Genomic DNA, 144,179 nt, shown 5'->3' on the forward strand with positions numbered 1-144,179 from the left:
CCTTGCGAGGAAAAAACAGCTTTCAGCAGGGGAAAAGTGATGTGCCACAGGAGGCCGCTGCAACTAACGCTGCTCCAAGGATGATAAGACTGCCCTCTACGCAGCGGAGCCTCCGGCTGGAATCGTCCTCTGTTTGCTGTTGTTCACTCTTCCCCGAGTCCAAAGGTCCTTCACCCCCCCCCCCGCGCTGAAGAGACCAGCTGCTCGCTCCACGACTCCGTGACCGTAGACATGTAGAGGAAAACAAAAGAGAAAAACAAGTTACGGGCCTTTTGATGGCCCAGACCCGTATGCTGGGGGAGCGAGAGAAAAAGAGACTGTTCCCGCTCCCCTCACCCCCTTTTAAAAAGAGGGGGCACAGAGCAGACCAGTCTAAACCAGCCTGCCCTAACGTCTACAGGTCGCGCTGAACCGGTGCCCACGGGCACCGTCATTGGTTGCTCAGGGGAGGTGGGGCCCCGCGTCAGAGGGCGTGTCGACCCCCCAACCTCCTCCGGGCCCTAAGGACCGGCGCGACCGCCATAATGGCAGCCTGCTCTAGGTCGCGCTAGGCCTTGCCCAGAGTACTTCTGGAACTGAGGATTCCAAATACACCAAAATGCAGGTAGAAATCTGCGGTCCAGGTTAACATTTTTTGTGACTAGCTCTTGAGGTCAAATTCATAAATCATCCTCTGTGATATGGTCTGGTCGACTGCTGAAATTCTGTTTGCAAATCCAAGAGGTGATTCACAAAGCCTGTTTTGCATGCAGATTTCATTCATGCAGAAAGTCTCAATGCTTGAAGCTGTTCCGCGTTCCTAAATCTCAGGCTGCAGTGTGGTGAAGGTGGTGAAACAGCAATGTAATAAAATGAGCCGTGTAACCGAAGCAGCCATCAATCCGTATGTAGGTTCACAGAGATGTGAATTGTCTTTCCCGCAATTTTATTCAAACCTAATTGATCTAGGTACAAGTCAGACAAATAACCATCCGGAAATGGAGCATTCTATCAACCCCTAAGGCGCGGCCGCGATTCTGCGCCTGTGCGGCCGTTTTGAAGAGTGGGTGGGATCATGACGGCCCCCAGCCATCATCAGCACACGCCCACCGTGATGCATGACGGCCAGGGGCCGTCATCAGCATGGAAGGGGTTAATTGATGCTGTGGGAGGGGAGGGACGGAGGGAGGGAGATGTGTACTGTGACTGGCAAACTGAATCACACCTAAGTGCTTCTTGTTCAGTATGAGCAGAAGTGCCTAGAGTATCAAGGAAGGGATTTAGAAGGTCGGATTGCAAAAATGCAAAACGTAGATTGAAAGGAATGTTCCTGATGTCCAACTGAATAAAGCCTAAGCCCTTCGGTACTGCTCTTTTCACTGAGCGTTTCTCATGGAAATACCCTAAAGGCCTTTAGAGTTCTGTGTGCACACATGATAAGTACAAAATTAAATACCATTATAAAAACACATCAAGTGCAAGGCACTCATGACATGATTCTTTGACACAGCCGCTAATGATTATAGCAAATTATTTTAAATACACTATTCTTAAATAATTTGACTAAATTATACTAGGATCACTTCAGGCTAAGCATGCAACAGTCGACAGAGAATTTGTGAATTGTGTTTAATTTAATGTCTTACAAGGGTGAAAGTCATAAACTAATGTGCCTCATGATGCACCACTAAACGTATGGTACCATATGGGATGGTATGGGTATTTACATAGTGTAGACCACCCATGATGAGTCACGACATTGATTTGTGGGCAGGGAACTATGCGGGACCACATCATTTTGTCATGTTAAGGCAGAGGTCTTCAAACTTTTCTAGGTTGAGCCCCCCTAGCTGAATTTTTTTAAATGTCGGGGCCCCCCCTACCTCCTGACAGAAATTTCTGGAATCTGGTACACTACATAATTGATTGCCATCCGCATATCCACGGCCATATCCAGCAAATAATGTTAAACAGAGTAAGAGTGTTTAGTAAATTGCAGGTTTGTGAGTGGGTGTGGTTAAATGACAGAGGCTTATTAACCAGTCCAAATAAAATTTTTCCAAGATAAATTGTGCGCAAATTATTTTTACTAGGGATTTAGGTATGCAGTTGAGTCATAATGGGACAGTCTTATCTGGAGCAACCCATTCGCCTCCAAAGTAATTACCCTCAAGTTAGGTAAATTACCTTTCCTTCCATAGTAAGCAAGGAAGGAAAGGCTAGCACATTTATTTTAAAAAGGAGGATCTCACAGGGTGCTGACATCGCTTCCTGTGATGTCCTGTGACACCAATGCGCTTTGCTTATGCTAATTAGTCCCCCCACTTGTTTTTTTTTTAGGACTTATGCCCTGAGTCGGGGTGTCGGGGTATAGGACACATGACAGGCTCATGTTTAAAAAACTAGAACTAATTAAAACTGAATGATGTTGCCTATTTGACTTCAGAGTAATGTTGTCTGACAGACTTTGTACGAATCTCGGCCGAGCTGCACAGTGAACTGGCAGCATTGCAGTGCATTTTAATTCAGCGGAGTTCGACGCAGGTAAGTGCGATGGGACGGCAGCGGGGAAGTCGACAGACGATGGAATAGGTCAAATTAAATAAATAAATAAAACCTATTCGGTCCCCCCGCCCCCCTCCACTGCCCTACCGTGCTTGCCTGCACCAGCCACGACTGATGTGTGTGCCTCCAGGGAGTGGGTCTAGGCAGAGAGTAGAAAAGACTGTTACAGGCTGAAAGGGTTTATGGTGGATGCCCAAAAGCAGTGCTAAAAAAATAATAATAATAAAAGTACAGGTGCCAAAGCATTTATTATGTCACTTCAGCGAGCATGGAATCTTGCCAGAGCGGCTGTTTGCCAGGACTGACAAGTCTTGAACGAACCAACACATGCCTCCTTCTTCCTCCACCCTCTTATTTCTGCCTCTGTCTCATTCTTGCAGGTTGTTTTTTATCTATGCTTTATCCCTTTGTCTCTGTTTTCACAGCTTTGTTGCCCTTTTTCTTTCACCTTATTCTGCTTTGCTCTCTCTTGGTCAAAGTTGGATTCTTGGTTCCTAAAAATTAGTAACTGGGACCACCACCTTCCACCTCCGATATAAAGGAAGCGCTGCCCACATTGGAGTCAGGTCAGGAATGGACTAGTTGGAAGCACTGTTTGTAAGATCGCACTTTGCCCGAGAACCACTCATGGACCAGTTGCCTATGCGCTGCAATGTTAATCATGTTGTCATTTGTGTTCGTTGCCTGATTGCATTACTATATAATTGTATGCCTCCTAAAGTGCAGACATTATTCAGTCAGGCAACAAGTGGTGCTTTACAGAGGTGATACATTAAGAAATGAATATAAGGCGTGGGTTGCGCACATTGCTAGAAATCCTTCCGTTCGACACAGGCATGGAAAGGCTGCCGAAACTTCCCATCATCAAGTTTAGAAAGTTTTATTAAGTAGGATATACAAAGTAAAACATCATTACAAAAACAAATGGCAATGAAAAGAGATAGAAATATTAACATTTAACAATATGTAATGCAATCCCCAAAAGGGATATGAAAACTGTACCAAGAAACAAAGCTTTTTAAAGGAAAAAAAGGAAAAAAAAATCCCATCATCAAACGCTCTCTTCTGCCTTTCCACAAGTATGGCTAACCCCTACTTTTGAAGCACGTTGTTGCGAGATCACTATGAAGCATTTATTTGGGAGCAAAATGTGACAGCTGCAAATTGTGCGAGCTAGTCACGCTTGCAATTCACATAGCTGCACATTTGCTACTGACACAAAATGAGCATGGCACAATCAGTGCATGTAAATGTTAAAACAAATATATCGAATATTAAGGTTCAGGGCCACATGCTCAAATAATGTCAACCTTGTCACTGAGGACAATGGCCTTTTTCATAGCACCATTTCCACTTGAATTACATTCACTTAGTACAAATAAAACAGTAGTTGCTGAATTGATTACACTCTCATGTGAGGGAACCTCAGCTGACAAACCTCACAGTAGCATGAGCCAACTGCCCTTCATTTGTCCCCTAAGCCATTTGTTTTCAGCCTATTATAAAGAAATAGTACTCTTAAAAGTGTGCTCTTTGAGCACAATGTATAAAAAGCATGAAAATAGCTACGTTAAATGTGCACTTTTTTAAAGAAAAGCCTGAGTGTATGGCTTGCCCATACCTAACCCCTTCCGCGTGGGGGTAATTCCCCTGCTGTGCTGGGGGGCGGGAGGGCTCGCACAGCGCCCCTGTGCTCATGACGAGCTGAGCTCGTCATGAGGCACGGCGCTCGTATGCTCATGACGAGCTGAGCTCGTCATGACCACACCCGTTCCTGTGGAACGCTCAGCACAGCAGGGGAATTATCCCCGCCTGTGAGCGTTCCACGGCTCATAACGAGCTGAGCTCGTCATGAGCACCGGAGCGCCGTGCCTCATGACGAGCTCAGCTCGTCATGAGCATGGATGTGGTTAATGTAATTTAAAGATAAACTTTGCTTTCTTTCTGTGAAAAACGAACCATCCCGGCACAGTTAATTCTCAGAGCTGAAATGTTTCGCTTTCGGTTTCACAACACAGGAACATTTCAGCTCTTGGAATTAGCTTTCTTTCGAAATTACGTTGTGCCCCATCGATTAGGAAACAATGAAAGGTAAGCTCTTACAGTGGAGTTCGCGCCGCCCCTGAGAAGGTGTTGCAACCCCCCTAGGGGGGTACGCCTCACAGATTGAAGAACTCTGTGTCATGCTGTTTTAATGCAGTTGCCATGCAATGTAAGTAATCAAGTACTCAACTAATAATCGCAAAACGTTGTCAGGGTGAACTACAAACGTCACTAGATCACTTGTGCTCAACCCTCTGGTAGCTTGGTACAAAACAGTCAGGCTTAACGTAGAGGCAATGTGTAAGGTGTTAATGCAGCACTCAAGCAGTAATAAAGTGAAAACATAACACAGGAACAACACAGGAACAATCCCAAAACAATTCACAAAACTAGAGGAAGTTTAAAATTTTCAAATAACACTGAAACAACAAAAATCAAATCAGCGGAAACAGAGTTAATCATTTTTAAAGCAATAGATGAAAATAGTGCCAAAAAGCATAAAGAGCCACTCACATTTATCCTTTCGCACTGCACCGGGGTAAAGTCACAAGTTCAGGAGCATTGGAGTGCGGGTTGGATACAGGAACCAGGGTCATCCCACTGAAGAGTTCACCTTTTAGGGTCCAGGTCCAAGCTATGAGCTGCAGGTAGGGGTTTGTGTTGGCTGGGAAGCCAGAATACCATTGTCAGTGCAAGGAGCAGGTCCGGTGTTGGGGACTGTCACTGCTGGGGCACGTACAGGAGGGGTATCCAACATTTTCTGTAGTGAGAGATACTTCTGATCGGTGAAAATCACCATGAGCTACTGAAGGCCAAGCAACTTGTGTAATGTTGTCAGACACCCCCAAGTCCAGCTACATTCACTAAACCTAATGCTCATAGAGCCAAATACTATGATTTGAACAGAATACTTTGACTAGGGGCACTATGACAGGGCTGCCATGTGTGTCAGTGAGATCGTGATCTTTTTGAATGTATGAACATGTGTGCATATGAATGGAACATTTGTGTATGGGTGACTGATAAGTCTGTGTAGTATGTACTTGTGGCACAGAACCTACCCTTTGCTATAAGTAGCTTTGTTACATGTATAACACAAACATACAACCATATTTTTTAAATGGGAAAAATTTCAAGTGCAGAAAAACGTTCTGCAAAAATTTCCATTATATGGAACATTTTCGCCACTTTAAATTCCTCCCACTTAAAATAATGGCTTATTTTTCTGTCATAAATATGACACCGTGTCTACCGGCCTCGGGGAGCAAGATGCATACTGTGTGTGAAGGTGACACTTTGAAATGGGAAAAAATTAAACCAAAGAGTTAACTTTATGTTTATATGGATTCCATAAAACGGCAGGCATCTAGCTTCCAGTGGACTGTAGACACAGTGCCAAATTTATAACAGAAATATACAACTATTTATTTTAATGTGAGGAGTTCAACGTGAAGAAAAATGCTTCATAAAATATTAAGATGCAATTTGCTTAATTGAGAGTAGAGAAAAATATTAAGACTTAGGGCCCCATTAGGAGATTGGCGGTCCGGCCACCATATTATGACATTACTGTTGGGCTGGCAGTGTGTCAGCGGCCACTGGCGTAACAAAACTTGAGTGGGCCTCCCTGCAAGGCGCATGGAGGGGGCCCCCTCCAGGTTCAATCAGGAGCTCTGCAGCCAGAGTGCTGTGCTGAGGGGACCCCTGGAGCTTGGGGGGCCCCCCACACCACGGGGACCTGTGTTACGCCCCTGTCGGCAGCAGTAGAACAGAGACGGTATGCTTCGCTTATAAAGTGAGCCTGCAGCACATGCCGCGGCAGTGCAGCGCCACTTACACGTCAGGTGCACTGTGTACTATGCACCAGATTGTGTATGGCACACAGTGCCATGAAAAGGTTAGTGGAAAGGCAGGTTGTAATCACCATGGTGGAGCCAGCATTGGCACAGCCTCTATAGCCTACCACTTTCTCCACTACCGGATCCAAGATCCTGGCGGTGGCAGCAGTCTTGTAATCGAGTGGGTGGACCGCCGAGGAGCCATACTCATAATAAGGGCCTTAATGTTTTATAGAATTTTTTTCTTCACTTCAAATTTCTCCCATTTAAACAAAAAATGATTGTATTTTTCAGTTATAAATATGGCACGGTGTCTTCTGCCCACTGAGAGCAAGAGGCCTGCTGTTTGTAAATGCGGCACTTTGAAATGGGAGAAAGTTCAAATGAGGTCTTGACTTAAACAGTAAGGTAACTCCTCATTTTAACTTTCTCCCATTTCAAAGCATTCGGAAACATTCTTTTGTTCTCATTCTTCAATACTAAGTTGACAAGGAATTTTATTTAAGAGTTAAAATACCTCAGTGAGTCATTTCTGCCCCTCTGTGCCCCAGACAGGGTAATAAATCTGACTCCAGCTCTGCTCATTATAAGGCCCTGCTATCTGCAGCATGGTGATAATGCAAAATAAACTCAGGAATCCTTCACTTTAAAATGAAAATGTAACTGAACTTATTTAAAAAAGAACTCAAGGCTGGGAGCTATTCTGAAGGTGTCTATGAGCTACTGGTAGCTCGTGTTTGACTGGCTTGAGACACCTGACATAGAGCCTGTCATTGCTAGAGCTTCATGCTAGCAGTTGACGCAAGTTGTCACTGCTGACGTGGACTGTCGGGACCGGCGCAGAGAGCATTAGCTGCTGGAGGTCTGCGTTGGCGGGTGTCACAGACTGCCATCTTTCAGTGCAAACAGCCGACTTCACGGTCGCAAGGAGCCCAAAACATCTTCAGTTTCACCTGCTGTTCAGAAGCTGTTGCCAGCCAAGAGTCCAGGACCTGAGGGCAGCTGTTGGGGACCAGCACTCACTCCAGTTGAGGCCAGCAGAAGGGCACAGGTAGGTCCAGGCACCAATCAGTTCATCCTGGTCATAGATTTTACCTTCGGACTTCAGTCCTTTAATTCCCAATCCACCCCCAGAGTACAGTTCTAAAGCCCCCACTACCCCTGTAGAGGCAATCAGAGACTCATAGGGTGGCAGGCAGATATCAACATGAGTGCCCAGTCCAGGTCTAGTTTCTACTGATCAGCTGGACATTTGTAGGGGACATTTTCTTGCAGCTTGTTGTATCCCTGTGGCTTTCACAGGCTCTTGGGTACACAAGGGTGAGCAGTTTCAGTCCTCTACACTTTTCTCAGGTCTCAGACCTGTCAAGCAGGATTTGTCACTCCAACAGGATTTAACAGTATAATAAAAAAAAGAGACCCACAGTGAGTGGAGTCTGCCTGTGATAGGGGATGCCTCTTTGAAGTGTGCCCCAAGTGTTACATATAAAACCCCAGCAGAGCTGCAAAGCAGGTTTTGACACTCAAGCAGGATTGTACACTCTAATGTCAAAAATGATGCTTACTGCCCCACCTTGCATACAGCCCTCAGGTTTAGAGGGGTCATCTTTGCCCATTCAGGTTAGTCTATTGTTTGCTAATGGGAGGTACTTAACACCCATTGACACCTATTCAGATCCTAATTACCGGTTGGCAGAGGTGGGAGAGCAACTGCAAACGGACCTCCAGAGGCTTTAGGCATGGAAAAGGTAACTTCTAAAGCTATATTTCCCACAATTTTATCACAAATCCAACTTCAAATTGAATTAGAAGTTTAATACGTATTAAATCTAGTTATCGAAATATGTTTTCAGCTGCTTCCTAATTGAAATTGTTATTATAACATAAAAGTGTAATCCAGTATTTTCCTATGGAATAGTCAACCTTCCTATATCAGCAATAGCTGTTGGGGCTTTTTTACTGTAAGGACATGTTTAACATTAAATACCTCCATGTATTACTTTTAAATACCATGCACCCTGCCTTATGGGCAATAATGTCTGCATAGGGTGGCTTCTAAATATTTAAAAGGAATGTCTTGACCTGTCAACAGGGGCAATTTTGACAGATCGAATTTGCAGTTTAAAACTACAACAGCCAAGCTACAAATGTCAGGCCTGCATTCATAGTTGCAATGTCACTGTACTGAGTGACTTAATGAATGTGGTAGTACGCTAGTGGCATTTAACTTACAGGCACTGGGCACACGTTATACCTTTTACTAGGTACTTATAGGCAAGTTACATATGCCAGTTAGGAGTATTTCAGTGTTACCATGTTGAAAAGTGGAGTGTTAGCATGGGTAAACTTCACAATTTTCTACAACTATCAAAAGTATAGGGTCCAGGAAAAGGGAAAACATAGGGGTGACCCTGCAGAAATGGCAAATTTCATACAGACCTTATTGTTTTCCAATTATGATGTTGTAATTAATTACAAACCAAGTCCCAATAAAGGTAAAACAGACACATTGCTTGGCAGAATTAATCTGAAAATGAGGATACATTAAGAAATGACTCGCTATTAGTTTTGCAATCCACAACTTCCAACTGTCATACCATAGCCTTAAGTAATCTGGAATCATTCTTGTCAAAAGTACACAAATGTACACAAATTAGGTTGGTAAGTAAGGAAGTTTCAATCACTGAACAGAACAGATGGAATACTGTTTCAAGGGAAGGATATGTGCTTGTAAATTCAGCTAAGACAACTATGAATTGGCTTCATGAATCTAAAACTGCAGGGCAACCTAAACTAGATAAAATGTTTGCAGCAGTGTGGAGATATTTGGGTGGCGAAGACTGTTCGCTGATATGAACCAATGCACCCAGATAAAGACTTCCCATTTTAACCCTGTTGGTCTTTTTTAGTAACCCCGAGCAGAGACCTCCGCTCCCCCTGCGGAGTGTGCGGAGATTTACCTTCTCCGCGTTCAACGCAGAGAAGGCAAATCTCCGCACACTCCGTGGGTGGGCGGGAGTAAGCCAGACCCCGCCTCCACCCCCACTATTACAAGTAAGTAAACATTAAGTAAAAATACATTTAAAACCACTTACCTATGTACTGCGGCGTCCCCGGGCTGCAGTCCTCATCTTCCTTGCCGTATAGGTAATTCTGGTGAAAACTGAGCACGTGCGTGCGCCCGCGCATGTGCATTTCTTGAGAAATGAGCGGGCGCGCGTGCATGTGGACCTTCACGGAGTTTGTTTGAGACTCTGTGGACCTTTGCATAGCCCCGCTACACCCACTACGCCCAGGGTTACTTTTTGGACCATTTGCTGTTCCGCCCAAAACAAGGCTGACAATTTAGTATTGTATAGTAGAGTTATCTTAAAGTCACAATTGTACTTTAATTTGGTGGCTGTATAGAATTAATTAAAATGGGCCATTTTATCGAATTACCAGGGTTACCCATTTCAAAGCAACTACCACCAATCTATGTACATCCCATCATTATACTACATTGTATTCCATAAGCCTTAATTACTAATAGTGCATCCTATTCAAATTGAGGTTTTGGTCTGATTTGTGGGAAGTATCAGATCAGGAAGTTCACCTTACTACTAGTTATCCTTGCAGACAGATGAACCAACTGAAAGATTGAACCAATGTGTCCAACAGTCTGTAAGTGGCCAAGCCTAACAACAAAAACACTGGATTATGACATTGTGATTAGCAGAATTAACATAATACTGAGAACTCAGGTACTGGGATGTCACCTTTCTTCTGTATGTATGGACACCAGAGAGAACTGCAATTTGTCACAGAAAAAAATAATGTTAACTGTGAACATATAAAATATAAAAATTGCCTAAAAGATAATACATTGACCTAGGTTATTAGAAATGTTTGGGCTCCAATTTTAAAACATCTTTCAATATGCCATCCTCTCATCTTCCTGAATTATATACATGTGTGCTATGCTTTCTCTTACTGCTGCAAAAGCAGTGGCGGTGACTCAGTGTCCACTCATAGTACCATTTTGGCTTTCTTGTTCTGCCTAGAAACTACAAATATATTTTGTATTTCACAATGCTATATATCTATTCTTCGAAAACCTTTTAGAACGTCAATATTCATTTTAGAATTACATAGTTTGGAGACCCACCTACCTTTAAAGTCTTCGGTGCTCATGACAGCTCCTGGCCGTCATGAGTCACGGTAGGCGTGTGCTCATGATGGCCGGAGCTGTCCGCACGTTGCCGCTCCTCCCACGCGGTGTTAATTCCCCACCTGTGCGAATTAATTAGTGGGCGGAGTTCAGACAGCTCCCGGCCATCATTAGCACACGCCCACCATGATTTAGGAGCCGGCATCAGCACCGCAGCGCCACACCCACCCCCTAGCCCCCCCCGCCCGCACCGCGGCATATTTGCGCCGCAGTCAGGGGTTAAAACATGCAGTTTTACTTATAAAGCTATATAGCAGACAAACGATAATGTGCGGAAATAAGGTTTTCTGTGAATATTTATCAATTGTACCTCACCATACAGAGTAACTTAATTTGTTTTGAACCTAATCAAATCTTTGTTCCCAACACATTTCAGAATTAGTTAAGTTGGTTTCAGCATTCTGTGTTTGAAAACACCACTTTTAGAAAGTAGGTATTTTCTTGCCAAACCATCCAAGCCTGCCTCTGCTAGGTTGTGTATTCCATGTCTGGTTTTTGAGTGACAGGGGCTGGGGTGGCTTCAGGAGACAGGGTGAGCCAGCACAAGGCTGAATAGACCTATCTGCATGAGGAGTGGTGGGAGGAGTAGCACCTTGGCCTGAATAGGGCTGTGCCTGCACTCCACAATGCTGGCTCCACCTCCTGTGGTGTGTGTGATAACCCTGGCCCACACTGAAAAAGGAAAGAAGGAGTCCTGTAAATAAAGTGCTCCAGGACTGCACAGAACTGGTTTGGACTAGGTGCAGACACACTTTGCCTTCAGAGACAAAGGACTTTGCAGTATAAATATTGGGGCCAGACCCCAGAACTTTAGATCACTTCTGGGAATCAAGATGACCCCTTTGCCAAGGAGAAGAACCAAGGAAGCTGAAGGAGGAGACTGCCCCTGTGCTGTGCTGTTGGGGTTGGCCTGCAGTGGTTACTTTATTGCCAAGGAAAGGAGAAAAGGAACGTTGTGCATACTTTTGCAATCTTGAAGAAGAATCTCCAAGGGCTTGAACTGAGCTTGCCTCCTGCCTGAAGTCTCAGGGATACAAGACTTCATCACATGTTCCCCTGAATTCCCTTGCTGTGGAATTCTGCCTGCAGAGAGGTGCCTACTGTTGTTTGGGCCCTCTGAAGAGACTGCGAGTTGCTGGGAGCTGGAATCGTGACACAACGAGGAGAAGCGTGTCGCCGCCGCAGCAGTTGCCATAGCATCGCCGAAGAAGCGTGCCGCTGCTGCAGCTGTTTGCCGTCGCATCATCGACGAAACGTGTCGCATCCCCAGAGAAGAGTGTCGCCGCTGCAGAGGTTGCCATCGCATCGCCGGAGAAGCGCGTCGCAGGGCCTGTTGCGGCTCAGAAGTTACCGAGTGTGCCGCACGGCCATCGGGCGTGCAAGCATCACATCCAACATTGTTGCATTGCATCGAGATGCCATTTTCTTGCATCGCACCGTATCGTCGCATCGCTGCGCCATCTTGTTGTATAGCACCGGAACACAGTAAGAAACCGACGCATCACCTCCTCTCCGGTAAGGAACCGACGCATTACCTCCCCAGCGCTGCAGTAAGGAACCGACGCATCGCCTCCCCCGAAGCAAGGATCCGACGCATCACCTTCCCTGCGACTCTTTTGTTTGTATTGTGTGACGCATCCAAGGTACTTTCAAAGTAAAGTGTCGCAGTTACCATCTACATTGAACTAAGCTATTTCTACCATTTTAAAGTCTATTTTTGATTACAGTATTGTTGATTTTTGTCGTTTGGTCTTGTGTTAAGTCTAGTAAAGATTACGTATTTTTTCTAAACTGGTGTGGTGTCCATTTGTAGTGTTCACTGTATTACTGTATGTGTTCACACATGCTTTACACACTGCCTCTGAGTTAAACCTGTCTGCTCGTGCCAAGCTACCAAGGGGGTGAGCAGGGGTTATTTTGGATCTGTACCCCTTTACCCTGACTAGAAGCAAGGGTCCCTATTTGGTCAAACTAGAGACCCCAGTTCTAACACTTACATATTTACATTTTGCTGTGTGTTGCTAATAAACAACATCCTACAGTCTTTCCATTCAAACTCCCTGCATTCTGGCAAGATTGTCCCCTATTTCATTTAGAAACTCTTCTTACTTTGAACTCAAAGAAAGAAAAGTAAACACCAAACCCCATATTAAAAGAATAAGCAGACTCTTGTCAATAGACATAGCCTGACATGCGACTTGTCTTTTAAGCACCAGCAAATGGGACAAGATAAAGGAATATTTATTTATTGCTCACACTTTTCCAACCCACCAATTTCAGCTTCCAAATCACCAGTCGGTCACAACTCACAGTTTGGGGAACACTGCTATATATGTTATGTTACATCCTTAGAGGATCCAGGATAGCAGCTCTATGAGGCTGTCAGTTTCTTTTTTTTTTTTTTTTTTTAAAACCTTTATTGGAGTAAGCACAAAAAATACAAGGATGGGCCTACAACCACACGGGCTGGCCGCTAAAGAAGAGTCGAAATACAAGATACCTGCCCGCATAGGCAACAATCGACCAACATTGCAATACTCCCCACGAAATACAGGACAAAACAGATTTTATTTTATATGAAAGAACAAGCACACAAAAAGGCGAAAATATAGTACTGTCAGTCAGCCCAAAGGACGTAAAGGGGGGGGTTATAGCAGCAGGAGAACATAAACGGAGCTCCAAGCTCCAAGGAGATCGGGGGGGGGGGGGGGAGGGGCGAGGAGATCAGAGGGGAGGACCGGATACACCAGTACAACCCCTATATAGAAGGTTCCAGGAACGCTCGCCTAGGGAGACAGGGTAATCTCAGCAGTGCCTACAAGGGGAGGAGTACAAATGTCGCCACGGTAGTCATTCCATTGACCCCAAACCTTCGTCCACGCCCCGGGTCTGCCCCTGGCCACATAGACAGTCTTCTCACGGAACATGGACCAGTCCATATTATCCTCCCATTTCGAGGCGTCAAGGGGCCTAGAGGCCCCCCAGAGTTGTGCGATATCCCGCTTCGCAACCATATAACCCAGGGTGGCCCATCTGGTCTGGGCCACCGAGTAGTCGGTGGGTTCCCAAACATTCAAAAGACAGCGACGAGGTTCCGGACGCAAGGACACACCTGTCACCACAGCCATCACTTCAAGCACAGTCGTCCAATAAGCAGCCACCATCGGGCACTCCCAAAGAATATGCAAAAAAGTTGCACTCAAACCACAGCCACGCTTGCATAACCCGTCGGAGGAAAAGCCCATCACCACCAGTCGCGGTCCCGTAACGTACACCCGATGAAGGATCTTAAGTTGAACCAGACGGAGACGAGCCGGAATAGCCACCTCCTTCGGGGAGGAGAGGGCCGATTGCCAGTCCTCATCATCAAGTTCCAACCCATCGCCCACCCACGCTTCCCGAAGTCGGGCCAGTAGGTCGGCCCGATTATTAATCAACTTCTTATAGATCAGGGAGATAGTACTATCAGGAAGATGCCCGTCGAGGATACGATCTTCAAGGGGGGAAGAATCAGGCGGAATCTCACCAGGAGCAAATACCGAAGCAAGGGCGTGTCTGACCTGTAGATAACGAAAGAACTCCCGACCATTCAGGCCATAGTCAGCCTGGAGGGCCTGAAACGACCGCACAGAACCCTTAGAGTACACATCCCCCACCTTACAAATCCCAATCACATCCCAACGGTCGAAACCCTTGGTAGACCAGAGACCGCCCAGACGTTCCGAAGCATAAAGCGGTGTCGCCAACGTCAAGCGATCTTCCCATCCCAAGCTCACATTCGCAGCGCGCCACACAGTCAAAGCAGTCAATGTAGGTCCCACAAGATGGCGCCCGGCGGAGCGAGAGTAAAGCACTCTGTTAAAATCACCTCCCGGAAGCTGAAGTTTATCCATCTCGAACGCCGGATTACGACCCGGCGAAAACATAACGTGATTGATGGCAGACAGGTCGGAGGCCCAATAATATCTCTTAATGTCGGGGAGCGCCATGCCCCCGTCATACCATGGGATGGAAAGTTTCGCGAGAGCAATGCGCGGACGCCCATCCCAAATAAGCTGTCTCTGAAGACTCTCAATCTCCCGAAAGTAGGTCTTAGGGATAGGATCATAAAAGTTCTGGAGAGCATAGAGAAATCGCGGCAATGACATCATTTTAAACAGGGCCGCCCGACCCAGAGGAGATAAGGGAAGTTTACGCCAGCGGGCAACGTCCAAACGTAGTCTAAGTAACGGGGGAAGGAGATTACGATCAAAGCGAAGGGACGAGTCCAAAGTAACAAAGATCCCCAAGTATTTAAAGCCATCCTGGGCCACCTGAATGGGAAGCCTACTCGGCAACGGAGGCAAGACACCAGATAAAACGTATACACAGGACTTGGCCCAGTTAATTACAAGGCCCGAGTTAGCACCAAAGGACGCGAGAACGTCAAATAAAACGGATAAAGACTTACGAGGGGAGGTAAGATACAAGAGGATATCGTCCGCATAAAGCGAGACACGGTCTTCAAAGTCCGGGGCCCAACGAATCCCTTTAAGGGACGGTTCCCACCGAAGCCAGGCCGCCAATGGTTCAAGAGCGAGTGCAAACAGCAGCGGAGACAAGGGGCAACCCTGGCGGGTGCCCCTACCCAAGGAGAAGGGAGCCGACACCCTACCATTCACCACAACTTGCGCCAGAGGTTCCGCGTACAACAATTTAATCCAGCTAATAAACTCGCACCCGAATCCGAATTTCTCAAGAGTCGCCCATAAATAGGGCCACTCCACAGTATCGAAGGCCATAGAGGCATCCAAAGACGCCAAAATGGCCGGTTCCGTCAGCAGCCCCGCCCTCGATATCACGCCGTGAAGGCGACGTAGATTCAAAGCAGTGTTGCGATGCGGGATAAAACCAGATTGATCTGGATGGACCAGGTCACCAAGAACCGACAGAAGACGGGACGCCAAAAGTTTCGCCAAAACCTTGGGTTCAACATTTAACAGGGATATAGGCCTATATGAGGAACAAAGGTCCCGCGGTTTACCATCTTTGGGGATGACGACAATCGTCGCCAGACGCTGATCGTAGGGAAGGATGTTGCGCTCTCGGGACTCTAAAAACATATCGCGGAGATACGGCGCCATCTTATCGGGACGTAACTTATACAACTCAATAGGCAACCCGTTCGGGCCCAATGCTTTGCCCGAGCGAAGCGAACGGATAGCAGTAGCTATCTCATCAGCCGTAAAAGGGGAGTCCAAAGCAATACGGTCCAAGTCGGAGACACAGGGCAGAGTTATATCACGCAACAGAAGGCGAGAATCAGCCACATCCCTCACAGACACGGGAGCATACACAACACGGAAATATTCGGCAAAACGGTCAACAATAGCAATCGGGTCAGTCACATTCTCACCACTCGCAGACTGAATCACGGGCACCACACGATTAACTCTTTCTTTCTTGTCCAACCACGCTAGGAGTTTACCCGCTTTATCACCCACATCATATAACCTGCCTTGTTGCTCTCGAAACATCACCTTTGCAGCGTCCGTGACCAGGGATTTATAGGCAAATTGCTTCAAACCCAGGGCGTGAAGTTTCTCAGGTGTGACACCAGAGTCCAGTCCGTCCTCCAAAGCCGAAATCTCCCCCTCAAGGTCTACCACCTCCCTTTTCCCGGCTTTCTTTGCTGCAACAATCAAGGAAAGGGCCTGTCCACGAATCACCGTTTTAAAGGCTTCCCACAGGGACACAGCCGAAGAGACCGACCCCTCGTTGTCCAGGAAATACGCATCCATGGACTTGAGCAAGAGGCTACGGGTCTCAGGGGAGGAAAGGTACCATGGGTTAATGGGAGCAACTCGGCCCGCCGTCTCCACCCCAACCTCAAAACGAAGCCAGAGCGGTGAGTGGTCAGAGATACCCCTTGGCAAATGCAAAATCTCACTGACCGCCGACGACTGGGCCGCGGGCATCAGGAAATAATCCAGCCGAGACAAACTGCCATGTGCCCCAGAGTGGAATGTGTATTGAAGCTGAGTGGGATGCAACAGTCGCCAGCAGTCCACAAGGCCAAAGGTATCTAGAAACCCACCCAGCCACTGCTGAGCAGCCGGAGTATCCCTAGGGGGATGGCGATCGTGAAGGCCGGAAAGCACCGAATTAAAATCACCGGCCAGGAAGAGAGTACTATTAGGGAGATCTAACAAGACGCGGCCCAAATCAGTGAAAGTGGAAGTCTGCAAACCCGGGGGGACATAAACATTGAAGAGAGATAGGGTGCGGCCCTCATATCTACCCACCAAGACCGCATACCTCCCTCGGTCATCTTGAATCACCTCATCAATTGCCAGGGGGAGGGAGGTTCGAACAAGGATACCCACACCCCTGGAACCAGAGGTAAACCCCGAGTGCGCCACAAGGCGGTAGCCCCACCTATTCATTGCATAACAAACATTTCCAATCAAATGAGTTTCTTGCAGGAAAACAATGTCCGGTGATAAACGTCGTATACATTTCAAAACCACACTGCGCTTAATACGATCTCCCAGACCGTTAACGTTCCAGGAAACGAATTTTAACCCTCTACCCCCCATCCCATCCACCCGATCCAAGACCCCACGTCCATGAGCACGACATCAGAAACAGCAGTAAACACAGGAGCAATCCGCCTTGAAAACAACACACAGAAAAGAAAGAACTTCCCAACCCCCCTCCCCCAAACTGAAAAGGAACACCCCCCACCCTGCACCCCTGCAAAAAGCTAAAGAGCCACCCCAACCTGCAGTGTGCCTGTCGCCCTAGGACCCCTATTCTACACAAAGACCCCGGAGGAGGAAAGGCCCCCGTTCCACCCGCCCCCCGACCACACCAAGAACTAAAGGGAACAAACTAAAGACAAGATAATTATGTTGTAGAGGAACGCCGGCCAATACTCCTGAAAACGTATTCAAAGCAAGACATGAGAGCCGAACAGTCAGATCTCCGCACCACCTTCGGCACCACCAGGGTGAGCGGCGGGCTCAGTCTCAGGAGGACGGTCAGGCAAGGAGTCCAGCCAGTCATTAACAACATCTGGTCTATCAAAGAAAAGGGTACGCTCGTTATACTCGACCCGAAGCCTGGTGGGAAAGAGCATAGCATAGCGTAGGCCCCGGTCCCGAAGACGTTTCTTTGCACCACGAAATTCCATCCGTTGTCTCTGAACTTGTTGAGAAAAGTCCGGGTAGAAGTTCACCGTGGCATTTTCAAAGGCCACCGGGCCCTTCACCCGCGAAGCCTGCAGGATAGCGTCCCGGTCTCTATAGTGGAAAAGCTTCGCCACAATAGGTCTCGGCGGGGCTCCCGGCTTACCTTTGCCCCCCGGAACACGATGTGCACGTTCCACTGTGAAAAACTTAGTAAGACCAGAAGGGGCAAGAGGTTCAAGACCAGATCTTCAACCAGGAGATCCACCGAGTGGGGTTCTGGGTTCTCCGGTACACCAACCAGACGAACATTGCAGCGACGTGCCCTGTTTTCAAAATCCTCCAGGCGTCGGGTCATGAAGTCGTTCACCCGACGGAGATTCCCAACCTCCGTCTGGAGCTCCGACACGTCCTTCGTGAGGCTGGACGATTTAATGTCCAATGATTGTACCCTTTCATTCGTCTTGCCGAGATCAGCACGAATCAGATTCACTTCAATAGCCACAGTGTCAAGTTTATGGGCCAGGGCCTCGTACTGTAGGCCGATGGATTCCCTCACGCCCGAAATGGCGCCCATAATGTCCTGCAGGGAGGGCTCCGCCGACTCCTCCAAAACTCGATCGGACGCTGTAACAGGAGCAGGCAGGGCAGTTCCGGGGGACCCCTTAGAATGGGTATAGCGGTCCATAACATTTGATTGAACCGGAGCTCCGCGCAAAGGTGTTTTCGTCTTGCGCGTCTCCCTGTCCCCTCTGCCCGCCATTTTGAAGATGCGTCACAAGGCGAGCCACCAGGGTCAACGGGCCCGACACCCAAATCGCAGGACCAAAAGTTCCAAAAAGGGCTCCACACGGGTAGAGGTCGCCAAACCAGCAAATAGTCCACAGGAAGGCCCAACAGCCGAGCTGCCTCCAAGTATCAGTCCCTGTACGACACGCACACTGTCGGCCCAAGTCGAAACAGAATCGAAACCGAAACTTAGGAGGGGGACCCACAAGGCTTGTTCTCCTGCCGCTGTTGTTCAATTCCAGGACGGCCACAGAACCGCACCCCGTCCCGGGCGCACCTCAAGGGCGGAGCCCAAAAGCTCAGATCACCGTATCTCAGGAATCCAATGTCCAAATCGATTTCTGAAAAGTGCCAGGGTCATCAGCCAAACGTCCTCCACATGAATTCTTGCAGGAAACCAGGATTCAGTCAGGATAAAATGCCGGGAGCGGCGAGGGTCCGGAGAGCGCTGAGGCTGTCAGTTTCATTAATCTGTTTGTCCTTTGAAATGGAGTGTTTACACACTCTGAGTGCACCCCTTCTGATTCAGAGCCAAGAAGCAGGGCACACTTTTTCTAGGGCTAAATCAAAGGAAAATGCTTAATATACCTCTGCACTGAAGTTATGTTATTTTAAATGAGTTATGCAAGGTAAAGATTTTAGTGTCACCTGTTTGAACATCAGATGTTCCGCTTTCTAAAGAAAATGTCTTATTTAGGATTAGAAATGTTTGCTCAAATGTTGCATGGAAAACTTTGCTTGAAGACACTCATGGTTTGTACCTTGGCAGTTGTGTTATTTTCATCTAGGTCAAGTTCTGCTATTTTCTTCTATGGTTTGATTTGCCGAAAAAGGATTTCCTAGCTAGTAGAAAATGTGGCAAGTTTGTTTTGCTCTAAGGCCAGATAAAGGTTCTTGATGTTTCAAATTTGCAAACTTGGGGCCAGATGTGCATAAACTTCCATTAGCAATCTCCTAATAACACATTTTTGTAATTCTCTATTAGGAAATTGCAAACAGCAATGTACAACAGTGTGTTTTACACTGTTTGCGATTCCCAATAGGCCATAAGGTACCTGCCTCATTATTATTCATGAGCCAGGTCTATTTGCTGCCCATTGGAAATGGCCAGCCCTCACAGGGAAGGTGGCCTGCTGGGGTCAGCAGACCATCATGCTTGTGACTGCTTTTAAAATAAACCAGTTTTTTACTTTGAAATGCAGCTTGATTTCCTTAAAGGAAAATGGGATGTATTTAAAAAAGAAAAAAAATCCTTTAATTTTTTTAAGAGCAGGACCACTGCCTGCCTCAAAACATGTTGGCCCCCACGTTCACAAAGGGGAGCCCTTCCAGTTTGCGAATGGCTTACCACCAACTTGAAGATGGTGGTAACTGAGAATGTTTTTGTGGCCACATTTCTGGTAGCAAAACATCGCTACATACCAGTGTGACTCGCTATTAGGAAGAGACACCCTTAACACGCCCCTACCTAATAGCGACTCGCAAACCCTATTTTGCAAGTCAGTAATAGGTTACCAACTTGCAAAATATGGTTGGTACATGCCAAAAAGCATTTTACCGGTTGCAAGCGGCCCGATGGGTCATTTGCAACCAGTAAAATGCCTCTTCAACCTGGCCCTTAAGTCTTTATTTAGAGTATGGAGGTCAGTCCACCAGGGCACTAGAGGGTTATACTCCTTTGCTCTGGCAGAACACCAACTGCCATAGAGTGTTTTTTAGAAGAGGAAAGGCATAGAAACCAGGGGACTACGCTTCCCTAAATTTGTCTAATACATAAGTGTACTGCCTTACCCTAGAGAGTGGGCAATATCCCCAAACTCACAATTGTAAGTTCAGTTAAAAAGGAATAGGGCAGACTGTATACTATATATCACAAATTTTGTATCACATGAGATTAATCTCTGACATTCAATGATACAATTGAGTTTGTAATTTACATTTTTGTTACACAGGCTTATTTGGGAAAGTGTAAGTGTATACATCTTTTAAACACTAATACCTACATTGATTCTATGACAAAATATCGACTACGAAAATATCGAGGTAACAAAATATCGCAACAAAAATATCGAGGACAATAATATTGGGATCCTATCTCTAACAAGGTAAGTACAAAAATGTCAAAAAAATATATCGATGTTAAAAATATCGTTTTTTAGAAAATATCGTTTTTTTATTTAAGAAAATGTAATATTAAGAAAATAATACTTATAAATATAATAAACATAGTTAAAAATATATTATAATATTTAAAATTAATAAATAATGTAATAAAAAATTATTATAATATAAATATAATACATAGTATATACTTAATTAATATTAACTGTAAAATAATTATTTTAATACATTATAAATAAATGAAAATATATTAAATTACAAATAAATTTATATACATAACATAATAATATAAATAACAATTAATAACAATGTAAAAGTAATAAAAAAATGTATTTCAATTTTGGATAGCGTACAGGTAAAAAGGACTATTCCCACTCCAGAGAGTGCAACAGTAGGGAAAGTGTTGGATAGCGTAGGGGTAACAATTACTATTCCCACTCTAGAGAGTGCAACATTAGGGAAAATGTTGGATAGCGTAAGGGTAATAATTACTATTCCAACTCCAAAGAGCACAACAGTAGTGAAAGTGTTGGATAGCGTAGGCGTAAAAATTACTATTCCCACTCCAGAGAGTGCAACAGTAGGGAAAGTGTTGGATAGCGTAGGGGTAACAATTACTATTCCCACTCCAAAGAGTGCAACAGTAGGGAAAGTGTTGGATAGCGTAGGGGTAAAAATTACTATTCCAACTCCAGAGAGTGCAACAGTAGGGAAAGTGTTGGATAGCGTAAGGGTATAAATTACTATTCCCACTCCAGAGAGTGCAACAGTAAGGAAAGTGTTGGATAGCGTAGGGGTAACAATTACTATTCCCACTCCAGAGAGTGCAACAGTAGGTAAAGTGTTGGATAGCGTAGGGGTATAAATTACTATCCCCACTCCAGAGAGTGCAAGAGTAGGGAAAGTGTTGGATAGCGTAGGGGTATAAATTACTATTCCCACTCCAGAGAGTGCAACAGTAGGGAAAGTGTTGGATAGCGTAGGGGTAATAATTACTATTCCAACTCCAAAGAGCGCAACAGTAGGGAAAGTGTTGGATAGCGTAGGAGTAAAAATAACATACTTATAAATAAATGTTTTATTTTAAATAATTACTATTAAATAGATATAAACCATTTACAAATACCAATACATAATTATTAAAAACATGATGAGCAAAATATATGTAATTTAAAGATTTTATAAAAATACCATTTAATATTTAATTAACAATTAATAATTAATTAACAATTAGATAATTAACAAAATAATTAATTAAAGAACATTACTTAATTACATTTAAATTACTTCCCACCCTATTCCCCTATAAACCCACAACCCACTACAGAACATAATTATCAATTAATCAATTAATTAAAATTAATTACCAATTAATTAAAATTAATTACCAATTATTAAACATAATTTATAATTCCTACTAATTCCTAATTAATTTAACATATTTAAATTACTTCCCACACTATTCCCCTATAAACTCACAACCCAATACAGAACATAGTGATCAATTAATCAATTAATTAAAATTAATTACCAATTATTAAAAATTAATTTATAATTCCTACTAATTCCTAATTAAATTAACATAATTAAATTACTTCCCACCCTATTCCCCTATAAACCCACAACCCGCTACAGAACATAATTATCAATTAATTCAAATTAATTACCAATAAATTAAAACGTATTACCTATTAATAATTATTAATTTTTAATTCCTACTAATTAATAATTATTTTAACATAATTAAATTACTTCCCACCCTATTCCCCTATAAACCCACAACCCGCTACAGAACATAATTATCAATTAATTAATTAATTAAAATTAATTACTAATTAATTAAAAATATTTATCAATTAATAAATATTAATTTAGAATTCCTACTAATTAATAATTAATTTAACATAATTTAATTACTTCCCACCCTATTCCCCTATAAACCCACAACCAGCTACAGAACATAAGTATCAATTAATTAATTAATTAAAATTAATGACCAATTAATAAAATATATTTACCAAATAATAAATATTAATTTATAATTCCTACTAATTAATAATTACTTTAACATAATTAAATTACTTCCCACCCTTTTCCCCTATAAACCCACAACCCGCTACAGAACATAATTATCAATTACTTAATTAATTAAAATTAATTACCAATTAATTAAATATATTTACCAAATAATAAATATTAATTTATAATTCCTACTAATTAATAAATAATTTAACATAATTAAATTACTTCCCACCCTATTCCCCTATAAACCCACAACCCGCTACAGTAATAAAATTCAAAATGTAATTGAATTACATATAATTAAATTAAAAACATAATAAATACATAATAATATACACAAAAATATTTTAAAAATCGATATTAGTAACATCGAAATTATTAACATCGATATTACTTACATCGATATTTTAAACTTCGATATTACTAATATCGATATTAAATATATCGATATTACTTAACTTCTATATATTGTCCCTTCGATATTAAAACTTCGATATTAGTGTTTGTCGATATTAAAAGTTCGATATTTTGTCTGCATACCCCTACATTAACCTATGCTTCTAAAATAAAAATTAAGAACTCAGTTGTATCATTGAATGTCGGAGATAGATTGATAGATTTTTTTATTGTTTCAAGTTATTAAAAACCACCACAATATAAAAAGACACAATAAAATAGTAATACATATCATGATTATTCAGAGAAAAATAAATAAATAAATATGTAGAGTAAAATGCAAGCCTGACTTGCAACTATGATTGGGACCACCGTTCCTAAAGTGCAAAGTGCAATAATTATCACCTGTAAAAAGGATTTAACCAGAATAAAACCAGCTCCAAAAAAAGATTTGGACAGACCCAAGAATCACTATAATTTCTGCTGGATCTGTTACTGTTTCTAACTAGGACAAACATGCCCGGCAATAATCTATATGGTTGTTTCTGATCCCAGAGATATATATCCTGAAAATTGAAAAGCCAAAGCCCTGCTGAACATATTGCATTTTGAATATAGTCTTGTAGATAATTTCAACACATGCAACAGCACCTTCTTCCAGGCCCCTTCGACCATGTTAAAGGGCCCCAGTAATGGGGTCTCAGTGTTAGTGCTACCTGAATGATCAAGGTTCCGTAGCCCCTAAAATACAAATATATTGCCTATAATTATCAGTCTTAGTCACATGATGGAGCCCATATTCCACGTTGTATAACATAATAAATAAGTATAAAAACGTGATAAACACTTATAGCTCCGGATGTCGAAGAGTAATCTTATTCAATACAGAATATTGTGATATATAGTATATGGTCTGCTCTATTTCTCTTAAACTCATGCCACAGAGGCAGGCAAAAATCTCTGTGTGCTCACCAGAGCCACAATTGCAGTGGCTCCATTGAAGGCTTTAAAACTTTGCTGAGCAAGCATCATATCTGATGAGTCATTTTTTTTTTTTAAATCGCTATTTAGGAATCCCAATTCCTTATGCATGTAGGAATCGCTAAAATACTTGCAATTCCTTAATTGGGAATTGCAAATTGCAATTCGCAATTAAGGAATAGCTTCCCATAGGAAGCTATTCCTTAATTGGAATACAGACCCATAGGAATGAATGGGAATTGCATGCACAATTTTCGAGTAAACACGTAACTTATTTACATTTATGAAATATTAAGTAATATTAAGTAAACATTAAAAGGCCAGCAAGTTTTTCAAAACTTTGATATTAAAACATTTATAAATTCCAATATATTTTTATTATTTTATTATTCAATAAACATTTTATTCTGTAGAGTTAATGTGCTATACTATTTCAATGTATTAGGTCTAACTTAATTATGACTTTATATTTTTAATTTACATTAAAAACATTTTAAAGAACTAATAACTTTATCATAGGGAGAGCTCCACCCTGTTGGTGTAGATCTCTGCCCTATGTCTGAAAAGTTACTAGTTATAAGTAACTTTACATTAATAACATCTGTCTTAGATATCCCCACCCCCTTGATTTCAGAGAGTTTACACATCTAAGTCTGAATTTATTATTATTATTTGTTTGTAAGTTTTATAGAGCACGAAGAGTACATCCCTGCCCGTGAGCTACGGTCATCCACTCAATCACTCCTCCAGGTTCCCCGGTATAGACGCAAGAAATGGGGCGGATCCAATTTTTCTGTCTTGGCACCTTCCTTTTGGAACTCCCTCCCCGATCACTTGCGTTTGGCCACACACTATTCTGCCTTTCGAAAAGATCTTAAGACCCTTCTTTTTACTCAAGCCTTCCCAATGTAAATTTCTTTCCTTCCCTGTTATCCCATCAGTTTTTTGTTTTACTGCTATTTTTGCCTCCATAGCGCCAAGAAACAGCATGGTGAACGTTGCGCTTAATAAATATTTTAAATTCAAATTCAAATTCATGAACAAGATCCTTGCGGATATCAGAGCGCTTTACAGTAGATGAGGAAAATTGTATAGGACAAGAAAGCTGGTAGAATAAATACATAGCAACTTGAGCAACATAAAGCAAAGCAATAAGGTTTGAAAACATTTTGAGTCCGGGTGTGTCGTGCCACTGTCAAATACCATGATTGGGTTGACAAGTTGGACCCTTGTCAGAATCGAGCATAAAGAGCGGGTACGATCGATCACCAAATATCCTTAGTCTGTGTTCAGGTGAATTTAGTCTTAAGAATCGCTTTTACTTCCTTTTTTGCAGCCGACACATTCTGGAACGCAGTATAATGTGCAAATTACCCATTCAGAGCTTTGCAAACAGAGAATGTGTGCACAGAGAAGATGTGCTTGGGTGTAAATATACACTTAGAAGTGATGAATAGTGAAAAAGTGTAAACTTACGTAAAGGTGCAGGATTAGATTTACATGTATATAAATCCACATGTGTACATTTACCTTTTTGAATAGAGCTCATTGTCTAGCCAAAATTGAAGAAATTTCAAAACAGAATCTCTATCCCAGAGAACATCATACTTGAATCAGTGAATGTTATGCCTCTCAAAAGTTTAGTCACCAAAGATCAGCGTAGGAACCATAATGAAAAGATATTGCTAAATAGGGAGTATTTACAGTTCTGTAAGAGAGGAGTTTAGAGGCTAGATTAGCCAAAATGTTTAAGATAAATGTAACATTGGCCCCATGGGATGAATCTCCCATTCCAGACACTCGTTTATGTCATCTGAGTGTGGTTAATATAGAAAGTAGCTTATCACTAAACTGCCAGCATCTTCCGGCGACTCCTGCAGGTCCGCTTGTCTGCAAGAACGGGACACCCTGTTCCACTGGCAGGTATTTTTCTCACTGGGTCCTGCAGAATGTCCAGAAAAATAGATGGAATATTGGGGTTTCACAAGTTGACTACAGAAGGAGACCTGGAATAACATATGGGTCCTTCATAATGTGGGTACTAAAAATCCCTTCCAGCTTCTGCCTCCTCAACTGAAAGGTGACACTGGGCATCATTCAGTAAGGGCAATACAATCCCTTCCAAGTCTGAAACAATGCTTCATTGGCCGTTGCAAGATGATCCAGCCCATAGATGTAAAATAAATCTGGACAATCAATTGAGATGGGACCCCATCTCCCCATGAGATTCCCAAATAGCGATGGATCAAACTACCTGTTCTTGAATCTTGGCTGGAGCCCAAATTTCAATCTGCTACTAAGTTTTCATTCCCTGGAAAGTCAAGCATTAAATCCAAAAGTCCTTGGTGATTTCAGCAAGATTGCCTTAGGCAGTTGATGTATTAGAGTGGAAACACATTGTCCATCCTGAGGAGAAAGCAACAATGAGAGACTGCTGTGGGGACAAGTATCAAATGTCAAAATTACCCACCAAGAGTTTCAATTAATCATTGTAGGGAAGCTGCACTTTTCCTGGCCTCCGTGCCACCTGCCACTGGTCCAACAACTTGCTATATCGAGCACTTAATTGGCTACCGACTCCACTGTGGTATTCAGAGTCTGACTGAAGATGGCTTTGTCATCCAAACCTGCAATTCAGTTCGATTTAAATATATTCAGAAAGGAGAACTGACACTGTGTAAGACAAGGCTCTGCACCAATGGAGAATTTTCAGGTATTGAAGGGCCCAATAATTCAGAGTCCCCCGGAACATCACTTGGATGGAGAATGCCAGGAGACCAACCAATTTGGTGATCATTCTATGAGATACACTGAACATCAGGATGACTGTGAAGCTCTTTCGTGTTTCCCTTGATTTTGTGATCTGGAATGGACAGTGTTGCTGAAATAAATCTATTGTGAACCCCAGGATCTCAATCTGAATAAATGGGACCAAGTGGGGTTTCCATTTGTTCATAACAAACCCTAAACATTTGTATAAGATTTGCAGTCAGAGTCAGCTGTTGGAGAAGCCAAGACTTATCTTGTGTCATGAGGAGCAAGTCACCCAAACATATTAACAAACAAACTCTTCTCACCTGTAAGATCACCATTTGACGCATGAGCTAGGTGAAGCACCAAGGGGCTGATGGCAGTCCAAATGGAAGAGCCAGAAACACAAACATTTTGGACCCCATTGAAACTGAAGGAGAACTGGCTGTGGTGGAAGGATCGGATTCGGGACCCTAGGGTAGGTATCCTTAAGGTCGAGATGCACCAACCAATCTCCTTCACTCAAAAGGTTTCTTAAAAGATTTATTCCTTCCCTCTTAAAATGTCTACCAAGACCCAGGCATTGAACTCTTGAAGACTGAACACTAAGTGATGTATTTCAGTCTTTTGTGTTGCTCACAAAACTTCTCAGGTGGAGCTAACAAGGTCATATGTTCGGTCTTTGCCGAAGACATTGTTTAAAAAAAAATCTATAATCATGTGATTCTCCTGGGAGAAGGTAATCTGTTTGGGTGCAGAGAAATTAACTGGGAGACAACCTAAGAGTGTCTCCAAGACCCAGGCTTCCTGAGTTATGGAACACCAATTGTGGTGAAACATCCTGACTCTTCCCCCCAGATCTACAAGGAAGAAGACTGCACTGTAAGCTGTGAAGGAGGAGGAAGAATCCCCACCCCTGTTGCTATCATGGTAGGGAACAACCTCTGGAACCTCTTGCATCCCTGACCTCGGCTGGCACTGCCAAAATACCCTTGGCAACACCTTTTTGTAAGGGCTACGTGAGCTTTATCCAGATGAAGTTAACGTTTTTATAAATGTAGCCAGTTTTTTTATGAAAGGCGTGCCAGACGAAAAGCACCCAGAAGACAGGCACATCTTATACACAGCGAGCACACAGAGTCTAGGGTCAGTACATAAGATGATGGAGTGGCATCTCTAAGATGAGGTGGAACAATTTGCGCTGGCCCACAGAAATATTGCCCCCTGGGCCAAACCTGTCAATTCTTCAGTGTCTATAGGAGAACTCCCATCCTTTGCCTTGAAAATCAGGTCCAGTATTTTTTATAAAAAGTCAGTGAATTCCAAGAGCTTTTCCTGGCAAGCTTGCCAGGAATGGTTGATCCTTCTTTTGACAAAGGATAACAATCTAGGGTCAATATCTGGTGTATCAGCCTTTGCAAACTATGGGAATGCTTTCAGGGATTCCGCCTTCATCCGGCTCCTAACATCCACAGGGAAAGCCTTATAAAGCTTACCTTGGACATGAGTTGCAGCCTTAGCCGAAGGAGTACAGCTACTGGAGCACGATGATCAAATTTCTGTGCATTGAAGTTTTAATTGAAGAAGACTGAGAGAGGAAAGTCAAAGACATTAGAGGAACCTTGACCTCCATCTAGCTCATCATCCCTCTTCCGCTTAGAAAAGGAGCGCCAGGGTCTATCAAAAAAAGCCTTGCCTGCCTATGTGAGTCAACCTCATCCTTCAGGCCATCTAGACCATCAGCTCGGCTTTCAACCAAAGGACTGTTCTCCACACCAGGGCCGGGGGTGCACAAGAGATCCTCCAAGTTTTCCAAGGCATCAGAATTGGGACATTGTTGCTTGCCCTACGGGGACAGATGTTTGCCCCAAGGGGGAAACCTTTAAGATGGGGCCATTGCTTCTCAAGAGGGTCCTGCGTTGTCTAAGGATGAAAGAAATTAAAATAAAGATTAAAGCAGTTAGTCCTTGGGATCCCACCAGAGATTTCTCTACATAAGTTTTAAGTGCCTTATCAAAAGATTATTTATTTTGGCCAAACACAAACAATTCTGCATCATCATTAGCAAGATGTATTTGGCCACATGTCTGTGTGGGAGCGTGGGATATAATGCTAGAGACCCCCATATGGAAGAATCAACGTAAGCTCCCACTATCACGATCATCACTTTTAGATTTCAGATGGTGCTCACGTAACTGCTGTTACAATTAAATAAATGGGATTGTTGGTGCAGTGTCTCATATGTTCATTTTGGCTGCAAAACCGAGCCCTTGCATCCATTTGTCTATAGAGCCCACGTGCAGAAAGACCTTTACTTTCACCCCTAACACATCTTGAGATGATCTGTTCTCCTACCCATCCTGAAAAGGAGGTAATCCTGACCTTCTCTATAGAGCTTGAACCAGTCCATTCCTTGTTTTGACCTGGAATAGGGAATAAAAATAAAACTGGTGATACCTGGCTGTTTGCCGCATGCTTTTCCTGAATTCTCACTTGTTTTCTGGGCATAATTCCACCAGATGTTTGCAGATGTATATGTGCACTGTTATTTGATATTTATTCGTTAATATAATGCCCGAATCACCCCGTCAGGGGTATCTCTGCGCTAGGACAGCATGTTACAGTCAGACAAGTGGACCTTAGTAGAGAGAAGTTTTTAACAGTTTCCTGAAAACGGGAAGGCTCTGGCAGTCACGTAATTGGCAGGGGAGTTCATTCCAGAAGGTCTGGCAAGGTAAGTGAATGCATTGCCACCCGACTGAGCCTTTTTGATTCTTGGAGTACAAAAAAGTAGCTTAGAACCTGATCGAAGGGCCGGGAGGGGGTGTATTTTAACAATTTGTCCGATAGGTATGTTGGCCCCAGGCCATTAAGGGCTTTAAAGACTGTGCAGTAAATCTGGAATTTCACCTGCATTTTCTACTAGTCGGGCTGCTGTATTCTGGACAACCTGCAGCTTGTTTAAGGAAGCCTCACTGGCTGAGACTAGCAGTGCATTACAGTAGTCCAGACGGCTTAATATTAGAGCTTGCATCATTGTTTTTCTCGTGGAGGCAGGTACCATGGGAAACACTCTTCTAAGAAGACTGAGTGTCTGATAGCAGGTACCAGGGGTGGTAGTGGCGTGTGCTTCAAGTGTGAGATTCTGGTCGATCCGGATTCCTAGGTTCTTGACCACTGCTTTTGGAGTGGGAGCAGATCCCAGCTCCACCGGCCACCAGCTGGAAGACCAGCTTATTGCTGCATCTCCATACAACATGACCTCCGACTTTTTGGCGTTAAGTTGCAGGAAGATAGCTCTCATCCAGGCAGCGATGGTTTTCATGCCATCCGAGAAGGTGAGTTGAATGTTAGGATTCGACTTATCAAAGGTGAGTAGGAGCTGGGTGTCGTCCGCGTAAGAGATGGGACTAAACCCCAGGGTCCTCATTAGTTTTGCCAAGGGAGTAACATAAATGTTGAAGAGGGTAGGGCTCAAGCAGGAGCCCTGGGGTACTCCCTTGGTAACTTTGGTGGTCTTAGATCTAAAAGTACCCAGAGTGACTGTCTGAGTTCTATCTGTTAGAAAGTCTGTCAACCATTTCAGAGCAACCCTTTGAACCCCGATGATTTGGAGTTTCTCCAGTAGGATTTGGTGAGAGATGGTGTCAAACACCGCAGATAGGTCACGCAGCACTAAAAGTGCTGCCTGACCCTTGTCCAGGTCATTCTGATGTAATCAGTTACCTCTATCAGGGCGGACTCGGTACTGTCCTTGGCCCGGAAACCAAACTGGGAGACATCCAGGCAATGCGAGGTTTCCACAAAGTAAGTCAAGTGCCTGTTTATGTGTTTTTCAAAGAGTTTGCTCTGAAGGGAGAGCAGAGAAATGGGACGGAAGTTTGACAGCTCGTAAGCGGGGATTTGGGGGTTTTACGAATGGGGACGACTTGTGCTGCTTTCCATTCTGGGGGAGTCTGCCAGCTCTCGGAGAACTGTTGAGGATGGTGCAGATGGGTGTGGCTAGCTGTTGAACTAGGAGGGAGGATATTTTTGTGGGAACTACATCTAGGGGGACCCAGATTTGACTTTGGTAAGGAGATATTCTACCTCTTCCGGCGTTAGCGAAGGAAAGAAGTGCATCTGCGCGGTGTAGATGGGGGTTGTAGGGGGAAGGTGTTAGGAATTCCGATAGATGTGATAGTTTTATGGTAGATGGCGTACATTTTCTGGGTTAGAAAGGACGCTATATTATCACACAGCGACTGTGAGGGAGTCTCCGCGGTATCGCAAGCCTTGGGATTAATAAGGGTTTTCAGGTTTGATAGAGGGTCTTAGAGTCGTTTCCAGCTTGTTCGAGTTGGTTTGCGATATGCAGTTTCCATGCGGACTTTTTGTTTTCATGATAAGAAGACAGTGCGGCTTTGAAACTCGCTTTGTCCTGTGCATTGTGTGAGTGTCGCCGTTTTCGTTCCAATTTTTTACATTGGCTCTTTTCTGCCCGGAGGATAGAGGAGTACCAGCTAGTTGAGGAATATTTGGGAGGGTGGGTCTGCGGTTTCCGCGGAGCTACGCGATCTACAGTGGATTGTACGATGGAGTTAAAATGTGTTAACTGTTCTTCTACACTATAGGTGGCAGTATCGGTGTTCCAGGAATTGAAAGGGTTCTTGAATTGGTCAGGTTTTAGTTTATGCCATGGCCTGTACCAGTTTGTGGTGTGAGATTCGGAGGTGGGGTGAACTCTGGGACATATGAGTTGGAAATCCACCAAAGAATAGTCTGCCCAAGTCAAAGGATGAGTTTCCCCACAGATAATGTTAGGGGAATTGGTTAAGACAAGATCTAGAGTGTGCCCTGCAGAGTAGGTGGGTGCGTTTTTGATCTTCAAGAGATCAAGTGTTGACTAGATCTGTTAGGCATCGGGATTGGAAGCATTTTCACTGTGGATGTTACACTGTAACACTGGAACATTTGTACTCGTGTTTCAGTTGGAAATAAGAGTTTTAGGCCACAAAGATTATCAATGGGAAACTTGAAATCAACCCACAGGTGAAACGGTATTGGGACTATATAACTCTACACACAAGTTTAGCGTCCTGATTTTATTATTAAATAAACTCCCACTAATGGGGAAAAACAGGGTACAAAAATACCACCTGTGCCTCTTAAGTATGTTTTACCTATTACCGGAACCTTTTCCTTATATGAATTCCACCTGCTTTTGGGTAATCCCCTTTGAGCTAAAACCCTGAAACTTGTAAACCGGTATTGGTCGGGCATAAATTATACATTATGGATGGAATGGGGTACCCTTTCACTTGTATTACGGCGCACAGTGCAATACTGAGTTTACTGCTTTTAATTGCCATTTTCTTTCAACCAGTAGAATTTGTAGGATATGTATAATCGAATATATAAAGACCTATATATCTTAACTGGTCAAATTAGTTTCCCAGAGAAATCAAAAAATCAACTTTGACCGAGCTGATAATGCCTCCCCAGCAAATGTATTCGTGTGTCCTAGTCAATGCTGCCATCTCGTGGCTCAAAACTGTAAATGTCCCACTAGGAAAATAGGATGCATTCCTTTATTAGAGACCTGGCCATGACTTGACATCTTTATGCAGTTGCACAGATTTGATACCCCTAATACAAAATACACAGAGAAAGGGCTCGAGGTCAGTCAGTGCTTCTCAGTCCTTGCTTGTTGATTGTTTCATTCGTATCCCAGGTGAATCCTCATTCTACGCAATGATACAGGGGGTATTTCCCTCGCACAATTTCATTTTGGTAACATTGTAGTTCTTTAGTTTTGTCTTGCATTGCGTGGTCTTGTCCCCTGAACAACGACAATACTGAGATTAATCTTGAAAAAGGAGTCGTTTGACAGGCGTGTGTTACGAGAGTGCACCTTCTAGAATGTTGGAACATTGCCCGGAAAGCATACGTCACAGTGAACTATTCTTGTATTTGGAAAAGTGGAGAGATAGAGAGGCGTTCCCAGGTGTTTGCTTTTTATCAGGAAATATCTGCTTGGCCGGTATTTCAAAGTGTCTGTATACGCTGCCTTGCAATTTAATACAGGCAGTCAGGAACGAGCTATGTGAATCTAGTGTTAGCCATTTAAATGACTGGTTTAAAGTGATCAAATATTCTTGTTCTACTAGAGAGGGCTCAAACAGCAGAACAAACCACTGCTTTTGGCGGACAAGTCACGTTCTGAGTTGAGACAACACTTCACGGATTTCATCCTGGTAAGTATTTAGAATATGAAGGTGGGTAATATATGTGGACGTTATCTGCAGATTGATAAACAGAGAACCTAACAAGAGTTCACCTAATGGTTCAACATAAAGTTGGAATAGTATGGAGACAAGTATGCAGTCTTGTGCACACCAGATAGCGAGTTACCAGATATATTGTGTAATAACCTATTTTGAGTTAAATTGTAAAAAAAATCTATTTTGAATTTCAATTAAAAATGGTTTATTACATATTTTATAATGAAATAAAAAATATGTACAATTTTATCTTTTCAACATTATTTTATATGTATTAATATTCTTAACTATTTTAAATTTATTTTAAGTCTCTACCGCCTTTCTTTTCTATGTGAAGGTGTAGCAGTGCCACTGGTTGATCACGTGGAGTGCTGGACCTATTACAAAAGTGTATGATCCTACAAAAGAGTTCGTGAATAGTGAAAAATAGTAAACTTACTATATGGTGTAAACATGCTAAAAAGTTTAAGTTACTTTTGTGAATCAGGCTCTTAGAAATGTTTCTGTACTAGTACATCCTGACATTGATTCCTTCTAAGGTACACAAATATATAAATTTCATACAACGCCGAAAACATCACCATTAAAATGAATTCTATTTTGCTTAATTTCTGAAATGCAAGAACACAGGAGAGAAAACATTGTAAGCAGGAAAGCTCTTCAAAAATACAATGAATGCACAAGTCTCTTCAGCCCCTTTAAACTTGAGGCCTAGTTATTATAACTGTGGCCTTCTGATGTTAGCTTAAGCGCATAAAAAAAATATTATGTCCTAATCATCAAAGACTCTTCTGCAGATCCATCCTGTGATGATTATACATAATCACAAACTAACTACACTATACTATAAAAGTTCATCAATAGTTCTTGGCTTCTTTAGCTTTTTCTTCTCCAAAGCTTTCTGCTCATTATATAGCTCTAGTTTGAGGTTATCCAATTCAATCTCCTCTCTTTTCATTTTCAAGATTTTCGTCTTTTTAGATTCGCCTGCATAGTGATTGTGCTGTGCTTGTGAAATCGCTTACATTTAATATATCTTAAAAGGGGGCTATTATCAGTTTTCATGGCTGAATTACTGTGTTCGTTCTTTTGTGTGGAACTTTGTTATGTTAAATTCCTCGGGCTGCAAGCATTTACAATACTTCTACTAAAGCTGTTACAACCGTTTAAGCTCAGAGTTCGTCGTCAAGATAAGATCTCCTCTCATGGAAAAGAATACAGCTTCTAACAGTATGCTGTAATGCTTACTTTTGTGACTAAGTTGTGTAAAGCAGATGCTCAAGCCTTACAATGTTTGTTGATTTTCCTATTAATGTCTCAGGACCTTTCTTTGCACTTTGTAGGCCTTATTGAATCGATTTTTTCAACTTAGTCTCTTTGGTCATTATGATCAAATTCTAAATGTTGCAATAGACTTTGTATGTTAAAAATAAAGTTAATTTACAAGAGCTCTGCTATATTTTACCACTAAACAGGCAGCCACAAGTGCAGTTACTTTGAAGACAAGAGGGTCATGATTTGAATGGTGCAACAGGTGCAGTAGCAACTGGCCCAAAAGTTGTTAGAACTCATCTAAATACATAATATTCCTATATTTCACTACTGAACAAGCAGTCACAATTGCAGTTACCTTGCATGCAGTTTAAAGGGACATTCTTTGACCGGTGCAGCAGATGCAGTGGCACCAGGGCCAAAAGCTCTAGAGACCCCACTAAGCCCAGATTATTGCCAATATTTAAAACTATGCAAAAGAAACAATTGATGGACGGAATGCTGGAAAATGCAAACATTCACCCCCAGTCACAAAGATCTGGGTTAAATCCATCATTCTTTTGCTCACCACACCGCCCCAGTTTAGACCCAGCCATGTGCAAATCAGTTGTGACCCTGTTCCTTGTGGGAACAGGCCAGCCCGAACTGCCAAGCCAGGTCCTCCCAAGACTGATTTGCATATAGCTGTGTCTGAACTGGGGTGGCGAAGTGAGCTAAAGAACGATGATGGATTCAACCCAGATCTGTAACTGGGGGTGAGTGTCTGAAAAGTTTCAGCGTTCCGTCCATCATCTCCTTGTGTTTGCTTTGTTCGCCACTGGATTCCAACTAGCCTGGCTGATGAGGGCTGTTAGACTGAAACCAGTCCCAGGATGGTTGTTTCTAGTCCAGGGAAGACCTGGCTTGGCAGTTCAGGTTGGTTTGTTCCCATGAGGCACAGGGTCAAGACTGTTTTGCATATAGCGGTGTCTGAACTGGGGTGGCGAAATGAGCTAAAGAACGATGATGGATTCAACCCAGATCTGTGACTGGTGGTGAGTGTCTGAAAAGTTTCAGCGCTCCGTCCATCATCTCCTTGTGTTAACATTTAAAACTGAACAGACAGTCACAAGTGCAGTTACCTTGCAGACAACAGGGTCATGATTTCAATGGTGCAGCGGCGCCAGGACCAAAAACTCTAGGCACTGCACTAAACACCATATATTGCTATATTTTACTACTAAACAGTCACTCATAAGTGCTGTTATCTTGCAGGCAACAGGGTCATTATTAGAATGGTGCAGTAGATGCAGTGGCACCTGGTCCAATAGTTATCAGAACTCCTCTAACCACCTAATATTGCAATAGTTCACAACTAAACAGACAGTCACAAGTGCAGCTATCTAGCAAACGCTAGGGTCATGATTTCAATAGTGCAGCATGTGCAGTGGCACCGCGACCAAAAGCTCCAGGCAACCCATTAAACAAAGATTATTGCTATATTTTACAACTAAACAGTTCCTCTGCCTCTTTCTGTCACAAGGAAGTTGGACTACGTTTTAAAAAAGATTACATTACACTGCAGCCACTATTGCTCTGGGTATGAATTTGGAATAATCCAGAGGCTGATTTTTGTAGAACAATACTAGCAGACTGTATGAAATTAGACAACTGCTTAGACATACCCTGGCTAACATGCATCAAAACGAGTTTTGCTAAGATGGGGTTTCAGAATATTACACAAATCCTGATACATTGAGAAATGTCTCACCTGCTACAATCAAATCACTTTTCTATCAAGGCCTCAACCGGCCAGATGCAATGTGTAATACCACTGGACAATCCGAGCTTTTCTCGCAGCCACAAATACAACCTTCCCTAAATTTGCTAATAAACCTAAATGAAAGGCAAAAATTCATTAGTGCGGTGCGTTATTTATGTCAAAAAAACACTGAGATGTACCGCACTAATGAATATGGACTCGGATGCCTACACAGGCTTGAACTTGTAGTGCCCATATCCGACCAAAAAGGCAGAATGGTTCTTCCAATAATGAAGGAAGGGATGCCATGATCAGGCTGGAGTAACCCTGGGATCTGGTTGGAGCAATACACGGATGAAACCACGTACCCTTGATGCCCTAATAAGGTGGAAGCGTGGAATTTTCGATCAAATTATACCACAATTGAAGCCCTGAAGAAGTCTCAAGGGAGGAAATGGGTTGGCTCCATGGGATTTTAATGAAAAGAAAAGTGGAGACAAATAATGGATAATTTGACGAAAATTTAAAACGGGGTCTGTGCCATATGTGTAAGTGCTCTCTGATTGCACATCTTGTATAAATATATGTTGAGTGCTGATCATCCTTTTTTGATTTCTTTGTAAGAACTAGTTCTTGAATGGGAAGTTAGTTGGTTGGCTTCCGTATCGTTGCACCACAGAACTTTACTTACTTCGCAAATAGTGATAAGTGCGATTTATTTGTCTCAGCCTCATTTTTATGAATCACAATTGCAGTTATATTATGAATACATTCCTTAATTGCCATGCTATTTTCTGGCTCAAACGTACAGCACTCCTGTACCTTAATCACACAACACACTTCCTTCCTTTGCTAATAATATATGTAAAAAGGTCAGGCTACCAATCAGTATAAAAGATCCTTAAGTATTGCCCGGCGGTGTCGCCTCTTAAACCCACAAGATATTAACCAATGAAGAGGCAGGCGCTGGAGACTGGAAGGCAGGAAACAAGGGTTTATTCTCTCCGGAGGAGAACACATCAGTTCGGACAGCAAGTATCGTCACGAGGTGCTCTAACCGCATCTCTGAGGCCTGGCCTCTTATACACAAGTTGATGAATTTTATTGCAGGTAACACATTCTTGCAATGCTTTGAAGTATGAAAGGACATCCTCGGAATCTCCCCTTCAGGCCCGTTCCCACACACATTTACAGTTGAAGTCCCCACCCCGGTCACAATAGGTGATGATTATCGCGCAGCTGGACATTCCGCCGATTCACGGAATGTGTGGGGTTGATCGGATATCATAGGGTGGGGGCTTTGATCAATTCGAGGGCCCTTTAATGGGGGAAGCTTCCTACTGTACGGGGGGGCAATAAACAGTATCCGCAAGGCCAGGTGGCGGCCTGGGAACGAGGAAGACAAACGGGCGCGCAGGAAAGGGGGTTTGTATCAAAGGGCCTGGGACCATGAAAGGAGTGAAGGGAGGTGTCGCGCTGGGAACAGGATGGGATTCCGGGACAGAGCTGCGCTGAAGAGGGGTTTACGACTCAAGGCATGTGAGAGCGGGGGGGGATGCCGGCGAGGTTGAGGGAGAGAGAGACGCGCTGGCTATCAGCGAGGGGCAGGGAGGCCATGGTGCTCAAAATGGCTGCCGCTTACGTGCACAAATGGGTTCAAGAAGAGCAAGATGGCGCCGATAATGTTGACGTTTGCAGCCTAACTTTTAACAGTCCTCCCTTTTCAACATATCTAGCCAACTTGCCTACTCAATGTCAATCTTCATCAAATTCCTAACCTCGGCATCATATAATGCTCCCATGCGTTCGTTTCCAAAGTCCACAGTCTTAGGGCAAATACAATTTGTACATAGTGAACACAGAGGTGGCAGACATTGAATTCCTAAGCATAGACCGCATATTACAACTACAGGAATCAGGATAATGGTGAACAGTCTCCAGCCCCAGTTCTTAACGGTGTTCCAGAACCAACCACCAAGCGACCATTCTTCCTGATCCTGGTGGACTTCTGAAGAGAGTCTGTGAAGATGTTCGATGGCTTTGTACACTGAGGGTGAGTTGTCCGGGATGTATGTACAGCAGCTGGACCCAATAATGCGGCATGCTCCACCACGGTCCGCAAGAACCACATCTAGGACAAGGCGGTTCTGGAGGGCCACCAAGCGGACCGCTTGAAGCTCGGCGGTGTTGTTAGCAAAGATACCAGCTGTGATGTTCATTGTTGTCTCAACTGCCTGAGTCAGATGTCGGATGGCACGGCTGTTTGCCATCGGGCCCCAGAGGGGAACAAGTCCCTTCATAGCATCAAGGAACTGCGCTCCTGTTGAGTCGGCTTGCTCAATGTCCTTGGCTCGTTTTTGTCTATGATGATTCGCTGGGGCCACATAAGTCGGAGGAAGGATGAAGGAGATGAAACAAGTGCCCCCCCAGCCTTTGGGGAGCCAGGTGTAGGCCTTTGTGCCGCAGACGAAATACATGTTTGGGGACGACACAAAGGAAGGTGGATCCGTGGAGTCCAAAGTTCTGGTAAAACGGCAAGCACTGCGGCCCACCAGCTGTGTCCCATGTCCTTCTATGCACATGTGGCCTGTGACGTTGATGACTGACAGGGCCACAGTCAGAGTGGCAGCCGTTCGTTTCCGCAGGTAGGAGAAGGTGGGTCTGGTTGGATTGTTGAACACCTGCATTTCAATTCGCTCTTTAGCAGGGATGTCCATGTGGATTGAGTCGTTGGAGGTCTGCGGGCAGAAGTGTGTCTTTGTTTTGTTTCGCCAGACCCCGTGGAAGAAATGCGTTACGGTTTTGCTGGAGGTGGCATTGTCCTTATAGCTTTCTTGCAGGAGAATCAGCCAAGCAAGGCAGGAGCCATGAACTGAGAAGGGTGAAGGGATGAATGGTATCGAGTGTCCAGTGGCGTGGGGTAGCAACCCACAGATCCAACAGTTGGTGGCATTGGTGGCGAGATTGTGCTGGTGAAGTAGCTGTACGAAAGAGTTATTCCAAAACTCCTTTCGCCTCTCTCTGAGTTGAGGAGAGAGCGAAATCAGATAATGTTCCTTCATGGTGGTAGGCTGAGCAGTGGTCAGGAATGTTTCGTGAGCAGGTGCATTTTCTTCCACAATCCAGAGTGTGGTCATGAGGAGAAAGCAGAAAAGGATTGTGATGAAGAGTGCAATTGTCTTTGAGCTGTGGAGTCTGTCTGTTCTTGGGTCTCTGTAGTGGGTATTTCCTGTTGCCTTCATCATCTTCTCATTTGGCGCTTGCATCATCTTCTTATCTGGCGCTTCCATCATCTTCATCTTCAAGGTGCTCAGTAGTGGGCAGAACCACAGACTTAGTTTAGCTTCTCTCCAGGTAACCCTTGGTTGCTTTGGGTCACCGTTCTGAGATTTAACTTAGTTCGCGGTCTACTTAGCCGAAGCTCCCTCCTTTCGACGCAGGAAATACCCTTCTCTGGATGGCACAGTGGGATCAGAGAATTTTGAAAGTTCAAGTGCTTCGGTATCTGGATAGCAGGTTAGCGACGGTCGGTCTTTGTTCAGGAGCTCTTCTTGGTTGTCGATGTTTTCTGTCGTGGCCAGGGTCGAGGAGACCTTCTTACAGTGGTGTGCGTGCAGCCAGTGCCGTTTCCCCTCCACACGAAGAGCCGTCCGGGTGGTGATTAACACTTGCCAGGGGCCCGTCCACCGGGGTTCCAAACTCTTCGACCGCTGAAAGTTTCGGATCAGCACGAAATCTCCAGGTTGGATGGCGTGACCCGGACCCCTGGAAACATCGGGGATGGCCTGCTGCACCTGCTGATGAATGACAGACAGAGTTTCAGTCAATTTATACAGATAATCAGACATTAGGACGTCCGGGACGTCATGAATGGAAGTTGGTTTCGGTGCGGACCAGACACTCATGGGTCGACCGAAAACAACTTCATAAGGTGTTAAGTGATGTCTGGTGGGGGTGGAACGCATCGATAGCAATGCCAGTGGGAGGGCGTCTGGCCATTTCAGACCTGTGGTAGCCACTATCTTGGCCAGTTTAAGCTTTAGTGTGGCATTGTGTCGCTCAACAAGTCCAGCAGACTGGGGGTGGAAGACTGCGTGGAATTTCTGCTTGATGCCCAACCCCTTTAAGATGAACTGGATGACTTCGGCTATGAAGTGGGGGCCATTATCGCTCCATAAAATACGACAAAGGCCGTAACGGGGGAAAGCCTCCTTTAACAGTACTTTTGCAGTGGCCATAGCAGTGTTGTCACGGGTTGGGTATGCTTCCACCCATTTGCTAAATGCGCACACCACGACAAGTACATATTTCAGGCCTTGGCACCTGTCTAGCTGGATGTAGTCCATCTGCAGGACTTCAAATGGGTGATTTGGGACCCCAAATCCTCCCCGGGGTACTACAGTTCCTTTCCCGGGGTTGTGTTGCAGGCATATCAAGCATTGTTGGACCAGGCGTTTGGCGGAGTCTGTGATTTTATCATTGTGCCAAACTCTGGAGACAAGTTCAATCATGGGGGCTGATCCTATGTGGGCAGGGGAGTGTGCCATAGCCAGTATGGGAATCAGGTACGAGTCAGGTAGCAACCATTTGTTTGTGTCTCTTGTCCGCCAGCAGCCTTCGTCATCTTTTAATCCCACCGTGTCCATTCAGTCAGCTCGTGTTGTGTGCTAGCCGTTTGAATGTCTCTAATAGTGTCCCTAGCGTCAGTCCATTTTTCTGCTTGTGACCTGGTCACATACATACGTGTTGTCGTCCTATTTTCAGCTGTCGTTCGGGCAGTGATGTCGGCTAGCGCATTTCCCTGCCCAATGATGTCTGTCACCTTTTTGTGTGCCTGGCATTTGACGACTGCAAGCTTTTTGGGGAGAAGGACAGCTTCGATCAAGGCGGAGACTAGATCCCCGTGCAAAATGGGGGTGCCGTGTGAGGTCAAGAATCCCCTTTCCCTCCAAAGGAGCCCAAAATGGTGAACCACCCCGAAGGCATACTGGCTGTCGGTGTAAATGTTCGCTGTGGTTCCTGCTGCCAGAATGCAGGCTCGTGTCAGGGCAATCAGTTCCGCTGCCTGGGCAGATCGTTGCGTGATGCGGGCTGTCTCGACTACAGTTCGAGCCGTGGTGACTGCATAGGCAGCGGAAGTGGTGCCATCGGGGAGTTTGATGCAAGAACCGTCCACCCACAGCTCCCCATCAGGGTCAGGGAAAGCCGTGTCTCTGAGGTCAACCCTACTTCTAGTCTGTTCGTCCGTAAGAGTCACGCAGTCATGTACAGGGTGCACATTGGGATCGTTCTCTGGTAAGGGTAACAGAGTTGCCGGGTTCAGTGTGGTGCATCTTTTCAGGGCGATATGGGGTGCAAGCAAAGTCAGTTCGTATCCAGTCAGTCGTGCACTCGTCAGGTGTTGCGTCTTGGTTTGGTTCAGGAGGGTGTCAACTGCATGGGGTACCAGTACCGTGAGGGAATTCGAGAGTACGATCCCCTCACTCTGTCGGATAGAGATTGCAGCAGCAGCTACAGCTCGAAGGCAGGCAGGCAAGGCTCTGGCTACAGGGTCAAGAGTGGCAGAGAAGTAAGCGCACGGTCGTTGCTTTGGGCCAATGGCCTGGGTCAGGACAGATAAAGCGCACCCCTCCCTTTCGTGAGTGTAAAGGGAGAAGGGCTTTTTGTAATCAGGGGTACCTAGGACAGGGGCCGAACAAAGGGCATCTCGTAGTTCCGTGAAGGAGGTTTGACACTCAGGGGTCCAAGGGAGTGGGAAGGGGACGTCTTTACCTAGCAGAGAAAGCAGCGGTTTCACGATGAGGCTAAAGTTTGGTAACCACTGTCGGCAGAAGGAGGTGAGGCCTAGTAGGGAGCGAACCTGTTTCTGGGTCTTAGGGACAGGAGTTTCGAGAATGGTTTGGATCCGGTCAGGAGTGAGTTTCCTTCCTTCTTTGGACAAAAGGTGGCCTAGGTAAGTGACCTGGGGTTGGCAGAATTGCAACTTCTTCTTGGAGACCTTGTGGCCATTTTCCGCAAGGAAGTGCAGGAGTTGAATGGTGGCTGTAACTGCTAATGGAGTGGTGTCGGCTGCCAAAAGGATGTCATCGACATATTGCACTAACACCACTCCATCGGGTAACTGGACTTGATCCAGTTGTCTCTTGAGGGCCTGGCTGTAGATGCTAGGGCTTTCTGTGTAGCCCTGGGGTGCTCGGCAGAACCTATATGAGCGGGCTTTTAGGGTGAAGCCGAAGAGATATCGGCTGTCTGGGTGGATGGGGATGGAAAAGAATGCGTTTTTGAGGTCAATGACAGTGAAGGTGGTGGCAGTAGAAGGAATCAAAGTCAGGATGGTGGTGATGTCTGAGACCACAGGGTACTGGGGTACCACCACTTTGTTGATCTCTCGAAGGTCAATGATAAAACGGTATGCTTTCTCATCTCCCTCTCCCTGTTTCTTGATGATGGGCAAGATAGGGCTGTTGCAAACGTTGCTAACCACTTCCTCTACCACTCCTGCGTCTATCAGTGACTGAATAATTGTTACCAATGCCTTCTCGCCCTCGGGCGATATCCGATATTGTGGAAGTTTTGGGAGTGTTGCGTCTGGTCGGAGAGTAATGTGCACTGGGTCAATCAACATGCGCCCTACGTCCGAATCCGCCTTGGCCCACAGATACGGAGGCAGAGTGTCAAGCATGGATGTGTCAGAGTCGGTGATGGAAAACATGCGTCGGGGAGGGCAATGTCTAAGCAGAACGGGGTTGTCGTAAAGGAAAACTCGAACTCCGTCTTGAGAACATCTGATCGTCGCTCGGAAGTGTTTCAATAAGTCAAGTCCCATAATGGCGTCAGGGCTATTGGAGGAAAGCAAAAACGTGGTGTCAGTGGTGTTGTTTTCTACGTCAAAGAGGATCGGGGCGGACAAGGGGTTAGTGGAGGGCGTTCCATCGAAACCTGTCGATGTTAGAAGTGAGCCAGACAAGGGTGCCCTTGGAATCATTCGTTTAGATAACGCACTACGTGTTGCGCCAGTGTCCACCAGAAATGGAGACTTGGTACCCAGGACCTTAGCAGTGACGTAAGGGCCTTGCTGGTCAACATAGAGCTCGACTGGATCCCTCCCTTGCCCTTGGCAGTCCTATGCAAAGTTGTGGGCGTCATCGTAGTCAGATTGCTGGTATTGGTTCTGTCTGGGTCGATCAAATGTATTTGGTCTGCCCGATCTGTCGTTAGTCGTGTCATTTGGGGGCCCTCGCTGTTGTCCCTTATTTCTCGGTCCACTTGCTATGTCCTTGGGGTCTTTGTTTCTGATTACTTCCAGAAGAACTGGGCACTGGGATTTCCAATGGCCAGTTCCTTTGCAGAAAGCACACTGGTCCTCTCTAAGGTCTGTACGTCCACTGTGGGGAGTCAAAGTGCGGTCCTGGGGAAATGCAGCCTTAGGGACGTTCGTCTGATAGTTTCCCCGGTATTGGTCTCGTCCTATAGTCACCCCTTGCAGTTGGGCAATCATCACCCTCTCTTTCAAGTCCTTCTTCTTTTTCTCTGTTGCCCTATCGTTTTCATTTTTCTGATGTTCATAATATTGGGCCATCTGGAGGATAGCCGTAGGTTTGGAGGCTGCCCAACTACTCTCGCTAGCCTGCAGTTTCTGGGAGACCTCCGATGACAGACCCTTAACATAATTCTGGACAAACAGATGGTGTCCGGTTGCAGTGGTCATGTCCTGGCCGCTGTAATCGGAGAACACCGTTTCAAACCGGGAGAAGTATTCCGATACATCCTCCTAGGGTTTCTGGCGACAGGCCGTTACTATCGACCAGTCCACTTTCTTTTCTGGAATCAGGGTTTTTAATTTCTGTACGATTTTATCTGGAAGGTCTAGAATGGATTTCAAAGGCTTTTGTCCAGGTCCTCGTTGTTTATCAATGTTATCGAGTTGTGACCAAGTATGTCCAAACAGCTCAAGGTGGTCGACTTTCCGTATTTGCTTCCACACATCAGCTGGTAGACATAACCCGAAAAACAAGTCGATGTCAGCCAGGGTCATAATCGTTGAACCTAGGGCTGTACCCAATTCAGTATAGAAGGCAGTGGGGTTTTTACGTAGGTCAGGCAGAGATTTCCGGAATGTCAGAATCTCTTGCCGGTCCCATGGCTGGTAGACCCAGTTGTACACTACCCTTCCTTTTGCATCTTGGTGGTTTGCATCATCGTTAGTCCCTGCACCTCGTGGAGGAACCCAGTAAGGGGCAGCCTCTCGTATCGGCATAATGGTGTTAGATTGCTCAGTTTGTGGTTCGGTCGCTACGGATGTCGTGGGTTTAGTTCCCGATTCTCGTTCAGTGAGGTGGCGGAAAACCTCAAGCGTACGCGTAAGGAGGTCCGTCACATCACACTCGCCCTCATCCCCGATATCGACCTTCCGGTACAGAGTCGTTAGGCTCTCGGGACCTTTGTCTCGATATCGGTCCTCGTATGCGTTCAAGACATGGTAACACAGTCGTACGGTAAAATGTCGTCTGTGACTCCCTGTATACGAGTTAAACATATCCGTGATGTACTCTTCATCTTCCTTCCTTTCTACCAGTGTCCTTGCTATCTTGTCGATCCCTGTTCGCTCATCTTTGCTTAGTCTGTTTGTTCTTGCAGAACCAGCCCTTCGGGTCTCAGGGTCGCCTAACGTTGTCGTTTGTGTAGTATTTAATACAAGGGGTTCGGCCGGCACAGAGGCCATGGGGGCCGAAGCTGTGGCACTACCTTCGTTTGTACCTGGGGGTGGTGAGTGCTGTGCTAAGGGTTGGGAAGGGGCATATGGAGGGGGCATGTAGATGGTCGGAGGACCTAACAGCAGATCATCGTTAGCTCGTTGTTTCGAGGGTAAATCAGGGTAGAGCATGGAGGACGTTCTAACCGGACACTGGCTTGATGTTTCCATTTCTAGTTTCTGTTTGGCTTTCTCTCTTTCCTTTATCTCTCCTTCTAGTTTCTGAGCAGCTAGGTGGGCTGCTTTTCGCAGCTCTTTTCCCAACCTACTCTCAGTTTTCTTTTGACGTTGTTCAGTTTCTTTGCGCCACATGCCGAAACTATCAAGCATAGTGGGCGTTGTCTTGTTTTTACCGAGGGCTGTTTCTAGCGCGTTTATTTTGTCATCATCAAAGGATCCTATCAGTGGCCACTGACTTTCTCGATCCTTTTTCGTATATTTATGCCACAGCTGGTTATAGGCTATAGCGATCAATCCATGCTTCATGAACATGTCCTTATTAGGGGTGCCTTCCAGTGGAGCCGGATGGTTCATTTCTAATAAGCGGTCCGGGCTAAACAGGCTACCAATCAGTGGGGAGAAGACAGACATGACGGATCACAACGGGGACAAAAGTCAGCACTGCCTATCTTATCACTGCGTGCAAAGACTAGACAGAATATTCCTATTCTACGTTGTTTGCAGGCAGTGAATACCTCATGAACCAATATCAAATAGTCAACGTTCGGTCAATCAAAACAATTCAGTGGGGAGAGTAAGTAGGCCCGCAAAGGTCTGCGTTACCTACCCTTTCACTATCTGCAAAAAAAGGGGGGGGGGTGCCTTCCAGTTTGCAGACAGAGAATCTCCAGAAAACAGTCTGGGAACAATAGTTCAGGTTCAAATAATTAATCAGTGGGGGAGAAAGATAGGCACGACGGCTGCGTTACCTATCCTTCACTGCTTGCAAAGAGAGAGCCTGTTGTTTCTCCGTTTGCAGACAGCGAATCTCCAAATAAATCAACAAAGAGTAATACTAGTATTTTCTAAACAATTGGACAATCATTTCGCAATTCGTCGTGTTTACACGACCTTACCCGGACCGCATGGACAGTTTCTTGTCTTCCGAATCCAGCGCCCGATCGTCCTCTTTTCTTCGTAATCCTCGCGGCACTCCTGATGGTTCCCAGTCAGGACCGTAGATCACTCGAGAGAGGTCTGTTTGGAACCAGTGAAGTTCGGATGATCGGCTGTCAGACGAGGGTCTATCGGACAGGTGCATTCAATTTATTAGTAAGATATATTATGGGGAATACTAATGCTAAATAACAGGAACCTACCCAGTTATTGGAATGGTAAACAAGCATTGGCAAAGCCAATACGTCTCAATAATGTCCAACATATTGGCCCTGTCAATGTGAATGTCTTTTAGCCATGTTGTCTAGTAGCATATCTGCTGTTCAGCATGGTTATTTGTTATATCTCATTTGTGTAGTTAGTGTTTATATTATAGAGCATAATGGGTTTGATATGTTTATTAATAGGAACCAAATTCTCCATAATAGGCAGATTCTCTAAGGAAGTTCATAATCCACTTCATATCCTTCCAGTATGCCATGTCTCAACAAACTTGACAGGTAAACATTACAAGTTAAGCCATACAAAAATGGCAATTGTATGTATGTAACTTCTTCTGAAACAGGAGAGTGTAGGTAAGTACTGATATAACAATTTGATACATTCAAAAATGAACTTTCACCATAATATCCATTGGACCTATTTCTTTGATCTGATATTCTCTTATATTCTATCTCTTGTAAAACTTATTATGTTGTGAAGTATGTTTGTTATTTGAGACATATCCAACCAGATAGTAAAGACTCACTAATATACCCATTCAAACTTATAAGACAAAAATCATGAAAACTATTTTAGAAAACAAGCAAAATTGTTCTTTACATTTAGCCATTTCCTATAATGACCAAGTGACCAAGGTACTCATCCCGCCATCCACACTTAAATACATTGTGTGACTCTAGGGAAATGATTTATATCTGGTGATCTCATATTGCTACATTGTCAGGTGCGAGATGGCCAGTAAGCCTCGCCTCTATAAAATCAGGTTGCCTTGCACTGAAGGCCCTGGCCTGGTGTGACCTTTTCTCGTCATGAATCCACGCAAACAAGTACTGAACTGTAAAAGCAATGAATGACCTGTCATGGGGAACATCTCTTACACACATGGAACAACTAGACGCCCTGTGCAATTGATTCGTGGCCTCCCAAAAAGTGGGCTCCTTAGATGCAGTCTTTTTACATATCACGTGCACTTAGCTCACCACCCCAGATTCATTCTCTGCCTTCTGTGATTCATACTAGAAAAATAACTACGACTACCAGAATGCAGCTGGGTTGTTGGCATTAGAACCTGCGCACCTTTGTTGTTGGCCATTGATAAAAACAAATCGGTTTACTCTGCTCAAATCATCCTACCTTCGTGTGCATCTAATTGCAAAAGGTCAGCAGTCCATAAAAAAAGTATACTCACCATACGAATGTGTTGTGTACAGTACCTAATGTTTAAGATACTGTTATTTTTTTTTTTTTAAGTAGTCTCCAAAGTGCTCTGCGCTTTCAGGAACTATTTCGGCATAACATCAAATGGCAATACTAAATGGCAATACTAAATGCATAGAAAGCAAATTACTCATGCTGGACAAGGGCCAATGTGAGATCGCTGACTGTACACCGGTAAAAAGTATTGCATAAGATATTAAGGGCCATATGTATCATAGTTTTGTTTTGCGAATTCTAAATAGCGATTTTTAAGGAATCGCTATTTAGAAATTGCAAAATGGTATGTATATAGGTAATCGCTTATTTTTAGCGATTCCTTAACATTCCTAAATTGCGATTAGCAAATTGCTAATCGCAAATTTCCCATTCATTTCTATGGGCCAGGAGGCCCATAGGAATGAAGGGGAAATTTGCGATTAGCAATTTGCTAATCGCAGTTTAGGAATATTTTCAAAGGTGCAGGGGTGTCTCAAGAACACCCTGCTGCACCCCTGAAAATGACATGTGGGGGCATATGGCGCACATACATGCCCTAAGGGCATGTATGAGCATCATATGGCACCTTTGGATTTTAAAAAAATTGTTTATTTTAAAGAATTCGCAACTTAACACCAACTAGAAGTTGGTGGTAATTTGCGAATCCTTATGGACATTTTTGAATTATTTTTTCTTTGATACATTGCATTTAAGGAATCGCAAAATTTGCGATTCCTTAAGTGCAATCGCAAAATAAGGAATGGCAAATTTTGCGATTCCTTATTTTGCTGCCAAAATGTTTCATACATACCATTTAGCAAATTAGCATTCGCAAAGGCCGAAATTCTGCGAATTTCGGCCTTTGCGAATGCAAACTTGCTTGATACATATGGCCCAAAGTGCCGTCTGCATATAGCGCCAAGAGGCCGAACGGCAAGCACTGAGCTTCACTAACACCTGGCAACCTCACAACAAATGTTGTATACATTGAGCGGTTCAGACCCCATCCATACTCCCTCCGGTGGTGGTGTTCCCTCGCTCGCACACTTTGGCGGCCTCTAGCAGGTATGTTTGAGCAGGCTCTCACAACCCTGGCCCTCACCGTGTGTGGGCAGGCGAGCCAGTTCAGGTGCTGTTCAACTCATATTACAGGCCCTAAAATCTGTTTTTCACACGCCACCGGTGTCGGGTAGGATACCTCAGATGAGGTCTGGGAGTGAACAACGTGATGAAAAAGACCAATTGTGCGCGAAGTGTGTTTTTCTTTGCTAGTTCACAATAACCCTTGGCTATGCAAACCGCAATTACATGGGTGACTTCAACAGGAAGGCTTATTGTCACACTGTACAAATTGCTCACTCGATTTAATATATTTAAAAGCTTGTATGCTTTTAGCAGTTTCCGCAGCTAGACATTTTCACAGCATAATTCAAGTGCATTAATGGTTTCATCAGCCACGGCCGGTGGTGGGAGTACCGGCCGGGCGGTGACGTGGGGAGTGGGAGGGGCAGGGTGGGGGCTAGTAATGTATGGATTACGGACTTTAACAGGTAAGTAAACATATAAATTATTAGAACATTGGAATGTTGGGAGCTCCATTGCAAACAATTGAGTGCTCCCTGCTTCCACGGGCCGGTAAAGACCCGTAGAGCAACATTCCAATGTTCTACAAAGGCTTCTCGAAGTTCGAGGGGATTTATATCCCCTCGAGCTTCGAGAACCCTTTGTTTAATTTGTTAGAACATTCCGCCCTCTAGTGGCAGAATGTTCTAATAGCCTTATAGCCCTTCGTAGCAGGGCTATACGGCTATTAAAGTCCCGCTGTTTCGTTAAAGTCCCTCGCCTTCGGCTCGGGCCTTTAACGATTCAGCGGGCCTTTAATAGCCAGTATAGCCCGCTACGGCGGGCTATAAGGCTATAATAAAACGAATTTCGTTGCCTGCACTGCATCACCAAATGCGATGCAGTGCGTGCAACGAAATTCGTTTTATTTATTTATATGTTTACTTACCTGTTAAAGTCCGTAATCCATACATTACTACCCCCCACCCTGCCCCTCCCCACGTCACCGCCCGGCCGGTACTCCCACCACTGACCGCGGCTGGGTTTCATGCAGTCATAAATAATTAAGTGGGCATTGTATTAAGCGATATCGTGCAATGCGCTGTGGTTTATGTGCTAGGCATTCAATATTCAGCTTAAGTCGTGGCCGGCATGGTGGGGGGGAGTGTTTTAATTAAAATAAAATGAAACATACCTTCCCCCGCCGGGTCCCGCACCGACTCAGCTTGGGAACAGGAAGTAGCCACCCTCAGAAAGCCTCCTTCCTCGCAGCGCTGCAACGGCAGTGTTGTGATTGGTGAGGCGCAGTGGAGAGCGCCCCAGCCGTGAGCCTAATCGGAGGCCCTTTTCTCTATGTAGGCTGCATACATAGAGAAAATGGAGAGTGCACATGACTGCTTTGGTCAACATTGGGCAACCCACTCTCCCCCCCTGCCCTCGAGCAGGACTGCCCCCAGCCCCACAATCCGGCACTTCTGCTTTCTCACAGGCATGTTATTAGTACATCCTTTACCTCTGGCAACTATTTTGACCGTGCATACCATTCTCTTGTATACCAACCCCAGAACCTACATTAATACCAGGTCCTTCAAAACCACACTAACTACCCTTTGTTTGAACCACCATTAACTTCTCCTTAGTCATTTTCTTTTTAGCATTGCAACAATCACTGAAATACTTCACATAGGCCAATATTTCATCGATTGATTTCAATAGCTAAAACACCACACTTGGCTAAATATGTGCACTAATCACCAGATGTAAATTTAACACAAATCCAGAAACACCTTCTTTTGGGGGGTCATCAACTCTACTGTACTGTCTGTAAATCTGCATCAAGCTCTCATAATATTCATGCACTTGACATTAGACCAATCAACATGTTTCTGGAAATGTTTTGTTTTGAAACGCTCAATAACCTGATTAAAATTCTCCATAACAATTGAAGAAGGCCTATTTAGAGGAGCCTCCATTGAGCGTTCTTTTTTTGCCCATTGTACTATGGTTTTACACAAATCTTAAGGCACAACAATTGAAAAAAAGGCATCCAAATATTCCCAAAGTACTTTTGAAATAGTTACAATCCTTTCCACCCCTGTATACCACTTCTCATGTTCCTCTCTGAGCTTAGAGAAATTATTTGTAAATGTTAAAAGTTCACCTCTTGACCAGGGTACGTGCACATATGATCCTTCTTGCACTTCTCCGAATGGAAACCCATATTAACAGTCACTTCATATTCAGATTCACCCACACCCACATTTTTCTTTGCTCTACTCTTTTTCAGCACTTCAGGCTTATCAGGAGGAAGTTCCATCCATTCCTCTTGATACCTTCTCACATCTTCCCATTCTCTCATCGTGTATAATGATTCTGTGAGATTTTCTCATAATGTTTTAGGAGTCTGTCTCATCTGTCTCTTTTGTTTCAAACCCAATTTTTATTCTTTATCAAATTTCTTAAGTTGCTCAAATGCATGATGAACATGTTTTCCTGCTGCTTCTGCACCAAAAATGCCAACTTATTTTTATATTATACATTGAACTTTTGTTGCCATAAGTTCCTGTGTCTGCCATCCTTTTCAAATCCCCTTTATGTTTGAAGGTACAACTGTCGTCTCAGCCTGTGAAGAAAAACTAGAGTCTGTCTCATACTCAACTCTCCTGCTCCCATATCTTGTACATGCATTTGCACCTGAGCCTCATTTTATGGAGGTGGTCTCGCTTCAATCAACAATCTATCCATAAACTCATCCTCTCCCTCAAAGTCACTCTCTTTCTCCTCTCTTTCTTTCTTTGCCTCGTTAGGATTTTTCCTGTTGTCCTCTTATATCTCATATGTTTCTTTTGTCTGACTGATCAGTAATTTCTGGAAAGGCATCCACAATACAAAACACTTTCTGACATGTTTTCTTCTGCAAATGTGATCTCACATCTATCCAATTGTTGACAGCCTTTCTAACCTGACTCTTAAGCATTTTCTCCTCATAATCCTATTCATTTAGGCCACTGAACTGCACAGGTCTGGGCTGCAACTTCATCTTGCACATACCACACTTCAAATTTTCAATATTTTGCACAACAAACATGCCATGCACAGAAAATTCTGACTTTTTCATTCACAGGAATTATTTTCCGTTCTTTAAGCCACAGGCAGACATGTGAACCAGAGATCACCAACATCTCATGGGCAGGTGTACCATTTGGGGATGAAGTCTCTTGCCCATGGGTAGGACTAGCAGGCCTACTCAAATGTGCAGCCAGTGCAATCTCAACCAGGCTCTCACCTTGCACATAACAGTAACACAGCCAATTGCAATGAAATTCAAGACAAAAGCACAATACATGAATTCAATAAGCAAAACAAATTATCCCTTATTTACTGGGACATGGAAAGGAAATAAAACTCAGCACAGGGAAATGAAATAGCACCTACAGCGGCACTACCAGTCACACTTGAATTCGGCTCTCGACCAGCAGTAATCTATTCTTTGGATCAGCACATCAACCTTCATGTACAGAAATAAACACCACTAAACTCTGATTAGTTTGCATTCACAACTAGACAATCAAAGATTTCTAAAACATTTATTTAAACTGGCGCAACACCTTTATTTAGCAGTCAATTCATAATATCTCCAGATTACATTACAATGCCATGCAATTCAATGCAGCTTCAAATTTTTGATGCATGCCGAAGATAAAATATAATTGAAATAACATAAACGGCATGTTCAACAATATGATGGGAATCCCAATCACATGTTGCAAGGCAACACAATCCAGATAAACCAACTCATCATGCAAGACCACTCTTCTGACAAAGCCCTATCTATACTCATGCTATTCAACTTCCGACAACATTCACGGGAACGCCAGTATTAATCCACATTATTCCAGGACAATGCAATTCGAATTCTATTCTAATTTTAATTCTATCATTGTTATTAGAACATTGGAATGTTGGGAGCTCCATTGAAAACAATGGAGTGCTCTGGGCTTACAATGGCTGGTATAAGCCTGGAGCTCCAACATTCCAATGTTTCTTTGTTCACAGCTCTGGCTGTGAACAAAGGCTTCAGGGAGCCTGAGGGGATTCCAATCCCCTCACGCTTCCAAAAGGCTGTGTTTTTTTTGTTAGAACATTCTGTCCTCTAGTGACAGAATGTTCTAATAGCCTTGTAGCCCTTCGTAGTCTGGCTATACCGCTATTAAAGTCACTCTCCCTTGTTAAAGGCCCTCGCCTTCGGCTCGGGCCTTTAACGCTGTAGAGGGCCTTTAATAGCCGGTATAGCCCTCTACGGCAGGCTATAAGGCTATAGTATTTCTCCACCAAAACTTCTCTCAACACTTTACTTGAAAAGTTAGCAGAGCCGATTATAAAGAGTGGGGCCGTGAATCCCCCAGAATTTTCGCCCTAGATTTAAATAGAAACATTTGCTGGTCAAGATTCAGAGTAACAACAATTAAGGTTTATTAGAACATTGGAATGTTGGGAGCTCCATTGCAGACAATGGAGTGCTCCCTGCTTCTACGGGCCGGTAAAGGCCCGCAGAGCAACATTCCAATGTTCTACAAAGGCTTCTCGAAGCTCGAGGGGATTTATATCCCCTCGAGCTTCGAGAACCCTTTGTTTAATTTGTTAGAACATTCTGCCCTCTAGTGGCAGAATGTTCTAATAGCCTTATAGCCCTTCGTAGCAGGGCTATAACGGATATTAAAGTCCCGCTGTTTCGTTAAAGTCCCTCGCCTTCGGCTCGGGCCTTTAATAGCCGGTATAGCCCGCTACGGCGGGCTATAAGGCTATATTAAATGTAGGAATCATTTAAAAAAACTAAAATAGTTAAGTAGATTCATAAACAACATAATTAATCAAATAATGCAAAAGAGAGAGGCTCAACATAAGGGTTTACCTCCAATAAAATAAATATTCAACTCAATTCTAAGAGACATGCAAAAGTCTAAGTATGTTGTCAACAGACAGACTAACGACTAACGAAAGTTAGCAGAAAGTCTGGCACACATCCCAAAATGGCCACATTTGATAGTTTTTCAAACAGTGAAAAGACGCACTCTCGATATGGTGTGAAATGAGATCATAAGGGCACCAACAAAACGCCATTTGCATAAACATGATACATACATGAATCAAGAAACATTCCAGAACACCGACTTTACATGCATAATTAAACATTACGTCATAATGAAATAACTTTGCAAACACCAAACAATAAGAGACTCACAAAACGAATAGGCCACAGAAAAGGCCTGAGCAAAATTTTTTAGTTAATACTGTACTAGTACATCCTGTCATGGCTTCCTTCTCAAGCCCACAAGTAAATACAATTTTATACAACATTAGACAAACCTCACCATGAAAATGAATTCTATTTCTCCAATTTTTGTTAAGGAACAAATGAAGTGTGAGAAAATGGCATTACCACAGACATCAGTTGAGAGCGATCCAGAGCGATACGTGGTAAAAGAGCAATATATGTCTTGGTTTCATAAAGATGCAATGTAGGCTGAAATTCACCAGAAAGTAGAACACGAGTTCAGCAGGTTTTCAGTTAAATAGAAAAACATGTCTTAAACAAGCCTCGAAGAATTTATGATCTCAGCACACAAGTACATCTTTCATTCCTGTTGTTAATTGAAACATGGTTCAGAAAATGTTGGTCAAAGGTGACTTTAGTTTAAAGCATACAGAGTCAGATAAGAAGTCTTGTGAACAGAGTAATAAAAATGAACACACTCGGGGAAAGAAGGTTGATGTTTCATTAATGCTTTGTTAGAACTATGATAAAGAGAATGTAAGAAAAGGTTCTGAGTTTTAAGGGCACAGGTGATGTGATGTTTTTGTAAAAGTATCTTATTACCTTTTGAACCTGTCTTGACCTGTTATTGGCTTTTTAGACAAATGTATTTGGTCAGCAGTTTTTCAACTATATAAGGAGCTGTCTGCAAACAGCCATTTGAATTGGCCTTTTCAGCTCCACGGAGGAGGCTGATCTCCGGGCCGTAATAAGTAAACCTACTTTTGCCTTACCAAGAGAAGTCTTGTCTCTTTTTTATTCCAGTTTTTCCCCAAACATTTGGCAAGCCAGATAGGAGTCCTGTTTGCCCTTGACTTACTGCTGTCACTGGAACACCACCTAGCCCTCATTGCATAGAATACTGCACATTTATTACAAGGTAAGAAGACATTGTGGGCCAGATGTAGGTAAAATCAAATTTGCGAATCCTTAATAGCAAATTTTACCGATTCGCTGTTAAGGACTCCCAAAATTTAATGTAGGTAGGAATCGCTAATATATTAGCGAATCCTTAATATTCCTTAATAATGAATCGAAAATTGAGATTCGCTAATAAGGAATACCTACCCATTCATTCCTATGGGCTTGGAGACCCATAGGAATGAATGGGAAGATATTCTCCATTTGCGATTCGCTATTAGTGAATCGCAAATAGCAGGCGCTATTTCAAGGGTGCCAGGGTGTCAAAAGGACACCCTGTTGCACCCCTGAAATGTGCATGCGTGCACATGTGGTGCACATACATGCCCTAAGGGCATGAATGTGTGCCACATGGCACTTTAAAAAAAAGCAAAAAAATGTTTTTTAAAGGAAATTGCTAATTCCCACCAACTTGAATTTGGTGGTAATTAGCGATTCCTTAAGGCTAAAGTGCACTTTCTTTTGTGCTACTTACATTGCATTTAAGGAATCGCAATTTGTGATTCCTTAAATGCAAGAGTAAAATAAGGAATTGCAATTTTGCTATTCCTTATTTTGCTAGTAGGTTTAAACTCACCTACATTACTTGCAGCCAAATAGCGATTTTCAGCATTAGCGCTCACTATTTGGCCACCTACATCTGGCGCTGTGTTACCTAAAGCTTACCTAAAGCTCTGCCTATTCACAGGGACAGGTAGGACCCAGAGATTGCTGTCTTTAAGGCGAGGACAACGCGGTCTCCGTTCAATGTATATATATGTTATGACTTGTTTCTTTGGCAATGGTAAACATGGATACATTGTAAATGGGTTATTGCATGCAAGATTGTGTATGAACATTGCACATTATTAGGTTATGGTGCTATGTTGTGAGTAAAGAATTTTTCCCAATTTAAAGTTGGAAGTGGTCAAGTGTAGGTGTTTTGATGTTAGGAGTCGCATATGTGTTCCAATATTTTGACATAGAGGGGCGGCTGAAAGGCCAATATTGCTAAACTTTACCTCCAGTAAGAACTTAACACTGAAATCGCTCCCCAGACCTAATGCCTTGAGGAGCATGGTTTGAGGGTTGTCCTCTCTTGAGCGTGAAGGGGAGTAACCAATGACTATCCAACTAATATGTAGTTTAGAGTAAAAAAATATGGGGATTGCTTTCAGAAATAGTTCAAATGTATATATTTTAAATATGTTGGTGATAAATGTGTGTATGTGCATGTGGTTCGAGATGCGGCCACAGAGTAATGTTGTTTTATAATGTTATAATGCATATTGTATAACTAGGAAATACATTGACAGGTTCACTATCTGCTTAGGGACAGTGGAAGAACACCTGGAAAGAAAATTTCAAATAGGTAAAACATTAAGTGGATAGATAAAAAGCTAAAATAAATATTAAAAAGTTGCAAGAAGCACGAGGACTATGGAGACTCCCCCAGTGCATATGGAAAAAAGCTTTGCTGGAGATCAGAAAAGGTTACAGAAATATTGTAAATAGTGGTTTGAGGCTGCCCAGAAACACGTGTACCCCTGGCTAAAAGAAGGGACATTTGAGGATAAAATATTAGAACATACTACCATGTACCTTAAAGGTAAATATACAGGAGTTAATTTACAGAAACGAGAAGACGCCTTAGTCTAGTGGTGATTCTTTTGTGAGAAGCCTAAAAACTCTTTAAATACTGACACATATTGTACCTTGTCCACTCCCCAACCCACATATGACACTACAAGTAACTCTCCCAAGGTACCTGGTCTTATCCATTAGCGAAGTTACAGGAAGCTGTGGCGAAATTTGAGAATCATGAAGTTGTGACCCTTCCACTATCTCTGAAGAGACCCCTTATTGTTGCCATGCAGTCCGCAAAACACTTCTCAGCAACAAACAAGGGAGGGTGACTCTAGGTTTACAGGACAATTGGAAGCACAATGTATGATACATTTAGTTCCGGTCTCTCCCCAGGAGGGTAGAGACAAAGGGCAGGGCCCCGGAGATGATGACGATAGGTCACATATCTCATCAGTAAAGTCACATTTGTTACAAAAAAAGAAATACACCAGTTAGGGGAGTCAAAGAGTGGGTATCTACCCCACAACAGAGAGATGTAGATAATGCACGGTGGAATGATCATGTAGATAGGACTGTTTGTATGGCCCAATGGCCAGTACTTTGAGAAAAAGATGAGTACTTTCAAAAGACAGAGGATGATTTGCCACCTTGGTAAAAGGAGAAAGGAAGCATTCTAATTCCACCAGAGAACACTCAGAAATGGTTGTCACAAAGTGAAGACAGAAAAGACAAAAGAGACGCAGGGAGAGAAGAACTTAACGATAATATGGTGAACGGTTTCAGGGAAACTTTGGGAGGATGGCAGACAGAATAGAATCAGTACATAGGTACGCAGATGACATGGGTGAAATACTTCAATCTCAGGAGGCTAGACACCCCACTTACAACATTAGCACTCATGAGAGGCTCCTCATAGATCTTGATCATAGGGATAGATCAATGGGGACGCCCAGTCACACTAAGTGGTTTATAAAGACAACTAGAGAAGAAGAAGATCTCATATTAGGAGACCCAAGCGACAGAGCTCGAGCAATTATGGTTTCAGGGAACACATGGTCAGCCATATCTCAGAAGGGGTTTTTGTGAGGTTACTTAGGGATTGGCATTACATGACAAACTGATACCACAGCTGAGTATTCAATCGGTTCCAGGTGGCAATGATCTCCCCCCCCCCATGAGATAGTTGCCCAAGGAGAAAATAGTTGGTATACGGTCTTACCCTATACAGATATCTTAGCAGGATGGACTGAAGGTATAGCCCTACAGATGAGCCCATGACAAAGAGAAGGGTCCTTCGATCCATGCGACATGACAAACGTTGAGGACTGTATCCTCTATGATGAGGGAGATCCAGACTGTGACTATCCCTATATGCAGCAGAGTCTGTGCGAAAGTATGCCAGACAGCATAATCCCCAACATCCCTCTGCCCCGTGTACCAGATGCCCCTGATACGTAAGGGAGTAGGAGCACCTCATTATGGTTCATGGGCACAAATGGAGAAGGAAAACCTCAAAAAGATGTTCCCACCGCTTACAGAGGGAGCAGGGAAGTGGATTAAGATCTTTGAACAACAAACTGCAGGCACCACTCTATCAATAGGGGAGATTAAAAGTTTACTTAGCTTCCTTATAAGAAATTAGACAGACACTGTCTTCCAGAAGGCTGCAGTGAGGAATGTCAACCTTGCTGAAACCAGGTGTGATGGGCCCCCATTTAACTTGGTTCGGGCAGTATTCTGGGTTCCGCTCAGTAAAATGTATCCTGATAGGCCAGACATTGGGTCTCTCATGGCTCAATTAATGCAGCCAAATGAGGACCCCGCCCACTTCCTCAACAGAAATGATAGAGAAATGGACACAAGGGTTCCGACTGCCCCAGCCAATTTATTAGAAAGGAATCTTATGACTAAACTAAACATGTCTATCCCTTTTCAAACTGACAGTACTATGATTTGTTCCACCCTTGGAGTTCCATCTTCCAGGATCATGGCTGTTACAGTAGATACTCCACTGGATATCAAATCAGAGCTCGACCCACTGATATAGAGGCATTTATCACAGCGATATATGCAATAGTAGCAGAAACACTAGAGCTATTGGGAAGAGAGGTTCAGTTACCCAAGGAGTTCCTTTTCAGAAGACAGGAACAGGATTCTTGGATACATGACAGCAAATTGATATTACAAATAGAGGCCTTAGAAATAACATCGACCTATGGCCTTCTGATAGCCTGTGACCATAACCACACAGTAGCAACATGCGTTATATTCATTGAACCAGGTAAAACGGTCAAGAAAATACTGGATGACCAGCTATTTGATGATGAGCCTAAGAAAATTATTATAGTTTTTCAGGATGACATATTGCTAAGGATAGTATTGGAAGTAAGGACACCCACACAAGGTACAGCCTTTGATTCTGTCAGGGATGGAGATCTTTTCCAAGAATCAGATACTCTGTGGGCCAAGGGGGCCCATGATGTAGGTCTTACAAGCACCACCACCTCATTTAGAATGACGTTAAAAGAGGGTGCTATCTTACCTAGGGCGAGGTAGTATCCCCTATCTAACGTATATGATGAGGGTAATTTCCCCACAATACAGGAGTTCCTAGAGCAAGCAGTATTTTATCCTGGGGTATCTCCTTGTAAGACCCCAATTAACCCAGTTAAGAAATCTAAGGGTAGTACTTGGCATATATTGTTAGTTTATTAAGATTGTCTATTATTTGACAAGATATGGTTAATACAGTTATCTATAGAGTGCCTGAGAGAACTAGCACAACGGACTGTGATCTAAGTAAATGACACAGGTCTATATGGAAAAGGAAAGGTTGCAGGGACATCTGTTAAATTCCTCCTTGGTAAACAAACTTCAAATTTTTCTAGTAGCAAGAACCGATCTCACAAGTTTCATTCTCAGGAAAAAACAAACAATGTGTGGGATTCAGTATTGTTCTGGTGTCCAGCCCCATGGTCGCCCCTCTTAAGCATACAATAGGCCCAATAACAAATACACACTCATTTCTGAGGATAGACAAATGTGCATATCGTTTGATGGGATTAGCCTGCAGAAGTATATTTGGCGCACAAAAGTTGGGGTTGAACTGTTTGATTATATGGGCATTGTCAGACCACTATTACATACTATATCATCATATATACTATCAATGATAGATGAAAGAGTATGGCTCAAACACTAAAACAACGCAGGCAAAATGCATATCGACCAAGTAAGGATTAATGTCAATCTGAACGTTGCACTGGCACAGAATAAAAACTCACCTGAAGGGTTGTAAAGAAAGCAAACACTACATAGAAGGTTCTGAACATTCAGCTCCAGGAGCTGGAAGAGCCATTAAAGCAGTAAAAATATTGATGCAGTACCCAGAGTAATGTCTCTATTTAAATATTAGGGTTCCTGAAAAAACGTAAGCAGGTGACCATCATGTTAGTCACCACACAGACAGACCTCAAAGGCATTAATGATCAGGACTGGATATACGCATTCCATCTCAAAGGAATACCACCGTCCACAGCGGTATCACTATTCGACACCAACATAACGAATATACCAGCACAGGTATCAGAATCTCTTAAGGACTTAAGTGGAGCTTTTGAAAAGATCTCTGTGAAGTCTTTCGGTCTGGTGAAGGTATCATTGTTTTTATTTAGACAAAGTTACTGTAAAGATTGACCGAGCTAGGCAAAGTCTCAACAGTCAGCAAGTAATCACAGATTCTCAAAATAATTATATATCTTTATACCTATCATATTATCACCCATTCTAATGACACCGACCCTAGCAGAGCACCAATACCAACACCATCTAATAACACATTAACCCTTTGCGTGCGTCTGTGTGCAGAGGACGACCGGGGGGCCGACCGAACCACGCCCAGTCATCAATCACCCGCACAGCGGCGGAATTCACAACGCATTCAACGGGGTAATGGGAGAAATCCTCAAACATCACGGTATTGACTGTACATTACATTTAGGTCTCCAGACAACATACATCAATGTAACTGTACCCCTCAGGATTGGGGGCTAGAAGAATTAATACCCCAAAACACACAGACAGAGGAAGAATTATTGGACAGTGTAGGCAGTGACATATTCAACTGGAATAGAGGAGTTCTTAAAATAGATAACTAAATGTAACTTTAACACCACTAAAATAGAATTTCGTTGCAAATTGTACAAAGCCTGCTGCGGCTGTCCAACCAATGGTGAGGTATCCTCCAGAGGAGCCATCGGATTAATAATGGCGTGAAAGGGTAAATATGTGTCACACGACCTGGAACAGGGGCCATCATGGCCACTCAGAAATAGTTAAAAAGAACATTGAAGGGAAAGTTATTGATTATAAAAGTACTGACATAGTGGCATGGGAACTGCAGCACTTCTGCTGATTCCAACATCAAGCTTTTAGCTGGACCTTATTCAGCTAAATACAAAGCCCTGTGAAGTCTCAAACAAGACTGCACAACACCACTATACCATACTGGTTTTCTTGTAGGTTTTCAGTGCAGACCTCTACAACAGGATGATGAGAAAAAATGATTGAAAACTCTGGATCGCAATGAATTTCCAATTGTGAAGTTAGGTGCTGGCATTGTCGGATCGCAAGACCCTCTGGAAAAAATGGGGTGTACAGAATCTACACATATATAAAGCTTCTAATTCAAATAGAGAAAGACTGTGAGGAACGCGAGATGCTGATGACATTCACACAGCTTCAGAATGAGATTGCGTGTGGTGTCAGTGTTCCAGGACCTGTTCTTGTGTGAAGGAGATCCCCTGATCCAGCACCAAGGAAGAAGGGGAGACAAATCCCCGAGACAGCAGTGAGGCAGAGGAGGCGCCTGAGGTCTGTTTGATACTGAGTGGTGGAAGCCGCCAGCCTCAGGAGAGCTATGGCCAGTGCGGTGAGTAGGCAGAGCAGGGTGAGGAGTTCTCTCGCAGGCAGAGGGAGCACCTGCTTGGACATAGGAAGAGGAAAACCTGGGGTGCGCTTATGTCAGAGTTTTCTTTTCTCCTCTTTATTTACCTGAGAACTTCTCCAATTGCCTTGGGCACTCTCTCCAGTTATACACGATAATCTTAGGAGGGAGAAAAGAAAACAAGAACACATTGTATTACACCACTGGTGAGTTAGTGATGGGAGAAAGATAAGTATAGCAGACTTTAATAGACACCCCATTGTCTTGAGGATATTGGCGGCAGCACTCCACCTCAGGAATCCTGCAGAGGACAAAGGACCATTACTATGCCTGTCAAGAGGCAGCCTCCATCCTTTACCATCTGGAACTCTGGTATATTGATTGGCAGGGGGCTGCACTGAACTTGTTTGCATCAGGGCAACCACGTGAACATTTGCCTCTCACTCCTGGATACCAAAGAAGATTTGACCTGCCAGTTTCAGCTTCAGCTGATTACACAATCACAAACACTCCTAGGGGCGAGCCACCGCAGTCCTCCACCGCCGCCGCTGGGGACTGCATGTCCCACAACCCCCTGGGCTGAAGACACCGGAGGCCAATTACATGGTGCTAGTAAAGGTGCACTGCTGTCCCAGAGTGCAGGCCACGCAAAGCCTGGGCAAGGGCACATAAGTCTGCGCCCGCCACAGCTATACAAGGCTGGGCTGCCCCCCCACCCGATATTTCACTACTGGTTTAAGATTATGATGTCATTGTTTTTATCAGATCCCATCGAAGGTTCGGTTCCATGTAAGTAGAGAAGTGTTTTTTAGGTCTCGCCTACGCAGTGCACATGTGTGGCATAGGAAAAAGACCTTAAGCTATCGCTTCGGTTTTTGTCCCAAAAACGTGCACGCGTTCCATTGCCTTCAATCAATCAATCAACCATATGTTTGTAATTAACTTACAAACACATGGTGCCCCTGGCTCACTCCCGCAAGGGAAACGCTTTGTGTGCTGTCGGCCGCACTCCCCTCAACCCTCCCACTTTTAGCGTGAGGCGCATGCTTGTTATATTTTACATTCAGAGGCATGAACCATCCCCACCTGGCTTTCTCTCCTACTCCTTGACTTTATGCTTGTACTTGGCCATGTTTATCGCTTCGCTGCCTTCTGGCCAAGCTCACAAAATAAAAATACCATATACATACATTCATATAAAGTTTTTATTGAGCGCTGCATGCCTCCTTCTGGTTCCTTCAAAGCGCTAGAAAGATAATCACTGACACGGCCTGTTAGTAAGAAGAGTGACATTGTGTTAAGGGGGGGCAGTCTCTTCTTTTTTTTTTTTTTTTCCTCCCCCTCGTCACCTCTGGGGTGGGGGCGCAGCTCTGGACATGACCCACACATGCACTGTGTACTTTTTGCGGTCACAAGAGGTGGCAGGGCCCAGGCGCTGTGTGTGATGTGGCCTCCTCCCTCCAGCCTCTTCGCCGTGAATGAATTGTCATGGTTTATTTTAGCTTCCATGTTCCCTATCTACAGGAAACAGAAAAAATTATGAAAGCCTGGCCCCCAGTCAGCGCCCCGACAGGCAGCAGCCGCAGAGCGCTGGGAAGTAAACAGAAGTGAAGCAAGGCGGTCTGTGGGGCCGGGGTTCGTGCTGGAGCGTGGTGGGGTTTGGAGGTCTTGTAGGCCATGGGGTATCTAATACTCTGCAGAGTCCCCGAGTGCTGCCAGGGTGTGCTGCGGGGATGGGCTCCGGAGCAGCAGCGCTTGGACGGAGAGCCGCGGACAGAGGGCTTCATGGAGGCTGAGCGCCTGGGGCTGACAGGGGAGCCCGCTGGGCGCTAGGTGAGTCTTTGGTGTATTTATTTTCCGTCTCTCTTCCTTGTAATGCTTCGAAGTTTCTGAGAAAGTAGATGGACATGTAATAAGTTGTTTCTCTGCTTCCAGCCTTGGTGTGTACGGAGTGCGCCTCCGGCTGCTCCCAGTTCTGCAGCACTTCGGCGACTGCTCTTGAAAAGATGCTTTTCATCATTTGATTAACACTCGCTAGGGTGAAGGTTTACCTGTGTGTGTCCCTAATAAGCTTGTAGTCTGCTTTCTAAGCGCTGCCAAATTATTTAGGGGGACGTGTCTACAAGATTATGGCTTGCAGTCACAGACTAGGCTACGGGATGATTCGCCCAGGATCACACTGTGTAGTTAAATTGGGAAGCGGCCGACTATAATCCCACATGTTACTGTTATTGTTTTTGTTGTTATGGTTCTTTTAATATCTGCTGGTGCTCCGTGTAAAAATGTATGCCATTGTTGCGTTCCGTTTTTTATGACTCCCTGTTGTAGAACATTCTACTAACCAAAAACCACTATAAAGAAGGGGAGCAGCAGCATGGTGCTTCGAGTAATGACACCAGTGCTGTGTGTTCTTTTGCGAGCTATAAAAAAATTTTTTTTAGAATAAACATCTAAACGTTCAAGGCTCTGTGTCCTGCCAGCTGCCCCCAGATGTGTGCAGCAGGAAAACCTCTGAAAAGTGGAAGCAGGCATCCCTGACATAGCCTGTCAAACCGTATTTTGCGAGTCACTAACCTATTAGTGAATCGCAAAATATGGTTTGGGACTCGGTATTTGGAAGGGGCGTGCCAAGGGCGTCCCTTCCTAATAGCGAGTCTAACACCAATGTATGATTGTTTTGTGACCGCATTTGCGGTCGTAAAACAATCGCAGTTTACACCTACCTCAAGTAGGTGTTAAACCACTCGCAAATGGGAAGGGGTCCCTTTTGTGAATGGGTGTGAAAATATTTTTTAGGAGTAGGCAGTGGCCCCAGGGACAACTGCCTTGCCTTAAAAAAACTGAAACTGAAAAGTTTAATTTAGTTTTTTTAAATGCATCCAGTTTTCCTTTGAGAAAAATGGGCTGCATTAAAAAAAAAAAGCTTTATTGATAAAGCAGTCACAGACATGGTGGTCTACTGACCCCAGCAGGCCACCATCCTTGTGAATGCAAGCCATTCCTAATGGCGTCGCAAATTGCACTTGCCTCGTGAATATTGATGAGACATGCAATTTTCTGAGACACTGTTGTGTACATTCAGTTTAGCGAGTCACAATTTACGACTCGCTAAACTGAATGGTCGTACATCTGGCCCTAAATCTTTTGGCAAAAAAGGCATAATCTACACGTTATGTTATCAGCATGTTTATAGCTCTTTCTACAGTTAATACGACCCAAAGCACTCTTCATAGGCATTGTTTGTAATTCCAGTCAGTTACACGTTTTCTGCTACAGTCTTGAAATGGAGTTGTGAACATAGTAACATAGTCTAAAGCGAAAGTATGCCGTTTGTGAACATTCATTGCTTTCCTATTGCGTTAAAACTCGCACTTCTCTCTGGGTTTTTGTGAATATCTTTTGTGCTACATAAAAAAACGAGCATTGGCATAACCAATAGGTCTCGCCTTTGGGACCTTATAAGTGTTTAGCCACGCAGCAGTTGATGTAAGGATATTGTGCTGCATAACTAAATGCTTATAAGGTCCCAAAAGCGAGACCTAATGGCTATTCCAATGCTTCTTTTATCTAGGTACGGCTGTGTTCAAACTGATATTAAATAATGGAGAAAAGAAGGATCACCGGGGTAACGCATGTTCAGAGTCCTGTTGTTAAAAACACTGCAATTGATCGCATGTCAGAGAGCGAGATCCAGGTGGTAAAAGGCGTTCTTTGAGTACTGGACCGGCCATGTCCGATGTCTCAATAATTCCCTATGCCCGATAAGGGATTCATTTCCCACACCGAAAATGTTGGCGGTATGAGAATCCAGGACTCAGTCTTAGACTTAAGGCCACGTAAAAGCAAAAAGCCTAGGAAAATTACTAGGGCTAAAGCCAAATCTACCAGATCGCATATAGCCAACCAGAAGTGCCAAATTATGGTCGAAGTTGGGGGCAGGGGCGTAACACAGGCCCCCGCAGACCACGCGGTGCGGGGGCCCCCGCGCTCCAGGGGCCCCCTTCGCACACTGTGCAGTGCAACTACTGCTCTCTGGTGTTTAATATACATCATCTGCCAGGAGGAGGTTTCGGTTGCTCCGACCTGCCAGGCTGGCTCATCTGCGCTCTCACTGTGGCATTTGCAACATTGTTAAATCCCCCCTCCCATCCCCATGGGCCCCCGCACCCCCAGCCAGAAAATTAAGTCATTAACTGCTAACTGGGCGGTGCGAGCGGCGGAAGTTAAGCATGAAAGTTTCGTTTTTTTTTTCGTTTTTGAAACCGCCACTGCTCGCACCGGCTCCTGTGCCTCTCATCGTGGTGGTGCCCTGACCTGATGATCAGGCTGCTTGAAGGCTCGTCATTCCCCGGGGGGAGTCAAATGCCAGCGCTGGATTCTAACAGATTGATTTGTCAAGTATTTTCTCATACATTTCTGCTCCCTAGGTGGGTTGCGAGAACTGGTAAAGCATGAACTTTCAAAGGCAGTGTGTTTTGAATTACACTGCTTACCCAGCAAGGTTCACCATTTGCAAGTTTAATTCTGCAGAGAAAAGAAGCCTTTCTTTGCAACATCCTGCTAGCAAGGATGAGAACATATACTCACTCCTCTGCAAAGCTGTCTCATGTTTGGCGCTCGGTGGGCTCAAGACCCACGCGCAGGACTTTCCTCTGTGGCTAGCAGTATCTGCCCTCTCATCTCCAGCAGCCACAGCTTGGGCCTAGTGGGAGTGCGGGACGAGAGGGGGGGGGGCGGGGGGGGGGGGAATAATAGCATTAATGGCAGTCATGCACTGTGCTCTGAGAAGCATCAAGTGCCTGCAGCATGATTCAGGGCCGTTAGTCTACAGTCACTCTGGAGACCGATGTCCACCTGCACATGGAGCTGCTGCAACTGCTTCTATTCTGTGCAAAGGCAAATTAAACGGACGGTTTCGAGGACACTCATCATGATGCAACGCTGGTGAAATACGAAGGTCAGCAACCACGCTGCCAGTCAGCCAACCACCCTTCAAAGGGGTGGGCTCAGAGAAGCATGCCAGCCACATTCATTTGGAGTAGCTGTCACCGGAACAAAGCCTGGCCCCGGAAGACTCGGTCCATCAGGGTCAGGTGAGCTTCAATCCTCTTGGAATTAATGGTATTATTATATCTATAGTGTTAATGTATGAGGGAAGCAGTTCACACCTCCTGCGGGTTTGTATCATAGTGCCCAGAGGGCTCAGCTTCAGCTATTATGTCTCACTTACCACTCACTTCATGGCAATGTCATTTTTGGTTAGGCCTCGTGTTAGTTAGGCACAATTACGTACCTTGCCAATTGACGGGCACTGCGGGCAGGGAATAATCACGTAGTGTGCAGAGAATCCACTTGGCTAGGAAATAACAGTCTGTGCTTTAGAATGGCGATGTTGAAATTGAGCATAATTGTTGTCTGCACCAATAATAACAGCCGATTCTGAGGGATGCATAATTATATAGGCCACATATCTGCAAAAGTGATTCGGACTAACTGGGCCTTCTTTTGGGTGCATGGGACCGAGTCTACATTCAGTGCGCTGATTCACATGCGCTCAAGAGGTGGCACACAATAAAAAGAGGGGAGGAGGTCTTTTTTGGAAGAAGATTTTATAGTGTTGGCTTTTGACTGCTCCATTTGTTTTTTTGTGCGCCTGTTGCAAGTGCAGTGCTTTCCCAAAGTATGCATGTCACTGTCACAGGTCCTCTTGCGCTAACTTTCTTTGACTGTTTCAGGACCTATTAGGTTGGCTGTGCAGTGTCGGGTTTTACTGTTTATCTCCCTCATATAATTACCAAACCTTGCCCGCAGCTTAATTGAGGGAGTCTCTATCTTGGAAATCAGCACAGTTAGCGGGCAGCAGCTTTCTTTTTCCTTGAGGTACCATCTTCCAGGGTCCGAAGGATAGATGATATGACCAGTCAGTGTGTGGGCTTATTTCATTTGGCTGTTTGTGGCTAGTGCACCAGGTATTACTGTTGATTTCCCTCATAGTGTAATAAAATTACTTGGAGCAAGACTAGATGCATGCAATCTTTTCTATACATTGCAAAAAAGTATAGAGCATGTCTTGACAAGTTCAAAACTGCTTTGATTTGCAAAAGTGGGCCAATTTTAATTTTCTAGTTTGCTAAATGGTGGGCACTTTTAGCCTGCTGCCCAGGTTTATTTTCTGTCGCAGTGACGACCTGGAGTGGGGGGGGTTCTTTTCTAGTCTGACTGACAGACAGACACAAGTGATCTCTTTGATAGCTCAGGACTGGGCTGTCTGTAGCTCTTCATCCTATATTACCCTACTATGCCACCATTCCAATTTTTAGCCATTTTGTACTGGGAGCCAGAGGCATACTTTTCTTAATCTCAGTATGTTTTTTCAGATGGACTGGCCTCCAAACTTTAATTGGTGCCTGCTACATAGTGTTGATCCACTATTGATGTCTTGTCAGGCTAAGCTAGTGTCAGTCAGTCAATACATCTTTATTTCGGTTAATAAAAACCATAAAAGCAATGCAATACAAAAAATACATTATATACACGTTGTATACACATTAAAATTTGTACAGAAATAAGATATACACATGATTGCAGTTCAAAACAATCTAAAACAGTTAAAATCTTTGATGCAAAGAGAAAAGAGACGAAATCTGTGTCATGAATATGAAGGCCCAACCCTATTTTCAAACAATCCTCATTCAGTTATGTGTCCTCCTGATAGTGAATTCGTTTGGGTGAGTCTAATTTTATTTATACGCGCTGCCGCTACCAAGGCTAAGCTAGTGGCTCACAGCCCCCTGCAAACTCCCTTCTAATGTGTCTTCTTTGCCATGAAAGGCTTTGCCGCAATTGTTTTACAGTATTGTCATCTTATAAAGAGGTTGTAGGTTTGTGAGATTTCATTTCAGGAATTTTCTATTAGTTTCAAGATCTCTTTAGAGTTTTTCATTCTTCAAAATATTGTAATTTCTGATGTTTAGCTCTTTCAATGCATTTCATTCCATGGTTTTAATGGAGAGAAAGTGTCACTCTAAGTGTGATATATTTGGCAGCTGAATGTTATTTATAAGTATATTGAAACCATTGAAATGTTACACATAAGCAATCGCAAAACTTGACAGCTATGACACACTGTGCGCATCAGAAATGAAGAGGCTGAACATTGTGGAGTGCCTCAGAAAGGAATGTGTGCTGTTGTATAAATAAGAACGAAGAACTTCTAGAAAACTATGTTGTGCACTGGTGCTTTGCATCAATTTTAAGATTTTAGAGTTTCTCGCTGTTCAAATGGGTGTAATTGCTGAAACTTATATGTTTCCCTCATCTTCATTGCCTGATTTTGCTCGCGAGTGTCACTCATAGTCGTTGAATGTCACTCATAATTTCACAAAAATTATGAAAATGTCACACATAAGCAAGCTGAAACATTGGCAGCTATGTTTAAACTGTATTTTAGCAGGGCACTTTGCAAAAATTGACGGCTCATAATTCAGGAAACAGTAACAATTAGATGTGCGATTTCCACTCGGGGCCGCGTCTGTGTCTGCGCGGTCTTCACCCTTGGTCATTCTCATGGGCATGCCACTTTGCCCAATTTAAAATGCGCTTGAGGTTTGAGGCGGTTGAGAGGGACCGTGCGGCTCAGGACGGACAGGTGCGGAAACACATTGTGAGGAATTTTCCCGTGGCTGGGGTGGCGTTTTTCCGTGGCTGATAGCTTACTTGGAGGGAGCCCATGCGACTACACCCCCGACAAAGAGTTAAACGCTTAGAGAAGTAAAACTGGATTATCTGCACATTCATCAAACAGCAAATACAAATGGAAAGCATTTTTATAGGGCTTCTACATCTGCGTCAATTATCCCTGATTAGTAATTAGAGGACACGAAGAGCAGGAAGTCATTCTACGAATAAAGCAATACGAACTTGTTAGCAAGTACAATTTAGTATCATGAAGAAGTTATAATGTGCGAGGTGCTTTTTTCCCCAAAATGTGGGTACAGGCCAGTGTGTGTTTTCAGGCATATGCCTTCCTGTACTGCTTGGCCTCATCTGGTCCCTGTATAGTTAAGGTTCACATGCAGTGCTTAGTTTGTAAGCAATTAGGTGGCTGGGCCCTTACTGCAACTTAAACTATCCATTGTTGCTGCCAATGACAGTACCAAGACAACTACTAACCCTCACACGTTTGCAGTTATTACAATTCATACTATTCCCGGCCCCCAAAGCTCACAGAATGGCTTGCGTGGCAGTTATTATTCATTGTTAACGTATATTGAATTAATGGCCGGCTGCTGTTGTGGTCATCTCTATTTCAGCCACCTGCTCTGCCATGGGGCAGGCGGTCATACGTGCAGGTGCTGACAATTTAGTTCTGGTGCTGTGCACTGGAAACCACAGGCTCAAATTAAGCATTAGATTTGATATTTCAAAGCTATATTTATATAGTTTTTCACAGGAGAATGGACAATTAAGGGCTCATATTCAGTTGTTTATATTTATTCAGTAGGGATACTTTAGAAACACATAGCATACCCTTTGAGTACACCAATGGTAATGGGGTGACAGCTCTGGCTGATGAGAAATCATCAGCCAGTTATTCAATTAATTAGATTATCTGGGTAGGATAAATGTTCACATTTGACTCTTCCCCATTTGCTACACCGCATGAGAGGGGCATTAAGACAGACAAGGCGCAAGTTGCTTTTCTGCCAAGTGTCGCAAAGCACAGTGTCGTGGAGTAGAGTGGGCTGTTATGGAGTAGTATAGAGTCATGGAGTGGTGTAGAGTAGAGTTGAGTGGAGTGTCATGGAGTTGCATAGGGTGGGCTGGCATAGTGTTGTGGATTGTCAAGGAGGTAGTAGAGTGTCGTAGATTTGAAGGGTGTAGAGTGTATTAGAGTGTCATATAGTTGAGTATTTTAGAGTGAAGCAGCGTGTCATAGAGTGGAGTGGCATTGAGTGTTGTGGAGTGGTGTAGAGCAGAGTGGAGTGGCATAGAGTGTGTTGCGTAGAGTGGAGTACAGTGTTATAGAGTGGTGTAGAGCGGAGTAGATTGTTGTAGAGTAGAGTGGCATAGAGAGGAGTACTGTAGTAGAATGAAATGGCATAGAGTGGAGTAGTGTCGTAGAGTAGAGTGGCATAGAGTGGCATGCAATGCAGTGGCGTAGAGTAGAGTAGTGGACTAGACTGGAGTGTAGTGTAGATTATGATAGAGTAAAATGGCATGAATAGTGTAGAGGGAGTAGCATAGAGGGTCGTAGAGTAGTGTCACAGAGTAGCATAGAGTGGATTAGAGTATCATAGAGTGGAGTGTTCTAGAGTAGATTAGAGTGGCCTAGAATGAAGTGGCATAAAGTACAGTGGCTTAGAGTAGACCGTCATAGAGTGCATTGGTTTTGTGTATTTGGCATACAGTGCAGTGGCATAGAGTAGAGGGGTGTAGTATAGAGTGGTGCTGAACAGAGTGGAATGGAGTGGTGTAGAGTAGACTACCATGCGTAGAGTGCAATGGCATGGAGTGGAATGGCACAGGTAGTGGCATAGAGTGACAGAGTGGAGAGGAGCGTCAAAGAGTGGAGTGTTGCAGAGTGGAGGAAAGTGGCCTAGACTGAAGTGGTATTAAGTACAGTGGTGCACAGTAGATTGGCATTCAGTGGATTGGTTTTGAGTAAAGTGGTATAGACTGCATTGACCCAGAGTGCATTGGTGCAGTGGTGTAGAGTAGGGTGACGCAGATTAGAGTGGTGCGGAGTGGTGAAGAGTAGACTGCAGTGGAGTAGAGTGCAGTGGCATAGAGTAGAGTGGTGTAGAGTTCGGGCCATCAGCGCAGTAGTTGTAGCGCACAGCTGCAGCATGGGTGCAACAGTTGCCTCATATCAGTCCTTCGGCTTGGCGGCCTGCCTCATAAATTAAATGGTGCGCTTCTAAGCCTCTCAATAGTGAAGATGGGTTGGCCCTCTCTCCTGTTTACCAGCCCAGCATCATCGTCTTTGTTGTAGCACTTTCCGATGACCAAGTTATAGATGGAGCTACACTACTATAGGGGCAGCAATTACATGTTATGTTATGTTATTTCTGTTTATATACTGCATTCTATGGAAAATATGGCCCACGGCCCAAATGCCATGTCTGTGCTTAGTTAGATGTAAGCAAAATGTTCTATTTAATGTGTTGTGTTGAACGGTTGTGTGTGTTCCATGCTATTGAAAAGTGCTCTTCGGGACAACATTGGAGCCATCTGTATAGTATATCTGCGCTATGGGTGGTGCAAGCAAAGGTCTGTCCAGTGCGTTCTGTTTGATGCTTGCGTGTGTTTTAAACTATTTACAATACTCCTGGGAGCTGCGTGCCATCCAGCTATATAGTATTTCTGAGCTATGTGCTATATAAGCTCTACCCAGTGTGCGCTATTACATGTCTGCGTGTGATGTACATTATCGAAAAGTGTTGTTGGATGCTACAGTGCACCACAACAGTCAGCTGTACGCTCTATCTGAGGTGCACAGTCAACATACCTTTGTAAACTGGTTACCAAGGCTTCGTTTGTTTCTGGTTCCAGTACCCCCTGGTCCCCCACTCTGCCTATTCCTTGCATTTGAAATTTACATTTACTGCTGTAGTGTGAGAATGCATTTCATGAAAAGGCTTATAAAGTAGGGTTGCCAAAAGAAAAATGGCAGCCATGTGCTTAAAGATCATGGAAAGACCTTGTCTTGGCACTAAATAGGGTTATAAATAAAAAAGTATGATTCATTTGTAATGTGACCTTTCTGTCTTTGTTCCCTTTAATTATCAGTCATGGAACTCATCATTCAGGCAGCCCTAGAACACAATTAAAGTGCTTTCTATTTATATTTGCTGTTCGAAGTATGCACAGATAAGTGCTGAAAATACCGCTTTAGGTGACTGCTTATTTTTGTCGGTGAGGCAAAGTGGTAGGTGGTGGGCCGGGCCGCCGGGGGGGGGCCCTCCATGTGCTTTGCAGGGGGGCTCCCTCAAGTTTCGTTACGCCACTGGTTGGGGGATCAGAGTCTTCTACTACCGTAGTTTGCCAATCTGCATCTAACCTTATCTCCGAGTACCAGGATTCTCACCCTCTCACCAAGGTCCCAGTGGATTTATTATAGAGAACAGCAAAATGTTATTTAGAGACATAATCAAACAGGAAATTGCTACTCTCCTGTCACACCTAGATGATATAGCATTACAAATAACAGCTCTTACCTGTTTGTTAGAAGAAAGACAGGTGTTAGGGAAACCGTCTATCTTGGCCCCTCCCCTGGTTCAATCGTCTCATGGGTTGAATATCGACCAGGTTGGGGATCAGAGCATCCCAAGAAATCAGAATAGAGAGATAGTATAATCACATACCTTCGCAGTACCACAGCTTCTCCACTCTCTACCAGGCCCAGTAATAAATACCAACGAAAACAACTCTGCTTCACATGTTAAAACTAATAGGAAAGATCACGCTATCCTAAGGGTTACCCCCATATCCCCGCATGCACTTCATACACCATTATATTGAAGGGCATGTCAGGCTCATGGAACAAGATAGGGCCATATGTATCATTCAAAATTGTGATCGCATATGCCGAAATTCGCAGAATTTCAGCGTTTGCGATCGCAATTATGCTTACAAACTGCCTCCCAAAATTGGGAATCGCAAAACTTGCGATTTCTTATTTTGCAAATGCATTTAAGGAATCGCAATTTGCGATTCCTGAAATGGAATTCATGAGGCATCCCAAGTTGTGCTAATATGGCATAAGGAATCGCAATTTACCACCAACTACAGGTTGGTGGTAATTTGCGATTTCTTTCAAAAATGCAAATTTTTGCATTTTTCAAAGTGGCATGTGGCACACATACATGCCCTTAGGGCATGTATGTGTGCCACATGTGCACCCATGCTCATTTTGGGGGTGCAACAGGGTGTCCTTTTGACACCCTGGCACACTTGAAATTGCATTCTCAATTTGCGATTCTCTAATTGAGAATTGCAAATTGAGAATGTCTTCCCGTTCATTCTTATGGGCCTCTAGGCCTATAGGAATGAATGGGGAGGTATTCCTTAATTGCGAATTGCAATTTGCGATTCGAAATTAAGGAATATGTAGGATTCGCAAAATTTATTTACGTAGCGTTTTGCAATTCTCAAATAGCAATTCCCCAAAATTCGCTATTTGAGAATCGCAAAACCTAACATTGATACATTTGGCCCATAGTGAGGATTAGAGAGATGTGTATAGCAAGTTGGTGCATTGGTTGAATTCAAATTCGGGGTGGGCAGGGGATTTGTCCGGAGAAGTAGAACATGTATAAAGAACGCCATGGTTGGGATTCCACCTCAAAGAAACCCCAGGGGATTGTATTATTGTGAATTTCCGAAGGCCACATATTTGTGGGCAATTACTGCAGCACCTTTCCCAAAGACCCTCTCTCCCAGGTAAAATGTAAGCCCTCCCTCAGGTTACTTTTACAGACCTATTAGATTTAGTAGATTCATTCCTCCTACTTCAGAACTCCACAACATCTCATTTACACTGATCATCCACAAGAAAGACCCTAGGGCAGTCCACAGGACTCATATGGTATTCCACCTCCCTTTATTGCCACAGCAAATACATTCGTTTCCACTTTCTTAGTTAGATAATCCGGACTGACATGATCAGCCCTTGGGATCTGTTATCGATACTACTATAATAAAGTAAGAACTTTCAGGCTCTGAGGCGGGTAAACTCGGGAACCACAGCGCCAATCTACACACCCGATACACCGTTGAAATCGTCAGGGTGTGTAGATGGTTATAGGCTATATAAATATAAAAAATAAACGTTATTTAAAAAATGTATATTAAATAAAAAAGTAGTCCCTCCAAAGTAGCGCCACCCGCGACGTGCGTGCTCACGTCAGGAGCACGGGGAGGAGCGGCGTCCTAGGAGCGGCGGACATGGCGCGGGGAAGGAGCGGTGATGTGAGGAGCTGCGGACAGGCCAGCGGCGGTGCAAGCAGCGGAGAGGCGGACATGGCGCGGGGGAGGAGCGGCGGCGGACAGGCGGTGAGGAGCAGAGCGGCCAGGAGCAGTGAACTGAGGAGCGGCGGATGAGGTAAGGCTCCGGGGACAATGTCGGGGCAGGCGGGTGTCAGGCCAGGCGGGGGACGGGGAGTCAATGTCGGGGCAGGCGGGTGTCGGGCCAGGCGGGGGACGGGGAGTTACAACACAGAGCGGCCAGGAGCGGTGAACTGAGGAGCGGCGGATGAGGTAAGGCTCCGGGGACAATGTCGGGCAGGGGGGTGTCGGGCCAGGCGTGGGACGGGGAGTTAATGTCGGGGCAGGTGGGTGTCGGGCCAGGCGGGGGACGGGGAGTTACAACACAACAGACTACAAGGCTGGCGGGGGTCGGGGAAGGCGGGGGATGGGGTGGGCGGGGGAACGGGCTGCTGGGCAATGTCGGGGGAGGCAGGGGTAGGGGAAGCCTGAATGCTCACGGACAAGGTCGGGACGGGCTGCTAGTTGCTAATAGGGGATCACGGATACAGGCTTCAAAAAAATCGAATGAAGACTAGCCAGGAAGGAGACAGCGGTAAAGGAACTTTAAATGACCATCTAAAAATCATGAGGTGGAACATTGCAGGTGTAAATATAAAATTACGAAACCCGGGCTGGCTAAATATTATAAAAACTGCCCATATAATATGTATTCAGGAAACTTGGGCTAGGTATGACTTCCACATAAACAGGTCTTTTTTCCATTCAAACTCCAACCACAATGTTGTTAAATGGGCTATACTTATTTCACACATATTGCCCATTATTGTTAACAAAACCTGGACCAAATCCTCCTACTACCAGTTGGCGTATATAATAATTGACAAAAAACATGAATTCAATTTTTACAATAATATCTTTAACAACGAATGCAGATGTGCTGTTAGAGATCTGGGAAAGGATTCAGATACCTTCTTGAATAAAATGGGACCAAACTTTTCCTACTTGCTGGTGTTTTTTTTAATATAAGTAGATGCCAGAACGAAAGTAGCTCATCCTGCGGCCATCTTAATAGTTTTGGGTTTGATCAATCTCACTTTCCACACGATCCCTTTGGGAATTCGCTAAATGAGCTGCTTTATTAATATAATTTAGAAATAATTGATGAGGAGTGGGGAGAAAATGGCTTTGCGCTGCCCACCTTCTTCGGTAATGGTACTTTTAATACTGACCATATGATAAACTCAGCGAAAGAAATAAGATTAACTAACTGTTTTAAGATTGAATGTACAATGTTCAGTGATCATTCTGTTTTAGCATCGTCTTTGAAATTTCTCTACAAAAGAGAAGTACTGCAAATTGAAACCTCTGGAAAAAGGGAGGTTACGATAAAATGGGCTGGTGTAAATACACCCAAATTCCTTGAAACGATCATCCAGGAGGAATGGGACTCCTGTGGTACCTGCACAGCCTGGTGGCGGGCCATGACAAGCTGGTGTAAGCCTTTTGTAATATTACACCAGCCATTTCAAATCATTTACAGAGGCCAGCCAAAAATTCAGGTACGAGAAGAAAACAACTGAGGGTGGATTAATTCTTATTGTGCTAGTGCTAATCAGGCACCGAGAAAGGCCTTACAATAAACTCCAAGAAAAAGGGTAAATATTAAAGCACTAAGAACAAATTACAAGACGGTGTTAGCCATTAGAAAGAAGGAACTCCAGGAGCAGGCTTTGGCAGATTTGGATCAGGCAGCTAAAGCAGGTGACAATACTTTATTCTGGAAAATTATCAACTCGCTCTTTCTTAGAGAGAGCTCTTTACCTACTCTTGAGGTCTTCATCTTACCAGACTCCTGGACCGCACATTTTGGAGCCAATTTTAACCCGGATGTTGATGACATTAACGCCCCATTTGATGTGTTAAGCATAGTAAACTGTAGGCCTATGAAGCCAATCACCATGTCAGTGTCAAGGTAAAGCATCGGTACCGGATGTGGTTCCTGTGGATGTTTTTAAGTCATATCCCTCCCTAAGGGTCTCAATGTTAACCAAGATATTTAATGCAGAAGCTAGTGGCCACTCTCCAAAAACGTGGTCTGACAGTGTGAACATACCCCTTTTTAACAAGCATTGGTAAATGCATTATGTTTCGCCTATGTGATTAATAATAGGCCGCTTTTTTGTGGTACGTTGTAGCTTGGTGAGCAGTGTGCAATATATGTTACTGAAACTCTGTGAAAGTGTTATGACTTGTTTATTGAGAAAGACAATTGTGCTGTTACTAATAGTACTATAAACCAGGGAGATTAGGTAAAGGGCAGAGGACAATGGAAAAAAACTTACCCCCAGACAAGTTTGCTTGAAATGGGTGCAGCTAGGGGAAAATAGGTAAAGGGCAGAGGAAACCCCAAACAAGCACAGAGCAAGCACTGTGCTGGCAAATCCTAGAAAATGTGTGCAGACACAAGGACATTAAATAAAAAACATTGGACGACCCAAAAGCATGCCGCCAACAAAAGTATTCAGTTTTTAAAACATTAACCCATATGGTGGCTTCTCATGGAAACCTGAAACTAGCAACAAACCTAAACCCAGTGTGCGTTCAGTTATGCCTAGACAAGATGCAACAATGCACTTTGGAAATATATCTGTTAAGAATGCATGGTATAGGCGACAGATAAAATGTCACAATGTGTGTCTGCTGACCCATGTGGCTAAATGAAAGCATGCAACAACAGTGAAAAATGAAATACTGACAGTATTAGGATTCCAACCAGTGAAGTGCTGCAGTAATGACCAAAGCACTCACGCCTGTATCATTTCGGCTGCAGTGAGCGAATTTTGGGTGCACATCGGATATAGCCAGAGCTTTAAAAGAACTGCTCTACAAACAAATGAATCCAGCTGTATGTCACTGTCATAATAACGTCTTCGCCTTTCTGCCTATGCAGGACACAGACTTAATAAACCAATGGCACCCTTTAATAAAAAGCTACCAAGGGATGTAAGTTGATGATTAGATAACATCCTGAAATCAATCCAAAAGAATGCCATGACAGCATGTCAGAAAAACAAACAGACGAACATTTGATGCACCCGCCAGCAGAAGCGATATTCACTTCCTTATAATGAAAATATTACAACGTGTTGGTGTGATAACAGCAAGAAACCTGAGGAGTACTGGGCTTCTTCAAGAGGAAGCTTTAGCAAAACTGGGTACATTCATGAGAAGAAAGGATCGTGTGAGAAGCAGTTTAGCAACCGTGGAGCAAATCATTCTTTGCTCCAGACAGAGCTACTCAGATTCAGTCCGGAACAGCATCCATTCTCAATAAAAGGGTTAATGGTGTAGGTACATGGACATACCTCGGAAAGGTTTGAGAGGGCCTTGATCGTGGTTAATTGTTAAGCCTCTGGAATCACATGACCTATTTTTACGTCTTTCTCTTACACTGTGAACAAGCAAATATTTCCTTTGGCATAGCTTGGGCCATTCTTTTTTATATAATGGAAAAAGTGTCCCACTCCAGAAAACGATTCAGAAAAGGGGGTGGTGATGAACAGAGTGTCTGAATTAAGCAGACCACCCTTACCCAGTCCAAAGATCAGGGCTTGATCCATCACCGTTATTTAGCTCACTGCCCCATCCCAGCTCAGAACCTGGCTATATGCAAATTAGTCTGTCCCTGGCCCAGTGCATCATGGGAACAGGGCAGACCAAACTACCAAGCCAATTCTTCACCAGAAAGGAGACAAGCTACCGGGGACCGGTTTCTGGCATTTCAGCCTCGTCGGCCCGGCTTGCTTGAATCCTGATGGAGCAGTGAGCAAGGCACTCATGTCTGAGTATACCCTGCCACACCTGTAGTGGCCAAAAACGATTCAGAAAAGGGGGTGGTGATGAACAGAGTATCTGAATTAAGCAGACCACTCTTACCCAGTCCAAAGATCAGGACTTGATCCATCACCGTTATTTAGCTCACTGCCCCATCCCAGCTCAGAACCTGGCTATATGCAAATTAGTCTGTCCCTGGCCCAGTGCATCATGGGAACAGGGCAGACCAAACTACCAAGCCAATTCTTCACCAGAAAGGAGACAAGCTACCGGGGACCGATTTCTGGCATTTCAGCCTCGTCGGCCCGGCTTGCTTGAATCCTGATGGAGCAGTGAGCAAGGGACTCATGTCTGAGTATACCCTGCCACACCTGTAGTGGCCAAAAACGATTCAGAAAAGGGGGTGGTGATGAACAGAGTGTCTGAATTAAGCAGACCACTCTTACCCAGTCCAAAGATCAGGACATGATCCATCACCGTTATTTAGCTCACTGCCCCATCCCAGCTCAGAACCTGGCTATATGCAAATTAGTCTGTCCCTGGCCCAGTGCATCATGGGAACAGGGCAGACCAAACTACCAAGCCAATTCTTCACCAGAAAGGAGACAAGCTACCGGGGACCGGTTTCTGGCATTTCAGCCTCGTCGGCCCGGCTTGCTTGAATCCTGATAGAGCAGTGAGCAAGGGACTCATGTCTGAGTATACCCTGCCACACCTGTAGTGGCCAAAAACGATTCAGAAAAGGGGGTGGTGATGAACAGAGTGTCTGAATTAAGCAGACCACTCTTACCCAGTCCAAAGATCAGGACTTGATCCATCACCGTTATTTAGCTCACTGCCCCATCCCAGCTCAGAACCTGGCTATATGCAAATTAGTCTGTCCCTGGCCCAGTGCATCATGGGAACAGGGCAGACCAAACTACCAAGCCAATTCTTCACCAGAAAGGAGACAAGCTACCGGGGACCGATTTCTGGCATTTCAGCCTCGTCGGCCCGGCTTGCTTGAATCCTGATGGAGCAGTGAGCAAGGGACTCATGTCTGAGTATACCCTGCCACACCTGTAGTGGCCAAAAACGATTCAGAAAAGGGGGTGGTGATGAACAGAGTGTCTGAATTAAGCAGACCACTCTTACCCAGTCCAAAGATCAGGACTTGATCCATCACCGTTATTTAGCTCACTGCCCCATCCCAGCTCAGAACCTGGCTATATGCAAATTAGTCTGTCCCTGGCCCAGTGCATCATGGGAACAGGGCAGACCAAACTACCAAGCCAATTCTTCACCAGAAAGGAGACAAGCTACCGGGGACCGATTTCTGGCATTTCAGCCTCGTCGGCCCGGCTTGCTTGAATCCTGATGGAGCAGTGAGCAAGGGACTCATGTCTGAGTATATCCTGCCACACCTGTAGTGGCCAAAACGATTCAGAAAAGGGGGTGGTGATGAACAGAGTGTCTGAATTAAGCAGACCACTCTTACCCAGTCCAAAGATCAGGGCTTGATCCATCACCGTTATTTAGCTCACTGCCCCATCCCAGCTCAGAACCTGGCTATATGCAAATTAGTCTGTCCCTGGCCCAGTGCATCATGGGAACAGGGCAGACCAAACTACCAAGCCAATTCTTCACCAGAAAGGAGACAAGCTACCGGGGACCGGTTTCTGGCATTTCAGCCTCGTCGGCCCGGCTTGCTTGAATCCTGATGGAGCAGTGAGCAAGGGACTCATGTCTGAGTATACCCTGCCACACCTGTAGTGGTCAAAAACGATTCAGAAAAGGGGGTGGTGATGAACAGAGTGTCTGAATTAAGCAGACCACTCTTACCCAGTCCAAAGATCAGGGCTTGATCCATCACCGTTATTTAGCTCACTGCCCCATCCCAGCTCAGAACCTGGCTATATGCAAATTAGTCTGTCCCTGGCCCAGTGCATCATGGGAACAGGGCAGACCAAACTACCAAGCCAATTCTTCACCAGAAAGGAGACAAGCTACCGGGGACCGGTTTCTGGCATTTCAGCCTCGTCGGCCCGGCTTGCTTGAATCCTGATGGAGCAGTGAGCAAGGGACTCCAGAAAAAAACACAAGGAGGAATGCTAGCTGCCTAATACAACAATCAGTGGTGGTCAGGGAGCACAAGCAAGATGAAACATCATTTGATCACAAAACGTTCATCAATATAGGTCCGGTGAACATAGTGAATTCTGTAAAGCTGAACTTCCCGCATTCCTACTGACTGGGACAAATGTGGCCAAAATATCTCTAGCAACTGGATAAACTAACAAGATCAAGCTTTTTTACTATAAAAACACTGCAATGAATTTTCCCTCATTTGGGATTGCCACACAAGGTCCAGGCTACCATCTCCCTATTTCTGCCCAAACTCAATTATGCCAACAGCCTCTACCACGAATCACCTTTAACGACCATGAAAAGACTACAACATATTCAGAACATGGCTGTCGGATTACTCTTGCATATCAAACCGCGAGACCACATCTCCCCTGCCTTGAAAGCCCTGCATTGGTTACCGGTTGCCAGAAGATACATGTTCAAGCTGGTTTGTATCACCAACAAAGCAATACATGGAATGGGACCACTCTTCATCAGGAATAAAATCACCAAACACATTCAACAAAGGAACCTCTGCCCTAAAGGAGCATCTCGCCTCAAAATCCAACCATACAAGAAAAAAACCCATAGGTGGCACATCCTTCTCTGTTCAAGCAGCCAAACTATGGAACGCTATACCCACAACATAAGGTCCACCGACAACCACCTTATCTTCAGAAAACTACTCAAGATTTGGCTCTTCCCCACATAAGCACCATACGCAAACATACATTTACAGCATAACCCTCTGTATACAAGCATTTGTTTTCACAACAGATATGTACCTATATTTGTGTATTACTTTGTATAAACATGTAAAATAATTATGTTGTTGAGAGAAAAAATAATAATAATAAATAAATAAAAATCATCTTTGGTCTGCATGTACATACTTCCATTGTGCATCTATGTACCTTCCATGTACTTGGATCTGTGTGTCTGTTACTTTTCTCCTGAAAAAGCATATCCAATGCACTACCCTATTTCTCATCCTGTGCCTCTATCAATATCTTTAATCTACATATACTTACCTCCTTTATATATCTATATACTTTCAATGTAAATATGGATCTATATATTTATCACTCTCTTCTAATTTAGCATTTCTAATGAACTACCCTATTTCTCAGCCTATATTTCGCTCAATATATCTTCTAGCCCAACCTTCTGACTCATCTCGAACTTCTTCTACTACTCCCTCCAATGCACTACCCTATCTCTCATCCTATACATTTATCAATATATCCTCTACATCCAGTCTCTCATTCATCCCAAACCCCATACCACGACTATGATTGCCAAAATAACCCTTTCTAGACTCTCTCCTACTCTACCCCTCTTTGCATCATCAGACACCTATTTTACTATACTGATCCACTAAAACAAATCATTCTAAACTATTCCCTCTGAGTCCTCCCCTCCAAAACTAAATCTACTGCTAAGACCTAAAAAAAAATCCTTCACTGTTTTATCCCTCCACTATCCTTTTCAATCAAAATTAACAGACTAACATGTTCACTTATCAAATTCCATATTAAACTATACTAATATACTACCCAAATAACTGAATAACATATCCACTACTCAAATTACTTCATATTATTTACTATACTAATTTTCAACAGTAATCCTTTATGGGTTCCGGAGGGTGTGCTACTCGCCAGAAAAGCGCTTCAACACCCATCAGGGGTAACAACTGCTATATGAATGCAAATCTTTCTTCCCCATTTATCCCTCCGCTATACTTCTCACTCCAAGTAACTGACTAATATCCACCACAGAAATTACTTCATATTTCACTATACTAATTCAACACTAATCCTCTATGGGTCCCGGAGTAGTGTGCTACTCGCTGAAAAAGCACTTCGACGTCTTGTCAGGGGTAGTAAGCGCAATAAAATGCAATTATGAAAATACAATGTGCTTCTTGTAAATGCTTCCTAGTGGAAACAAACAAAGTTATTGGTGTCTATTGATTTTTAAATAGAGGTTCCTGCTAATTTTGTTGCACTGATAGTGTTCCAAAATCCACACGATGTAAATGGATAGAGTAGAGACCTTTAGAAACTGATTAATGAGAATTTCCCAGGGAATGCTTCTTCCTTACTTAGTTTCATAGTATATCCTCTGTTTAGCTCTAGGAACAAACAAGAGTGATACACCCAACGAATACTATTTCTGCTTGGTCAATGGAAGGTACAAAGTTTTGTATCTTTTGACCACAGAAGAGGAGTAAAAATAATCCATCCAGTTTCAAGCTATACTTGCCAAGCAGCCAAAGATATATTTAGTAGGTAGGTGGGAACTACGGCAGAGAGGATGAGATGGGTTGTGGAAGAGTCTTCATGTGAAAGAAGAAGTTGCTTTGGGGAGGCGTACACCCACATAATCTGGTAGTCACCACTGTCCACAGCACATTTATAGAGGCTTCACAACACAAATCAATAAAGGTTATGGCCTTAATCAGCAAGATGCTGACAACGAGTGCATAAAGCCATGCTGCTGTTGTGCAGGAGTGTTTATAGACAACATGATGAATGTGTCTACATGTTGAGATGAATACTTGATGAAAAGACGAGTAGCCAGCAAGTAAAGGTAAGTACTTTACTAGAAGCACAACCTGGCGTCCGACCACCTCAACGAGACAGCTGCAATTGCCAATCATGGAGTGCCGTCAGCCTCACATTCTAGAGAAGAACAAAAAACATGAAGAAAGAACATACGGAGCATGGGAGCTCCAACCAAGGTAAGAGCGATTTTATATATATATGTATATTACCTACTGGCGGTCGCCACTAGGTAGTTATATTTAGGATTGATTTCCATAGGGAAATCACAACATTCTATTGGGAATAACTTTGGCGCCGGTTGAGGAATCTGCCTGTATTTTTCCTCAACGTTGCCTCGCGGCTCTCCGCTCCTTCCCTGAAAGTTTGGGGGGGATTCGTCAATCGGGCGCCGAGATAAAAGGGGGGTCCCAAAACGTGTTTTCCCCATGTTAATTTCCATAGGGCGGTCGAACTCATTTTTAGCTCGAATGGCTGAATGGATTTCCACCAAACTTGGCAAAATTGTAGGGACTGCTAGCCCGATGTGCCTTTGCTATGTCTCAAGATATGTGCTCAAGTGGATCTTGAGTAATTTAGGTTTAAAAAAATATATATATATCTATAGGCGCGCCCGGTACGCGCACGGGGGAGCGCTCCGGGCGCGCCGCGCGACTTGCGCACGGAAAGCTGATTGGCTCTCGGGTGTCTGTAAACATTCCAAACAGTCCGGAGCAGCCGCCATCTTGTGTCTCGGTAGGATCGAGACACAAGAGGTGCAAAAAACAAAGGGGCAAATGACCAAAAGGGGGCAGGGTAGACCCCCTCTGACCCCCTAGGTTTGATGTGGGGGCCATAAAAGGCTCCGCGGGGCAAAAAAAATAAATTAAAAAAATTAACATTTTCGCGGGGGGAGCGCCTGGTACGCGCACCGGGGAGCGTACCGGGGAGCGTAGCATGGGGAAAACCCAGTTCATTCACTGCGTCACCTCTACGACCCTTTCTTGCGTCAATACGTCCCTTTTGCATACATTACACCTGACGTAGGTATAATGTGGCGCAGGGGTTTACAAAGTGACGCATCTACCTAGATGCGCCACTTTGTAAATATGACTGAATAAGATGCATTTTTAACAGCACTGTGGCGTCACAAAAAGTGACGCACCGGTGGCGTAAAAGTGATGCATGGCCTCATAAATGAGGCCTTCAGTCTTCTACTCATGCGCCATATTAAATATATGACGTATTATGTCGCAAGTACTTTTAGATACGTCAGTATTTCAGACGTATCTGTAAGCGCAAAAGTGATGCATTGCTGGAGAGTGTCACAAAAATGATGCAACTCCAGCAATGCATCTTTTCTTACCCTTCCACACCCCCGTTCCTTTTCTACATTTTGTTTGAATAACCACATTCCCCATGTTCACTCTCCTTCTCCTTACTTTCGTTCCCAACACTCACCTTCTTTCAGTCCCCCTACTTCACTTCCTTTCTCCTCTCATACTTTTCTGTTCTTTCTTACTCATTTTCCTTTCATTTATCAATGTACTCCACTTCACTTACTCTTAGGGCTGGTAACGGCAGTGATGGTTCTCCAATGCTCGAACCATGAGCAGAACACTTTGCTCCCCACAGGAAAGTAGCTGATCACAGTATCTGCATTTAAGGGCGCCTTTGTTAAATGCAGGCTGAATGTTCGGAACCTGCTCTTGTGATCTCCCCCTCACCGATGGTGTTCGTCCTCCGGTTGATGTAGAGGCCCCATCACTGGGAACCTTTTGTGCCAGAGCTCTGACACTTTCCCAGGCAAAATTCTGGGGGTGCCTTCTCTCCACATGGCGAATCATTGTGGAGTTCCCAAAAGAATATTTTTTATTGGGGTTACCCCGTGACAGGACTGTGTGACAGATCCTGCACTCCACTTTTGGAGCATTTACCTTCTTCTGGTGATCAGGTATGAAAAAAAATTTCCAGATGAAATGTTCTTTGTATTTTGGCTGAGGAGGCTCTTCATCGATGAATTCATTGGAGTCATCTTCACTGCTGGATGGTCTGGCAGCCATGATAATCCAAGATATCCAACAAAGAACCAACAGCAAAACAGGCAGGTCTTTCAGTCACAAAAGTGAAAGAAGAAGTGAAGGAAATGGGTGGGGATTTCATTCTTTATAAAAAAAATGTTAGCAACCAATGAAAAGTGTTATTTTCAGGTCACATGACCCGACGCGCTTACGCTGCGCGCCCCTGGGGGCTTACGTAGCGCGTTCGTATGCTCGTGGGTGCTTCCGGGTGCGCTTACGCCGTGCGTATCACGCAGACGCGGCTACGCGATACGTTACGATGTTGTTTTCTTTCGCGGCAATAGCGCTAAAGGGACGCTCACCGGTATGCGCCCCGGGGCGCACCGTAACATTGCGCTTACCCGTGCGTTCACCGGTACGCGCCCCGGGAGCGCTCCAGGCAAAAAATAGAATTTTTTTTTTTTTTAAATAAAAAAATTACATATTTATACAATATAAAATTCTTTTTAAAAAATATTACTTTTCATACCTATAGAGATTTGCTATTGAAATTCACTGAAAAAACCATAGGTTTCACATCAGTTATAGTTAGGAATTAGCATTAAAAAAAAACTATTAAATTCACTGAAAAAACCATAGGTTTCACACCAGTTATAGTTAGCTGGAAATTTTACTGGCATAAAACCATTGAAATTCCCACGTTATAGTTAGTTGGACTCACTATAACTTGCGCGTGCAATGCACTGCTGATGACGTCACATATTACATCACTCATGACATGGTCAGTGACATCACTCATGACATCACTGATGACACCATCCTTGTGACAGAGTGACAGACCTCCTTTCACTGTAATGTAACCCTTGAAACACATATTCAAAAATAGAAACTAAAATTTTCAAAAAAATGGAGATACCCATACCAGTTACAACAACCAATTCAGTAATTCCACCATCTATATACACATCCACTCATTCACCAACAGTTCTATGTAGTCACTCATACATATACTCACTCATCATATGTAGTGATAACCCTATACATCCTGTTACACACAGACAGTCATCCAAAAGATACTGTCACACATACTCACACATGCAAATAAACTATTAAACATCCATTTATTTCAATATACAGTTATACACACACTACCACTTTACTTTTAAGGAAAATTACACATACTTACTCTCTTAAACAATCACTTATAGAAACACATACTAATTTAAACAGGAACTCTTACAATCCCTCACTCTCACATATACTCACTTATATACATCAATATTCACATATACTACATTAAAACATATGTAGTTACTGATAAAGACACTAGTGAGACAGTCATTCACTCACTAACACACACATATACACACTCATCCACCCATACAGTCCTGCACATATGCTGTCTTCAAAACACATACAAAGAGAGAGTCAGTCATTCATGAATCTATGTGCTAAGTAATACCCCCACTAAACCATACAAACACTCATACTGATACCAAGAAAAACATCTAATAACCCATATGCATACACATGTACCTACTCACCAACCCATGCAGCCACTTATACAGAAAGTGAAACAATAATACATATATTTAAATATTTAAACATTACTCACTAATATTTATTTTTCAGAAAGACACACATTCACTGGATGGTGTCATCAGTGATGTCATGAGTGATGTCACTGACCATGTCATGAGTGATGTAATATGTGACGTCATCAGTAGTGCATTGCACGCGCAAATTATAGTGAGTCCAACTAACTATAACGTGGGAATTTCAATGGTTTTATGCCAGTAAAATTTCCAGCTAACTATAACTGGTGTGAAACCTATGGTTTTTTCAGTGAATATATATATATATTTAAGTATTAACATCACATCACATCCTCTTCCCTTAATATGCAATAAAAAACACGGAAGAAAGAGAGGAACAGAAAAGAAGAAGAGCGAGAAAAGAAGAGAGAAAATACATAAAACTTATGATCTAACATAATCCTGAAGATATACAGGAAGTCTGTGATTCCTAACAGACAACTCAACATCAGAAGAGTTAAACAACCCCACCTGATCTTCCTCCCTAATGCCTTGTGAAGGAAAAAAACAAGTTATTGGAACATGAAACATCTTTCACAACTTTGGTTTGAGAGTCATGCTCAATAACCTTGGCAGTTCGGGCTGGACTGTTCCCATGAGGCACAGGGTCAGACTGATTTGCATATAGCCATGTCTGAACTGGTGTGGCAGAGTGGGCTAAAGAACGGTGATGGATTAAACCCAGATCTTTTGACTGGGTGTGAGTGTTTGATTGATTCAGATGCTCCGTCCATCACCACCCCCTTTTGTACCGCTTTTGGCCACCATAAGTGTGGCAGGGTATGCTCAGATGTGAGTCCCTTGCTCACTTTGCCACTGGATTCAAGCAAGCCGGGCTGAAGACGGCTGGAATACCAGAAACCAGTCCTCGGAAGCTTGTTTCCGGTCCAGAGAAGACATGGCTTGGTAGTTCGGGCTGGACTGTTCCCATGAGGCACAGGGTCAGACTGATTTGCATATAGCCATGTCTGAACTGGGGTGGCAGAGTGGGCTAAAGAACGGTGATGGATTAAACCCAGATCTTTTGACTGGGTGTGAGTGTTTGATTGATTCAGATGCTCCGTCCATCACCACCCCCTTTTGTACCGCTTTTGGCCGCCATAAGTGTGGCAGGGTATGCTCAGACGTGAGTTCCTTGCTCACTTTGCCACTGGATTCAAGCAAGCTGGGCTGAAGACGGCTGGAATGCCAGAAACCAGTCCTCGGAAGCTTCTTTCCGGTCCAGAGAAGACATGGCTTGGCAGTTCGGGCTGGACTGTTCCCATGAGGCACAGGGTCAGACTGATTTGCATATAGCCATGTCTGAACTGGGGTGGCAGAGTGGGCTAAAGAACGGTGATGGATTAAACCCAGATCTTTTGACTGGGTGTGAGTGTTTGATTGATTCAGATGCTCCGTCCATCACCACCCCCTTGTGTACCGCTTTTGGCCGCCATAAGTGTGGCAGGGTATGCTCAGACGTGAGTCCCTTGCTCACTTTGCCACTGGATTCAAGCAAGCCGGGCTGAAGACGGCTGGAATGCCAGAAACCGGTCCTCGGAAGCTTGTTTCCGGTCCAGAGAAGACATGGCTTGGCAGTTCGGGCTGGACTGTTCCCATGAGGCACAGGGTCAGACTGATTTGCATATAGCCATGTCTGAACTGGGGTGGCAAAGTGGGCTAAAGAACGGTGATGGATTAAACCCAGATCTTTTGACTGGGTGTGAGTGTTTGATTGATTCAGATGCTCCGTCCATCACCACCCCCTTTTTCACCACCCCCTTTTGTACCAATAACCTTATCTGGCATGTACATAGCTCTAGAACAACCTTCTTCATCTGTGGAACATCTGGAAACAGAACCACCTTTTTGGTACAAAGCTACTCTGCGTAAATTCCAACGCTGTCCTCCTTCAATAACAACAAAATACCTTCCCACACTGACAACATTATAAGCCCAACCGGCTATATTCTTCCTCAATCGCTCTCATGTCATCATAATAATGTTGACAACTTTTGGCAAGTTTAACAGATCACACCTTTTGGGGTCATGTTGGCATTTCTGAGGGCTAGAACCCATGTGTCAAATGCTTCATGAAAGGTGAGTAGTTTTTGATTAATAATATTACAATTAATTTAGATAAATACAATGCCCAGCTTCTCCTCACCCAGTGTCACTCAACACCACAGCATCTGAGAAATTTTCCAAACCACATTTTTTATTTATTGGAATGGTAACTCATTATTATTGGAATGGTAACTCGAGTCTGCAATGCTAATAAATGATACCATGCCATAAGATAAGAATCAATGGTTTATACCTCAAACTAAAACATGTAAAGCAGATCTTGGAAAGTCACACACTTCAAAAATGTTATCAGGGTGGGCTTGTAGGAAGTTCTGGCATATACGTTAATGGTGGAACTAAGCATGCTTCCTACTGTGTAAGTATTGGCCTAAAAAGTCCAGAATACCTGGTGATGCTGCCTGAAAATCCAAGAATGGTTACAAGGCACATTCATAGTATGCCATTGCCCCTATTTGCAGCTGTAGCAGAAGTCTGTCCGTGTGGTCGCCTGCCTTGTTCCTTTTTTTTGCCTGCTATGTGCTTAATGTTGTCACAAGCATTTTCAGATGCAAAGTGACCTCATATTTCAGGGCACTACCTCAAATCCTTATTCCAACTATCTGGCTCCTGAGAACTGGAGCCCACATGGAGCCGCTATGAATCCCCGCATACAAATGAGGCTTAATCACAGGGCTGAGAGAAACCACGCTGAGGCTAAATTGGTGGTATTGAAACATGTAGAACATATTTGTAAAGGTTTCACAGGTGCATAATGCACAGCACATGGCCCGTGCACAATTTGCCTCTTGCCTTGTACAAAAGAGAACAAAGCAAACTAAGTGAACCATCTGCAATACACAATAAACAAATTAGCACATTCTAGTAAGTGTTTTAGTTGAAAATATAATTAACAACAAGAGAACCACCTGCAGGGTGAGATCAGGGAGGTATCCCCAGACAGGAGTCCCTACACCCTGCAGAGGTGTCTTACCCAATTCTCCTCCTCTCCATGTACCTCCCCGGTGAGCTGGAGTGTATCTCTCCATAGCAGTTGTTAAATGGCTTGTCTGAAGTTTAAAGTTTGCACTATTCCCGGGTGTAGGGTAAGCTGACTGCCAAGAGCCCGGAGCGGTCACAGGTGATCCTCGGACAGACATTAAGCATCCCGGCAGCATGCAAGGGGATAGACCTGTGCAGCTACCTATATGAGGCTCCTGCACATGCACCTGAGGCACAGACAGCAGACTGCTGCGCGTGTTCAGAGCACAGACGTAAGAAAGATGCGCAGGCTCAAAAACACTGCAACTACTGCACAGGCTTGGAGCACAACCACAGCTAACACGGCAGGCTCGGGAACGTGAGAACCTTTAAAACACTCCAATATGAGATTAGAACGCATGGGTCGAGCACCAACACCGCCGCACAGAGCAGAGAACTAACTGTGCATTACATGGTGTGCATGTGCAGAGTTCAGATGAAACCGAATAAAAGAAGTTCCCCCACCAACACAGGTGAAAAGGAGTAGTTGTGCTCTGGGAAACTGAGAAGAAACACAGAAGGTAGAACAGGCTTCAAACAATAGAAAAGGAGGAAAAGTAAAGTGGCTAGCACACAGACCATTGAGAAGTGAAGGCGGGATGTAAGTCCCTTTCAAGATATATTAAGTACAATAGATGCAGGCAAAATCTAAAAAAGGGGACAGAAATGATGCTAGGTGCTCTCAGCCTAAGGGAAACATCAGTTACATCGTGGTGTTCACACCGCAATACCTTTACAAGGCAGGCATTACAAAGCAAGTCATTACAATGACTTGCAATGGATGGCGCTCTAAGCTAAGGAATAGTATGATTTACTATTCCAACACCTTCCCTACTGTAACGTAGGCTGGAGTTGGAATAGTAAATCATACTATTCCTAAGTCCAGCGCAAGTCGTTGTAACAACTTGCGTTGTAATGCCTGCGTTGTAAAGGTATTGCGGTGTGAACACAGCAATGTAACATCGTATATTCTCAGCCGATATAACTCCTGCGAAAACCATGGGTATAATGATCCTCGCACGGTTGGAATCCTGGGTCCAGGAAAAGATATTCTAACTGAATAACAATTTGGGTTTCGCAAGGAGATAGGCACTGTGGAACAAGGAATATATCTGCAACTTATTATCAGTAAATATACGTTGGTAAGGGAGGGGCATATCTACCTATGTTTTGCAGATTTGTCCTTTGCCATTGATCTTCTAAATCATGCAAAACTATGGCAGGTCCTAATATAGATGGGTGCCCCACATGATATTGTATGCCACCTCTCCCAGCTGCATGCATCCTTGACTGCCTCCGTGCGTTATGGTAGTAATGAGGAGTGTATGGGAAAATTTCAGGTGACCCGGTGGATAAGGCAACCCCGGTTGTTCTCCCTATAGATAAAGATGGTGTACAGCCTACTGCAGAGTGCAAAGACTCATGCACCCAAGGCGGGTTCCTGTATCACTCCTATCCTGCTTTATGCAGACAATGCAGTGCTCATATACTAGACTGCAATTGGTCTCCAGCGATTAATAGATAACTTTGTAACATTCATGGAAAATCGAGATTTAAAACTGAATTTAATGAAGACCCATACCTTGGTCTGCAGGAGAAAGAGCCATTTTGCCCAGGACCAAAAACTAGTTGAATTAAATGTTTGTTATCTGGGCATTGCTTTCTCACAGAAAGGGGATAGGTCATCTCACTTGGGAATTGCCAAATTAAAATGTATAAGGGCCACTGCAGCCATATTTAACTTCGCTAAAAAAAATGGAAATAAGCCTATTAAAGAAATGATTCAATTATACTGAACTAACTGCCTCCCTGTAGCTTTATATGGCTCTCCTGAATGGGGTTGGGAAAAGCGTAAACCGTTACAGATGCAAGAAAACATCTTACGTAGGATTTTAGCGGTTCCAAGTTTGACCCCCATCCTTATTGTCCATAAAGAATTGGGTACTTGGAGTATACTAACAATCCCAGTACTCTGACAAAATGGCATAGTATCTGGACAAAACATGGAAACAAGTTTACCAGGGAGATTAGAGACTGCCTGAGTTTGGATCATTTTGATAAAATACCATGGATTCAGTATGTAAAAACTCTCCTCCATGAAATTGGGGGAAAATGTAATCCTTTGAAACCCCCACGTATCTTGCAATTTAGTAAGCAGGAAATACAATCTTGCATATTGGAGAAAAGGGATATGAGCAGAGAACATTGGGAAAAAACAAAACCTATGATTGAAAGGTATTTTGAGGGCCGGTCTCAGTTGGGGATCCAAGGCTACCTGGTAAGTGTGAAAAACTGACCAGATTGCACCTAGAGCTGATCCATTACCTTGTGGTATTCTCTAAATCAGATTTATGGGCCCAATGTTTACTAAGATGCCAGTGCGATTGAAAGGCAAAACAGTCGACAACCCACTTCATGCGGTTTCGCAAATTTTAGTGTAACATCAGGGTTTCTACATTGCATCCAACTCTTTCGGTTAAAGGGTGTTATTCATCACTGTTGTTGATCTATCTAGGACCCTAATTAGATATCCCCGATTCATGCCCTTATGTGGTTATAACAAAACATACCCTTATAAAGGCATAAGAATCATGTCCATATTTAGCCACAGCCAATGCAGTCCAAATACGGCAAGGCTACTCCCATAGACTCCTAGAAAGTACAACGCGTTCTTTAAACAAACCAAGCCTCCAGCAGCCCGGGAATTCCCCCTGCTTTTGTTTTGATTTGCACAAGAACTCCTGGAGTCCAGAAAGAACTGTTAGTTCTTGGTGACGTCTTATGTCCATTACGTCAAACACGACACCTTTCAGGTATAAATACACCAACGTTGCCTTAAGCAAACTCACAGTGGTTTGGAGCAGAGCGGCTATCTATTTGCCCGACGCCCAGCTGATGCGAGTGCTGAAGGAAGCCAACCCTTCCATTTGATGCACTGAGAGAGACGCTGTCTTTTCTCCTGCCGAGAAATCCAGCTCCGGTGTTTCCAGTCACCCTTGCGGGTTGCCGGGAGATCGAGTTCTGAGAGAGAGATACAAGACCTCCTTCATTCTATAAACCAAGGTACGGAGCTGATTAAAACCTTAAGAGAATTCTTGATTCAGATTCTTGCCAAAAAAACAACTTAACTTAAACTGCAACTTACTTACTCCTTCCCACGTATTAGGCTTAGGTCAGGTACATCGGGGTAGGCGTATATTAGAAGCACCAGTTGAGTACGTTAGTCAATGTTTTTATGTATGTATATATTTTATCCGTTTTAAAGTATCATATGGCTAAGAAACCATATCAATGCTTTTACAGTATTATTTCATAATACTCCTTTTACTGTACGCACTTTACTTCATGGTAACTATTGCAATTGTGGCAATTCATTTCTCTTGCATGAGAAAGAAGACTGCTCAATAAATAACGACTTTTATTGAAAACGCCCGTCTCTCTATTTCTCGGCACTCCTGGTGAAATTAAGCATGCACAATTGACTGAGTGAAATAGCTGTCTATTGTTTTCACACGACTCTGGAGATATACTCTTTATTCTGAGGGAGCAAAGTTGTCATGTTTATGCGGTTGTCAGAAACTAATCCCTTCTTGTCTAATCAGGAAAGTTAACTCTTTCCTGAACATTCGAGAAAGTTTCTAGTGACCTCTGAGCTAGCTGGCAAACCTAATTAAGTCTAATATAGTCAGTAGAGACCTAGATGACCTCAGTCCTACGTCTAAACTGCTGTTTATATTATTCCTATGCGCAGAGCCAATTGGGAATATAGGAACTACACTACATGGCGCCCAACGTTTGGTAAGGCAATAATCTAACGCAAGACTCTAGAGTAACTCAGTCGTGCTTTTCACACAGACCCCTTTTCCCATAAAAACTCCAAAATACGTATGGAGTGGGTAAAGGATTAATATCCGCCGGAACTTAGTAGGAAGAGATTCCTATGTATTAGTTTTGGTTTAGTCAACGTTGAAGGATCCAATGTTCCAAAATATTGTGTACCTAATCTTTGTTTCCTTGAAACTTGCTCTGAAACAAAACCTTCTGTCAGTAAAATGGGAGAAAGTGAAGACGAAAGGGCGAAAGCTAGAATAACAGCTCAACTCCTAGCGGATGACACAAGTCTCCGAGAAGAAGACCCGAATGCTATATTCATTCCGGTAAATGTAAGAAGAACTATAACTCTTAAACTTATAAAAAATGGTCTATCACCAAGAGGTGGTACAGTCATATTTGTGGTAGAGGCCCACGAATATCGGCAGACAGAGGTATTCTACTCATGGATACATTTTCCAGCAGCACACGCTGTGACACAAGATTTCCACTATTACAAAATAGAGGAACCTCCGAATGAATACGCTCCTTTCAAGGACATTGAAATTCCACTAACATACCAAGAGCACCTGCTCTGGTTTAATGGCGCCCTAAAACATCAAAATCACATCACCAGGCTCGGTCCACTAGGTATACCAGGAGCCACGTGGCCGGTTCTAGCCAGCTACACACCGCATCCCGACATTGAAAAGATGTCAGACCGGGAACTCTTAGCTCAGCTAAAACTATTAATTAAAATACACAGACAATTAGTCCAATATGTCATGCGAACTTCAACAGTCCAACCAGCAATAAAAATTCCAGAAACCACCCCTCACCAGGGGAACACAAATAAAATAACACCACAGAATATACAATCAGCAATTGGCAAAATTCCCGCAAAACTTGAACAGATTCCATTCTGGTTAGCTCAGAAAATCACTCAAATAGAGGCGGTATTTCCTGATACTACACCTCATGAGCAACACAGAATTCTGACTATCTGTCTTCCAATGGGGATCGCACCACATGCGGAGGACTGTGACCCTTGGGGCACAGTCTTTGCTTCAATTTACACAAAAACACATGGTGTTCCGTCCATGGCGGTTATACCAGACGTACTAAGACAGATTCAAAATGAATACGGTCCAGAACCTGCTTTAACGCTAGGTATGAAATTACTGAAAGACTTTAAGCAAGTCTCGGCTATACTACTAGCCAACATAAAAGGAGAAGCCGCATCTGTGGCGATCCGCCAGAAATTGAAAGAAACAGATATAGCAGAACAACCTTTTGAACTTGCCAGAATCATAGAAAAATCCTATGAAGAACTAGGTAGAGATAGTGTGGGTGGGAAACCACTAAAACCCCAACTAATTGAAAATCCTGAAAAAACTTATATTAAAAATAATCTCAACACTCCAAAAAAGAGTTGGGAGGGTAATAAACAATCCACTCCCAGAGAAAAACGGTTTCAGGCCAGAGGAAAGTCTCCTCAATGAAGAGATAGATCTCCAGAACGAGGAGGCAAGTCTCCCCAGAGGGAGCCCTCTGAAAAAAGATACAACCTTAGAAATAGGGATAACTTGAGAAAACCTGATAGATATCAAGATATTGATACACGTCCCTCTCGATCTTTTCAGACTTCCTCACAGAAATCGGAAAGAAAAGGACAGTCAGAACACAAAGAAGAGCACGTCAAGTCCAAAGACAAGGAACCTGCTCATCAAAGTAAAAAATTACAATTTCCAAAGAAGAAGGTAGCTAGTATTAAAATAAAACATGCCGAGGATACTGAGGACACAACTGAAAAACTGAGAATGGGCCCAGACAGTGCTAGACAGCGCAGCAGAAGTGACCATAGCTCGCAAGATCCTGATGAATCTTCTGGAGACAGTGGACACGAATGAATACATTCAAGTGGAAACTGCAGACACCAGAGTTAGCAAACCCCATAAATTATACGAAATAACATTGCGTATAGAGGGGGACAAGACTAGGAAAATAAGGGGTCTCTTTTGGGATAACCTTTCTAAAGGCTATGACATCCTGTTAGCTGAGAAAGACTGGCCACCAGAGTTTGTCAGGGAGTGCCCACATGGCGAAGAAATGATTATGCTTGCCTCCTCAAATCATATTCCAATTCATAAAAAATACACATTTGCTAGAAAATGGGCAGTTGCCCAAGCCCCTGCATTATATAAAAACTATGTAGGATGGGATGAGGATTCTCCTCACCATAAAATCCAGTTAAAAAATCAACCCACTGCACAAAGGCAGTACCCAGTTAAGCAAGAAGCGAAAAAACAAGTCAGGGAGATCTTAGATCAACTTGAATATCAGGGGGTGATTGAAACATGCACCTCACAAATGAACAATCCTTTGTTTCCTGTCTCCAAGCCAGATGATTCATATCGTCTAGTTTTGGACTACAGACACCTAAACTCATGTTGCAAAACATTTGCAGTACAAAACTCACACAGTGCAGCACTAATGAATAACATTGTGCGCAAAAAATATAAAACGACATTAGACATATCAAATGGCTTCTTTTGTCAAAACATAGCACCAGAAAGCAGGTATTTGACCGCTTTCTCAACAATGGGGTCGCAAAAACAATTCTGTCGACTCCCACAGGGATTCAAGAATAGCCCAGGATTATTCTCAGCAAGGGTAACAGAGTTACTACAAATGTATGATGATGAGGCATTATCTTATGTCGATGACATCTATCTCACAGACGATGACCTGGAGACTCACTTAAAAAGAGTGAACACCATAATACTTGGGTTCGCAGCTGAAGGGTACAAATTCAACTTTAAAAAGTCACGAATTGCTCATCTAACTGTCCTGTTTTTAGGATATGAATTATCACGTGAAGGCAAAAGCCTAGCAGACAACTTCTTAGAGAAGTGTGCTGTACTCCAAGCTCCAAAAAGGCTGAAGAACTTACAATCAATACTAGGTTTCCTGAATTTCGGAAGAACATACATTCTAAATTATGCAGAGAGGGTTAAACCTCTCTATGAATTAATAAAACCTAATTTCAAACCAATTAATTGGACTCAGAAACACACAGAAATTTTAAGATCATTACAAACAGACATGTTAGCTAAAACAAAATTGCAAACACGCGAAAACATACGCAACCTTGTAATCCGAGTCATCCCAGGAAGATGCGGATTCACGTACCTGACCTCTAATGAAGGAGAAACAGTACCAATAGCTTGTACACACAAGCTGAAATGAAATTCAGCTCTACTGAAAAAATTCTAACAGCGGTTCAAACTGCTGTAGCAAAAGAAAGAGTCCTAGTCCAAGGGAGAAACATTTCTGTTTTGACAGCAGAATCATCCCTTGAGGCAGTAACAAGACCACGCATTCCAAATGCTGTGGCATTAGATCCAAAATGGATACAATGGGAAAATTCTCTTGCTGCAGAAGATGTGAAACACGCTTTTGATCCGAAAATGAAAAAACTAGAACATCTAGAATACGAACATGAATATCCTCTTGTGGAAAAGTAAATTTTGCCATGTTCTGTGTCCCTACGTGTCATCCATCATATGTTATGTGTGCATGATTAAATATGCATATGCATTCCCCATGTTCGATTCAAGACGCAATTATAGTTGTGTCCACCTCTAGTATGCCAGTTTCCAGTTCTCGTGAATACTACGAATATCAGGCCTATGTAAAGCTACGTTGCCACGTTTCTCAGTGTGCACGTTATTCCCTTATAAAGTCCTCGTTTCTAGGCCTCAAAAGGGCCTGGACACCAGATTCAGCTCCTGTCTCCTGAAGCCTCGCTGAGGAGCGATACAGCCCCCACCTGTATCCTCGACCCTTCACTTACTTCCTGCCTCGCAGTGCCCGGCTCACCCTGGCTCTGCCTCTGAGTCTGCCAAGAATATGTTATGATTCCAGTTATCAGTTCAGTCCTCCTTCTCTGCATTCCTAAAGCTACTGAATCGCATCGATAGTTTCCGTCATTGTCTAGCCTTCACGTCTCCACGTTAGAGAAATACTGCATTTAATGGTCATTTAATATTCTTCACCACGCACTACATGTAGAATAATGCATGGTCCAGTCTTAGAATCAAGTTAGCCTTTCCCCTCCTGACTTCTAGTTTATATCAACATGTTCTCTAAACATCAGATACTAGATACTGTTTAGGTACATGTCGCCCTGACTCTCCAGACTTCAGTCTCTGCTCCTAGCACAGAGTTCATAGCCCCCAGCTTCTCCTAGTAACACGTCATTGCTAGTTTGCGCGCTCCATTAGGTTAAAGGTCCCGGCTCCTCAGGTAGCCCCTCCATGGTTTCCGCCCCATTCATGACATATTCCGTTACGTTTGCATCACATGTCTATGTATACGCCCTGTTACACCTCTTTTCACCCTTATCTTTCGCGACTGCTACGCGTCACGCCTTTTGCTCCACCCACTGCTACGCCTATTGCAATGTAATGCTATGTGTTTGCGTTATGTATATATGCTCATGCACTGTTATTAAAAAGTTATTCCCTTGTCCCGATCCTGACCCCGGCAGCGCTGCTGGGCCCTGCCATCCTATTCCTATGCAGGTTGTCCTGTTCCTGTCCTTTATGCTGTAATAAACCTGCGAAACTCCTACTACCTCGAATCTTGACTCTTATTTATTGAGCTATCTGTTATTCATTTATACATTCAAAAATAGGGTATTATTTATTTATTTACCACATAATGGCGCCCGAATAGGGACTTGCCCTTTCCCCACGCGTCGGTGAAGCCACGCCGACCCCCTGACCCTCTGCAGTCGTGACGGAACTCTTCTGCGCACCGGCAGATATTTCTGCTTCAAGTATCCCTCAGGCCCACGGAGGAGACGGAGGAGGCGGTCCAGCATCCAGACGAGACGGTGGAGGAACGCGGCGAGTCCCGACCAGAGCCCAAGCCGAGAGTTCAAGGTCCGAGGTATCCGGAGGCCCACCTGTAACAGAAGTCCGAAGTTCGTCCGTCCGGCGTCCAAGCAGTCCCGTCCAGTCTGAGGCCTTCCGTTCTTGCTGCCCGGTGAGTACCGTTACTGGGGTAGTATCTAGACAGGGTCAATTTAATTGACTCTGGTCCGTGGGTTGGTGGTACACAGACCCACAAACGAAGTGTCCACTTCGGTGGATGCGGGTCCTGACGTGTCTCTTTATGAGACCGGTAAGTTTCGTACTGTTTCAGCAGTGCATCTAGTTCCTGTTCTAGTCAGTTCTGTTCTCGAGGAAATTCATGTATTCTGTGTTCCGTATTCCAGGTAGTATTCTGTTCGAACTGTTATTTTTAAATGTTCTTCATGTATTTTAATGTCGTGGTATGAATGGGGAATAAGTATCGTGTTCATTGTGTATTGTATTGTGTCTAGATTACAGTCCAGTCATGCCCTTGTTTTCTAAGTTACGTCAGTTAAAAACTAGAAAGGGTCTGCTGGAAGCAGCAGTTCCAGTCCCGCCTAGGGACAGTCCAGGTCATTTTATGTATCAGAAGCATGGCATAAGTGCCATACTATATCTAGATTTATGGGTAGAGTATACAAAACAGTTAGAAGAAAAGTATAGATGGCCCGTATCGGGTACATGGGATGCCGAGTGCATCATGCGAGTAGAAGAAGCATTATGGAAAAAGAAAGCCAGACAGTCACAGAAAGATGCCATCGAGTTATGGCGCAAAGAAGCTCATAAAAGAACTGAAAAAGAAATCAGAAAGTCAGAATTAAGTAGAGAATCCTTAGAACGAGCACAAGAAAAAGAACTAATCGAGATAGGTGAACAAGTCAAAGCCGAACAGTCAGACAGACAGAGGCATGCCCTTATTAGGGGTATGTATCCTCTCCTTGCCGAGGGCTTGCCAAAGGCGACCCCAGAGGCATCCAGTAATTTCCCGCCACCATTAATTCCGACCAAGCTGCGTCACAAACAGACCGCAGCTGATATTTTTATTTCGTCCTATTTGGACGACACAGTCCCAGAATATGCAAATCCTGTTCGTGCTCCACCAGTCCCTGTAAATCAGGCACTTCCCGCTCCTCCAGACACCGGAGTACCTGTTACGGTACCCCCGGTCCAGCCCGCCATACAAATCCAGCCTACATTTCCATTTCCCACTCTGCCAGGACGAAGAGCCTCAGTAGACGACTCTAGTTTAGGGGCCGCAGGGGGAGGTACTCCTCAAACCCCGCCGCCACACAAGCGTTTAACGACAGCCGAATTACATATACAAGCATCACAGCGTACGCCCAGGCATCAGACTGTAGCAGAAATAAGAAAATCCCTTGCCGAATGCGGCTATGATCCAGTCCCAGGCGAGGATAATATGGTTTTATATTCATTCCGTGTAAGAAAGGTGGCCGAGTATCTAGTCACCTTACCGAATATGAAAGAAGATCTAGACAGAATGTATCGCTTCATCCGTACAGGGGATGATCCAGAAAGCATTGGCGAGGCCATGTCTCAAAGGAAAGCTGAGACCCAGCTCATGATATTAAAGTTTCTGATCAATTGTCTAATAAGAGAACAAGATTACCCGTCTAAAGATCCGGCTGAAATGAAAACCCTGACAAGGTGGAGTGATAATATAGCCGAGGGTAAGCACAAGACCGTCGGTGCTATGGAGAGTATGTACAAGAAAATCCGTAAAGAAATAATAAAGTTACACGAACAGCGTAAAGCAGCACAAGTAAGCGAGAAAGAAAGTAACTCTGATCCTGAAGAGTTAGACGACGAGAATCCTGACAGAATAGCGTATGTAGGAAAATCTAGATTTCCAGATCGCCATTTACGCCTAGAACACAAGTCTATTTTCCATCATCCAGCACCAGAACAAGGTTCTCTAGAACAAGTGTTTCAAGCTACCGATCACATTCTGAAATCACGAATCGGTTACAGTGAGTTAAGTACCATGCATGAACAAGAACTAGCCCGATCAGCAGTCCGATGGATTACTGATTCTACCACTTATCCAGACGAAATAGTGGCACAAATGTTTCTGAAAATGCCCCCAGCCGAGCAACGACTGGTGGGTATGTATATGATTCAGCACCTCATTACTCTGTATGAGGGTCAACATTCTGATCCAGGTCCGTTACATGATATCCTGAACGAGTTACTCCAGTATAGATGGAAAGGTTTAGGTACCGACTTAATTAGTGTCATTCTAGAACAGCGTCACAAATATAGAACGTTTCTGAACCCGCATTTTGTTCATGTCTCACCCCCAGAAGGTAAACCATTTTACATGGAGAGACAGAATCCGTTACGAGAAGTCCACCCAGTTAGAGGAACGGGTGGCGAACTAGAACGAGTGTTTGTTTACACTCCGATCACAAAGATGGAACTTCTGGAGATGAAGAAATTAATTCCCTGTCATGATAAAGATCCAGCAGGGTTCCATAGAGAATTAAAAGACATACTCCGTATGGGAGAATACACGTATCCAGATATAATTAAAATGTTAAAGGTTCTGCTGCCCGCAGGGGTGTATGAAAAGCTCAAGGAAAAAGAATGGGAGGTGGGAGAGAAAAAGATCGATTGGGCAGTTCTAGAAGCTGAAGATAAAGCACGAGTACCAGGTACCGGTCTCGGAGCGAAATGTAAAGAATTACCAGAATTATTAATACAAGTTTTACCTAGATTATTGACAACTAGAAAAGAAGACTGGGATGCAATCTCAGCCTGTAAACAGAAACAAGACGAAGATATCAGTGATTTTTATTCTAGATTTGAGAAATGTTTTAGCATCAACAGTGGCCTCAAGACAAGTAGTGAGTCATACCCTCACCTTTTTGTTACTAAATTAGTCGAGAATTCAAGCCCACAAATTAAAAATCGAGTTTTGAAAGTCGAAAGTACCTGGCAAGCTAATACCCCGTCCCAGATGTTGCAGATGCTCCAATACCACCAGAATAGGATCAGGGAAGAACAAGAACACGAGAGAAAACGTATGAAGGACACGAAAATGAAAGTACTAGTTGCACAATCTGTTCCTCAAGACAGTCAGAAGAGGGGTCCAAATCAAGCCAGTCATCCTGCAGCTCCCGTTAAAGGGAACTGCAATTATTGTAAACAGCCAGGTCATTTTATAAATGAGTGTGCAGTTCTGAAACACAACATAGCTACTGGTAAGACTAAAGAAAGACCACGTCCGCCTAGACAAGAACAAGTTTCACAGATTCCTCAGCCACAGAATGCGCCACAGACAGTTACAGCTCCGCAGCCTATTGCTACAACACAGCACGTCACACAGCAGATGTACCAGTATGCACAGTCTGAGTATCCAGAGTACCAACAGTATTCATGAAACAGCCTAGAGAGGGAGGTAGGCTTGCCTCTCATCGAGATACCTGTAGATCAAGAAGGTCCCTATGTTCACAGTCAAGTATTAGGGAAAGACAGAAAGTTTTTGATTGATACAGGGGCAAGTAGGACCACAATTAGTCACGCCGAAGTTCCAGGGGCTCCGCTCTCAGGCTCAAGAAATGTTTCCCTTGGATTTTCAGGAAAACCCATTGTAAATGAAATATCAAAGCCAGTTACTCTAGAAGTAGGTCCATTGTCCCGCACTACTGATCTGTTACTTACTAAGTCATGTCCAGAAAACCTATTAGGCATTAAAACACTGAAAGAGTTAGGTGCAGTTATATGCTGTTCCCCAGAGGGAATACGATTGTTCCTACGTGACTTTAAGGGTCACTATGTATTACGAGATTTTGATTCCAGATTGTCTAATGTCCCGCAGCATCTATGGGCGCAAGGTCCAACTGATGTTGGTTACATGCAAATCACACCCTATCGTGTGACTCTCAAGCCAGGTGTAGTGTTACCACGAATCAGACAGTACAGATTGCCACCTGAGGCTGTAGCAGCCTTATCCAAAATTATTGACGAGCTCATGGCTCAAGGAGTGGTTGTAGAAACTGACTCCAACGTATGTAATTCTCCGATCATTCCAGTCATGAAACGTACTGATCCAAATGCACCCCCAGTATATCGATTAGTGATTGACCTACGAGAGCTTAATAAATGTATTATTCCTCAGTACCCAGTTGTCCCAGATATCTCTTCCCTATTGACAGCCATTGATTCCGAAGCCACGTTCTTTACTGTAATCGACCTCAAGAACGCGTTTTTCAGTGTCCCTATTCATCCAGACAGCCAGTTCCTTTTCGGATTTTGTTTAAATGGAAGGAGCTATATGTTCACACGCGCTCCTCAAGGTTTCACAGAAAGCCCTAGCATTTACAGTCAAGCACTTAAAAGACAACTAGACAACATTCACATGCCAACTGACACTGCCCTGCTCCAGTATGTCGATGATCTCCTGATCACAGCCCGTTCTGAACGTGCTTGCGAGCGAGCATCCCTTACAGTCTTGTATTTCCTAGCCGAGATGGGGCACAAGGTGTCCCCTTCGAAGCTTCAATTCTGTGTCCAGCAAGTGGTATACTTAGGACACTTACTGTCCAAGAGGTGTAGGCAGTTGACACCAGACCGTATCCAGTTAATAGCGAGTCTTCCTCAGCCCAAGACCCAGAAGGAGGTACGTGCTTTTATCGGCCTCACTTCTTACTGCAGACAATGGATTCCTCAGTATGCATTTCTAGCCAAGCCACTGATACAGTTAACGACACAGGAGGCAGCCGTATCGACTGTCCTCCCTTGGACATCTGAACATACACTTAGTTTCAATGAGTTAAAGAAAGCCCTATGCCAAGCTCCAGTTCTAGCTACACCGAACTACAGTAAGCCTTTTACACTTTTCGTCACTGAACGCGAAGGTACAGCATTATCTGTTCTCACACAAGATCAAGCAGGACAATACAAGCCCTGTGCTTATTTTTCGAGCACATTAGATCCTGTAGCCCAGGCTCTGCCTGCGTGCCTCAAGTCAGTTGCAGCCGCAGCCCTAGCTATCAGACAAAGTGATTCCATAGTCTTAGGACATACCTTGACAGTACAAGTTCCACATTCCGTGGAAGTTCTTTTAAACCGAACACAAACTCAGCACTTGACAATTGCACGTTTAACAGGTTATGAATTGACACTGTTCCAGCCACACATAGAAATCAGACGCTGCAACATCCTGAACCCTGCTACACTGTTACCATCAGTTACTTCGAATTCTGCCACACATGACTGTGTGGAAGTAGTTAACATTACGACAAAGCCAAGACAAGATCTGACAGATACTCCGTTACCAGACCCCGACCTGACACTTTATGTGGATGGTTCATGTATGAGAACAAGTACAGGAGAACTAGTCGCCGCGTATGCAGTGACTACTGACACCGAAGTTATTGAAACACACCGTATTGACACCCTGTCCGCTCAAGCAGCAGAGCTAGTTGCTCTGACACAAGCCTGCATACACGCCAAGAACTTGAAAGTTAATGTTTACACAGATTCACGCTACGCATTTGGAGTTGTACACGACTTCGGAGTGCTCTGGCAGGAGAGAGGTTTCATGACTTCTCATGGAACCAAGATTCAGCATGGTCTCCTTATTCAAGCTCTGTTAGATGCCATACACTTACCGACATCTATCGCTATCATGAAATGCAAAGCACATACGAAAGTTACTGACACCATTTCTCAAGGTAACGATCTAGCAGATCGCACAGCCAAGCTTACAGCACAGACTCTAGACATTCCAGTTAACATGACACACACTCCAGATCCGATTACATGTATGACAGTTAAGGACCCTACACAAGATGTCATAGATATCCAGTTACATGCTACTCCCGAAGAAATCAAGAAATGGTCCGAACAAGGAGGGGTCCAGACAGATCAAGGATGGTTAACGAAGGGTAGAGCCACATGGTTTCTCCCCGACTCTATGGTTCAAGTCATTATTAATACCGCACATAGTCCAGCACATTTAGGAGAAAAAGCTATGTTAGACAGTATCCAGAACATTTGGTTCAACAAGCATTTACGAGCTGCAGCCAAGCAGAAAGTCCGTACCTGTATGATATGTTGTCAGTTTAATCCAGGTAAAAGTGTCCCGGTGGAACAAGGTGGATTCCAGCCTCCTGACCACCCTTTTGAAGTCCTCCAGATGGATTATATTCAGATGGAGCGATGTCGAGGTTTCAAGTATGTCCTTGTAGTTGTATGCGCTTTGTCCAGGTGGACAGAAGCATATCCAGTCCCAGATTACACAGCTGCGACCACTGCCAAGCAGTTGGTTCGTGAGTTCTTCCCCCGTTATGGACTCCCTAGAGTCGTATATTCTGACAACGGCCAGCCATTCTCATCCGAGTTGATGAAGCATGTTTCCCTTTTGTTAGGGTACCAGTGGAAGTTTCATTGTGTACGCCATCCTGAAGCAGCCGGTCTCGTAGAGAGACATAACCAGACTCTGAAAATCCGAATCGCCAAAGTATGTAAAGAGAAAGGTGTGGACTGGCTAGTAGCTCTGCCAGTCGCTTTATTTTATATGCGCATGGTCGCACATTCCAGATCAGGTCTGTCCCCGTACGAGGTCGTTTTCGGCCGCCCCCCTAACATGTGGGGTACTCCTAGACCCCGAAGTATTACCGATGTTTCAAGTAATATGCTGACAGATTACCTAGCTTCCTTGATGTCTGCCCTCAACTCTTGTCGTTCACAGGTTGCCGCCGCATTTCCAGACAATACCGAGGTGGCACCGCATGAAATCGTTCCAGGATCCATGGTCTTGGTCCGCAATTTTGACCGCTCAAGTCCGCTGGAGCCACGCGGGAAGGAGCCCCGACAGGTCCTCCTCACCACCCGTACAGCCGTGAAGTTGGAAGGTCGCAAAGGCTGGGTGCACCTTTCTCATATAAAAAAGTTTTATGGACTGAAACCCGTTTTAAAGAACATTTCCCAGGATTTGAAGGATTGCCAAAATATTGTTCTCAAGGACTGTCCCGCAAAAGACAATGTTACTACACCCCCCCTGTTAGAGAAAACTCCGCAACAGGAGTATAAGTTAAAACTCCGGTCTAGTAAAATAAGTCAGCCAGTTTGATTGTCTAAGTCCTCCCCTAGGTGAAACGGTTAGACTGTTTCTGACATGTATAAAATAGACCCCCATAGTGAGAGAGTTAGTCAAAACTCAATTCGATGTATCGTTTTTCTATGTTTCATATTATTTCTCAGCATTATGATTTCCTGCACCAGTTATGCATTTTTCTTGTATTTCCCAGTTCTTCATGTAAATAAGTCTGCTAATGCTACAGTAGAGCACACGTTTAGTGATCTGCCTCCTCATGAACTCTCTTACCGCCTCGCTATGAAAAATAATTCTTTCATCCGCATGTTACATTACTCACATCAGACCAGCAATTCCACTAATTGTTGGGTGTGTGGTCGACTCCCCCCTTTCCAGATACCGAAGGGAGTTCTGCCACTTTTTCCTTATCCATTTTCACATAATGGTTCGTGTGGAGCATGGTCCACGTTAACGTCATCCTCAACAGATATGTCTTTTCTTAACAGTACATGTTTTCCAGACAAGCAAGGTCTTCCCCACAGAACCGGGTTAGATCTAGAAAATGAAGTGTATAATTTAGGTAACTATTCTTCGAATTTCATGGTCCTGAATGTTCAGTCTGATACTACTCCAGACTTACCTGCTATTTCAGTATTACCAGTTAAAGGCGAATTATGTGTCCGAAATAATGGTTCCGTACATGTAGGACATAGTGATTGTACTACTATTGTCAAGTATAGTGACAGTGGGAAATCCATTTTCAAAGCTTCACGTCATTCTTATTTTATTTGTGGTCAAACTGCATATGTTCGTCTGCCCCTCGATTGGGAGGGAACCTGTTACATTGCCTTCCTACTGCCACCTGTTTTCCTAGCCCCATCTGATTATCACAGAAACACACATCTAGTACACATTAGACATAGAAGGGAGTCCCCAATTGTCGATTATACTGAAACTGCTCTAGAACAGTATACAGATTTCAACAGAGGTTTCTTCTTCTTTATAGGACCTATCCAGAATAGTAAGCTAATCCGTAGGTTAACCAGAACCCTCGAAGCTGTAGTAAATGAGACTGCCTCTGCTCTAGGTAATTTAACTGAAGAGCAATCTGCTATGAGATTTGTCGTTTTACAGAATCGTCTCGTCCTTGACGTCATACTGGCCGATAGGGGCGGGGCCTGTAGAGTCATCGGATCTAGTTGCTGCATTTTCATTCCAAATAACGCACCGTCTGTTTATTCAGCTATAACCAGACTCCATAAAATTGCCCATCTGTTACACCAAGATCCAGGCACCTGGACATGGTCCGGTTGGTTCTGGAATATAATTTCCGCCTGGGGATGGAAAGTCTTGTCCTTTCTAGGTATTGCAGTAGCGATCATATTCAGCTGCTGCCTCTGTATACAATGTGGCCCTGCGATTTGCGGCATTTGTGCTACCTCTTGTATTCCTAGTCCCAAGCCCCGTTCTAAATCCCGTTCCAGGATAATTCGAGACGAGCAAATGATACTGTATGAAATGATAGATGGTATCATGAATATTGATGTTTCCTGATGGAAACGTAGTGACAAGGAGGGAATGTGGAAAAGTAAATTTTGCCATGTTCTGTGTCCCTACGTGTCATCCATCATATGTTATGTGTGCATGATTAAATATGCATATGCATTCCCCATGTTCGATTCAAGACGCAATTATAGTTGTGTCCACCTCTAGTATGCCAGTTTCCAGTTCTCGTGAATACTACGAATATCAGGCCTATGTAAAGCTACGTTGCCACGTTTCTCAGTGTGCACGTTATTCCCTTATAAAGTCCTCGTTTCTAGGCCTCAAAAGGGCCTGGACACCAGATTCAGCTCCTGTCTCCTGAAGCCTCGCTGAGGAGCGATACAGCCCCCACCTGTATCCTCGACCCTTCACTTACTTCCTGCCTCGCAGTGCCCGGCTCACCCTGGCTCTGCCTCTGAGTCTGCCAAGAATATGTTATGATTCCAGTTATCAGTTCAGTCCTCCTTCTCTGCATTCCTAAAGCTACTGAATCGCATCGATAGTTTCCGTCATTGTCTAGCCTTCACGTCTCCACGTTAGAGAAATACTGCATTTAATGGTCATTTAATATTCTTCACCACGCACTACATGTAGAATAATGCATGGTCCAGTCTTAGAATCAAGTTAGCCTTTCCCCTCCTGACTTCTAGTTTATATCAACATGTTCTCTAAACATCAGATACTAGATACTGTTTAGGTACATGTCGCCCTGACTCTCCAGACTTCAGTCTCTGCTCCTAGCACAGAGTTCATAGCCCCCAGCTTCTCCTAGTAACACGTCATTGCTAGTTTGCGCGCTCCATTAGGTTAAAGGTCCCGGCTCCTCAGGTAGCCCCTCCATGGTTTCCGCCCCATTCATGACATATTCCGTTACGTTTGCATCACATGTCTATGTATACGCCCTGTTACACCTCTTTTCACCCTTATCTTTCGCGACTGCTACGCGTCACGCCTTTTGCTCCACCCACTGCTACGCCTATTGCAATGTAATGCTATGTGTTTGCGTTATGTATATATGCTCATGCACTGTTATTAAAAAGTTATTCCCTTGTCCCGATCCTGACCCCGGCAGCGCTGCTGGGCCCTGCCATCCTATTCCTATGCAGGTTGTCCTGTTCCTGTCCTTTATGCTGTAATAAACCTGCGAAACTCCTACTACCTCGAATCTTGACTCTTATTTATTGAGCTATCTGTTATTCATTTATACATTCAAAAATAGGGTATTATTTATTTATTTACCACACTCTGCCAATCGAAATTCTGCCTCTAGAACAATATACCTGTGTAATCTACACAGACAGATTTGCACAACACTACGTTGTGAGAAAACAAACTTACAATGCAGCGTGCGCGATTCTTAAAGGTCGCTGGCGCTTAGGTAAATTCAGACCGTTAATAACAAAAACTGAATCACTCAAGAACTGTACAGCTCAGCGAGCTGAAATAAGATCTTTAAAGATGGCGCTTGAAAATGCCGATCGTGAATTCCCGACACTAATAGTGTGCGATTCGCATTACTGCGTCCAGTCTTACAATAACTCCATGCAGACTTGGATCAAAAACGGTTACAAAGATGACACAGGTGCCACAATAAAGCATAAAACACTTTGGGAACAAGTAGTTCTTTTACAGAAAGAACTACAAAAGACTCACGTGATACATACACTGAGTCATCAACGTGATGGCGTTCACGTTGCAGGGAATTCCTTGGCTAACAGAGCCACAGCGGCAGCGGTTCGACCGGCTTCCGTAGCCACAAAAAAGGGTTCTAAAAAACACATAGATGGAGAAACCATGCTGGTGATAAAAGCCTTATTAAAAGGCGACTATGCAGCATTACCTCTCAACTATCCACTCGGTAATACATACATAATTGATGCAAACTCCGTTCCTTTTGCTCAAATCCCTGGAGTGGGGGATAGAGTAATTCCAAACACAAACCGGAGGGCTTACTTGATTCAAGAAGCACACATGGGACAGGGTCTGAGGCACCAAGAGATCGTGAAATCTCTAATAGAATTACAATCGGAATACTGGTGGCCGGGGATGAGCCTGCAAATTTACAACTTTGCAATGGATTGTCAGGACTGCAATAGAGATCGCAGTTGTGAACCGGACCAGATACCAGCCCGGACACCTCTATTAGAAAGCATAAGGCTATCTATACGCAAACATCCAGCCGGAGAAATGCATTCCCATATTGATTAAGACTAGATTCACTTAAGATGTAGGCCCCAGCGCTCGGCTGACGCCAGAACTGTTATAAAAGATTTGCGAGTCTTTATCGGCACATACGCAATTGGCATGCTACATTCTGACCAGGGTCCTGCGTTTAGCTTTTGAGCTTACAAAGAGGCCATGACCAGCATGGGCATTGCATTGCGGTACTCTTCTCCCTTCCATCCTGAGGGAAATGCGGTAGTGGAAAGAAAAAAACGTGACATAAAGCAATCTATAACGGCGAGGGTATTAGGTTCGGGTGATGGGTGGGTCAAACATTTAACAAGTGTCCAACGTAGTCTTAACAATCTGCCAAGAAATTCTCTAAAAGGTATCCCTCCTTATGAACTATTGTTCGGCACTAGAATGAAAATCCAGGACTTAGATTGTCAGACTTCAGATATCAAATATATCAGATATCAAAGATCGTCTGGCTGTTTTACAGGACTTAAATGAAACCAGAAGAAGTCTAAGTAACATAAAGTTAAAGCCAACAGCCACTGAAGAAAAACCACCTGTCCCAGCAGGACCTGTCTGGATTCCAAAGATTGGGGATCTAGTCAGAAAAAAGATCGCGGTGAAGAAGGAATTTGGGCCTTCTTACAGAAAAGCAGTACCTGTCTTAGCTGTCAGCCGAGCAAGATCAGTAGTACTACCGCCCCTTGCGGGTAAAAAGGAGAACAGAGTTGTATTCATCGACCTGGTAAAACCACAATCATGTGGCCAATAATAAGTAGTAGGCCCAGTGGACTCCCAAGAAATAGCAGAAGACCAAATCTTGCTACAATCCAAGAGGTTCAAACTGAGAGACTAATCACTTTTGATAAACCTGAAGTGAATAAAAAAGGACTATGCAACAAATCCATGGAACTTGTGCCTCTTGAAACCCAAATTGCAACAGTTCGTCAAGAAACACCTGTCTACAACGATGTAGCCTCAGACTATGCTAATGAAACAAAGAAAAATGCAAAGACTAATGAGAATCCGGAAGCAATTCCAACAATTGACAGAACTGCATCTGGCTACTTCATCAATTTCGATGAAATTTCTGATGATCCAAGCGAACATGAAGAAACGACAGCAACAAAAACTTTCAAAGAAAAAATGACTGAACTCTTTCATCAACTAAAAGAAACATATCTGATTTCACCATGGATTGAATTTTGGATTGTGTTAGGTGTACTTTTCCTCAATACTTTGGCTCATCATGGTTTTATGTTTGGGTAGATTTATTAATGGAAAATATAGTACAATGGACACAGCAAGTCAGAACATCAACTTGGTCCCAAAGCCTCACAGATCTTCACACATCGAAAAAAGAGAACTGTCATCAGTAAACATCACAGCCACTCCTGTACCCGGTGGGGTAGCATGGGACAAAACGGATTATGAAATCTATGGCCCGATTGAGCTCTTGAAATATCCACATCAATTCAAGGTTTCCTTAAGTGACTTTATGACACCAAGTACTTTCTCTGATCATTGGGACTTTGAAAATATTAATAATATGATGTCAGATTTAGTAATATCAGCAAAATTTACAGAACATGATTATTTACAGGGTTCATCGAACTATGAAGAAATGTACTGTTTTAACCACTATGGTCATCACTATTTGCATAAATCTGCTCAACCTAGAAATATTTTAAATTATAATCAATGGGAACATTGTCCAACACCGCCAAAAGGCAGCTCGAAAACATTTTATGAGAAATTCACATACTTCTCAGGGTTTAACAACAGTGATCCAGAAACGTTTTATTTTAAATTGTTAAATAAGACAGGAATGAAAACAATGTGGACAAATACTACATTGATTTATTCTGAAAAATATTATGATAAAATGTCTACATTTGGTTTTGAATTTTGGAAAAACAACATTGAAACAAAAACCATCTGGGGTTCAAAAGACTGGCAGGTACAAGGTCTAGAAGCATTATTTAGAGCCTGCATGATCCCAGAACAGATAATATTCCCGAATGACACCATTCAACAAACAACCTGTCTTGGATTAGCCAAGATAAAAGACTTAAACAAACCGTCTATTCCGAAGCCCATATCTGATAGTAATAGCACTACAGATGTGGAGATAGACGTATCCCATATTTTACACCAAAACAGAACAAATCCTGATTGGAAAAAATTATTGATCTGGCCCACAGACACAAATAATTGTCAAGATAGATTCCTGAACAAAACACAGGGGTTCAAACAGAACAGGCCAGACCCAAGATATTCCCAGAGACAACATCCAGGGATAGTTACAACATATAGTGTAGGAAAACTATGTCTTGAGTGGCTACAGAAATCCACACTGCCAGAAATTAAGCAACACTTGACTTTACTTAAAGAAGGTGCTGACTTGCGAGATTTCATACTGGGACCTCGCAAACAGTGTCAAAAACGTTTCATATACGCCGGTATATACGCTGCTTACAACGAAGCTTGGAAAGTAACGCAAATTGAAACTGCAGAAAAAATACGAGAAATTGATCGTGTAAATTTGGAAAAATCACTTTCTGTAGTAGACAATGAGTTAACGACTCTGTCCTCCAGAATATATTCACTGGACAGCATTGTATCATCTGCTATTTATATAATAGAGCAGGACTTGCTAATGTTACAACATGGTCAGTCCCAATTACGTTCTATTGTACAGCTAGGCTGGACGTTGCAAAACCTGCGTTCAGGCTACGTGCCATGGCGTCTAATCAACACAACGTCATTATTTTCTATCTTTAACCTTACTAATAAACAAATCAGTTTGGCACAAAAAGGAGCAGACTATACGATTCTGAGCATTGAAAAACTTGAGAGATTACCATTGACAATGTCTGAGAGACCTGTCATTGAATGGATAATACATGGAACGATTACAATCCCAATAACAACTTTCCAGTTTAAATATTGCCAAAAGTATATACCAGCAGGCCTGTATGAAAGGTTGGGTAAAGGATACATCAAATCAACCTGGAATTTACCTTATACACACAAATGTTATAGTGAAAGGAAAAAATAAGTATTTCTTAGTAGTAACAACTGTAAAAAATCACTAAGCGGTACACTTCTGTGTCAAGGTATTAACTTGCATGGAGCCTGCGAAGGGTCATCAAATAACCTTTCATGTCACCTGCACGGCATCCTGCAACACAGATAGAGCCTTTTTTCAGACAGCTTTCCAACGGCAGTTTCGTTCTAATAAGTGACCACAGCTGTTGTGGCATGGTGCCAGGAAAAGCCTATCTCGTAACCGTTACGTCCAGCGTCATTTGCTGTATGCAAGTATTGTATCCAAACAGCAATCCAGACATGGAGGCAGCAATATGGCCTTCTCTGAATATCTCTTCTATTCGAATTGATACTTTAAGCAGAATGAAGTCTATTCTTTTACAGACAACTGTGCCTTTAACCTCGTCCAAAGAGACGTATGATCTGCAAGTTGCAGGGACAGCGGCAGAAATACATTCCCTATTATCACCAAATTACCCCGTACATTTCATAGAAATGTTAGGTCAAATTTTAAATATGTCTGATACCGGTGGCATCGCACATGTATTTAAGACCATTTTTTCGGGACTGTTAGCACCATTTGAAACAGTTCTGGGCATCTTCCCGAATTTTGTGCATTCTGTATTTGGCGGACTGCCTCTTCTTTTGAGACTCGTAGCAGGAATTTTATTTTTATTCCTTCTGCTCCGATATGGCAAGCCAATCAACAGACAAAACTCAGGCTACAATGGAAGAAACGATGCTGGCCATACGTTACAGAGAACGGATCACTAAAGTCCTCGGCTTTGCCCGGCTAAGAGATCTGAGTACTACCTGGTTTCTTTCATTCAGATCAATCTGGCAAGATTGCATCTTACCTGTGCTTCGATGTCTGCTATGCCGAGAAGAATGCGTGTTGGACGTCTGTCTTACACTACCATCAGCAGTTCCTATGGATATCGATACTTTGCTTGGTTCGGTAACGACTTATGCCACGTGTTGTCCCCAGCGGCTACCTATTCTGATGATGGCATTCGTTGAGACTTCACCATTACGATTAGGTGGCGGTGAAGTACGAGATGAAAGCAGCACCACACAGGTACAACCTTCAGTGAGCATTGCTGATCCAGACATCAATGATAGCAATGATTCTCACATTTGCACAATTTCAGCTTTTTCGAACTTGGTCGAACTTTCACATACTGTTGTAGACTAATTTTTCGCAAGCCTGTCTGATCTGATGTTCTCTCCCAACAACGAGAATAACTTTTGAAACAAACGAGCACACAGCGTTCCCTGAACTCTGAATTCCGCCTTCATTTTTTTGATAAACAGCACTACTGAAAACAATTGGAACTATTTTTTCCCCTGAAAGCGAAATATTTTTTTCCACTTCCAAAATATTTACCTTTTTTTGGCACATGGTACTCTGCTTAAAGTAGAACTATTCTTAGAGAACAGAGCTTCTATTCTTAGAGACACTAGAGACAATATTTTGACTTCGCCTCTAGCACAGGTACAGTATTGTATAAATATGTGATGAAATGGTCTCGACCTTCTTTTCTATATTAAGAGCCATTTCATAAATGTAATTTTCGCAATTCATTCAGCTGATATTAATGTATGCATTATCTGAATGATACCACTGCTTGAAAACCGTACAGTACCAATACTCATTTTCGTGTATATACCATACACCATTTCAAATGCAATCTATGTATTTTGGGGTGGGTTGGAAAACACACATGCATTGTTATATGTTTAGTATTGCTTAGTATTTAGTAATGATGGACATTAATATGTGGAGTGGGTGTTGTGAATCTATCTAGGACCCTAATTAGATATCCCCGATTCATGCCCTTATGTGGTTATAACAAAACATACCCTTATAAAGGCATAAGAATCATGTCCATATTTAGCCATAGCCAATGCAGTCCAAACATGGCAAGGCTACTCCCATAGACTCCTAGAAAGTACAACGCGTTCTTTAAACAAACCAAGCCTCCAGCAGCCCGGGAATTCCCCCTGCTTTTGTTTTGATTTGCAAAAGAACTCTTGGAGTCCAGAAATAACTGTAAGTTCTTGGTGACGTCTTATGTCCAACCTTACGTCAAACACGGCACCTTTCAGGTATAAATATACCAACGTTGCCTTAAGCAAACACAGGGTGGTTTGGAGCAGAGCGTCTATCTACTTGCCCTACGCCCAGCTGATGCGAGTGCTGAAGGAAGCCGACCCTCCCATTTGACGCACTGAGAGAGACGCTGTCTTTTCTCCTGCCGAGAAATCCAGCTCCGGTGTTTCCAGTCACCCTTGCGGGTTGCCGGGAGATCGAGTTCTGAGAGAGAGATACAAGACCTCCTTCATTCTATAAACCAAGGTACGGAGCTGATTAAAACCTTAGGAGAATTCTTGATTCCGATTCTTGGCAAAAAAACAACTTAACTTAAACTGCAATTACTTACTCCTTTCCACGTATTACGCTTAGGTCAGGTACATCGGGGTAGGCGTATATTAGAAGCACCAGTTGAGTACGTTAGTCAATGTTTTTATGTATGTATATATTTTATCCGTTTTAAAGTATCATATGGCTAAGTCACCATATCAATGCTTTTACAGTATTATTTCATAATACTCCTTTTACTGTACGCACTTTACTTCATGATAAGTATTGCAATTGTGGCAATTCATTTCTCTTGCATGAGAAAGAAGACTGCTCAATAAATAACAACTTTTATTGAAAACGCCCGTCTCTCTATTTCTCTGCACTCCTGGTGAAATTAAGCATGCACAATTGACTGAGTGAAATAGCTGTCTATTGTTTTCACACGACTCTGGAGATATACTCTTTATTCTGAGGGAGCAAAGTTGTCATGTTTATGCGGTTGTCAGAAACTAATCCCTTCTTGTCTAATCAGGAAAGTTAACTCCTTCCTGAACATTCAAGAAAGTTTCTAGTGACCTCTGAGCTAGCTGGCAAACCTAATTAAGTCTAATATAGTCAGTAGAGATCTAGATGACCTCAGTCCTACGTCTAAACTGCTGTTTATATTATTCCAATGCGCAGAGCCTATTGGGAATATAAGAACTACAATACATCACCAGGAAGCCCTTATTTTTTTGATAATTTGTCAACTATGCATATGTGTTGCACGGTTCTTGCTTTAATTAAGAAAGCTCTCCAGAGGTGTAAATCTTTAATCCATCTAGATGGCTTACGCTATGAAGATACTTGAATCATATCGGATGTATAATTGCACTTTAGTCCTGTTATTTGTTTTTTGTATAACTATGACCAACCTTTTCAAATTTGTAAATTATGTTTTAACGTATGTTGTTTGTTTAACCGAACTCATAACACACTACTTAGTACATTTGGTTCTATGTGATAGTATGTGGACATTTCATGTAAATCAATTTTTGTTCCTTTTGTATTACCTAACCCCTTCGCTGATAGGCCTTTTCCCCCCTGTGCTAAGCCTTTTTTTGGCTATTTGGCATAGTGCGCGCTTAGGCCTCTGTAACGTCTTGACCACATAAGGTATCCATGCCAAATTTGCGTCCTTTTCTTCCGACATCATGGTTATTCTAAAGGTACCCAGGGTTTGTTGATTCCCCTGAAGGGGTCCCAGAAATTAGCCAAAATACAGCAACTTTGTTTTTTTTTTAAATGGGAAAAACGGGCTGCAAATGAAAGTGTCTGGGGTTTTCCATGCAAATGTTATCAAAAAAGGGTTTGTGGGGCTGAAATCACCATTTTCCCAGCGTTTTGGGAATGACAGACTTTTGTCAGAAAACCAAAAATTTTTACACAGTGTTGGCATTTTTCTGGGACATAGCCTATTTTTGCTATTTTTTGTGCTTTCAACCTCCTTCCAGTTAATGGTAGAAATGGGTGTGAAAGTAATAATGGATCCTGGACAGCTATACATTTTAAAAAAGTAAACAAAATTCTGAATTCAGCAAGGGGTCATTTGTGTAGATCCATCAAGGTTTTTTCCATAGAAACAACAGTTAAATAGAGGAAAAATTGAAAATTAGTTGAAAAAAACAACCTTTTGTGTCAACGTTTTCACCTGTCACTTCTTCTAATTATGACAACTCTTTCAAAGCAATATACCGTTACATTTGCTTGACCTTCCTGGTTGTGGGGATATATAGGACTTGTAGGTTCACCAAGAACCCAACAAACCCAGAGTCAAAAACTGAGCAGCAATTTGCAATGGCTTTTTATTTTGTACCGGGTATATAGCAATTATTGTTGGAAAATGTATACATGGACAAATCGGTATGAAAGACACCTATGTATTTTTGAAATGGGAACAAATTATAGAGTTTAGAAACAGTACATATTTGAAAATTTTCGAAATTGGGAATACTCATACTAGCATGAGAATTATCGGTCGTTTTTCAAAATGACTTCTTTTTTACACAATGTCTTTCATTTTGAAGGCAGAGATGCATCACAAAACAATAAGTAATAACAGTTGCTTTACAGATCTGAATTACCCTGAGTCTCCCGATATAAATGGTACCTCACTTGTGTGGGTAGGCATAGTGCCCATGACAGGAAACGGCTCAAAACCCAACGTGAACACACCACATTTTCAGATGGCAGATCTATGGTTCAAAAACTACAGCTAGGCACTTTGCCAAAAAAGGGTCATTTTTCATTGTGAAATTGAGGTGTGTCCACGTTGCGTTTTGCACAGTTTCCTGTTGCAGGTACTAGACCTACCCACACTAGTGAGGTACCATTTTTATTGGGAGACTTAGGGTAACACAGAATTGTAGAGCAATTGTTATTACCTATAGACTTTCAATACATTTCCAAATGAAAGACAATGTGTAAAAAAGAAGTCACTTTGAAAATTGTCCTATAATTCTCATGCTAGTATGGGTACTCACAATTTCGGAAATGTGAAAATACCTACTGTTTCTAAACTCTATATTTTGTTACAATTTCAGAAATACATGTTGTCTTTCATACCGATTTTTCAATGTATAGCTTTCCCCAAATTAATTACTATATACCCGGTACATAATAAATAACCATTGCAAGATGCTGCTCAGTTATTGGCTCTGGGTTCATCAGGTTCTTGGCGCACCTACAAGTCTTATATATCCCCACAACCAGAAAGGTCCAGCAGATGTAACGGTATATTGCTTTCAAACACCTGTCATAATTAGAAGAAGTTACAAGTGAAAACATCGGCGCAAATGGTTGATTTTTTCAACTAATTTTCAATTGTTCCTATATTCAACTGTTAGTTTCAATAAAGAACCCTTGAAGGATCTACACAAATGACCCCTTGCTGAATTCAGAATTGTGTCTAGGTTTCTCAAATGTATAGCTGTCCAGGATCCATTATTGCTATCATACCCATTTCTACCATTAAATGGAAGAAGGTTGAAAGAATAGAAAATAGCAAAAACAGGTTATTTCCCAGTAAAATTCCAAAACTGTGTAAAAAATGTTGGTTGTCTGACAAAAGTCTGTCAGTCCCTAAAATCTGGGGAAATGATGATTTCATCCCCACAAACCCTTTGTTGATACCATTTACAGGGAAAAAAACAGACACTTTCATTTGCAGCCCTTTTTCCCATTTTTCAAACAAAAAAAATCTAGCTGTGTTTTGGCTCATTTCTGGGCCCCCTCCAATGGAATCCACAAATCCAGGGTACCTTTAGAATGCCCAAGACGTTGGAACAACAGGGCGTGAATTTGCGTGGGTCAAAACGTTATAGGGGCCTAAGCGCAAACTACCCCAAATAGGCAAAAAAAGGCTTAGCACAGGGGGAAAAGGCCAACACAGAGGGAAAAGGCCTGCACAGGGGGGAAATGGCCCATCAGCAAAGGGGTTAAAAAATAAAGAATCCAATGTTCTCAGCAATCATCAAACAATAACAAACATGAATAAAAATAAATTAAAATATAAGTGAACATAAATTTAAATTCTTTATCATTCAGAACCCTGAAAGGCCATTAATCACAATAGAATAGTTATGTATATGAATATATATATATATATATATGTGAATGTTTTGTTTGTTACCACATTTAAAAACAGGTAGCAAAAACAAATATATATATCACAATTGCATTCAATACAAAGAACAGATTACATAAAGTGGTTGAGCAAGTGATCTTGATTTTATACACAGAATAAATATTCAAATTCACCTAATACATAGATTATCCTACCATTCAGATCGTAGTTAAAACAAATAAAAGTCAGTATTGCAAAACAGTTCACATATTAAAACAAGCATTTGCAAGGCAATAGGTCTCGCATTTACACTAGTTTAAGCTATTGGCATTGTAAATGACAATGGCTTTTATTTATGTTTTTAAAAAGAAAACAAAAATAAAAGGCATTGTTTTTTGCAATGTCACTAGTCATTCCGAATTCGAGAAGCAGATTTCAACTTTTGATAATGGTTTTGCTACATTCCTTGACTACTAATCCATGCTGAGGGTCGATGGGGATTCACAACATAGAAACTGCCAGTAGACCAGTGCATGCAAGGGGGTGGGAAATTCTGACAAATCAGGGGAGCTCATTTTTATAAAAACAAAGCCTCCTAATGCCTTTCAATGGCAGATGTATGCAGTGCCTAAACTCAACCTGTGCTTTTCATATTAATGGTGAGATGGCATTAGCCCCCAAAACCCCATTCTGCCCAATCTCTGTCAGGTGGTAGATTTGAACTGTTAAACATTGATTCTGTTAATTGAATTTGAACTACCACATTGAAATGTCAAAGCGTCATTACTCCATACTAATCGATAAGGAGACAGAGCACTGGTTATCATGCAGAGAATGTTTGCTGTTTTGCAAGGAATGCGGCACGTCGTTCCGTTTATTTTAAGTAAAAGACCCACTGTTACACTTTGCAAAGTTTGGAGGTGTGTTGGGGAGGAAGAGCCCACTTGTTAATGACAGGAACAGCCCTATTTCACCCCCTCGCTTCCTACCCTTAGCCATAACCCTTTGATGCAGGCCTGATGGTGGGCAGCTGCGGCCCTCCAGTGAGGGGGCGTGTGAGTGACGGCCCCTCCCAGGCACATTCAGAGCCGCCTGGCCCAGGACACAGTGGGAGGAGCAGCGCTGTGAGGACCATGCATTGCTACTCGGCTGAGACCTACGCGCGCAGGAGGGACGGACGGTGCTGCTGACTCGTGCGCCCATGGTCCTGGCCGCTGCCATGATGCTGGCCTGGGAACCCAGCGAGAGCGAGCAGCCCGAGAGGGGGGCCAGGAACCCTGGGACCGTGGCCACCACCAGCTCCAGCACCCTGCCCGCTCCGCCGGCACCCGCAGGAGGGGCCCCCACCATGTCCCCTCACCACCAGCTCCTGCACAAGTAAGAGGCTGTGCGAGGCGAGGGTCACGCGAAGGTGGCTGAGCCAAGGGAGTGGGGACCCCAGCAATGTAATTCTTATTGCAAAATGCCTACCTCTGCGTGAAGGGCTGTTTATTACTCAAAAACATATCCCCTTAATGTAATGTCAGCGCTCTAGCTGACTCACGTTGCGTAATGACGCAATGCGCCCCCGCCACTTTGTGGATGTGCGCGCATCCACAGTTGAGAGGCACGAGTGCCGGAGCCCGGAGCAAATCGTCTCGGCGCTCTCTGAGCATATTACTTAAGAATAAACCCCTTAAATGCGAAGCTGTGTCCTGTCATTTATGAGGAACAAAGAAACCTTTACAATGGCGACGAGGTTGGATAAAAAAAACAAAAAAAACGGACACATTGAGCACCGAACCCAGGCAGGTGCAACTACCAGACCATCACAAGGTGCCTGAGAGAGCCACAGTCAAGCCACAAAAGAGGGACATCAGAGAGCGCGACAGAGCCTACAACACCCACATAAGGAGCCAGACAGGACACACAGAAGGACAGAAAGGGTAAGCAGCGGGGTAAGAAAGCAAAGGACACCCCCCACAGCACAATACACCCTAAGGGCAGGAGCACTGGCAACCTCAGGGAAGAGTGAAGGGGAAGAGACAAAAAGTCCCCAGCTGCAACCTAGGAAGCAGGAGGAAGACAGCGCACCGGGCAGTCCCAAGGGCCAAAGTGGGACCTCACCGCCTGGAAGGCGCGAAACCATCTGCGCACAGGCGTCTTCTACAACGGCACCCGTACCATTTCTGCCCAAGCCAGGAGAACCCCTTATGAGGTGGGAAGACTGGAGAGACAACATCGATAACTTTATTGAAGCACTAGAGGACGAAAATGAGGAGAAATTTACAAGTAAAAGGAAGAAACGGATACTGTTACACAACCTGGGCCCGGAGGGGCTCAGAGTATTCAAAAACCTAGTATACCCAAACAACGAGCAGATACCGACGACGACGTCTGCGCCCATGCAATTGAAGAATTAAATGAACACTACAGACTAGCAGTATGTGTCTCAATTGATCGATACCATTTTCAACAGAGAAAGCAAGAAGCTGGGGAAACGGTGGAGGAATATGTGGCGGCAGTGAGGAAACTGGCATCCACGTGCAGATACGATACATTCCAAGATGAGTTCATTAAAGACCAACTTGTGATGCACACCACAAGTAAGGCCGTGCAAGATAAATTAAGGGCAAGTGGAGATGCCACGCTGAAGGAAGTCATGGCAATAGTAAAGAAAGCGGAGTTGGCACGACGATGCACGGAGGCGGCGAAGAAAGAGACGTTGGCCAAACTGACGGTGAACAGAATAGAAGAGGAGGAGCCCCGAAGAGACAGCAAGAACAAGGGAACCCCACAGAAAGGACCGAACAGGTGGCAGGGAAATCCAGGCCCACCGGGAAAACAAACGGGAAGCAGCAAGAAGACCTGTTACCGATGTGGAAGCACGGCACACGAGGCCTATGACAGGAAATGTCCGGCGTTTCGCGCCAAATGTATGTTCTGCGGGATCGTAGGGCATTACGAGAATGTGTGCCGTAGGAAGTCAGCCAGGAGTGGTGAAATATGTAGACCACGGACAAGAAGACTCAGAGGAGAGCAACCATGAGGACGAGGACACGGTACTCTGCATCTACAACCAAGTGCTATGCGTGGATACCAAGAGATCGAGCAAGCCGGTGCTGGACATGACGATTGGTTGAGTGCCGATAAGCATTGTGGCAGATACGGGTTCGCCCTACACAATAGTCCAGAGGGCGGTGTGAAATGAGACATTTAGACCACACTTGGGCCCAGAGCTAGAGCGGCTGGACATAAGGCCCGTCACATACAATGGAGACCGCATACCCATGGTGGGGTTTAGGCCATTAAAATTTGAATTTAGAGGACGCAGTGCGAACTGCAAACTGTACGTCTCAGAAAAAGGACCATCGGTGTTGGGGTGGTTGGACCAGGGTGACCTGGGCATCAAACTGGACCCGGGAGGAAAGGTTCAGATCTTACTCACCGAACCAGAAGGATGGCCGGACCTGGACAGATGGAAGAGGGAGTACCCTAAGGTGTTCGGAGGCAAAGTGGGGAAACTAGAGAAGTTTGCGCACAAGATTGTACTCAAAGCAGGAGCAGAACCACAAGGTGAGGAATGTGCCCCTCACTGTGAGAGACGCGGTGCAGGTAGAACTGCAGGAGTTGGAGAAAAAGGGCATAATCGAACCAATCACGTGTGCCAAATGGCTGGCATCACTAGTGGTGGTGATGAAACCCAGCGGGAAGGTCAGGCTATGCGTAGACCTGCGTAAACTAAATAAGAACATCATAGTGGAGAAGTTCCCCTTGCCACGGATTGAAGAAATGTTAGCCAAAACAAGAGGAATAAAGTGGTACTCCACCATTGACTTAACCTCAGCATACCACCAGATCGCATTACACCCGGAGAGTAGGAGGCTGACGTCATTCATCACCCCCTTCGGATGCTACCAATTCCGCCGTATGCCGTTTGGACTGGCATCAGCGGCAGTGGTATTTCAAAAACGGATGCACCAATTGTTCAAGAACATGGACGGCATCCAGTACTTTCAGGATGATATCCTAGTGGTGGGGCGAGACAGGATAGACCACGATGCAAAACTCACCAAAATGCTGAGGGTGCTGGAGGAAAAGGGCCTAACTGCAGAGTGGGAAAAGTGCCGCCTAGGCATGGAATCAGTGACCTACTTAGGACACGAAATTGGAGTGCAAGGAATCACGCCCAAGACTGAGAACGTGAAAGCGATTTGTGACGCACCACCCCCCACCAGCAAGGAAGATGTCAGGTCCTTTTTAGGCATGGCAGAATACTATAGTATATTTGTTCAACATTTCGCAACAAAAACCCACCACATGAGACAATTAACGAGAGAAAAGACAATGTTCAGCTGGACGGAAGAAGCACAGATGGAGTTTGAAAGCATAAAGAGGGACGTAGTAGGTGCCGTACCCCTGCAAGGTTACGATCCCCAAGGGAGAACAGTGCTCACGACAGATGCCAGTGACAATGGACTAGGTGCCGTGTTGATGCAGGACAGAGGACAACGAGTGGTCGAGACATTGAGCTCTGCATCTCGCACACTGAGTGACACGAAGAAAAAGTTCAGCGTCATAGAAAAGGAGATGCTGGCCGTGGTGTGGGCAATGACAAGGTTCCGACAATTCCTATGGGGAACACGATTCCAGTTGAAGACTGATCATAAACCGTTGGTGAAAGTGCTCACCTCCAGTGGGCATGCCAGAGCCACACCCAGGATTTCAAAAATGACTTTGAAGCTTTTGGAATACAGATACAACGTGGAATATATTCAGGGCAGTCAGAATAAAGTGGCAGATTACTTGAGTAGGGCGGCAGCCACGGAAACGGAAGAAGAAGACAAAGAAGGTGGGGAGGAAATGGTAGCCTTGATGGATGACCAGGAGAGGGTCATTAGCAACCAAGAGTGAGAAGATCAGGTCATACAGGAGGTGAAGGTGTGCATAGTGAATGGCTGGCCAGACAAGAAACACCTTAGCGAGAATCTACGGAAGTATTATGAAGTCAGGGAGGAACTGTCAATGGACGATAAGGGAGTGTTCGTATACAGGGGGGACAAGGTCATCCCCCCAGCAGGAATAGTCCCAAGACTGCTGGCGATACTCCACGAAGGACATCTGGGGATCGGAAAAACAAAACTACGGACCAAACAGGGATACTGGTGGCCAGGCATGGATCTGCAAGCTGAACGATACGTCAGGGAATGCATCCAGTGCCAAGGAGCGGACAAAACGCTCAAGCCTTTGAGACCAGCGCTGGGAAAATTTGACTCCCCGAAGATTCCGTGGGAAGAGTTGTCTATTGACATCTTGGGCCCGATCTTGGATGGACCAGGAATCCAGAAGTATGTGTGCATCCTCATAGACAGGTACTCCTAGTGGCCAGAAGTGAGAGTGGAAGAAGTAATGGGCACAGAGACAATTCTAAGGTTTCTGAATGACACGTTCGTGAGAGAAGGCATTCCCAAAACCATTCTGAGTGACAACGGTCCTCAGTTCACCTCAGAAAAATGGACCAAATTCATGGAGAGGAATGGCATCCTCTCCAAACACACCTCCATATATTACCCGGCTGGTAACGGACTAGTAGAACGCTTTAACCGGGTGGTGATGGGATCTGTGCAAGAGGCGATAATGAGTGACAAGGACTGGGAGAAAGAAATATGGCAAATGATCTGGGCGTACAGAATCACCCCCACGGGAACAGGGTATAGCCCCTTCCAAATTCTGAGGGGCCGAGATCCCTTCACGAAGGACAACCCAGTGTGGAAAGAGAAAACAGTAACCAGCAAATGGTCTCCGGCAGTGGTTCAGGCGAACTTGGAGAGAGCACAAGCTGTCTACGCCAAGTACTATAACTTAAGAAGGAATGTGAGAGACACTGGATTAGAGGAAGGCGAATGGGTGAGAGTCAAGTTGGCGGTAATGCAAAGGAAGGGGGACAGCAAATACAGTAGACCCCTTCAGGTCAAGGAGGTGTATGATAGAGCTGCCCTGTTAAGCGATGGCAATGTATGGTCTCAAGACCAATGTATGAAATGAATGAAATGTATGGCGAGGTGCAACAAAGTATTACAGTGGAGCCATGGTGAGCAGGAGCTGGAAGGGGCAGTGGAGCCCAAGGAAAGAAATGAACTCTCCAACTTGGAGGTGGACACTGGAACGAGGAGCAGGGCAGCAGAGGTACCCCCAGAATGGAGATGGAGAGGAGTGTAAGGAGGTCGACGGGGAGCCCATCTGAACTGAGCCATGGAGAAGGTAGTGAAGAGACTCATGTGGGAGAAGCTACAGCCACCCCGGTAAGACATACCCGAAGGGGGAGAGCGGTGGTGAGACCATCCAGGTTCCAGGACTATGATATGAGCGATGGACTGTAAGTTTCATGTTTGTTTCATTGGTAGAAAAAAGGGGAGATATGTAATGTCAGCGCTCTAGCTGACTCACGTTGCGTAATGACGCAATGCGCCCCCTGCCATTTTGTGGATGAGCGCACATCCACAGTTGAGAGGCGCGAGTGCCGGAGCCCGAAGCAAATCGGCTCGGCGCTCTCTGAGCATATTACTTACGAATAAACCCCTTAAATGCGAAGCTGTGTCCTGTCATTTATGAGGAACAAAGAAACCTTTACACTTAAGAACGGCATCCTTTCTGCCCAAAATAATATTCTCTCCGTCCACATTTTGAATACCGCCTCCCTTGGGTGAAATGTATGTGCCGTCAATGTTATTCTTTAGCATCATGTTACTCTCTCTCACCGGAATGCAGTATCTCCTGGACAAAATGTTTTCTGTTTCCCTAGAAATGTCCTTCCCTGCAACGAAATAAGTCTTCCACTACAAAACATCCATTTTAGGGCCCATAATGACATTCCTTCTCCTCAACTTGTGTTCCATCTCTCTGAACTGCTATTCCATCCTCCTAAACGTTGCTCTTTCTACTCAAAATGTCAGTCGTTCGTGAAATAATTTCCCTCCAAAGCATTACTCCCTTTTCTTCAAAAGTTCTGCCTTCTTCCCACCATGCTATCCTTCCCACGTCTTTCACATATCAAACATTCATTGTGTACATTTTGATCAAGTGCTAAATACTTTGTTAGTGGAAGTGTGGACACTGTTGGGGGACGGGTGATACTACACGTGCGCTGTAGAGGTGATGGCCTTGTTATGACACAGAAGGAAATGAAAGGCCTTACTGTCAAGGGTACAGGGAATTGTACTTGATATAAGCAAGGACAGGCTTTATGAAGTGTGTGCCTGTGGGTATGCAATCAATCAATCAATCAAAGACATTTATAGAGCGCACTACTCACCCGGAAGGTCTCAAGGCGCTAGGGGGGGGGGGGTGCTGCTACTGCTCGAACAGCCAGGTCTTGAGCTTCTTACTGAAGGAGAGATGGTCCTGGGTCAGGCGGAGGTGGGTCGGAAGGGAGTTCCAGGTCTTGGCAGCCAGGTAGGAGAAGGACCTTCCTCCTGTTGTCGCTCTTCGGATGCGGGGGACGGCGGAGAGGGCGTGGTTGGTCGATCGGAGGTGGCGTTTGGGAGCGTAGAAGTTGAGGCGGCTGTTGAGGTATCCTGGGCCTTGGTTGTGTAGGGCTTTGTGTGCGTGGGTGAGGAGCCGGAAGGTGATTCTTTTGTTGATCGGGAGCCAGTGCAGGTCTCTCAGGTGTCTGGAGATGTGGCTTCTTCTGGGGACGTCGAGGATGAGTCTCGCCGAGGCGTTCTGGATACGCTGGAGTCTCTTCTGGAGCTTGGCGGTGGTTCCGGCGTAGAGGGCGTTGCCGTAGTCCAGACGGCTGGTGACGAGGGCCTGGGTGACCGTCTTCCTGGTCTCGGTGGGGATCCACCGGAAGATCTTACATAGCATGCGCAGGATGTTGAAACAGGACGAGGAGACGGCGTTGATTTGTCTGGTAATGGAGAGGGAGGAGTCCAGGATGAAGCCCAGGTTGCGTGCGTGGTCTGTCGGTTTGGGTGCGGTGCCCAGGGCGGGGGGCCACCAGGAGTCGTCCCAGGCGGAGGGCGAGGAGCCCAGGATGAGGACTTCCGTCTTGTCTGAGTTCAGTTTCAGGCGGCTGGTTGTCATCCACTCGGCTACGTCTTTCATCCCTTCGTGAAGGTTGGCTCTGGCGGTGGCGGGGTCGTTGGTGAGGGAGAGAATCAGCTGGGTGTCGTCGGCGTAGGAGATGATGTTGAGGTTGTGTTGGCGTGCGATGGCCGCGAGGGGGCTCATGTAGACGTTGAAGAGGGTGGGGCTCAGCGAGGATCCTTGAGGGACGCCGCAGATGACTCCGGTGGCCTCTGACTTGTACGGTGGTAGACGGACTCTCTGTGTTCTTCCGTCGAGGAAGGAGATGATCCATTCCAGTGCCTTCTCATGGATTCCGACGTTGCTGAGGCGCTGCACTAGGGTGCGGTGGCAGACAGTGTCGAAAGCCGCGGAGAGGTCTAGGAGGATGAGGGCCGCTGTTTCTCCGTTGTCCATCAGGTGTGTCCATCAGGTGTGCGTACATGTGCGTGCATGCCCACGGGTATCAGGAAGAAAACATTCTAAATTACATTAATTCCATTTCAAGGAGAGGTATCTTGTTGGAAAGAAGGAAAGTCATTTTGTTGTTTCGCTGTAAATTAGCCACCCAAAGACACTGATTTGCCAGATACTGTAAAACTATATAAGATATTATAATGAGAACATGAAACCGTTTTATTGTTCTGCTTTCGGGACCTTCTTTAACATCTACATAAACTGTGCAACCACTTTCTAGGAGAAGCAAACACCGCGAAAAAAAAGAGAATTTGAATTTTATATACTTCTTGCTGCCAGTTCCCACACTCTTATGCTCTTCCTGGGACAGTGTTGCTACTTGAAGCATGACCCGTTCTGTTTCAGACAGAAAGAAACAGCACCAAAACTTTCAGCAGAAACAGAGTGTGCTCCACTGGTGTGGGTTTTCATACACCCCCCCCCCCTCCAAAAAAAACAAGCAACAACAGAAGAAGGCAGGTCTGTGGGAAGCAAATAGGCGGACAGCGGGGTGAGAGAAGTACACTAAGAAACCAGCTGAAAAAGCTGCAGTCTAGAAGAGAGCTCAGTGCGAGCTGAACACCTGATTACAGCAATTGCTACCAGTTAACCTCCGCTACCAAAGCATGGCAACATGTTTAGCTCTGTTTTTTATGATCAACCGTTTGAACAAGAATCATAATTTTATGTTGGAATCTGTAAACTATGCAAAAGAATTTTGTCTACATGTCAAGTGTGGTAAATTCATAGTTACGGGGAGCACACTGCAGAACTGCATCCTGCCCTGTCAATCTGTAGTTTATGGAACAAGGCAGGCGATGCTAAAGCCAGCCATACGGGGGGCAGGTCAGCTTCTGGAGGCTTCTAGAAAGGCACGGGGTTGTTTAGCGGCAGATCAAAGAACATCCAAGAGGCCTTGGGTGCACACGCTGGGGCAGGGACAAGCTGCATTCCTGAGCTTGCTTTTGGCTGAATCCCGAGCCTGGCCCTGCAGACCCCTCCTGGCCTGAGATATGAAGTTCTCTCCTCCTGAACCCGGCGGTGCTCAGCAACATGCGCTCGAGGCTGCGCCTGTCGCCTCCCTCGGTTTTCTTGGCCCGGCGCGGCCTCCGTCCGTGTGATTGTTGGAGCAGGCCGCGCGGCGGGTCTAAGGGTTGCGCAGATGCCACGCCCCCCTGTGGTCCGATGAGCCGCTGGGTTCAAAGGCCCCCCTCTTCGTGCCCCAGCTCCACCGCGCGCACTTCACCTGCTGCCAACATTCCTAACCATTCTACTCGACCACCAGTGGGGTGCGCGAGCACCGCTTCTGGCGGCCAGCGTGTCTGTGCGGTGCCAGAACCCAAGGAGCCCGGTTAAAATGCATAACACTGGGGCTTAATAGCATTCTTTTTACTTTCCACCTCAGCAGCCAAAACCCAAAACGGACCTACCTGTCACCCACAAACCAGAAAGAAACAGAAATCAGTAGACCGCATGCTCAGTATGTAACAAATGCGTGAGTATTCACAGGAACACACACGCATTTCTTATGTACTGAGCATGCGTGCTGGCAACTTTGCCTGGGACATGGGAGAGGCATGGAGCGCGCGGCACTGTCCGGGGCTCCCGTGAGCTGAGGGAGCCCGCGTGTTTCTGCGCCAGTGACTGGGTGAAGAGGCCCCTCCTGCCACGAGGAGACCAGCAGGGGAGCAGTGCAGAGTCCCCACAAGAGCCGGTAATTGGGGCATGTTGTACATGTGGAGCACAGGTCAGCATTAAAAAAAATGCAATTGCAGGAGACTGATTCGCCTCGGAAGCGGTACAGGAGATGTGCACAGCGCCTGGCTGTACGTGCGTGTACACCTGCTCCAATCGCCCTGCGCGTGCCCATCTCCTGTCCCACTTCCGAGGCAAGTCAGAAACAATAGATCTCGCTGGCGACAGCGCTAGGCTCGACCTAAAAAGGAGAAAAAAAAAAAAGAAAATATTATGCTTAAACAGATTCATTCAAGCTATCTATGCCAAGAAATTGTCCCATGCAGGCCCATGAGAAATATCATGAACATCACTATAAGAAAAGGCATGAAAAAGACGCACTACGAATGATGAACTCATACAGTGATGTTTTGAATGCAAGCAGTCAAAAATGTGTATGGTGAACTCTTGTTGAAAGGCAGATATAATAGGATGTAGATCACATGAAAACAATTTATCAGGATCCAACATTTCTCTTACAGACAAAAGTATTGTTGACTCTTACCTACAAGGACACATCTGAGCTACTGCTTTGGACATCAGATCATGTAACCAGCTTTCTTGCATTTCGTCAAGCTCAATGTAAATCTCCCACTTGGGGTCTGCCTGATTATACTAACAATATTCACCTCTTTGTGCATGAATTTGAAAGGTGTGCTCTTGTAGTTCTTACCCGGCAGGAGGGTATGCACAAACAAAATACATATATATATATATATATATATACATATCTGCAAATTTCTCTAATACCCTAGATACAGGGTCCAAAATGCTTTGTAGATGAATCACTACAGAGGAAAACAGCACAGCACATTTGCCTGAACTAACAAAGGCTGCTAAGTTCTCCCCTAAACAAGTGCTCTGGAGAAAGGCACTCACCGATGACTAGTAAGTCCACCCTGTAACGAATGGCCAACAACTGTACATCAGAAACTATTTACGGAAATGGAAGGATCTCAAGTTCACCAGACCTTTATTTGTAACAATGGCTACTCCCAAATTAGTAAAGGTTGATGGAGGGAGCCATGGATCCACATATAAGACATCCAGATGGACTCCGCTTCACGCCAACCACCGCCAGTGACATAAATGGGAAAAAAGGGGGGAAGATGATTGCAATTGTAAAGATCCCCCCTCCACCTCTGCTTCAGGACAATTTTTCAATTCTACAAGTAGAAAGTTATGTATTTTTGCTTTATTTTTCCTTTTATGTTTTTAGGCTGCTGTTGCATTTTTATAATCACACATGCTTAAGCTCCAATCACTATGCCACACACCAATGAATCATGCTTTGTTTACTCATTAATACCCCATGCCACAGGATCCGATAGATTACACTCATATAGATAAGTATCCCTGGGAACAATTTTATGTCTTTGAAATTTTTATCTCTGGAGAAGTCTGAGTGCAGCTGACACATGTTAGAGTATTACAATTTAGAATTAACACCACAAAGTATGACTTCCTAGTAGAAACATTACATATCCTCACAGATAGGCAGGACATTAAGGATGAAATGGCACGAATGCAGAGAATAGGTTATGACAAGACTGCAGAATGGACAGACAAAGTCTTAGACTAAGGTTTTTTTGGAGTGACATACCTGCACACTGGATGTAACAATTACCTAGTAAATCCCTTGCCACTGGATTGTGCTTGTATGTCAGGACTCAGAATTAGTGGATCGGTTTATGCCCATGACCAATGGCATTCGGATATAGAGTTTTTATAGAGCCATATCTCTATGAATGGCACTGACATTAGTCAGGATGCAATATGAAAGTGCGTGCATATATGGGATGATAATATTGTGCGACATACTTGGCTAGATGGTACAGTAATCCCCCAGACAGACATGAGATTAATATCTGGTTCTATATGCTTCAGAGAAAATGTCACTGTCAATCTAGGGAAAAATATCAACTGCAATGCCACAATAGATATCGCCAACATGTAGGGAGGCACCTCCAGCCTCATGGACTATGATTGGCAGTGTGGAGAAAAGCTATACATCCGGTTGCCACCTATCTGGAACTGCCTCTGTTCTCTGTTTACTTTATACACACCAGTCTTGGTCATTCCAGGAATCAAGATGTCAGAGCTACATGAACTACATCCAACAACCTGGTAGTCTCTTCACCGGAGAAGGGCTGCAGAATGTCATAGCACTGCCACCTGGAGAGATGTTCCTCAAGAGCATAGGTGTTTTAATGATGCCCAGCTGTTCGTTAGAAGTGTTTGTTCAGGCAAAAACAACTGGTCAATGGTTACAAATTACTAGAAGGGAACTAATGAAAGCGACCAATGCTACAAAAGATTGGTTCAATGTCATAAAGTCTAAGCTGTGTGCCATTAGAATGATGATTATGTCTCATTGTTATGTACTTGATATTATGGCAGTCCTGGAGGGAGGAGTCCGTGCCAAGATAGGAACTGTTTGTCATACTTACATCCCTGCAAATGATGTGGACAATGGAACATTTTCAGAAGCCATACAATTTTTCATAATTTACTAAGGAAAATGGTGGTTGAAGGAGGTGCCCTAGATGAATGGTTTAAGGGTTGGTTTGATTGGTTACCATACTGGGTGTTGGGACTGTTTAAAGTTTCATTCTTCCCTATTGTAACATTACTTTAAATATGTTGCGATTTCCAATTAGTCATAGATTGCTATAGGAGGATGAGCAAAAAGCCAGGAGGGATGTTCATGGTTAGGCCATCTATACAAGTAGTAGATGCTTGATTTTTTGATTTGATTAAGGATTTGTAGAGCGCGTAGCTACCCTCGGGCGTCCCAGCGCTATCGTGACAGCCTAACAGTTCTCCTGGGAAGGATTATTGAGGGAACAACCAGGTTTTCAGTAATCTGCGGAATGTGATCAAATTGTTTTCTTTGCGGATACTGAGGGGGAGGCTGTTCCAGAGCTTAGGGGCGTTATATGAGAAACGGCGGCCGCCCGTGCGTGCTTTCCTTATTCTGGGGACGCTGGCCAAAAATAGGGAGTCCGACCTGAGCTGTCGGGTGGCTTTGTGAGGTATGATGAGAGGTTTTAATATAGGTGGGCCTTTGCCTTGTAGGATTTTATGAGAGATGCATAGAGCTTTGAAGGCAATGCGCTCTTGGATGGGAAGCCAGTGAAGTGCCTTGAGGGAAGGTTTAGCTGAGCATCTTGATTTCGCCCCTGTGAGTAGTCTTGCTGCGGCATTTTGGGCGTGCTGAAGTTTTTTTATGACAGCTACTGGCGCGCCCAGGTACAAGGCGTTTCCATAGTCCAGTCTCGATATGATGAGGCCCTGGATCAGAATTTTCCTAGCCTGGGGGGGATAAGAGGAAGGATCTTACGGGCTGCTCGCATGAGCCCAAAGCAGGTGCCGGCTGTCTTTCTTGCTTGGGTTCTGAAGCTAAGATCCTGGTCGAGCCAAAAACCCAGGCTCTTGATTTCTTGTTTTGGTGTGGGAGGGGTGCCCATGCTGGGTGGCCAGGCAAGGGTTTTGGGAAGTTTGTTTGGGGCGCCTAGGAGCATGATTTCCGATTTCTCACCGTTGAGCCTGAGTCTGGAGTCGCCCATCCATTTGGACATTTTGTGCAGGCAGGTGACTAAGTTCTCCATGGATTGATCGGCCTGATTGATGGAGATGACTAGTTGTGTGTCGTCAGCGTACATGACCACCTTTATGCCGAATGGTGAGGCGATGTCGTCTAAGGGGGCCATGTAGACATTAAAAAGAGTGGGGCTCAGGAAGGATCCCTGAGGAACCCCACAGTTCAGGGGGAGAGGTTTGGAGTGACCGTAGCTGTCGGCCACTTGGAAGGTCCTATGTTCCAGGAATGATTTTAACCATGCCAGGGCGGTCCCCGAGATGCCGTTTTTTTAGAGATGGTGGAGGAGGATGGTGTGGTCCACCGTGTCGAAGGCTGCACTCAGGTCCAGGAGGATCACTGCCACTGAACCTCCTGCGTCCAGGGTGGACCTTGTCTCCTCTGTTACGGCCAGAAGGGCGGTGTCAGTCCCCTGACCTGGTCTGAATCTTGTCTGCGAGTGGCGAGGGAGGTTATTAGTCTCTAGGAAGGTTGAGAGCTCTTCATTTACAATTCTTTCAGCCACTTTGCTGATGCCTGGGAGGAGGGAGATGGGTCTGAAGTTTGAAGGGTCCGAGGGGTCTAGGTGGGGTTTCTTGACAAGTGCCCGAACTGTCGCACTTTTCCAGTTGGCGGGGACTATCCCGCTGGAGAGAGAGGCATTTATCAGCCTGGTAAGCAGGGGGATATGGTGGGGGCAACTAGTTTCAGTTTACTCATGGGAGCTGGGTCGTCCGAGGATCCACTCTTCACGCGGTTGAGAGTGTCCATCAACCTCTCGATGGATATGGGGAGGAAGGTTTCCAGGACGGGGGCATCATGGTCAATGGTCAATGGTAATGCTCAGGGTAATCCTTATCATTTGATCCCAAGTGCAGATTCCAAATTGGATAAAATAGTTGAAACATCAACTAGAGGGGGCAATGTTAAGGAGAAAATGAAATGCAAGGAAATTGCGTTACCACAGACATTTTAGAGCGATGCAGAGCGATACGTGGCTAAACAGCAACAAATGCCTTGCTTTCATAAAGATGCAATGTAGGTTAACGTTCACCAGAAAGTAGAACATCAGTTCAGCAGGTTTTCTGTTACAAGCCTTGAAGAGTTTATGATCTCAGCACACAAGTACATCTTTCATTCCTGCTGTTAATTGAAACATGGTTCAGAATATGTTGGTCAAAGGTGACTTTAGTCTAAAGCATACAGAGACAGATAAGAAGTCTTGGGAACACAGTAATAAAAGGTGGGGGTTGAGTTTTTTTACATTGTTTGAGAACTAATGATCTTGTTATTTTAAATGGGAGCTTCCCGGAGGACTCACCAGCCTCCCTTACTTGGGGGCAGTCACTAATTGACTATATGGTGGTATCCTATCAGCTCTTTGGTGCATGTACACAATTTAAGGTACTGAGGACAAACTTGAGTGACCAGAGTATTTTATCAGTGGATGTCAACATGGAACTCAAGACACTGGAGCTCTGGAATCCCAGAGATGATAGTATTATATATAATAAAATAAATGGGCACACCTTTTGGTCTAATAAAATCTTACATATTTAGGGAGGCTTATTGAAAATGTGATCTCTGGTCCTATACAAAAAATCCCACCACTGGTTTGAGAAGAATCTGGCCTTATTTTAGATCATGTGGAAGGAAGAAGCGAGTCGGTGGCATTAATCAACTAGTGTTACATGGGGCAGATGAAAAAGTTAAACCGGAAGCTAAATGCCCTAGTAAAGGATCAATGTAAGTGGTTTTCCTTGACTAGGCTAAGGAAAATCAACAGATTGCAGAAGGTAATAAAAAGAATAAAGGCATCCGAACATAGAGGGGTGGAGGGGTCAAATTGGATTAAATTTAGAGAGGTTGCACTTTCCAGTTAATCACGTAAATATTGGGCTTTAATAGCCAAATACTGTGATAGTAGAATTAAGATAAAAGCCATTTTAATATCAGACGCAGAGTGGACCCGATATATCTCACAGTTATATGCACTAAACCCTAAGAATGGGCTCAATTTAGAGCTAACCATGGAGTCTCCCTTGGGGAATGATTATGGCCCCGCTTCTTGTAAGGAAATAGAATGCTTCATTAAAGGGGCAAGGTACTCAGGTGCGATGGGCCCGGACAATCTTCTGATAGCTATAATGAAACAAGATAGTTCTGCATGGGCTCAATTCCTCTGTCCGGTATTCTCCTACTACTATGCCTATGGGATTATTCTGTCCTCTTGCAGAGGAAGTATTGTGGTTCCATTATATAAAAGGGTCCCAAAAACTCCCCTGCCAGCTTTAGGCAGATCGTGTTACTGGATGCGACCGAAAAACTGTTTGCTAAGAGCATACTTCTCTATCTACAGGAATGGGCTTTTGGAAGTGATCTCGTCCCCGCAAAGCAAGCAGGTTTCGTAAGCATAGTAGAACTTTAGATGACATTACTGCCCTGCAAACCTTGATCGAAAAATATCCAATAGGCAAGGGAATGGCCCTGTACACTGCCTTTATAGATTTCTTCTTGGCTTTACCGGGTTGACCGGCGGACCCTATGGAGGAAATTGGCGTCAATGGGGTCCCCGTGCATTTGCTCAGATTTATCATTGCATTGCATTCCTCAACTCGGACCCAGGTCTTGATGGCAGGTTATCAGGGCCTGTCGAGTAAAGTAGAGACTCATAATGTGTTGAGGCAAGGGTGCTTATTAGCTCCTCTCCTTTTCTCTCTTTATATTAAAGACTTGCAGAGTAGGCTTGCGCTCTGTAAAAGAGGACTCCCCGAAATTAGGAACAATGAAATTGAGCGGTCTACTTTACGTGGATGATACCATCCTTTTGGACTTAACTCCGATAGGACTACAAAGGCATCTTAATGAGTTAGGTCACTACTTATCACATTTTTTAAAATAAATACCACAAAAAGTAAAATGCAGGGTTAGGAAAAAAATGCATTGGTTTCTGGGGAAAGACAAAATTGATGTACTGACGTTGTACACATAATTAAGAAGAATTTTTACAAGCAAGTGTTCTAGCAGTGATCACATTGAATAGTGCAGAAGTAAGGGAATATCTCATGCCTGCACAATTGGTAGCATTTATAAATGTAGCGGGCAAAGACACTTTGCACATGTTTTATCAGTTTACAAAATTAAAATCCAGCCTGTACTAAATTACGCCTGTGAATCAGTGAATGAACAGCAGTGGGATTTTTTCGAGATGGTGGAAAGGCGCATTTGGCAGCAAATTTGTAATTTGAATAGCGCAGCCTCCATATCGGCGATCCGCTTGAATTCATGCTCCTCTCGACTTATGTGCTTGCCATGGCTGCATGCTCAGGAACGAGTTATGCCTTACTGAAAAATTTTGAAAACCCTTTACGGGTAGCACTAAGACAGGAAATATTTTCCTGCCTGAAGGGGAAAAGTGTTGTCTTCAGGAATTATGGGAAAGCCACAGACTTTTTAGAAACTGGAAATTTATGAAGTCTGCCATGAAAGAGATACTGTATTGTGTTCAGGGTATTCCAGTAATGATATGATAGTGGGGAGTAGAATTTATAAAAAACCTCAACCGTATGTTGTATAGACTCTTAACCATGGAGAGCATAGAACTATACTGTTGCTAAGGTTGAATTTGCTCCCCGTGAGAATTATAACAGGGTCATGGGAGGGATTAGCCGGGCAGGACAGACTTTGCCACCTATGTTGAAACTGGGTGCAGGATCTAAACATGTTTTGTCTGTCCCCTACTATAACCATTACAATGTCATTTTTCTAAAATTCAACATCGATACAGCCGAGGAGGCCCAAAACTGTCTCCTGCCCACCCCCTTCTGAACCAGTGTGTTTTAAAAATGTTTGTTTTGTTAAATAATTCTTAAACATATTTTAGAGAAGGACTAATGTGTTGTGTTTAGCTGTGGTATGTTGAACAGGGTCCCCTTTAGGCAAAATGTCATGCATATTAAAAGTAGAAATTCAGGGTCTTTGTAGTGTACAGTTGAAGTTGTTTGCACTGATTTAGTTAGCATTGTATTTTAAAGGATTTGTGAAATTGGTTTTATACTTGCGCACTTGCGCTTTTGACATCTTGTTTTTTATAGTATGTGGAATGTGTCTAATGCTGCTATGAATTTTGTACTGTACAATGAAATCTGTAACTGTTAGGTCTTTGCATGTATTTTATCCTGTTATTAAGCTCTGGATGATTTGGTAAATTGGAGTCTTTCTTGTATATTTGTCAGGTTTCGGGCTCCTCTGACAACTACGGGACTAATCAGCGCCTGTCCCCTGTGAACACCCCTTTGTTTTCCCCACAGCACCCTGACGCTGACATCGCTCTGGACGATTACGAGCCACCAAACACCCCGAGCTTCTGGCCCTTTAAACCTGAAGCTGATGCGAGGCTTGTCTCTGCCCCCGGGGCGGCACCCTCCATGACTGCAGCAGAGTTCAAAAGCCTGACGGCCAATGAGGACGTCGTCTACGACCAGCGGGAAGTGGACACTGAAGAGGAGCTGTTTTTAGGTCTCGTGACCTACAATGCGCGCAAGCGCATTGAGGAATCGAGAATTCAAGTGCTCGAAATCCTCGTCAAACTAAGGGCTTCTTGCACTGCGGTTTTCTTACAGTTCACGTGAATGACGTGAACAAACAAGCACGCGCATTCCCGGCCGCACAGCACATCAAAGGGCTTCGCCCAGCGTGCGCTCTGCGGCTTCTCCTCCCCTAAGGCTTCTCCTCCCCTAATTAATCATGGTTGGCTGGCCGGCCGGCAGGCCGGCCCCCACACACCATCCCCCTCCGCTCTCTCCCCCACGGATTGCTATTTCCTTTTGCCCTTGTTTAAAATGTGTATGTTGTGAGAATAAATGTATCTGTCAAAGAAGTAAGCTCGTCCGCTGACTTTCCAGGCTTAGTAAACAGTCTGCATTTTACAAAGTAGTTAAGACATGTGAAGACAGGACGCGGGAACTCGCCCAAACGCTATTTTTAATCCACGCGTTTCCTCTGTGGATGGCGACACATGCATGTCAGTGTGATATTGGTGGCGGAGTTCCATCGACATGGGCCCACGATCAAACAGGGGAACTCTACCAACCCTCCCGAAGCTTCAGAGGAGGTGGCAAATGCCGTGGATATTAAAACAAAACAATCTCAGGCCTTCTTTGCAGAAGTCAACCTTGTCTTTAAACTTTCAGCGCACCGTACAACACTAAAACGGCGCCTCTGCTTCATTTCGGTTCTTTCTTGTTTTTGTAAAAGTGCGGACTGTTATTGTGTATGTCCTCGACTCTGGCACAGTTTGGAACAGCAGCCTTTACTTTTATTTCATTTAAACATGACCGCGCCCGCCCGGGCATTCTAGCCGGGTGCACAATAGTTTGTAAACAGCTTTAAATAGAAGGGCATAGGCACACGCACGATAGGTGACACAAACAGATTTAGCATTGTGTTGTTTTCACACAGCAGCTCAGCGGATGAAAAATCAGTTTATGCATGTCATGGAGCACAGCCAGAGATCTAACAAAAAGGTGCGCTTTTTCCTCATACTCACTGCCCCCGACTTGAAATAGGGCTTGTTGCCTTTTTACACCGGTGCACGGTAGTTTCAGCCAATGACGTGGACAGCCCAGAGCAAATACAACATTTCATTCGACCGACCAGAGCAGAGCAGAGCTAATGCCGACCACTTTCCCCGGTCTGTCGAGTCCCTGATCGAGGAACAGGTGCCCAGCCAGGGTGTTAAATGTGTGCAATCTGGCCCACGTTTGACGAGTGCCAACTGCGTGGGCATCATATAGCCTGCAGCCTTGCGGGACTGGACACGTCAGTGTGACGGAGCTGAAACTTCCAGCTGAGCTGAGTTACTGGAGCCCAAATTGGCAATGACGGAGAAGAGGCAGGATGTAATCTGAGACCGAGGGGCCATTTCCAAGATTCATCACCTCACTTGATACATTATGTATCTCTTCGGAGGTTATTTATCAACACGATGCTTAGTTGGTACCCAAGCAACCGACTGCTGCTTCTGAGTGGGCTCATTTACTCCCACAGAGCCCGGGGTTTAGTTAATTGGAGAGCAGCACCCCCCCAGCACCAGCACCGCGTATCCTAGAGTCTCATCCTTCTGTTTGTGTCAGATATAGCGCAGCTCTGCACCTCTACGAACCCTGTCTTGCCTGCGAGTCAGGCCACGCCCATGCTGCTGTATTTAGCGCTTTGTGAACCAGACTAAAGCTGGTTGTATGGAACAGTTGTCTGAGTGCACTGCTGTTTGTTTGTTGAGACAGAGGTTTGTTTCAGAAGAAGTTTGCATTCTACTGCATGCTATGGATGCGCTCGGTTTAAACCCCCTCCCCCCAGTAATATAAACAATATGCAGAAAACCTGTATTATTGACGCTATTTACATATATGCACACAAAGTGAAATCGCTTTGAACGCCTGTCTTATTATCCAACCCACCTCACTCACGTCATATCTACAAGGGTGAAGAGCAAGGTCCGACCTTACGGGACCCAAACCTGTGAATGCAGCATACTCACACCCCTCTGCAGCTGCGGGCCAGCAACCAGACCTGCAGGTCGGCGCACACATCCGGGTACCCTTAGAACAAGCTTTACTGGGAGCAGGTGAAACAAGCATTTGCAATGCAATAGGTCTCGCATTTAAGCTATTGGCATTGTAAAGGACAATGTCTTCTATTTATGTTTCAAAAATCAACACATAAATGAAAGGCATTATCATTTACAATGCCAATATCTCAAACTCTCGTTTTTTTCTTTTTGCAGTTTTACATAGTACAAACTCGGCTAAAGGGCATTGGAGCGCTTCACACGAGCATGAGTTACATTACACAAGGCTAGATTCTTTTTTAGGCACAGGGGAGTAAGTGATTTGCCCAAAATCACAGGATGTGGAGGCGACGCCAGGACTCGGACTCTAGTTCCAAAGTCGGCAGTTCTGGCCATAACAGCACACAATCTAAAGTAACAAGTATTTGCAATGCAATTGGTCTCACATTATTAAAGTTTGAGCAATTGGTGTTGCATTATTATTAGCAATGCCAATAGCTCAAACTTTAATAATACGAGACCTATTGCATTGCAAATGTTTGTTTGGAAAAGCAGAGACGGAGTTACGGGGCCAGAATCCGGAGTGCCTACACGCCGTCACAAGGCGCCTGGATGAGACGCCAGGAGGCTTACCTTGCTCAGCGACCTGCCACGTTCCCGGAGGAACGTGGCTACAACAGGTGCGTGCACAGTTCCGGGGGTCTGGGAAGAGGGTGGAATGCCCTAACCCGGGTGGAGGTGGCGGGGTTGGTACAGGATAGACTCCTTCCCTATCTCCGTCCAGTGTTGGTGCCCCTCTCCCCTGTCTGCACAATCTTATAACCAAAAAACCCGGTGATCCCACACACTCCAGCCCCCATATGATTTCTTTGTTTTGTATTCTCCTAATCGCTACCCGGAGCTCAGCAAGGAAAATATGGTGACGTCCAACTGGAGGCCAGCCCATTCCTACCAAGCAAGCAAGGAGCAACGATCAGTTATCCCTCACCACGAGCTGTAGTCCCCAAATAAAACACACTTGCAGCATGGCCATTGTCTCCCGTGACTTCCTTACCCCGCAACAATATTTTTATGTGGAAGTCTTTAGAGCTCCAAATCATAATAAAAATGTAATTGAAATTAATACAATCGGGGAAAGAAGGTTAATGTTTCATTAAAGCTTGATTAGAACTATGATAAAGAGAATGTAGAAAAAAGGTTCTGAGTTTAAAGGACACAGGAGATGTTATGTTTTTGTAAACGTTTCTTACTAACTTATAAACCTGTCTTGACCTGCTTTTGGTTTTTAAACAAATGTATATACGTCAGCATTTTTTCAACTATTTAAGGAGCTGTCTGCAAACAGCCATTTGAGATCAGCTTTTTCAGCTCCACAGAGGTGACTGATATCCACGCCTTAATAAGTAAATCTATTTTTGCCTTACAAAGAGAAGTCTTGTCTATTTGTATTCCAGTTTCCCCCCCCAACATTTTCTGAAATGGAGGTGCACAGCAGAGAAAACATTGTACATAGAAAAGCTCTTTCACAAAACATTGAACACACAATTCTCTTCAGCAGCTTTAAAATGGATGTCAGTGCAAGCAGGCTGAGGCCTAATAGATGAGTCAAAAAAGTAATGCCCCCTTTGGACAACTTCACAATTCGACTGTCACACATTCATACCAAAGACTAACCAATATCACCAAAACATAAAATCAAATATATATATATATATTATATATCTATACTAATATAATAAAGAGAGAGCCCAAACCTTTGAGGCGGGTAATCTTAGGAACCACAGCACCAATCACAACACCCAATACAGCGTTGGAAAGGGCAGTTGCAGCAGAAGGACATAGGCTATGCAGACGCCCACCATATACATTTAAAAGGTGAAAGAACTGTGCCAGCAAAGTATTCCCTTGTGGGCGTGTCTGCGTTGTGCTGTGGGCGTGTGCTGGGGGCGTGACAGACGCTGGGGGCATGTGGTACATTCCGCCCTTCATGCCATGTCTCATATCGTGTGCTGTGGGCATGTGCTGGGGGCTTGGGCGTGTTTTTTCTTCCCAGGTTCTGTACATTCCGGCTCCGGGTGTCCACCCTGCTCCCTTTAAATACCCCTGCACCCCATAATCATAACCCACCCTTACTCCTTAAAATACCCCAACACCCTTAAACACTAACCCATCTTAACCCTATAAATATACCCTGTCCCCCAAAACCCAAACCTATCCCTAAACCCTAAAAATACCCCTGTACCCCAAAACCCAAATCTAGCCCTGAACCCTATAAATACCCCTGTACCTCAAAACCCAAACCTACCCCTGAACCCTAAAAATACCCCTGTACCCCAAAACCCAAACCTACCCCTGAACCCTAAAAATAACCCTGTATCCCAAAACCCAAACCTACCCCTGAACCCTAAAATACCCCTGTACCCCAAAACCCAAACCTAGCCCTGAACCCTTGAAATACCCCTGTACCCCAAAACCCAAACCTACCCCCTGAACCCTAAAAATACCCCTGTACCCCAAAACCCAAACGTAGCCCTGAACCATAAAAAATAACCCTGTACCCCAAAACCCAAGCCTACCCCTGAACCCTAAAATACCCCTGTACCCCAAAACCCAAACATAGCCCTGAACCCTAAAAATACCCCTGTACCCCAAAACCCAAACCTAGCCCTGAACCCTTAAAATACCCCTGTACCCCAAAACCCAAACCTACCCCAGAACCGTAAAAATACCCCTTACCCCAAAACCCAAACCTAGCCCTGAACCCTAAAAATGCCCCTGTACCCCAAAACCCATACCTATCCCTAAACCCTAAAACTACCCATGTACCGCATAACCCAAAACTATATCTGAACCCTTAAAATACTCAAACACCCCAAAACATATACCTCAGTACCGCCAAAACATATACCCCTATACCCATACTTACCTTATCCAAACATTAAAAAAAAGCATGCTTTTACCATTCATGCATTTACAACGAATTTCGTTGTAAATGTATGCATGGTAAAAGCATATAAAATGTAATGCCATGCGTTATAATGGCATTGCGGAGTCATGGTACTTTCGTAATGAAAGTATGCGGAGTGATGGTATGAGGAAAGAAAGTTGCGGAACAATGGGTGTTTACCCTCCCCCGGTAAGTACATTGGTGGCACGGCGGCCCACATCTCCAGCAACATACTCATATTTTTTCACCACCGATTTGAAAAATGCACAGGTCTCTCTCATTGATGGCCAGCACCGACATACACTTTTAGACACACCTCCCGCCACAAGTTCTAGAATTGTGAACTTTAGAGCTGGGGAGCTACGCTCGAATCTCGGCATCAGCTCAACATCCTGTGATTCCAGGCAAATCGCTTTGTCTCCCCGTGCCTACCACAAATGAATGTGTTCTTCTGTAATGTAAATTGTGCTCATGCCATGTCGAGTTTGCGCTATATAATATTGCAAGGAAAAATAAAGTAGGGAAACTCAAGTTCACACACTACTGAACGCGCACTCTTAAGTGCATCAGTAGTGCACTGTGAATCGGAGCGTTTCACAGGCCTGTCACTCGGAGCGTTTCACAGGCCTGTCACAGATAAGAAATGCTATCAAAGCGAAATCCTACAAAACAATATACTACTGGCCGGCAGCAATTCATACCCGGATAACGTCGGGACGGGCTGCTAGTATATATATATATATATATATATATATATATATATATATATATATCAAAGCATCACAGGCATGCTGTGAACTGGATCCGCACGCCGATCCGGCTTTTACCTCATGAAGGTTGCTGCAGTGGATGTCAGAGTGCGTCTCCAACAGGTGGGAACCTTGGAGCTTTGATTTATATACGGCCTCCCAGCGCGGGAGATGCACCACCCGGAAATTTGGGGCCACGGAGCTCTGAATCACGGAGTCTCAATGTGGAGGCATCCATGCAGGATTGACAAGCCGGATGTGCGAGTGGAGGCCCATTGGCGGGCTTGAAACATCTCAGACAGCAGCACATAACTGAAGAACACACTATAAGACCCACAAACCAACGCAGACTCATTTGAGTCGCCCATTGGAGGGCTCATATTTTTAAGTGGGAGGTGTGGCCTCTATGACAAAATGACTGTCGCGCTGCTGAAGAGTGCAATGAGCACGAAACGCGTCTGGCGTGAATCGACAGGCATGCTGTGAACTGGATCCGCACGCCGATCCGGCTTTTACCTCATGAAGGTTGCTGCAGTGGATGTCAGACGGGCAACAACCTTTACAACGCACTACCATTACAACAAAACTTTTACAACGCAACATCCATTACATCGCATGCCAATACAACGCAACCATTACAACGCATGACACTACAACGCATACCACTACAGCGCATGTCATTACAACGCATACCATTACAACGCATACCATTACAACGCATAACATTACAACGCATAGTACCCTTACAATATCCAACACTTACCCTACTGTTGCACCCCCTGGAGTTAGAATAGTAATTTTACCCCTACACTATCCAACACTTACCCTACTGTTGCACCCCCCTGGAGTTAGAATAGTAATTTTTACCCATACACTATCCAATTCTTCCCATACATGCAATGTAATATTATGCGTTGTAAAGGTAGTATGCATTGTAATGGAATGCGTTGTAAAGGTAGTTTTAAAAATTCGTTGTAATGGCATGCGTTGTAATGGAATGCGTTGGAATGGATGTTGCGTTGTAAAAATGCGTTGTAAAGTTATGCGTTGTAAAAGTATGCGCTGTAACATCATACATCCATGTCAGAGTGCGTCTCCAACAGGTGGGAACCTTGGAGCTTTGATTTATAGGTGGCCTCCCAGCTGCGGGAGATGCACCACCCGGAAATTTTGGGGCCACGGAGCTCCGAATTACGGAGTCTCAATGTGGAGGCATCCATGGAGGATTGACAAGCCGGATGTGCGAGTGGAGGCCCATTTTTGGGCTTGAAACATCTCAGACAGCGGCACATAACTGAAGCACACACTATAAGACCCACAAACCAACGCGGACTCATTTGAGTCGCCCATTGGAGGGCTCATATTTTTAAGTGGGAAGTGTGGTCTCTATGCCAAAATGACTGGCGCGCTGCTGAAGAGTGCAATGAGCACGAAACGCTTCCGGCGTGAATCGACAGGCATGCTGTGAACTGGATCCGCACGCCGATCCGGCTTTTACCTTATGAAGGTTGCTGTAGTGGATGTCAGAGTGCGTCTCCAATAGGTGGGAACAGTGGAGCTTTGATTTATACAGGGCCTCCCCGGCGGGGGAGATACACCGCCCGGAAATATGGGGCCACGGAGCTCTGAATCATGGAGTCTCAATGGGGAGGCATCCATGGAGGATTGACAAGCCGGATGTGTGAGTGGAATCCCATTGGTGGGCTTGAAACATCTCAGACAGCGGCACATAACTGAAGCACACACGATAAGACCCACAAACCAACGCGGACTCATTTGAGTCGCCCATTGGAGGGCTCATATTTTTTAAGTGGGAGGTGCATCTCCAACAGGTGGGAACCTTGGAGATTTGTTTTATAAGTGGCCTCCCAGCTGCGGGAGATGCACCACCCAGAAATTTGGGGTCACGAAGCTCCGAATCACGGAGACTCAATGTGGAGGCATCCATGGAGGATTGACAAGCCGGATGTGCGAGTGGAGGCCTACTTTTAGGCTTGAAACATCTCAGACAGCGGCACATAACTGAAGCACACACTATAAGACCCACAAACCAACGTGGACTCATTTGAGTCGCCCATTGGAGTGCTCATATTTTTAAGTGCGAGGTGTCGCCTCTATGCCAAAATGACTGTCGCGCTGCTGAATACTGCAATGAA

Source organism: Lissotriton helveticus, chromosome 5_1 (genome assembly GCF_964261635.1).
Source record: "Lissotriton helveticus chromosome 5_1, aLisHel1.1, whole genome shotgun sequence".
Taxonomy (NCBI): domain Eukaryota; kingdom Metazoa; phylum Chordata; class Amphibia; order Caudata; family Salamandridae; genus Lissotriton; species Lissotriton helveticus.